Source organism: Chamaea fasciata, unplaced genomic scaffold (assembly GCF_029207755.1).
Source record: "Chamaea fasciata isolate MVZ Bird 193981 ecotype frontalis unplaced genomic scaffold, bChaFas1.0.hap1 SCAF_4, whole genome shotgun sequence".
NCBI classification, from domain to species: domain Eukaryota; kingdom Metazoa; phylum Chordata; class Aves; order Passeriformes; family Sylviidae; genus Chamaea; species Chamaea fasciata.
Window position 1 is genome coordinate 7,011,871 of NW_027094089.1, and position 144,179 is coordinate 7,156,049.

The 144,179-nt window shown below is 39.0% G+C and overlaps 1 protein-coding gene across 3 annotated transcripts; it reads right to left on the reverse strand.

The window, feature by feature from the left end:
• Window positions 1-15,261: 15,261 nt before the first annotated feature.
• Window positions 15,262-112,146, reverse strand: SH3GL2 (SH3 domain containing GRB2 like 2, endophilin A1). Of its 3 annotated transcripts, none has more exons than XM_066180810.1 (9): window positions 112,072-112,146; window positions 34,513-34,581; window positions 32,257-32,329; window positions 26,943-27,086; window positions 24,898-25,031; window positions 23,670-23,828; window positions 22,312-22,415; window positions 18,929-19,059; window positions 15,262-16,746 (listed from the first exon to the last, which is right to left on the reverse strand). In XM_066180810.1, the coding sequence occupies exons 1-9, from the start codon at window positions 112,114-112,116 to the stop codon at window positions 16,547-16,549; spliced, it is 1,059 nt and encodes a 352-aa protein (XP_066036907.1). In that variant the 5' UTR covers window positions 112,117-112,146; the 3' UTR covers window positions 15,262-16,546. The 3 variants fall into 3 exon arrangements, with proteins under 3 accessions (XP_066036907.1, XP_066036909.1, XP_066036908.1); XM_066180812.1 differs by lacking the exon at window positions 112,072-112,146 and adding an exon at window positions 111,638-111,660; XM_066180811.1 differs by lacking the exon at window positions 112,072-112,146 and adding an exon at window positions 98,062-98,083.
• Between the last annotated feature and the right edge of the window lie 32,033 nt (window positions 112,147-144,179).

Sequence of the window (144,179 nt, forward strand, 5' to 3'; positions counted from 1 at the left end):
GTTCCCTGTTGTCTGAGCATCCACAACAAAAATAGAAAAACTACATAAAGTTTTACAGAATGTTAAGCAGATAAGGATAAAGACCAAATGGAAAATAACTGCTGATGCTATTCTAATATACAGCCAGAAAAGATGAAAAGTAGGAACTACTTTTGGTGTCCTCTGGAACATGAGTTCTCAAGGTTTACAGTCAATATGCAGGAGAAATGTGATAACAGGAAAAACTGAAAGTAAAAAGAATAATCTTAATAACAGAGATTCAGAAATTGGTATTATTTTATCAACATTTTCTCCTTCAGGGCAAGCTTCTTAACAAGTAGATGTTCATCCTCTACATAAACATAAGTTATCCTATGTAAACCATGAACAAAATGTAAAATTAGAGGTGTTGTTTCAATCTGTATACTGGAAAACTGTAGAGTGAAAAAGTAAAGGTGCAAGTTGTACAGTAATTTTCCAAAATATCAAAGTATCTGTAGATACCATCTTATGTAACAGAGTCCTGAGGGAACTTGCTGATGTTTTAACTAAGACATTTTCTATCACAATTGAAAAGCCATGGCAGCCAAGTGAAGCTCCCAGTGACTGGAAAAAGAGAAACATTGCTCCCATGTTTAAAAAGTGGAGAAAGGAGGACACAGTGAACTACAAATTGGAGAGCCTCACCAGCCTGGCAAAGTAATGGAGCAGATCCTACCAGATGTGCTAAGGCACATGAAAGACAAGGAGGTGATCTGAGTCAGCCAGCACAGCCTAAGGACACATCCTGCCTGACCAATTTGGTAGCCTTCTATTATGGAATGATGGCAACAGTCAACAAGAGATAACTGACAGATATTATCTGTCTAGACTTTTGTAAGGCCTTCAGTATGGTCCCACATGATATCCTCATCTCCAAATACAGGGTTCATTGATGGACAATTGTCCTAGGCTACAATGCAAGATGTAACCAAAAGTATGTATTCTATTACCATCTGTTAAAACCAGGTGGGACAGTGTTTCTTTATCTCTTCCACTCCTCATAACTCTAGGGAAGGTATCTTCTGTTAATGTGCCAGCTGTTAAAACCAGGCTGGGCAGTGTTCTTTATTTCTTCCATGACCCATCTGTCAGGGTCCGCAAGTACATGTGGGGAACCTGATGCTTAGTTTTAAGGATCTCAAAGCACAAATGACACAGCAGGGGACAACTCAGTTTGCTCAATCAAAAATGCACCTTTATTTAGTGCCAACAAATGCGATAGTGGGGATTTGAAGGGAAATAAAGGAGAGCAAGAAAAGAGAAAGAGGGGGTGGGTTATAGCTACCAACGGAGAGACGAAATCCTCGAGGTCCGAAGTCCTTGTGGTCTGGCCAATAGATCCATCTTCGTGCTTGGGGTGATCACAAAGTCTGTGGTTAAGTCAGGGGTCCTTATAGTCCTCTCCAAAGCGACAGGCAGTTGGCCAAAAAGGTAGCGGAAATCATTACAGTGTGTTCATTTTGAGAACTCAGAACTCAGAACCTGTCAGCAGGTACAGTGTCAACCAGTACAGGTCAGCAGGCGCAGTCACTTCACTGTGACTTGCCCATTGTTTCTGCTCAGGTTCTGATGTTCTGATAGAAATGGGTGCTGGGTTTTTCCATTGAACACACCTGCAGGCAGGACTTGGCCAACATCCCACCTCAGCCAGGCCAGAACTCCTGTGCTGAGATTTTAGAGTCCCTTTTAGGGGTTTCAGTCTCTGTCCTTGATGATGGTCGTGAGGCAGATGAGGGATCTTTGAACTGCCTCTTACACCATCCTCTCTCCAAGGGGTAGCTTCTGGTAATGGGCCATTGAGTCTCACTGCGCGACTGATAAAATTACGTCATCCCATTGTGAGATGCTCCACCCTGGGGGAGGAGCCAAGCATTCCTACCTGGATAAAACCTGAGATTCAGAACACCAGGACAGCCCGTTTCCACTGGATTCCCAGAGGAAGACCAGACCCATCTCACCACCACTGGACTTTCAGAGGGAAACTACACCCTTCTACTGGATCATCTCTGCTCCAACAGAACCACACCTGTTACTCATGGAGGACTTGATTGCACTGCTACCAACCTGATCAATATGGTATCAGGTTGCATTCTGACTCTGTCAGTGTTTTCTTTTTGTTTGATTGGGTTGTTCTCTTCTTTTTCTTTTTTTCTTTTTTTTTCCTGTTTTTGTTTTTTGGGGTTTGTTTGATTGTTTGTTGTTGTTTTTGTGGGGTTTTTGTTTGTTTGTTTTGGTTTTTTTTTTTGTTTTTTGAACTACCACATTTTTATTTTAGCTTTCCTAGTAAAGAACTGTTATTCCTATTCCCATATCTTTGTCTGAGAGCTCCTTAATGTGAAAATTATAAAAATTCAGAGGGAGGGAGTTTACATCTTCAAGGGTGTCTCCTGCTTTCTTTAGAAGATACCTGTCTTTCCAAACCAAGACAACAATTCAGTGGACAAGGAATTGGATGGATGGATGGATGGACACAGTCAGAGAGTTGAGGTCAATGGTTCTGTATCTCGGTGGAAGATGGGGACAAGTGATGTCCCTTGGGTCTCTGTCTTGGGACAAGTACTCTTCAATATCTTCATCAATGACATTGATAGTGGGATTGAGTACACCTTCAACAGATTTACAGATTACCTGAAGTTAACAGGTACTGTTGACCCATCAAAAAGATGGGATGCTATCCAGAGGGACCTAGACAAGCTTCAAAAATAAGTCTGGAAGAACTGCGAGAAGTTCCACAAGTCTAAGTACGAGGCCCTGCAGCTGGTTTGGGACAATCACAGATATAAATACAGAATGGGATAAGAAGTCATTGAGACTGACCTTGCCAAGAAGGACTGAGGGTTCTTGTGAATGAAAATCTGGGCATGAGCCAACACTGTGTGCCTTCAGCCCAGAAGGCCAGTCCTTGGTCTGCGTCCGAAGAGGTGTGACCAACAGGTGAAGGGAGAGGATTTTCCCCCTCTACTCTGCCCTTGTGATTCCCCACCTGGAGTGCTGTGTCCAGCTCTGGGGTCCTTAATACAAGAAATACATGGATCTGTTAGAGCATGTCCAGAAGAGGACCATGAAGATGATCAGTCGGCTAGAGCAACTCTCCTATGATGACAGACTGAGAGAGCTGGGGTTGTTTAGTGTGGAGAAAAAAGGCTCCAGGCTGACCTCAATGTGGTCTTAGAGTACCCTAAAGTGCCTTATAAAACAGGAAAGGGATGGTTTTTTATGGGCAGAGAGTGACAGGAAATGGGTAATGCATTTAAACTGAAAGAGGATTGGTTTAAACTAAATATCAGGAAGAAATTCCTTATTCAGAGGGTGATAGACCATTGGGACAGGTTGCTCAGAGAAGTTTTGGGTGCACTCCTTCCTTGAAGTGTTCAAGGCTAGATTAGATGGAGCTAGATTAGATGTGATCTAGAAAAAGATGGTCCTGCCCATGGCACGAGAGCAGGAACCAGATGATATTTAAGGTCCTTTCCCAAGACGTTTTATGATTCTGTGGTTTTATAAGACTCTGTATGCAAAGGTGCGGTGTTTCTCTAGGGGCTTTCGCCCGCGCTTCCTGGCCAGCTCTGGCACCGGCATTGCAAAAAGGCACAGTTCTCCATTCTGGAATACAGTTGTGATCCTTTGGGTCCTTGCCTTAGCAGAAGCATGAACCATGCGAGAAATGAAGGGATGGAACTCTGGTGGGGAACTTCAGCTGGGTTTTATTAAATCCACACAACTTCCTTTCACCCAGGAGTCAGCCCGCCAAAAGCCCACTGAACCAGCTGGTTTTCACCTTAAATATGGGGGTGGGGGAGTGGAGAGGATACAACTTGGAACCAATCCAGATTGGGAAGGGAGTGACCCCGAACCTAAATGACAACCCATAAAACAAATCAAGGAACAAAAGAGAAAGGGGGACCTGGACCCCACCAACCACTTGACGTCCTCACCAGAACTTTCCAGAGATCAGGGTGAGGCTTCGAAGTGACAGGCAGGACCCAGGTGTCAAATAAACAATGATTGATTATTAATAATAACTGGGGTAAACCATAATGGGGTAAAACACGGGGTACATAGAAAAAAACATTTTGAAACAGTATAAAACAAACAAATGCATATAGAAAACTGGGAAAACCCCAAAACACACCAACCACTATACCTGTATACTTTAATCTGGGTCTAGGATGACTTGCTGTCTTGCCACATCTTTAATTACAGACATACTCCAGAGCCTATTGAAAATTGTTGCTAAAGCTTATTTTTCTCAGAAAAATTATGACTTATCAAGTTACAAACAATCTCCAGTGGCCTTTTTCTTAGAATACCAAGTCAGAGTAAAACACCTGAAGAAAGTAAAGGTTTTAAATATTTTTCTAAAGCTAGAAATAGTAGTTTTTTTAGGACTTTGCTTGTTTGTTTCTACTGAAACTCAGGGGGAAAATGGCATATAGAATGCATAAGCAAGAAGAAAACAGCAGTAATTTTGCTTCAGCGGAACACTTAAAAACAAGATAGCAGAACATTGAATCTTTTCACTCTCAATTTTGGGTTAAAAGCATGAATTTACAAAGAAAAGAAAAAATTCTCCAGTGCTGAGACATTTACACGTAAGGAATCAAAAATCACATTTTAATGTAAGAAAAAGTTATCTCTCACAAAAAGGGAGAAAATATTTTGAAGCAAGATAACTTCTATTCTTTGATAATAACATAATCTCATGGGGCAAAAAGAACGCCAGATAACATGACATTGATGAGTTGACTTATTAATTAAGTGGACCAAACCAGCAGGATAGACTGTTAGGAAAAAGAGTGTGCACACATGTACACATGCACAGAGTATCATGCTAGCATGCTGAGGATGCAGAGAAAGTGACACTATTTAGCGGCTCCATGATGGGCTCTGCCTGAGGGCTTGGCAGACAGTGTTTTAACAGTTGAATTCTGGATGTTCTGTTTCTTCATGGTCTTAGAGGTCCACATACCAGCTTCCCCAAGCTCTTACTGCTGGGGACGTTTATAGCCACATGCTTTCTCAAATGGATACACAATGGTATCACACAAGGCCTTTCCATCTGTTTCAGGAGTTGTTCTCCTTGCACTTTTTGATCCATGGTCCATACTATGGATCATTCCACTCAGTTCTTGCTTGCTTGCCTGCCACCTGTGTCTTGTTATGCTTTGGTACCTTAGGTAAATGGTTGCAATAATCCTGCAGCATATAAAAGATACTTTGAGACAAAAATATCAAATCTGTGGAAAAGAATGAAAATTGAAATATCCTATGAAAACTATTTATTTTCAGCTATCACAAGATATTTTGCCATCTGTTCTGTCCAGAAGTTTTGAGAATCTATTGCAGCACAGAATATCCAAATAATCTGGCATTGAGACTGCACATTCTTTGGAAACCCTGTGTTTTGTAATCCAGATGGGTTTAACTATAAGGAATTTCCTTTGGTCTTTAGGAACAAAGAACAAGCAGATACATTTGCTGTCTCTAATGATGCTTTGAAAGGACCAAGGAATAAAGATAGCAAAGATTGGTTGCTAGAAGGGATTTTCCAGAGCTCATCAACAAAACATTTCTACTTTGCACATTCATGATACTTGCAAGGAATGTGCTGACACTGTCATGCCTGGAGCAGAGCTTTTAAGCCTTCCCTCCTTCAGTGGTGTGCTGGTGGAAGCAGAAGCTTGTATCCATGGAGCTCTATTCCCACTCTTGTGTTCTTCACTTATTTTTCTGTTCCAATAAGGACAAAAAAACCCCTAGTTTCTTTTTGTCAGACTGTTTTTCTTTTTTTTTTTCTTTTAAATTAATTCTAAATTTTAATTAATTCTGAATTCCTAACTCTAGGAATAGTGAAAGTCTAGGAATAATGTGTCTCTGTCCAATGCTGGACAAAGACACATTTTACAAAGCATTGGCACTGATGATGACATTTGGCATTGATGATGACATTTGGCACTGATGATGACATCTCGGGTGGAGTCATGCAGGGAAACATGGCAATGATTTGCTCTCACTGCTCCTGTACCTTTGACATCATGTGTCTTTTCTGCTTCATCTATACCAAGTTTCCAGTGCCTTAATTTATTATCCTCTTGCTTCATCCAATCTCTTCTTCTGCACATGGGCATAAGGTTGATATGATTATAATCTTGTTATGTGGATGGTTTTAAGATTTCCCACGAGGGGTACTTATTTCAGCATTTTCAAGAGGTATTTTAAGCTTTGCTGTTTATCAATAGGAATAACTTTCAGAGTGACCCTGGAGAATGCAACTTTACTCCTAAAACCACCTATTGTTCCTTATTCTCTCACTTCTATCTAGCAGTCGAGTTACAAATTAGTTATATTCTTAGACAGTATTAGTTCCCACACCTCCTCTTATTTGTAATGCATTTTTAGAGAAACAAAGAAAACAGGTTTAAAATTATCCTATGCTCACAGTGAGCACTGAGACAACAATTTCAAAATACACTTTGTAAAAAGAGGTTTTTAATCATTTATTCCTCAGGGGCTCAAATATTAACTAGTTATAATAATGAAAAAATTCTGCTACTAGAAGGAACCTCAATTAATATATGTGAAATAGTCAGGGAACGTCAGATATGAACTGTCAAAATTCTTGCATTCTAATATATTCCTTGAGACAGTTTGGCCTAAAGTAAGCAACTGTCCTTCTAGCTTAAGGCTGACAGATGAATTTTGTGACAAATAGTTTGTGTGTGAATGAACAATTTCAGAAGGTATTCATATTTTTCTTTTTTTTTTATTTTATGTTTTCTGAAGCTGAGTATCTGCCATTCTATTATTATATGGGGCAGAAGAGAGAAAAATCTTAGTTTAAGAGTGTTTGTCTGACTTAAATAATAAAATTTTGTGCTGGAATGATTTGTAGCGAGCTGACAGCTAAAAATAACTTTATACAGGACAGACTGGTAATGTGGATGCTATTGAACCGTTTTACTGGACTTTTCAACCCTTAGATGTGTTTTTTTAACCAATTCTGAAGGTCAATGTGGCAAAAAAACCCTGCCTACATTATGAAAATGTGACAGATGAAAGTAAGTAGCGTGAGCTTTAGCAATTTCCACAGCTTGGACTTTTGTGTTGTCTAGGGAGTTTAAAATTCTAATATTCAGGTTTTGATGATATTTAAAAAGCAGACTTTCAAAATTTTCGTTGTACAATAGCCATTATCTATAGAAATCTCTACGTCTGTTTACGGTGTCCTTTAAAACTTTACATTTCAGAGAGAGTGTATCTATTTAAAAGCTAGGAACGCTAAAATTAAATGTCAGGGTGCCCTCTAATGGCTCACAATAGTAGCACCAAACAGTAACAAAAATGAGGCATTTGTAACGCACCGTGGTCCAAAATAATTGCATTTAATTTCAAGCATCTTGCACTCGCCAAAAACAGATTTACATCCCTCTCACATCTTGAAAAGGTGGCAGTACCATAGGCTGCATGAAGCCTGAAGAAACTGACTGGCTTCTCCTGTGGCTGCTGAGTGCATATCAGAATGAACCACAATCATAATGCATCAACAAGGTTGAGCATCATCAATTGACAAAATGCTATGCCGGGTATGAAAATAGAAACTAAGTATGCTCTGTTAAATTTTCTACATCTCATGAGAGCCTACAAGATCAGCAAGGATTGTGAAATTCCTGGTTCTGCATGGATTAGTTCCCTACAGGAGCTGTGACAAAAATGGGCTGCTGACCCATGTAAAGCTTAGAAAAAGGTGGACAGTTGCACATTAGCAAGAGGGAAACAAACATCAATTAAAAAAAGATGTCTCAGATATCAAGTGAAAACTTCTTGTGCAAAACATTTCCATTCCAAAATGGAAATATTTGCTCTGAAGTAGCAGCAGCTGATTGCTGAGCATCAGCATTCAGTGTCTGATATGCAGAGGAAGATTTTAACACTGTGCCTCCAGTTTCTACCAGGGTTTTAGTATCTCTCAAAGTGTGCATAGAAGCCGCATAATCAGACTTGTTTCTTGGTACCTCTCTTCATACTTCAATATTGCAGAGAAGCTGGAAGCAAGAAATTTTCTTGGATTACGGGGAATTTCAGAATTCCATGAAGTTTCTTTAGACATAAAGAAATTAAAAATGTGCAAGCTGGGCATTATTTATTACTTTTGCAAGCTGAGACTCAGAATATAAAAGAAGCACTGATGCTTGTTGCATTATTACTTGACAGGTCCTCTGACATGAAGGTCTGGAGAGCACATGACCATTTAGCTGCATAGTCTAGTGAAATGCTAATGTTCTGACCCCAGATAACTATGAAATTGCAGTGCATAAATACCTCTTTGTTGCCAAACAACATCCCAGCATTCAGTGGAAGACACCTTCAGCTTCTGTTTTAAGACTCTAAGCAGAAGTTTAAAGTATGAACGCTTTCTAAATATTCTTAAACTGTTAAAAGTAAAATGCCTGGCCTTGAATAAATGCAGAAATTTTGTTCTGGCTGGATTAAGACCATAGTTTTACAGAAGAGGAAAACAACAGATTTTTTTCTCTAGTCCATAGTGCAAATTCTGAGAGCTTTATGCACATTCATATCTATCGTCAACCACTCTGTGAAATTTGGTATTATTATCATCCCTATTGCACAGCTGGAGAATTTAAACTAACTGCCCAGGCAACTCTTCTCTGTCAGAATGCGAAATCAAATTTATACTGAGTTCCATCCTAGAACCTAAAACTGATCAGCTAGAATGTGACCTTCTGATTTTGGGAATCTCATGAGACAGTGCTAGACTTCCAGGCCAAAGCAAACAGTAACCTCACGATGCTCCAAAGTGAAAGCAAGGAGTTTCTGGGAGAAGGAACGCTGAGGATATGGTGAAATGATCTAAAATGTCCTGCCTCTGGAGGCATACTTATTTTTAACAGCTATCTCAGATTTACACATAGCCAAGTTCTGCTCTGTCATATATGACATTGTGGTGTACTAGGCTTTTTGTTCTCTTGATCAGAAACATTAAAATGATGGACTAAACATTCCAGCTGCCTTCTATTTACTTTGTATCTGTAGTTTGTTCTACTGGAAGATGACACTTTAAAGCACCTGCTTAGAGGAGTTGCAGACTGCTCTGCTGCCTTAGCACCACTCTTCCCTATATCCCACAGAGGAACTGGGTACAACATTCAATCAGAAGATCACTGTAGGATTGATGAGGCTGATGTGTCTGCAGTTTCCTCTAGACTAATCACCACTGTGTGGTGATGCCTATCTTCATACTGTGTCTTTTCCTCATGGTCCAAGTTTCCATTATAGTAACTGGAGCAGCTTACAAGCTATTGTGGCCTAATGCAAAACGACTGTGAGAGGCCACATTTTTTCTTAAGTTGAAGAATTAAATTATGCTTGAAGGATTTTCCATTTATGATTATTTTTCTCTTTGTGCAGCTTTTTTTTTCTAGGAGAACCCCTGACCATGTTTCACTTCCAGGCTAAAATCAGAGAAATTCCAGGAATACACATCCTTTATCTAGAAGAACAGAAAAGAAATAAAATTCCTCCCTTTTTTTCTTACTCCACTGTTTCCATATGATTTAGGAAGTATTCATTTCCAGCATCACCTGAAAATTCAGCAATAAGAGAGGACGGTTCTGGTGAAACTTCCTACTTCCAGTTTGAACTTCCTTTCTTCCTCTTCTAAAGCTAAGAAGGTCTTGTTCGTCATGGAATCACATACATGGGTGGAAGCTTCAGGCATATGATACATTCCTACCCAGGAACTTCTGGGTTCTTCCTACTGTGATCTCTGGAAGACCCAGGTAGGTGGGGTTATGAAATGTTTAACTGGGACTGCCCAGTTATATTAAGTGCTCCAATTTTTGCTCAACATTTTAGATGTATTGAAGACCAAATCACCCAACAGATCTCAACATGAGTCAAGAGAATTTAACTGCATACTGCACTGAGTTCTACTTGCAAAACTGGCAGAGGATTATCTAGCTTATCAATTGCAAAGGGTCACAGTTGAGTTTTTCCAAGCTTTCACTGCTTCTGAATAATAAGTGCAAACACTTTAGGAACTTTACAAACAAAACTCATGATGGCAACTGGGCTAAGTAAAAACTCAATGGGCACTTCAAGAAACCAAACTTTAAATACAGGCACTTCAAATTCATGTTAAATGTTTGAAACTTCACCAAGGTATCTGTGGAATTCTTCTTCTGCAGTGAGTTTGGTGCAATTATGCAAGTTGTATATTGTCACATCCACTATTAGATGCCTCAGTATCCCTCAAATTCTTCAGTCAGTCAGCCATTATAACTGTAACAGTCATAGAGAGTCATAATGCATAGCATATACCAGCTAACTTTTACAGTGCTATGATTTTACTGTTTCCAGCAGAAACAAAGGATGTTCTTCCTCTCTTAAAAAAAAATAAAATTGGGAACACTGTACCTTCAGCTTATATATGTTCAAGACTTAACGAGACATGGTACTGAGCAGCATTATCTAATCATACCTCCTCTGAGAAGGAGGTTGAATTAGACTCTAAAAATTTAAATTTTCCCTTGGTTTTTTGAAAATTTTTATCACCAACTAACATGAAAATAGATTACATACTTAACTGTATTCAATATTAAGAATCTTGCCATCATTTAAGTATCAAAGTGTTTTAGGATACCATTGTCTGCTCTACATACAGATAAGGGCTACAGAAATATATAGAATTTATTAGAGTCCTTTCATATAACATTCTCTGAGGTTTTACATCATAATAGTCGAACTGATGAACTATGTCAGGGGATAGTGAGGCAGATGGAACACTGAATGACTGGGCCCAGACAGTTGTGTTCAGTGGCACAGTGATCAGACATGAATGGAATACACCAATGACCACTGGTAATGGGTCCAATCTTGCTCAGCTTGTTCATCCATTAAAGTAGGGCTGGAAGAGGATCAAGAACACAGCCAGAGGACTGGAGCACATCTTCTACAAAGAAAGGCTGAGAGGGTTTGGGTTGTTCAGCTGGGAGAAGAGAAGGCTCTAGGGAGACCTTATTGCAGCCTTTCAACATATAAAAAAGGCTTATAGGAAAGATGGAGAGAGACTTTTTAAAAGGGCCTGTAGAGATAAGACAAAGGGCAAGTATTTTAAACTGAAACAGGAAAATTCAAATTGGAAATAAGGAAGTAATTGTTTTACAAGGAGGATGTTGAGACACTGGAGCAGATTGCCCAGAGTAGTTTCCTCATCACTGAAAATATTCAAACTCAGGTTGGACAGGTCTCTCAGCAACCTGATATAGTGGAAAGCCCATGGCAGGGTGGGGCTTGGAACTAGACAATCTTCAAAGCATCCTTCAAACCCAAGCCATTCTATGACACTGTGATTTCATTATTAATAGTTTGGAAAATTAGGCACTCTCCATAACTTTGAAGATGATACGAAACAGGGAGAAGTGGCTGATACAGAAGGATGTTCTAGCATCTGGAGGGACCTGGACAAGTTGGAGAAATGGTCTTCATGAAGTTCAAGAAAGTGAAATACCTTTTAGATCGTCTTTGTGGTATGGAAGCACAGCACAGCTAACAGGGAGCTATCGGAAGTCACTCATGCAGCTCATGGAGGGTGGTGTTGGTGCTCACCGCAGTGGGGAGGTGAAATGGGAAATAGCTGTGGGATGCTAAGTCCAGGGCACTATACCCATAGTCCAGGGGTGTGCAGCCCACAGAACCCTGCCACAGGGTCCCTATTTGAAGCCATGCTTTCTCTCTCTCTGCATCAGTCCTCACGTCCTTAGCAAACCTCTTGAATAACCTTGTAAACCTCTGGTCTGGGAGGAGACAGAGTGACTATGGGGGTCATTATAAATTCTACTAAAACAGCTGTCTTGGTGAATTTACAGCTGGTGCTTACTGAAGGACATTGCTGCCCACGTGATGCTCTGAGCACAGGACATGCCACATGTCCTGTTGAGGGACAGGAAAGTCCTTACATGAGCACTGTTGATAATATTTGGATCAATTGCTGAATCCTACAGTTTCAGACAGCGACCCAAAGAAGTACCAAATGTATCTGCAGGTGCTGGGAAAGCAGATCTTGTCAGAGAGAGACTCAGCCTCTCCTGAAGCCTCTCCATTCACAGATGTGGAGTGTCAGAGGACCTTGAACCCCTTTATCTTTCCATGCATTGTGCATGGGATTCTTTTCAATCCCATGTTTTACAAAAGGTGGAAAGTGAAGGACACAAGCTCTAAGCCCTGTGCAAGGGTGAAAAAGAACCGTGATGCTGGCTGCCACTACCCCACCAAATGAGCTGTGGGCCAGGAGATGGCGCTCACTACCAGGGCTTTAGCTTGTCCACTGTTTGCCCTAGCGGCACCTGAAAGGGAGATGTTTTCTATGCATGTTTTAGAGCTACCAGAGCTTTCAAGAGCCAGCAGCTCTAAGGAGGCATAGCAGAAGCTGCTGTTTCTTTGACTGTTCCACTATGCTGTATCTCCAAGGAAAAACTAACTAAGATAAACAGCTTAGAAATTTTCTGTACATTACAGTGTACAGCAAGAAAATGTATGACAAATCTGTTCCCACCTTCTGCAATATGATAGATCAAATTTCAAGGAAAGACAGCAAAGCCTTCTGGAAATTTCGCGAAGTCAGTGCTTGAACTACCAGAGTGCTAAAAGTACAAAAATAATAAAATAATAATTGCAGAACATTCTAGACATTCTGAGCTTAAGTCTAAGACAACCTACTGTGCTTTATAGAAAGTTAAACATATCTATAAAATGTACTTGCTTTAAACAGAGTTACCAGAGTATATGCCCAAATTAATTGTGTCATCTGCCTATCACAAAGTCAGCCTACTACTGTGCTGGGAAGAACATCTATTTCCACTGAGCTACACACACCTGAATACTTGCCTTCATTAAATATGAGAAGCTTAGGATACATTCTGAAGTAGAACTATTAGTGTACATGTGGCCATAAAGATTTGCAAGACCTAGAAGTGTAAAAAAGTCCTCATAGCAGTTTTCAAGTCTTGTCAAAGTAGTTCATGTGGGAAAAGCAGTATGACTATCTTCAAAAGAAAACTCTCTGTAAGCCAGATTCGAATACAAATTCTGGATGTTACTACCATCTTCTTTCTTTCTGGAGGGAAGAGGCTTTTAACATTCCAAGAGGAATGTTTTAAAAGAAGTAAAACCCCACATTTTCAATCACTTCTTTATTTAAATGGAGAACTGTTCAGGGAACTGTTGGGTTATTTTGCCATGTTTTTCACAAAGATTAACTGCAGTAAATAAAGCAGGCCAAGAACCTTACAGTTCAACAGAAAAAAAGAAACCAACATCAAACCTAAAACATTTAGCTATATTTGGCAGTTGATAGCTCAGTGCTGGCAGGCTTCCTAATTTCTTCTGTGAGGAGCAGCTCTGCAGCCAAGTTTGGTATCTAGGAACCCATGTCATATTTTTACAGTATTTCTGAAAACATACACAAGCAGAATGACAGTAAGTCTCCCAGAGAAAAAAAGATCACATCCATCAACAACATAGCTTATGTGATTCTAGAATGAAAGAGTCATCGAGCTCCATAGGTAAAGCTTTGAACTATCTCATGTGCGAAAGCAAACACCCTCCTGTTTCTCTTTTTGGATCACCCTCTTTATCTTAGTACTGAAGATTTAGATGCAAACTTTTGTCAGCCCGCTCTTAGCCAAGTCAGATTTTGATCTTAACATCTCAGGAATAAAGTATTCTTTAGGTATTACCTGCAGGAGACACAGAAAAGAGCAATAAGGAAGTGCCAAGAATTGTGCAACATGTCAAGACCAAGCCCATGTCATCATGATGACTATTCTGTACAATCCTTCTGGTCCCAGCTGTTGAAAGACACTACCATACCCTACACCTTAAAAACCAGGGCCCCTCAGCAGGGTGGGGCAGCACTGCATGCCAACCACCCTTTTGCTCTAAATCATGGAAATTTATCTCTGAGGTTGTTGCCCTGTGGTTGCATGCTCTCCACAAATGCTACAGAATAATAATCTGACAAAACAGAGTGTGCCACTGCAGTACTTATGACTGCTAGGCCTTGATAATTAACATAGTTAACAGTCCTGTAACTGTCTATAGTAATACTAACAGTAACTGTAGTATGGCACCATTAACGCACCTGTAAAAAGGTTTTAGGTCCATTGAGTTTGAAACAGATTTCTTCTAATCACTGACAGAAACTTCCTTAGTAGCCAGCCATAGGATATAGGACTGAACTGTAATAAAAAGTTACAGGAATTGTACATGTATCTGTATTTTTTAAATAGTTAGGGTTGGAAGGGACTGTAAAATGTCACCTAGTCCAAGACCCCTGCAATGAACATCTTCAACTACACCAGTTTGCTCAGACCCCTGTCCAGCCTGACCTTGAACTGAGACTTGAATGAGGCTCTGAATGAGCCTTGAATGCCATCTCTGAAAGACTCTTCTACTCTATCAGTCTTGTCAAAATGCACTGGGACATGAACAAACGGCAGAGAGCAGAAGAGAGGAAAAATAAAGAATGAGAAATACTCTTAGCAGAGGGAACACCAAGGCTGAAGAACAATGAGGTGGAGACCGTCCATGACACGCCAGCAGATATTTGCAATGAGTTCTGTGCACAACTCACCACTGAAAAAGGAGGAAAAATTAGGAGGGAGAAGCAGCAGAGAGGAGCTTTCATGGACATACTGCACACCTACAAGTTCCTATGCCAATGAGCAGACGGTGGGGAGAGTCAGGAGTGAATTTGAGCTTGGGAACTGGGACAGGAAAAGAGAGTCTTTTTGTCCTCACTGGACAAAAATACTTGAATTGATTTAAACTAGTTTTCTCCAAGTCAGGTCTGTTTTGTCTGTGACGATACCTCTGTTTTTTACTTAAAACCATAAATAAATTGTAAGTTACCAAGTCTTTAAGCTTCATTAGCATTGTGGATACCAGGATTCTTTGATAAGAAATAACCTGTGTCTACAAGACTGCATGCTGGTCATTGAGACACTAATTTAATGTGGTCAGTGTTAAGTTCATCCTGCTTATAAAGGCCATTATATGCATGAGACTTGACTGAAATAAAATGATTATGCCAGAAAAAAAAAGAGATTTTTTGCATTTGCAGGAAATGAGGAATATGCTTCCTAAAATAGAATTCTTGTTAGCTGAAGTTATCAAAAGAGATTATAAAGCAACAAAGCAAAAATCCACAACATTATTCTAGTTATTCTCTCAGCATTTATTTGAAATAACAATACTTTCCATGATATAGTTTATACATTAAGCAGTAGGGAATTGTCTTCATTTCACATCATCCAGTACTGAAGTAGCACATTTGAAGCAGCACATTAAACCTCTGATAGAGTCTGTACAATTTAGATAAATAGAACTCTGGATAACTAAACTAACAGAACTTCTGCAACTGTTACCAAAAGAATGCAAAGAAGCTAGGCACAGCACTGTACACACTAAGTGCAGGAAGGAGGAACACAGGACAACCAACTAAACAGGTGGGAAATGTTTTTTGTACATACAGCCACATGTCTTCAGTTGCTCAACAAAAAAGTAACATGTTTTATTTTTTCCTCATTGAGGAGAGAGAGTATGCACAAAGGATGTTCAAAGAACACATGACAGACAGAAACAAATGAAATGAGGGTTGTTTGGTTGGTTACTGTATTCCTCAGTGAATGAGTTTACCAAGGGTATCTGGTGCTTAAGCAGCAAGGTTTTGTGCCAAGACTTGACAAGAAACATTAAATAAATGCCAGTTTTATTCCCCATCTTGCCCATTTACTGGCATTTTGGTGAGCATGCTAAAAGTTCCTGAAGGGCAAATTCAGGTGGTTCGTGGTCCAACATTTCTACTACAGGAATCCCCATTTGATAGCTTACAGTTTACCTCTGGAGGGAAATAGGCCTTTTAACAATAATAAAGAATGTAAAACTTAGCAGAGAGCAGCAGGACACACAGTACAGTGGTTCACTTTCTGAGAAACCAGAGGATCTACACTTATGCTCTCTCTGTGAGAACAGCCAGCCAGTTTGGTTGGAAGATACAATTCTGGTTAGTTAATGTTAGACCTGTATGAACTGTATCATTAGAAAGGGAAAGATGAAATGGCAAGAACTTTTCCCTCTTTTTATAGAGAACTAAGACTGAAAAAGTAATATGGTGGTGATAGGCATTATCTTCCCAACACCACTTTCACTTCCTGCTACCTCACTATGAATTACCTGCTTTGCTTGCCAACATCTTCCCTGTTTCATCTCACTAATGGCTCTGGTTACTACCAGGCCAGCACAGCCAATAAACTAATCCATGCTGTGCTGCCTCTGAAGATACAACGCATCACCACCACACAGTATGACAACACGTAAACCAAAGATGCTCATTAGGAATTGGTAACTCTAACCACTGCAGTTTGCACTTGTAAGGTGTAAGAAGCAGCATTTTGAAAGCAGTGGTACTGACACAGATATCTGTGTCAGAGGTGGTGGATTGGCATTCCTAATTGGGTAATGGAACCAGAATATCAACATAATTGATGGGGAAGAAACCTGATTGGCCATGAAGCATCCCCTCATACCAGTTTTCATCGATCTGGTTAGTGAGGGTAATAATATCACCCTCCTTAAATCCCAGTTCCCCTTCATTCTCTGGTTCAAAGTCATACAGAGCTCGGCAGCATGGCTGATCCATGTGAACACCTAAGGAGAAGAAACACAGAAATAACATGCTTAAAAATCTCAGCACTTAAGAGTACCCATTTTACTACAGTACCTATGACAGATTTTGCTGTTTCTGTAATCACTCATATTCTGATGACAGTTCTTCAATAATATCTATATTTGGACTGCCAAACTTTGTTAGAAGTCAACTATTAGCTTCTGACAGTCTTCAGTTACTGTCAGTTCCCACTGGTAAAATCTGAGAATCCCAAAAGAACCAAGCTATAGTCAAGTCCAGGCTTGAAAAAACAACTATGATCAATTTAGAATCTAATTTTTATCTGTTTATAAAACACAAAAAATTAAGCAAAAGCCCTAACATATTTCCAGCTTTATTGCAGAGCCATCAGGATAGATTCAGAAAAAGTTTGTAATTGAGAGCTTTCTAATATGGTGCTTCATGAGCATCTGACCATAAACTCTTTAGGATGGCTAATGGATGCTATTATAAGTCATTAGTTTGATTGGATTTTCATATATTATACAAAATTAACAAATATGCTCCCTCTTCCCTCCCCCTGAAGTCTCTATAGCTTCAAGACTACCAAAACCAAAATTGTTGCTGGTCAAAATATTTAGGATTTAGCAGCACTAAACTGTAAGAAATCATATCCCCACCTGAATTTTCACAATAAAAGCTCATACACTTCCAGTGGTCTAAATGAAGCAACACATGCCACACCATGATAGTTCTATTCATTTTTCATGAATACTGGCTTTAAGATGAGTAAGTTTCAGATTCAAGCATTCTGCATATTCATTTTGAACACACAATCTAGTTAGAAAGCCCATGCTTGAGTTATTTTAGGACAAAAATTTTTCATTTCTGTACATCTCAATAGAGCAAGTTTTTCAAATACCAGATTTAATTTATTAAATTCTACAGTGAAATCTTATTTTCTATTCTATCATTCACAGTGTACTTTGGTTTCTTTGTCATGAAGACTACTGTGCTGACATCAACAAGCCTTACAGCGTGTTTGGTATCCTCATTGCTACCTGTTGAAATTTAGAAGAATTAGCAAATAAACTCTTTGAATTAATCACCCCAAACATACATTCAAGAATTTTCAAAGAAGGTGTTCCTCTGAAACCAATAAACACTTAAAAAAAAAGAACCCCTATTGAAGAAAATGTTAACTACTGCTCTTTGAAGATGGAAATATAAATGCTGGAGAGATATATGAACATCAGTATGCTCTGGCTTACCACAGACAAGTGTTCATGACACTACAAAAAAGGAGTGAAGAAGAAAATTACTGGTGGAACAAGGAGAACTCCAGCTTGTAAGACTCAAGCCACACTCTTGCACAAGGAATCCCTATTATATCCTCCTCCTTGTTAGCCTAGTGAGGAGATTGCAAGCTTGTGTAAGATAATTTCCAGTTGCCAATGCCAAATGGAGATACTGTTCCTGTCTATATGTGAAAGAAAATCAAACATTTACATCAGGATGAGACTGAAAGAAAGGAAATCCTGACTAAAGATCTAGTGAAAAAAAATCTTGTCTTGCAAGGTAGAATGTGATAGCAATTGTCACTGAGGTGAACTGGAATAACTAAAATCAGGGTCTGGAAAGAGGCCAGCCCTCACCCTACCATAGAATAACAGATCAATATTGTGCAAAAAACAAATAATAAGCTTTCTGTGGCATGTGCTGATATTAAATAAACCATTCTTTAAGACAGTAATTATGTACACTCATACTAGTGCTTAATCTTGCTTGTGCTGCTCCCACTTGGACAAAGAAAATAGCTCATATAGCTTAGTTTTTCTTTTCAGTTATTTTTACTTTCAGGGTCATTGCGTTGTAATACCTGATTTTAAAAAGCAGGTTATGGTTACGGCTGGCCTTAGGTTTCTGCATTTTCATGGAAAACTTTCAACTGTTATTTTGGTTTTCTAAATGCCTATTTTGTAAAGATCTGTATGTCAGGGTAATCTTCTAGGACAAAAGAAATTTTAGACCAAAAGACACATTTAAAGCAGTCGATAATCCACCTCTGTCCTCCTGCCTGAGGATATGATCACTTCAAAAACAAACAACAGTTCAAACATTTCTCTCCTATATACTATCCCCATTCTCATTTTCCTTCATGGAAAAACTAATCTTCAGAAGAAAGCATGCAACTTCTGCATTGACACAAAACTCTGACATTACCTGATGGTTTGGGTGTGGAGGCATGAGATATTCCTCCATTGTGCTGTGCATTGTCACCAGTTGAGAAATCCAGGCTCATACGGGCTTTGGGCTGGTATTCTCGCCTGGGCTGAGATGATGCCTCTTTTATTCTGCCAAAACATGAAGATTAAGTATCAAGAGTTAGTATCTTGTTAGCAGATTAGACACACCAAATACCTTTATTTCCAAGGCTAAATTTCTTACCCACCAATCATCCATAGTAAACAAGCTGAGTCATTTGGAGTAGTTTTTTGTTTACAACAGTAGTTTAAATTACTAAAACCAGTCAATGTGCCATGAAGTTGTTAATTCTCCATTCCTTTTAGAAACCTAGCAATTTGTCTATCTTCCCTTTGCCTAACAAAAAGCAAAGAGCGCATAATAAAGAAAATCTTGTTACGTGAATATCAACGCTTAGAGAAGGGCTTTACAAATATCTGAGTCTCCATTTTTAGCATGACTTTTTGCTTCTAACAGTTGCAAGCATTAATTATTCAGCTGATTGATGCCAACTCTTATCATTTTGCAAGAAGACTCTGTAGGAATGTACTGACTTCAGCTGCTTGCTTGGTTAATTTGCAATTTGGAATACTTGTTTCACAAAGAGAAAAAAGTCCAGTCTTCCCAACTCTCAAAATAACTTTATTTATGATTAATTTCAACTTACTCCTTTAACTGAGAAATCTAAGAGTTCCTGGGGAAGGGTCTATTTAAAGATTCCAGGATAAAATCCAAGGAAGGGATGAACAGAATCAGAACAGCTTATGCAGAACTACCACAGGTATGTCTAACTCCACATATGAAAGAACATTTGATCTGTACTTAAAAGACAAGCTGATTTCTCTAACCTTTTCTATATCTACCCTAGACTTGCTCTGATAGCACATTTTGATTTATCTATTAAAAAGATCTGCATCTAACTCACTGACTTTTGATCCTCCTAATAATGCTTTCCTCACCATCCAAAATACCAGCATAAGTCAGTTCCCAGAGAGTGCTTTTCTTCCATTTAAGAAAACCAAACCCATAAAGAAAAAAAAAATCCCCAAAACATTAAAATAATTGAAGTGGTCAAAATAAATAAAAAGCCTTTCTTTTGTTTCACTCTTTAGCAAAAGTTTTTTTTTCAAGACTTTTTTCAAGAATTTTTAAAAAATTTTCAAAATTTTAAAGAAATACTTAAACTAATTCTGTTTAAACTAATTCTGTTACACTTAATGCTTTCATGAAACAAACACCATTTTTTTCAGGTTATGAACTATAAGGTGACAGTTCTAATGACTTGCTAAAAATTAGCCAAAAGGTCAGTATGAGCCATGTTTCTTAAGAAAAAAAATTTGTCCACAGAAACCATTCCTGCTTCCCAGCTGCTCTGTCATCATACTGTGTTGGGAAAAGTGCACCCTCAATTCACTTGGTGAAAAAGGGAGTTTAAAAAAGTATTTGGTGACCTTCCAGTTTTCATTTATTTTACTAAAAGTTTCCCAATGTTCGCCAAGCTCTTAATGTTTCCCAGCTCCTGGAATCATGGCATTTTAAGGAAGTTTATGCCTTCCATTAATGTGTAGAAAAAAAAAATTAAATTCTTTCACTTGTACTTCCTGAATGAAGTCTTGAAGTCTAACCTAAACAGCCCAGAAAAAATAGAAACAAGCTCATTTTTAAATTTTTCATAGTTTTTGCAGTCTCTCTCATACTTTTAAAAATTTCTTTTGTGAATATTTTACATGGGACAGTCTTGGTAGTTATAAGACATAGTCCATGTCAGAAACCAGCATGAACAGGTTCCATTTACTCTTTAAAAGAGTACCTAGAAAATGGACTGTGTTTGCTGTAGACATCACTGACAGTCAACAGTAACAAATTTGCTCAGCTTAAAAGTAAACAATCATTTATTTTCCGGTCCCTATAGTAAAAAAACCAAACCCAACCAAACCCCAGGGGTTATGGAATTTGCTTGCTACCTGCCTATTACCAGCAAGGGAAAGACTAGTAGTTTGGACAGTAACAGCTCTACATCCCCGACTCATTGTTGGCGTGAACATATCACAGCTCTCAATTTGTGTCCAGGGGATAAAGTATGATTTAGCCAGCAGCCTCTTTACAATTAGGGATACAAAAGTTAGTTCATTAGTTTGACTGAATTCCGATGGCATTCTGATACAAGGTCCTTGAAAAGATAAATTCATTCACAGCTGAAACTTGAAGCAAAAAATCTGACCAGTTAGCAGAAATTTCAAAACCGCAAAGGATCATGTGAATTGATACAGGATGAGAAATCTATTGTAGAGATGTATGTTCACTTAATGGCGTGATTTATGGGCTACGGATAAAACACCTGTTCCCGAGGAATTTTTAATGCTTCTGTAAAAAAAAGTGAATTGCAGTACTCCTTTGCAAGTCCTAAAAATTGTTGTTAGCTGCTTAAACAGTACTGCAAACTGTATCCAGGAGCAGTTAGCTGGACAGCCCACCAACCAAAACAAGTGCTGCTCCTAGTCACAAAGACCTTAAGACTTTAAACTGAATAGGGTTTTCAGACTGCCTGCTCTGAGAAAATTAATACTGACAGACCCAGCAGTATTAGCAACTTGATCTATACTAATGACATCAGAAAACAGCTGCCTTCACACAGCATGTGAACATTATCTCCTCTTGGGAATTATATCCAGCTTTTACTAAGAGTCTGCCAGAACCATAGAGAAACCTTTCCTAAATATTAAATTTCTTTGAAGAAGGATGTGTGCATGAGAAGCTGATGAATCTGTTTAGATGGAAACAAGAATTCTAAAGTAAAAATTATAAAAGTCTTTTAAAAAAGATGTTGTAGGAATTCTGATAGCACACGCAGTTATACAAATGGGGATGGAAGAGGTAGCTCAAGTCTTATATCAAGTCTGATCTGATAATAGGAGGGGTATTTAATAAACTGGTTAATAATGAGGGTCTCACTACTGGCTCAGGAAGATCTTCTGGTAGATAAGAACGCAACAAGAAAATCTTTTCCCAAATCAATTTTTAACACCTTCTTTCAGAATTAACACACTGTGAATACATGCACAAACAATAAGGAATCCAAAGTTGGGAGTGTCACAGAATTTAGTATTTATAAACATTTACTTTCAGCTAACTCACACTTCCTAGCTTTACTCAGCTGAAGTGCTTTCCTGAACTCATACTCAGAACTAGATGCATCTCCTAAACATTCAAAGCTCAGCTTGCAATCACCTTATGAAATGGCCCTTGATTTCATAAAATATGAATTCCAAGTCAAGAAAGATAACAGCATTGCATTCTACTCACAGGTTTTCTACCTCTGTCGAACTAACAAACTATTGAAGAAACTTTAAAAAGTGCATTACCTATCTTCCAGTTTAGAAGTAACTCGCTGTAGGATCTGTGTGGCATGCTTGTGGTACTCCAGCTGGGCTTGCACAAGGGCAGAAAGTTGGCTCACTTGTTCAATCTGAGGATTGACATTAAAACATCAGATCTTAGGTGAATACTAACAGCTCAGGCAATAGAGAATAAAGACCACTGTCCACTGCAAAGGCAGTTTAACTTATTTCTCTAAAACCTTGATTCGTCTCTGTAGTTAGCAGTAAATATTTACATATCAATCTTTATTCAATACCACGTCTGGTTACGACCTGATCTGGAATGGTAACTGCAACTCTTCTCCGCTGATCATCTCTGCATGGATGATTTGCATGAACAGCAGCCTACAGACCTACCACACTCAGCAAACACTATGAAAGTAAAAACAAGACTGTAATGAGAGTATAATGCACCTTCTCCCTCCCTGCCTTTGAAGAGTGCAGAACCATAGGGACTATGGTCATGCTTTTGTTGTATTCTGACCTGTGAAGCAGACCAAAACAGAAAGATACTACATACTCTGGGATGCAGAATATTTGTATTGCGGGCAAAGAGCATTCCACTTCATGAGGGAAAAAATACCCAGGCCCTCACTTTGTGGGCAATGCTATTGCTAGCAGTTTCCACAGTGCAAAATGCCACAATGGTGTAATGTTGGCCAGCACTATTTGTACACATGGCCACAGATCTTACTACAAAGATGAAAACAACAAACTTTTTCATTTCTTTCATTGCAGTGTAGCTATATTTAACTCCTTTGCAATATTAAGTTCTATATGCAAATATTTTCAGGTTTGTTATAGTGCCTCTACAGCAATCTGGTAACAAAATGAGGAGTTAGAACAGCTGTGTACTTAAAATAAGTCAAATAATTCACATCAACAGACATACTTCGAATTAATTTTCCTTGACTACATATTCTGTAAGACAGACTTTAGCTTATGTGTTATAGAGATGCTTTTTGTTGCTTAATTTTACAATTTCAACATTAATTATAAATAGAATATTAGATAAACCTAGGAAATACTTAATCCTAACCAATCTACAAGAAAAAAAGCCTTGGCACAAACCCTATAACCACAAGTAAACATAATCCATTATATTTACATAATTCTAAGAAGAAAGATACTTTTGATTTGTAAGTAATGCTTTGCAGTTAAGAAGAACATCAATGCTACAGAAGACTTACATTCTCTACCTATAAAATACCTAAGAAATTGTTCCTACATGAACATACTGTACATTACTATAGCTTCTGAGCCTTTCACTTGTTCAACAAGGAGGGAAGTGCTTCCACTATCTTCCTAAGACTCTGGTTAAAGATTAACAAGGGTTATCTCACATCCATCTCCAGAAGGTTAAACATGCTTGACTCAGCAATTTCTTTTGATTCATCAAATTTCTCCAGAGCTTGACGAAGTTCTTCATCAGGGAGCTTGCCCTGTCTTTTCTTCTTGTAATCAAAATCCAGGCGTCGACCCTCCATTTTCTTCAGGTGATGCTAAAAAACCAAAAACACACAAATGCAACCAGACAATAACAGACCTTCCCCAACTCTGCTGATATTGCATACCAAGCAGGTACTCCATGCACACTTGGAAGCCTTCGCTGTTTGTTGTCTACTAACCCTTTCCCAGTGGAGAGAAATACGGAAGAATTAAACACGTGGGTTTACGTATCATTTAAGAAGCAATGTCATCCAAATGACAGACCAACACTAATAAAAGGCCACGCAGAATGGACAACTTCAATTGCCATCTGTGTAAAAGATACGCAGGTTTCTTGCTTTTTAATCTAAGGAAGAGTTACCTGAACACCATGTGTTTTTCCCTAGATGTTCAGGAGAAAATTATTTTAAAACCACAACTTAGTACATTTTTGTCTGTGTAACAACATTCATAAACAAAGCAACATGGAAAATACTTTTATTATTTCTATCAGACCACTGAATTATCTTAATGCTATCTTATACTGAAGATTTCCTAAATTTTTGACTGAGGTAACATTCAGGTTCATCTGTTTAGCAGCTGCCACGTACAACTGGCCAGAAGTTTATGCTGCTGGCATGACCATGATTACTTGAAGTGTTTACTTCCTCTCAGAAGAATCAATTTATCATCCACTATGATATTTATAACTACCCATTTCCTAAATTATATCAAACAGTCCAAGATACCTTTCATCCACACATATTTAACAGTACAAAAGCCTCACTGAGCTGAGAAGAGCAGTTACTTACACAGACAAGCATTTGCCATGCACTAAAATGGAACATAAACATCAATACACCTATTTTGTGAAATGAGCTTTCAAAAGGCAAGATACAAGTACTATGTTCATGCCTGCACAAGACTGAAAATTTTGCCATCAGAAAATGTTCCGATTTTTATCTTTCCCTTTCTAAAGCATTAACAAGAGACACAGAATTGAAAAGGAAAATGAAATCCAAAAGAGACAAAAAACAGGTAATTTTCAAACCTGAATGCCCCATTTTAAACAACACAACTAACAAAAATTCTAAACATATAGACACATTTGGCATTATCAAAATGTTGAATTTAGGGCAATACCTGTATTTCTCTCAGATCTTTGTCATGGAGATTTTGAAGCGGGTCAATGAAGTTTTGCTTCACCTCCATGTCTAAAGAGTCCTTGACTTCAGAAAGCTCCTTCATAGCTTCTCCCACATCAACAAGTGCTGGTCCTGAAAGAAAAGATGCAGTTAAAGTAACTCAGTTTTGATTTGCAGTAGAATGAAACTGAGCCATGGGAACTTCATGGCAACTTCAGTTAGTATTTCATTTTAGGTCTCAAGTTTAGAAAGGAAATGGAGGATGAGGCACAATGTGAAAAAGCAACAGAGGTTTTTACGCTCCTGCAGCCACCAGAGTTCATGCCTTGTAATACACCTGAATTTGTGGTTCTATGCTGTGTCAAGACAGGCTCCTGCACACCCCACCCCTTATTGTTCGTCCATTCCTCACTCTGTTGAAATAAATATGCTAGAACACATTAATTGTTTTTACTCAGTGGCATCATCACCACACTGCATTAAAAATAGTTTTAATTCAAGTCTAGGTCTCCCCATTTCTATTAGTGAGACCGGTGATAGTACCAAATGTAAAAATTCTTAACAATTTCACAGACTGTATTTGAAAGTTTTTTTGATGAGACTATAGACTTCATAGTACTACTACATTTGAGACGTCTACTACACATACTACTCAAGCATAGGTGTATGAAGCTCATAAACTTCAATAACCCTAACCACCTTTTGAAATTTCCTTCAAGATGAACTTGAGGGTCACAAAAATAACCACTCTGTTTTACTTCTGCTGCATAAAAAGAAAAACATAAGCTCAAACATACCCTTCTGGTTTGAGGTATAAGTTAGGGATAAAAAAAAAAAAAAAAAACTTTCAAAGAATATGAAAGGCCTGAAAATCAAAATATGTGAGAAATCAGAAGAAGCTTTGTCTCCCAAGCAGCACATGCCAATAATGCACTGCAAAATGAGAGAGCCTTCCAGATTTGGACAAAGAGTAACAAATAGCCATCATAGATGCTGTTATTTAATAATGTGAAAATAATTGCCATATCTATTCTACTGCATGGTAGCGCAGTTATCACAGAAAATAAAACAATTTGCAGAAACTAGATAATATTATTTCTTAATTTTCCTTTTAAAAATGTGTTTCAAATTTAGTAAATGAGAGCCAAACAATTTTTTTTAAAAAAAATCAGTAGTATTTAGCACAAATCAAACTACATCTGTCAAGCTTACTAGTGAATTAAATAGAAAAAGTAAGAAAGTACTTTTTCCATTCTGAATGTCTTCATGTCAGAAAAAAAAAATGATGATGGTTCAAATAGAGAATAGGATTTTCGCAGTCCCATTTGAAGGTCCAGTACGTTATCATGTAAAAATGGCCACAGAGATGTCCACACAAACAAGATAGAAAGACAAAGTATGCTGTTGTGAATATCATCTTTTTATAATCAGAACTCTACTGCTGAACATAGCTTTAAGAGTCAGTTTAACATTTGTAACACAGCTGTAAACTCATTTGGGCTTGGAGGGAGGAGCAGTTAACAGATGAGACAGGAGTATTCACTAGTGCCATAAAATGTGGAAATTGGTCAGGAAAAAAAGGCCAAAACCTATTAAAAATCTATTAGTTTTTATTCCTTGCCTGCAATGATGACAGTAACAGTTTAAGGATTCTGAAGACAAAAGCACTTTGTTCTATATATGCATAGACAATAATAAAATTTCTGTACATGTACATATTTCAATCCAACACAGCCACAGTATTACAATTTATGACAGAGAGCTAAAGCCTATGGGCCCAAATGGAAACAATTTTACTTCCATTTATAAGAAAAATTTCTCTAGTCAAAATCTTCAAAAGATACTCAAAACAGGCCTAGACCAACCTTAAATGAAAAGTCAGATGAAGCAGAGCTCTAATACTTCTTGCAGAGAAGCAGAACTCCAATGCTTCTTGTAGATGTTCCTCCTCTATAAGAGTGAAGCACTTTAATGATGAAAGCTATATGAAATTTTCCTACTATTTTTATTGTATTATAATGGAAAGCAAAGTAAACAACTTACCAAAGTTACATTCTTCACCAAGTTCTCGGCCAAATTTCAGCATCGCATCTGCCAGCAAGGCTTCTGCCTGAGGATAGCCTGGTCCCTTTTCCTGGCCTCGAATTTTTGACATAGTGTTGATCATGCTGAGTTTAGCTCTGGAAGCTGAAGAAGGCAAGTGACAGAGGTTACAGACATGCAATCGTATGCCTATACAGGCATGAATCCATTCTTGTGTTTAAATTTATCTGAGCAACTTAAAACGTTTTTAAAAGACACTCTGTAAGCATAGGACTAAGCCCTGCTTTTCATCAGTTCTTTTTAGAGCAAAGGAATGAAATGCTGTTGGTCAATACCATTTTTGTTTTGCTGGTAGACTAGAGAGGAATCTATCCTGCGCTTTTAAGTCAAAGCTTCCCTTGAAATGACTTGGACAGAAGTAAGCCCAAGAACACTCCCAAGATAGCGTGTTTGACACGTGACAGAGAAGAAAATCTTTAAGGTATCTCCAAATTCTTCTTCATCATAAAATCCCTAGGTACCAGGTGGATACCAGATTGAGCCAGCCTTCCTATCAAGGAAAAGTCCAGACTAGGTACACTCAAGATTAAACTGTGGTAATCCCCGTTTTCTAAATATTGGAAAGTTTTTCTGTTGTAGAACATTAAGGAAAGCCTATGTCCCCAAACTTAATGTGCAGCAACCTTTGCAACACTTACTGCTTTTTAGGGGGATGTAGGGAAAACTCCTACTTTAATAAGGTTTTCCACTGTACTTTAGCTCGCATTTTATTTCAGACATACAACTGAAGAAAAAAATTAAAAGAAACGACACAAGTATCCTAATTGATGGAAAAAAAGACAGCAAATATAAAAGAACTAATTTGTTTGCTGACATGCTTTAGTGAATTTTTGCAACTACAGTATGTGAATGGCCTGAAGAGAGTGAATTAGTTAATATCACTTGACTACAAATTCCTCCAGCTAAATCCTATTGCTAGCAATGCAGACTCTTATCTACAATACTGTGTCTGCTACTGGAGGGCAGCTATGAATACCTCTACATTCCCCCTTGCAAATGCTTGACTTTTTAAGGTGCTCTTAAAATTAGTTTTTCTGTTTGCAAAACATTAATAGTTCACACTGTTGTGTGCTGACTTCATTGGTCAAAACTCAACCTTGTTCACATTACTTCAGCAAAATGAAATACTAGCAGACTGGAGTCAACAAATGTTTTTCATATATTTCTTGTTGAAAGTGCATATCAAGAGAGAGTTCTTGTTGTTGAGTATGTTTCACTTTGCAGTTTATGTATCTATTTGCACAGATACAGACATGGAAACAGACACAGGAAAATCAGCCAAGTCTCACAGTAGTTATTTTCCCTGAGAAGCAGCTATGAAATAGCAAAACATTTTTAACATTTAGTAATAATGGATTTTTTTAGTTTTCCCACTACCCTTGAGGGCCATCAGATTATGTTTTTCAACATCTGAATTTCTTGAGTCAGCAGACTTGCTGACTCTTCATTATAAGAAACTCCATTTTCATGAAGTTAGTCATTGAAATGATGGGCAATAAGAAAATACAAAAGCACAAAAGAAAATAATGCATAAACAAAATTAGTCACTGGAATCGAGGCAGCAAGCTGAATTAAATCAGGAGCAAATGGGAGTATTTTCAAAAATTACAGAAAGAAATATAAGAGGCAATATAAAAAAATGAAGTGGCTATATTTTGGACCACAAGGTAAGAGTAGAAAGCAAACATTAGACAATGATGTATACTTCTTTTATTGATGTTTCAAAACACCATGGATTCAGGTGATGTGTAGTATCACAGTACTATCTTATCCAAGTGTTTTCCAGGCACATCTGACTTACCAAGGAATGCGTGCTATATCCAAACTCCTCTTCTTCCTACCAAACCCACGTAAACTTTTAATCTTCTTTAAAATACTGATGTTAAAGGGTGGGTTTTTTTTTTTTCCTGTTTGTGGTTTGTTTTGGGTTTGGGTTGTTTGTTTTCTTTTTTTTTAAATTAAATTCGCTCCCCTTTCCCAATGTAATACTCCTAATTTTTATGAAAGTGAGAAAGCAAATGGGAAATGCTAGAAACTGGCATTTTTGGTGACCCATGTAACAGGCAATACAGCTGAAGGGAAAATTTTAAAAGAGAAAAGTTCTTATTTTATTGAAAAAATAAATTACAATTCTTCTCACTTTAGAGAGCCCTTTTGCAACTGATAGAAAACAATCTAAGATCAGGTGAGTGATGAAAAGGTTTAGTCCTCCTTTCCTCTTACCTGTGGAATGAACAACATGAAGTGTTGAACAACAAAAGTGAATCTTCCTCCTGCCTATTACGATGTTAATTTTTTGATTCTACTTGCATATGCCACAAGCAAATGAAGAGATATGAAGCTAGACTTTGGAAACTGTTCTTTCATGCAGCACTGCAAATTTACATCTGCCTGAAATACCTGAAATCACACCCGTAGCTACCTGCAGAAATTTTACTCTCTCGTTTTTGCTGTGAGCCTGTTTCACGATTCGCAGCAATCGTAACGACTCAGATGTGTCAAGAAGGCAGTCAGAGAAGCACTAAACAGCCAAAGCTTATTACTCAGTCTACACAGTGTTGCTTAACAGTGGTTTGAAAGCAGTTAACAATTTTATCACTATCCTCATAATGCTTGCCAATCCTGTTGCTTTTCCTGCAGGGTACATTACGATAAGCACTGAAGCTGTGGACTCAAGTCATAAACAGAATTTCATCTGCTGATATAGAAAGTCTTCTGGTCATTATTATTTTCTCTCTAGCAGTTCTTGAACTTGTAAATACTAGTCCAACATTTTGTTTTGGGTTTTTTTATTCCACTCTCAACATCATGAAAATATTTTCTCTTCTGTGGTCCAACATAAAAATATCACCAATTAATCTGTACCAGCAATAGTCCTTCAGCATACCACACTGGAATTGAAACATTTCACAGCAGTTCAAATTTATTTCCAGCTTTTAGGAATAAAATTTCTCAGTGTAAATGTGTGAATTTGATCTGTAGTTCCAAGAAACTCTAAGATACTTACGGTACAGAGAAGACCTAACTTTACCTTCAAGAAAGTGGTCCCAGAACCAGTCTGACAGAATTTGAGAAATGTTTGTACAATACTCTCTGGCATATGGTATGAGTCTTGTGGATGCTGCTGTGCAGGGCCAGGACTCAATAATCCTTGAACGTCTCTTCCAATTCTGGATATTCTGTGATTGATCACAAGCTAACTCCATTGACCTAACCAGTGATGCTGGCATTGATTTACGCTACTGTCAAAACACTTATGTTCCTAGATCACTACAGAAATGTCCATAATATTCACTGTATTGGTTTACTTGTTTATTGCAAGTCCAGATCACCCCTCCCTGTGAGAAACTTTTGGCAGAAGAGGAACATGTAGTTCTTCATCAGCCCAATCAAACCTGTTCTTTCATCTCCCTGTGGAATAGACTCATTCTTTTCTATTTTCAGGCTTCAATTTAGACATGTTTGATAACACTTAATTTTCTTCTCCAGTATGACATCAACAACTCCTTTACACCATCCCTTTTCTGTAATAAGGATGGGAAATTGCCAGAGAACCAGACGAACAGTGGTATGTCTTCTAATGATATGAAGGAAATTTCTTTGGAACTTTGCTTTTCCATGGCCTGCAAGGACTGCCTGGTTCTTTTCCTTCACATGGCAAATGACTGGGAAGGTAAAGGAAAGAGCTGTCTAATGCAGACAGTCCTACCATGCCCCTCCTGATACCCAGGTGTGGGTTGATGGTGGGGCCTCACCTGCCCCATGCCCAGGGCTGTGCCCGATGCCAGGGCTGTAACTGCCTCAGTGCCTCCAGCTCCTGGCTGGAGCCAAGGGACAGGTGCTGACTGCAGCCCTTACCCTGCTGCCCTGGGCAGCCATAGACAGGGCCAGCTTCAAGAGAGTCCCCCATGCTCACAGTATGGGAATACAGCTAGAGAATGGGACTCAAAGTACTGCTCCACTCACTACAAATGAGCTAACTTTGGCGGGCCGCAAGCCCTGGCAAGTCACGGCAGAACCCTGAAGGAGGAAGCCAATGATAATGGTGTCCTTCATTTGGGACATATCACACAGGACCATACATGCCTGTGTGAGTCTTTGCAAAGCTATGATTTAGCAATGTGTCTTGGTTTAGATAGACAGGTATCTGCCAGGGAGGGTTGGAGTCTTTCTTAAAATGTAAGCCTCCCTTCCCCTTTTCCAAATTATCATAAATTTGCAATTAATAGGCTGTCAGGCAAAGATTTTGGGAATAGGTATAGCAGTTCTTTAATAGGGATATAAAAATACAGATGTTGTAGTACAGAAGAATAAGCAAACAAATAAACAAACAAGAAATCCTAGAAAACCCTGACAGAGTCAGAAATACAACCTGACACCCTGTTGGTCAGGGTGTTGGACGCAGTCCAAAGTAAGCCCTCCTGGAGTGGCAGATGTAGTTCTGTTGGAGCAGAGATGGTCCTGTTGAAGAAAAAAGGGTCTAGTAATGGTGAGATGGGTCCGGTCTTCTTCCAGAGATCCGGTGGAAAAACTGGATATCTAGTGGGACTGTGGCTCCTTTTTATTTAGGTTAAGATGGTTTGGCTCCTCCTCCCTGTGTGGAGCAGCTTACAATAGTGCAGTGTGATGTGTAATGTTATTGATAAGCACTTAATGGTCCATTAGCAGAAGACATTCCTATGGAAGTAGTGATACAATGAAGAGAGATAAGTAGCACTCCACCATCTGATAAGTGACACTGACTCATTTGGGCAAAGATAAGCAATTCTGCTCCACTCAGATGGAATAGAATAACATACTCTTTACAAAACCCATGACACAATGTTACTAAGAGATGTGATTGTTGCTGATTTTAGTTACAGCTGAAAAGGTTTACATATTAAGCTATGTAATCAACAAAATCGGCTTCATGAATGCAAACCATGGACCCTGTCTCTTCAATCACCAACATGACAATGCTGACATGCTGGTTCCTACAAGTAAATGCACCTGGTTTTTGGGCATGTCCTGCCCACAAACCTTAAGAAAGAAGACTCAAAAGGGAAACAAGCCTTCCAAAGCAAATCTCCAGTTACCATCACACCCTAAGATAGAGGCCTGTACTCCTCTCTATTATTTACTTTACAGTAACTTCACCAATTTTGTGTCAACCTTAATTGCACCAGTGAGGATGATATCTGTCAGACTTAATACTGGTGAGAAAATGCATTTTCAAAAAGTGCTGCAAAATCGTAAAATTATGAAACTAGGTTACCTGGATTTGGCTGAAGATACTCTATTGTCTTTGCCATTATTTCCATAACTGCCCTGCTGGTAACATCCACTTTCTAGAGGACAGAGAGTTAAACAAAAAGAAACATGAAAGTTAGACAAAAAGAAGTTTTTCTCTCAGTTTCTTCTTACAAATTTTTTGAACTCTTCTTATAATTTTATTTTTATGTGCTTCAGAACAGGCCTGGTACCAGAATGGTGGTAATACCTGGAAACATACTAAAGCATGAGCCCACCATTTCAGTTTATAGCAGGTCCATTCTCAAGTAAGGCCATTACTACAGAGTACCTCAGAATGCGTTAGGAATTTAATATGTTGTCCAGTGTTATTGATACATTTGATCATTGTACAGTGCTAATTCTTTATATCACCCTGGGAACCATCCACAATAGTGAAAACTTTTTGATAGAACAGTCACTGACAACTTCTTGGACAACTGTCTACCTTTGATCCCCTAATAACTGGCAAAATGAGAGGAAAGCAGAAGTCACTGCTAACAATAAAATGGGCTGTTTACTCTTTCAAGAGAAAGGTCTGGTAAAACTGGGGTAAGGAAGACTAAATATCACTCCGTTCCCAGTTTCAAGAAACCTATCAGCATGAATGCACTGACCATTTTTTCCCTCCGGCTGATTCCCATATTTAGGATTTCAAAAACTTAGAACTGAATAGCATTACTTTCTTCTACTTTATTTTGTAGTAAGAAGTCTTCCTTTCGCAGGAAGCAGTCCCCATCCACATCCTAAACTGAATGTAGCAAAGTATGCCACTATCCTTTCTCTCAGAATCAGGTCTCAGAGGAAAAATTCTACTTTGGCAGATAGGGCGATCCCAATAATGTCCTGTACTCTGTATTTATGAGGACACATTGCATTCCTCTGCAGGGTAGCTTGTGTCCCACAGAGTGAACTCCTTTATCATAATGGCAAGTTCCTATTTTAAAAAAGAACACCTGAGATAGGTTGGGTGCATCATGCTGTCAGGATGACTTTCTGTTTCCTGTTGCCACTGCCATCTGCCAGGTCTTGCTCTATCCTTCACACAGAGAAGCAGGAGAGGTCTGCCAGACATGGGTGAGCAAGTAGCTAAACTGCCTGGCAGGGAACACAGAAGTGGCTAGGAGGCTGCAGAGGATAGTGGGGATGAGGAAACAGAAGGCCAGGGACGTGCAGAAGGATCATGTCCATTGCCTGCAGGAAAGTTGGCAGTGGACGCAGGGCCCGGTGAGGAGCGTGAAGGCAACTGTAAGTTGACTCCATTCCCTCCTCAACTTTCAGTGCTCCTGTCTCCTGGGCTGCCAACCCATCCTGCTCACAAGCACGATGTGGGACCCACACCTGGCTCTTGCAATGTCATGTTTTCCTCTCTAAACTTTACCCCAGTTTTCCGAATCCTTGTTAATATCTTCCAGTAGGAATGCCTATACAGGTTACCCCATTCAAACAGAAGCTGAGAGGGAGAAACCAGCTCTGTGCTCACTTTATTTTCCATCCAAGATTTTTCCCCCACCTCATTATACAAATGCACATATAAATAGCTTCTTTTTCTCTTAATCAGTTATATATCAGATACGTACTTTACAAATCCCCCCTAGTGCAACCGTTTATTACAAGATTTGGTAGTACCTTTCAAAGTTGAATCCTGAAAAAATGCTGCCCCTACTGATTCTTTCAGGTGAAATACTGTCACTCCCACACACAGCTGTGGCTTTTTTTCTTTTTTTTCCCCTCCTCTGAGACACTCAATGCTATCACTGCCAGTCTCACCAAGAAGCCTGTTGGAGGGTTAGACCCATCTGCCTGTATCACGTTGCCAGTGGATGCTGCCTAACAGGACCTCTGAACCCATGAATGAGCATCTCAATGCCACTGTCAAGCCCAGTGCCTTGATACTCAAGGAGCTGAGAATTACTGACACCCTTTGCCACTTAAATGGCTGTCTTGTATACTGACTCAGTTTTCAGAGATCCTCTACAATAGTTTAAATGCAGCTAATTTGTAGCTGACTTTAGCCTCAATCTCTGAATGAAATATTTGCATTATAGGGTGCTATACATTACATATCCCTTGGTTAGAAAACAAATAGAAAATGGAAAACTCAGCCCTCTCAGGCCCTGTTAAATAAAAGTTAAGTACTTCAAAATTTTCTGAGTGATTCCAGGACAAAATCTCCGAAATTCCTGTCCTAGAAAGAAAAAAATGCACAGTAATAGTGAATATACAATGTATTTAGACTTACCCTTTCCATTTCTTTGAAATCATCATCTAACTTTGTTCCTTCTGCACCTCCTACTTTTTCACTCACTTTCTGCAAATAAAAAAAGAACAACAAACAGATTCAGCAACAACCGAAAAATCTAGCTATAACATTTCCTGGTAGAAATGCTAGGGTTTTTTCTGCTAAGTCAGTACAAGAGTCAGACTTATTATTCCTTCTGAAAAACTTATTTCAAACACACTCTAAAGTTAAACACTCAGAAATAACATATTACTGCTTAAGCCTCAGAGACCCAATCTTTGACCAAGGATAGAAACCACACCTAAGCACAAAGCAGTAAGAAGCTCCCAAGGCATGGCTCTAGCCATCCAGAAGGCAAGAGGCACCCATGCCTGAGAACTTTCAGATATTGACTCAACGTGAAGTAGATCATCAATAAAAAATCAAGAGGTTATATATAAACTTGATAGACAGATAGGGAGACTGATTTTAAAAACCCCCTATATTCACACCATGAAAGAGCTTGAGTGTTATGTAAGTAATATATAAAATAGACAACTCACTTATTTAGAAAGAAAGAAATAAAGGGAACTCTGGTAATATAATTTTAGCAAATACTCTGAGTTTTTTATAAAATATTCAGTCTGAAAACTAATTGGAAAATTATATTGTGCTACTATTTCATTTCCCTGATACAATGTAATACATTGAACCATGTTTCCTTTTACAGTCAATAATATTGACAATAATAAACTTGAATGGTAACTGTTATGCAGCAGCATTCAAAATGGATTTTAACAACTGCATTGTCAGTCACAAAGTCTTTTAGTGGTACTATCCCTCAACTAAATCAGGTGCATATAACTCAGTGAATGTATTAATCTTTTATTGGGATGATATTTTTCATAAGAAATTAATCACCATATAAGTTATTAACTACTGGTTTCAGAGAAGTGATTCCAGTAATAAACAAGAAGAAGGAAAGGAAAATTTTCACTTTTCCCCTCTTGACTGAACTGCTGTGGTAAGTCCTTTATAGTATTTTTTAGTATAAAGAGAAGTACCCACCATCACTCACATGCAATTAGTAAAATCTAGACATCTGTATGATTTTAAATTCACTTCAGTTCACTACAAAAAAGCTGCAAGTGCATCATGGCCAAGTACTTACTAATGTAGGCTGTAATTATCTGTGCAATTGGAAATAGCTATCAGCTCTCTTTGTTTTCTGTCAGCATCTCACAAATTAGTAGCCAAAACGGTGCACTAATGAAACAATTCTATGACAAAAACAAGGAACGGTATTTACCCCATCTTTCCCATACATAACGGATGTGCAAAACCATAAGAGACACCCTCTTATCAATTATCTGGATACAAATGAATTTGTGTGGTCTGTATTACCAAACTTGTGCCCTTCAGAGATAAGTGAAGAGCCCCAAGAGAATCAAACACAGTACTGTTAGTAGTGTGGACAAGGGATAGTTTCACTGTTCTAAAAGTTTTTATTCATTTTTAGTTTCACGAATGAATCTTCTGCAAATGGATATCCTACTATAGACAATATGGCTAAATCTGCACAGGAGATTCCTACCATAAGGATTTCACATCCCTGAAAATAACAGTATGGTAATATGCTAGCACTTAAATATTTAAAATAGATTTTTAATATCTGTAGTTGAACTCTAAGGCTAGAAAGTATTCAAAAGTAATTAATCTCCCAGCCCTTTTAGGCTGTAGCTCTACATTTCATAATTTTGAAATATTTCATGGTTGACGAGGATTTGCAAAGACATGTCTTCTCATCCCCACAGATGCCCTAAACATCCTAATTCACGTCTATAAACCATAGCAACTGCTCCTTTCTTTCACACTCATCACTGCTCTAGCTGAGCAATGTATGACACTTAAAAGCACAAGCCAACAGTTTTCTGGAGTGGTCATTGCATAGTCAAAAAGGCAGGTCACCCCTCTCTTCTAAACTTGCTTTCAGTTTTAGTTCCCCTTGCCAATATTAGGCTCACAGTTACCATCAAGAGTCATTCATTCAAGGAGGCTAAAAAACCCATATGTTAAACAGAAAATTAATTTGTCAAGCTCTGTGACAAGTACTGTTACTAATAGGGGTGAGTCAAAGAAGAGAGAGAGATAACCTGTTAAGTCTTCAGGCCTTCTGGGACTAGGAGTCTCTTCTCTCAGGAGGGTTACATCACAGGCCCTCAACGAACTGTGTTCACCTCCATTACCCAGACAAACCTCTGGTTTGGAGAAGCACTGAGAGACCTCAGGAAAAAAAACCAGATGAACCAAAACGCCACTTAAAAATTTAAGTACTGTTTGGTTTTGATTTTTTTTCCTTGAAGATTACAGACACTCAAGCACTCAAGATGAGAACTCAAAATAAGAATTCAGATTTAAGGATAAAAAAACCCTTAAACCCTCAACTGTTTTTGTTCCTTAGAGTAGAAGGGGATAATCTGCTCAAAAGAGGGTATCATACTCCCTTTTCAAGGTCAAAATCAAAAGTGGTCAGGTGGGACCTTTGGGCCTGAGAAAGGCATTTGCAATAGGGCCTACATCTATGTCGTTGTAGTTGTATTGACTAAATTTAGACGCATTTTTCAGGCTGTTTAAATTCATTCTCCAAATCAACTGTTAAAGCATTTCACTAAGGCTACCACTCCATCAGTATCTAAGATTGTCAGATTTGATTATCATAGGTAATGAAGCCATGCCAGCTTCTATCAGCTCAGGATCTGCTCTCATGCCAAAGATTTCAGAAGCTCTCAGGAACATCGTCAGCTAACAGCTACACCTACCCAGAAACTAAAAGTCTCCCTGGCCACATCATTTCAAGGTATCAACATTTTGATTCTTGCTTTACAACAGATTTAAAATTAGGCTTTTTAGGGAAGGAGGGGATATCCTGAAAACATTTTTATGAATCAAGAATATACAGACTTCTTCTACCCCTAATAATGTCATGCTTTACTGTTGATATCTTCATACTTTATTTGACTGAAAATCAGTGCTATATAGTTGCTTAGAGTAAATTCCAGTTTTATAAAGATCCTATTTCCACCCAGTTAGAATATGAATTTAACATCTGCTGGTCAGAATGGTTTCAGTAGGAACAAAAAAAATTAGTATGATTCTTACACTTAGGCGGATAAAATAAACTTTTTTTTCCCCTGGTAGTTAATATTAAGAACACAGATTTTGGTAAATGTTGACAGGATCTGGAACATAAGCCATAGTAACAGGAATGAGATTTGGTAGATGGATTTCACATGAAAAAAGAAAACATGTTAAGCCATAGTTATGAAGCCATTTGTTCCATTTTTCATATATTTGTGCAAATAACCCTTTTTGGGTTTTTTGTGTATTGCTGTGTTATGATGCAGCATGTCAAAGGACAAAAGAATGCTTGTGCACTCACTATGAATATCCTGAAAATTCCAGTAACCTTTATGGAATACAGTGATGATCACTTACTCAATATCTCACACAGCAGTCCTCTAGATAAGAGTCTCTGATGCTGTCACCTCTCACTATTCACAAATAATAATATAAATCAAGCACACATTGGACAGCTATTCCAGGACACTGCACTGTACCAGAGTTCTGAACAACTCGCAGGTCAAACATCCACGACCAGAAAATCTTGAAGAGTATGATACGACACCACCCAAACCTGAAGATGCAGTAAGACCTGCATTAAACTACACTAGAAGTCACCTGAGTTTGCAGCTCGATTAATTTAATGACATACTAGTTTGGCAGCAAGTATAGAGAGCAGCTGTTGTTCCCATAGAGGAGGAGAAAAATAGCTTTAAATAGATTACCAACACAATCCACTTCCTTTCCCTATGATGCAAATTGAACGCCCTGTTTGCAAAGTGGTCATACCACAGTTAAGACTGAAGAGTAACAGTCTCCTTATTGCATACATTCCTAACTCCAAATACGTATCCATGGCACAATTTTCTATTTCTCAAAGGAAGGCTGTTGAAAGCACAGTCCTATCAAACTGTCACACAGTGGACAGGTCGGTAGAAAGAATTTTTTTATTACTATGAAACCTATGGGAAAGAGCAATGAATGATGAAGCTTACAAATTCCCAATGGAGAAAGATAATGCTCTCTGTAGTTCATGCTCATTACATTCAAGTTCACCCTATTGATTTCTAATTCCTGATTGCTCAGTATTTCTTTCACAGGTTTCTACAGTTTTTCATGCTGCTTTTGCCATTTTGACTTTTTTCTGTCACAATAAGGAAGCACAGTGACAGAATTATCTTCAGGTTTGTTAAAAATTTTCAAACGGGCACTAAAATGATGTGATGCTTTGATGCTTTCAAACACAATGATGATATAGTTGACTTGCAAAAGAAAGTACTGAGAAGTACACATTTTAATGGGAAGAAGTCTGTGTATATATTGTGAAGATTTTCCAGAGATGGCAGGCTTTTCAGAAGAAAACAGTTGAAAAGGAACATTTTGATTAAAAAAAAACCCAGTCTCTAACCAAGACTTTTTTTTAAAGCTTTTCACTCCACACACTACAGTAAGAAAAAAACCTGCCAGTTGCAGGCTAATTTTTGTGTATGGCAGATCCTGCACTGTTTGGCATTTATGGTATCAGAATTTGTTATCACAGAAAACATGGGACATCTACAATTGAGATTTATAATCATGACCCTGGTTCTCTGTAGGTTATGAAACATGTTGTAGCAAATCACATTCTCAGCAATAATAGTCAGTAAGAGAGGAACTCTTCTGCTTTTTCAGATAAATTAGAATAGGAACTGTAAGAAAAACCCACTACAAAATTACATGTAAATTAGCTGCATTTTATACTTTCTCATTCTCAATTGGCATTAAAATATAGAATAACAAAAGGACTTTTCCAGAATAATATGGACATACCTTATCTGAGAAACATTAAGAGGCTGTAGAAAACATCAGCGTTGATTCACAGCCTTTTATCATATACTGAAAATGATTTCAGCTGACATAGAGCAATCTCATTCAATTTTTCCAGAACCATCTAGATAAGGGCAGCCCTCATTTACAAGCCAAATGACCCAGTAACATTAGTTTTGGAAAGCTTCAGGAAACTTAACAAATATGATAAATCTCACAGGAAGCTGAAAGTGTGGGATAAGCCTTTCATTCACACTAGTTATTTGTTAGTGAAATTGAGCAAACCCTACACTTCCATTAAACACAACAGATTTCACAAGGAAAGCTTCTCACACTCAAAGTTGCATTTAGAATTACTTGAATTTTATTCTATTTTTCTTTTAAATATGTAAACAACTTGTGCAAAACAGAGACTGTCAATAGAACAAGACGTGAAAAACCAGAAAAGCCACTTCAGTAGTAAAATGAGATCCAAATTTAACATACTTTTAAGTCACAGTAATGTTCATCTACATTTCATTAGTAAATTTCTCTTCTTCAGCTGTACAGTCACAGTGGCAGGCCACCATACCAGCTGGAGCTCAGCACCTGAAGATCTTTCCCATACAGAACTGAGGAGCACAGTGACACCACGGCTATCACAGAAGCTGTAATGGGTCATGAAAAGAGTGTGAAAGACAAATGTAAAAAAAAAAAAACCCTGGAGATCTAAGAATCTTCAGAGAACTCAATTTTTTATTTCCCGCTCTCCCTGAGACTCTGATCATGTCATTGAGGCTTTGCTTTCTCCATGGAAAAATGAAGAAATGCACTTGCAAAGCACACAGGAAAATGGTTAGCATTAATTTGCACCAGCTACTGTTTGCCATCAGCAGCATCTAAAAGAAATGTTCATGATGTATTTTATGTAAGCATCGGCCACACAAGCCTGAGATTATCTTTTCTTTTGTCCTTCTGTCACTCAGTAGATATATTTAATCAGGGAATAATATACTCTGTCCCCTGATGGAACTGAAATCACTTTCTTTCTGCTAGAAATCTTTCTTTGCTGGCCTGTTCTACCACAACACCAAACTAGCCACAGGCTGTCTAGCTTTATTCATCCTTTAAAGTTGCCTTGATTCTGCTGTTGGATTCAGAGTGTGAACAATGAAGTGTGCTATTCAAAGACAAGGAAGTAAACTGAATTTTGGAAACTCAGGCAGGGAAGGCTATGACTGGACTCTCAAAGGCTTGCCATCTTCTCTCACAAAGCATCTTCTAAATACCCTTTATATATATACAATAGCTTGGCCTTGCTAACCCCCACAGCTGCTAGTAGTAGGGCCCATAGCCCTGTTTATGAGTCCCACTAACAGTCTGAAGGCAGGTCAGAAAGCCAGGGAAATTGGCTGCAGATGTGACATATGTAAGACACAGGAACTGTCAGTGTGAAGGACAAGGCATTGCTAAAGCCTGTCAAACCATGAATGAAACTCTTTGTGGGATAGGCTCTCAAGTAATGCCAGTGTGGAGCAAAAGCAAAATATCTCAGCTGAACCATTTCTCTTCAAGAAGCCTACATAAAGGTTAGAATTCCAACCTCCAACATTGTTACACGGTAAGAATTACGGATTGTGAACCTGTCCCATGTTCCTACTCTTTTCATTTAGATTCAATCCCTTTTTTAATTTTTCATCTTCAGCTAGAGTACTCAAAGGGGAGGGAAGAGGGTGGCTGAAACAATCCTTTCTTCAATCTGATCTAGCCTTTTGCTTTCTAACTACTGCCCAGGACCATACTGCAGAATTTCTGCAACTCCAGCAATACAGGCAAAGTCATTCACATTCAGCGCTAGTGCACAATGTCGAAGTATGCTGCAAGCATCTGCACTGACAGGAGTTAATGCAGAGTCTCTGCTGCAATGCTGCTGCACCGCACTGGAGGCTGTCCTCTGCTAAGTGAACAAAACAAGGTGAGGGCAGGGAAGGAACTGCTGAGGAAGTGCTGATGCAGTACTGCCCCGTGCTGTATCTCAGTAAGGGAAGTCCCTGCCCAGAGGCACCCACACCATGACAGATAAGGTAGATACTGCCCTACGGCCAGCAAAAATTGAAATCAAGGTTATACACTCCTGCGACAGAAGTGGGCCAGTAGCAGAGACACTGCAATGCACCCACGGTAATAGAATTAATTTCACGCATTTAAACTTATTACTGAAGTCTTGCCTGTTTACCAAACACACACTTCAGGAGGCTGGCTCTCTGCGCAGTTTAAGTTCAGCCAGAAAACTGGTCACAACCCCAGCACCTCTGAAGTTTAGAGAGGCCCTGGGAGCTGACAAAGAGAAGCTGGCAGAAGCTCAAAAAGCTGACAGAGAGCTGAAGACAGTCAGAACACTGCGTGCTTTTTGCAACACACTCTGTCCCCAGCAGGACATCAGTATGAGAAAAGGAAGAAATTGGTATTAAAAAGGTGGCTGTTAGCTGGAAGACATGCCAATATCTGCTTTTTAGCAGTACAGGAAAGGAGCAGAGAATCTATTTTTATATGACATCTCTACTTCATGATTCTGGTCAGTCTCTATAGTGAATCTGTGGGCAATAAAATGCCCACAAGATTTTCACTTTTATGCAAAGGGATCTCGAGTCAGACCCTCATTTCTTAAAAGTTCACCACACACCAGTAGTGGGAACCCTGCCCTACACTGCACTGCCACAGAGAAGGAAGACATCTGTGCTATATTTCTCAGGGTGCCAAAAAATTTGGTAGCTGCCTGTTTCTTTAATGTAAGCAGCTCCTTCAGCTGGGTGGTTATAAGGAAATTCTGAGAGAGTGGCAAAACTAGTCCAAACACACTAAAAAATTCTGGAGTTCTCAGGTTTCTTTCTTAGAAAGGTGCACAGCACTGGCTTTCTCATCTGGAATGCTACCAGTTGCCAGCTCCTGACCTATCATGCTCTACTATCATGTATAAATATAGGGTTTGTATTTTAAAGAGTGTACACCGTAAAATGATACATTCATTCAAACTTCCATACCTCTCTCATGTCTACAAAACAATTTTTATCAGGCTTTCGAAGGAAGCTGCTTCCTCTAGGTAGACAGAATTGCAGCTTTAAATTTTGCTGCTGTACTTTAGGGCAGATGAGTGGCACATGTACAATATGACAATATATGGAGTGGAAAAAGAGACGAAAAAGAACACAAACCAGGTATCCATCTAGTTAACATCCTGATCTGCAGCATGTTTATGATGATCCATCTTAGCTAAAGTACACCCATTAACACACTTGCTTCATCCATGTATCTTCTAAATTCAGCAAAAACAATGATTCTACCATCTCACTACTTCACTGGGAACATGCTTACCTTACCACGAAGCAGATGCAATCTGGGCACAGGTGACAGGGAATTGAAAGAATCCTATGCTTTCTTTAACTATGTCACCACACTGCTTGTCCTCACCTACTCCATTTCAGCAGAAAACTGTGTTTCCTGCATCAGTGGTTTAAGCTGCCAGCTGGGAGGCTGAGCTCCTGCTCACTCTTCATGAAGAATGTTTAGTCTTGGCTACTGATCCAGCTGACTTACATGTGCTAGACATCAACTTTGAAAAACACTGAAGTATTTCACAGGCGGTGAGAAATAGTCATAGCGGGTAAAGAATGCTAGGGCACAGTCTACAGCTTGCTAAGATCTCCACAATACAGAGTCCAAATATTTGATCAGCATTATGCAAGCAGTGATGCAACCATGGTGATTGGCAAAGCAGACACGACTTTGTTAGGCAAATCAAATCTGCCCATTTTTAATGAGCACTAAAGCCTTGTAATTTTTCCCTCAATACAGGAATGAATTAAAGTTTAGCAGAAATAAATAGGGCATAACCTGGCAAAAGCCAAACCAAAACAAAACCAACCAAAACCCACCAACAACAGCAACAACAAAACCCACCAAAAAGAACTCAACAACCAAAGAGCAGGAAAAACAACAGCATGAGAAATTTACAGCAACTAATTCCATTTAGGTCATAGTTTACACCTCTACATAATGTATATTAGTCTACATGCCATGGGTGAAAGTTAGCCTAGTCTTTAACATCTGGAAATGTGAGAATGCAGGGAACATTCAGAAGCTGCTAGAGAATAAGAGAACATGGCTTAAATTTCATTCATCAATTTAGCAGCTGTACAAACTGTGCTATTGTGAAGTTGCTCTTGCTACATTTGGAAAAGAGTTTGTTGGAAACTCTCACTGAATTAATTTTTATCCATCTAAGAGAAGATATTAAAAGAAATTTGTGAGGAAAATCCTGTTTGTAAGCTGTTGCTAGTATGGACATACCTTTTATTTCTGGTTTTCCTACTGCCACTACATCTAAAAGGCAGTCTATAGAGCACAGCAAAGTGCCAGTCCAAACTATTTTCTTATGTTGTTGGCAGTCAGTTTTGATAGCTTATTAACTACATACATAACAAGTCAAACCTATCCAACACTTTCAGTTTAATAACAGCACATTTAGAAATTGCTGAGATCTGCTTTAAGGTTAATTTTTTTTTTTTTTTACATGAGCACTATATAAATTAAACTGAATACCTTCCCATTAAACTGATATCCTTGTGTCTCAACTCACCATGTAAGGGCAATATATCCCACACTGGCTTGCTCTCGGGGCTGGAGAAACACTACAATACAACAGCAATGCTCCATCAGCCACTGGGAATTTCTGGGGTGACCCCCTTGATGGAAAGAAAAGGTGGCATGCCTTTTTGTGCTTCTGAGATGTATGCAAGAGAAAAAGGAGAGAAGGGGGACTAAGTGAGTTAGGACTGGATGACACATGCCCAGATATAAGAAGAAAATGACTGGAGACACCACTTAGCCTGACACTGTACTGTGTTATGAGCATGCTACACAGAGCAGAGGCAGCTTTTCCTCTGCAGCTCCACCAAGGTCAGCAGAGGGGTTCAGTCATTATCCCTGGCATGGAGGAAGAGCATACCCTTCCTACCTAAACGAAGGCATAACCACAGCCTTAGGGATTAATATCTAAATTTGAAGATCGTAATTTTCCTCCTTTCAACACTGTGTGTATCAGTTACCAATGATAAAGGTCATTTTAAAATGTAAGGAAACAAAACCTGCATAAATGAACAAGAGACCCACCAGAAGCACCTCTTACATCTATGCAGCCACACAAACCTGTCTGCATTAAGCTAAAGCAGAGATAAGTCTGCTGCTCTTTGATAGGTACTGCTCTCTAAGAGATACCAAAAAATGAGAAAAAATGACCATAAAATCTCCCTGAAAAAAAATTATACGGTAGCATTGATCTCACCAACTGGTTCTTTACTACTGTCACATCTGATCACAATGCAACACAGGAAAACACAACAAACTCTGCCCTAGTTGCAGTAGTGAGTCGATGGTTCTAGCTCGTATTCAAGATATGTCCTCCCCAGGTTTTCCATACTGGCAAGTATTAAAACATGTCATGAATTTTAGGATAAAAACACATTGCAGTCTGTGTGGTATACAAAAGCATGTGTGATCCTTTATATTAATCTGGTAATTAAATAGAGAACATTTATGTTCAAAATTAAATTTACCACATGTCCTTCTGTGGTTATGTAAAAGCAAAAAGTAACAAAAATGCAAACCAGATGAGGTTTTCAAATGTCAAAATTTAAACATCTCAACCACAAATAAAGATACAGCAGTAGCCTCTCAATGTAACTACTGAATGAGACAAATTAGCCTAATTATCAATGTGTTCAGAGCTACTGTCCATTTTCCTCTGCCTTGGAAGTTGCTTAGTAGTATACACAATCTGAAGTAAAAAATAATTCCTGACAAGTCCTAAATGTTTCACACTGTTGTTTCTTGCTTTAAAATACTACATTCAAATTAGTTTCTGAAAGAAACATGCAAGTAAAAATTATATCCAGAAATGGTCAGCTTTGAACATCTTAATATGCCTTGTTAGTCTTGAACTGCCTTATCACTTTCCATCTAGAGAAAATCCTGGACCAGCCTGCACAAACGATTCAGTGACAGGCAGAATCCCCTTGCATTGTAGCACCTGAAGGCTGTTAAGTCCTTGAGGAGCACAGACTTTGCACTGTTCTCTGCTTGTGATGGTGTCTCATGTACCCATAATCTTAAAAAAAAATTTAAACTCATTTATCCTCACAGTCTTCAGAAAACCAGTAAACAAGGAAACCCTGTATTACTGCTGAAACAGACATAAAGACATAATAAGACACCACTTCTTCTCATATGTGGGTGGGTGCCAATGTGTTTTAAATATTTTTCAGTGAGGTATCTCACTGAATGAGCATAATTTAAGCCAAGTTCTGTAATCACCTGCAACCAGATTTCAGCACATACACATTCTTCCCTACGCCACGCCAGCAGAGGGATGGATTAATGAGGATCCCAGTCACCACCACATCTTGGAGTTAGAATGTTTGTTAAGCACAAATTTTCTCAGCAGAAAGGTAGCAAAACTTGCTTCTTAGGAAACATGCTGTAGTTGCCAAAAATGACCTTTCACCTTTTCAGCAGAAAAATTCTCATTGACATTACAAAAAGAAACCAGCAGAAGTGATGCAGTGACCTGCTTCGTGGATGGGGGAAGAAGGGCTGTGGATGTTGTCTACCTGGACTTTAGTAAAGCTGTTGACATGGCCAGGAGAAACCAAATGCATGCATTTTTCACTCTGAAAAACTGGCTGGATGGCTGGACCCAGAGAAGGTGGTGAATGGAGGTAAATCCAGGTGGTGGCTGGTCACCAGTGGGTATTCCTCAGGGCTTGGAACTGGGGCCATTCATATCTTAATGACAGGGTTGAGTTTACCCTTGATGAGTCTGCTGAGGATACCACATGAAACAAAAGAGTTGATTTGCTGGAGGGCAGGGAGGCTCTGCAGAGGGATCTCGAACAATCAGAGCTGGATTGATGGGCCAAGGCTGAGTGTATGAGGTTCAACAAGGCCAAGTGCTGGCTCCTGCCCTTGGGTTACAACAATCCCAGGCAGTACCACAGGCTGGGGACAGAGTAATACAGGTATTACAACACATATCAACACAGATGAATTTATTTCTTTTTTTAATAATAAAAAAACATAGATAGTATCTATGATATACGTATAAAAGTGGACATTTAAGTGCTAGTGCTATTTCACCATTAGCTAATGACAATTAAAAATCAAGGATTTTAGCAGTTGAAAACTATCTAGAAATGAAACTAGGAAGTATGGAGACAGATTAATCATATTGGATTTTGCAATATCTCATTTTTCGTACTCCATTTATGCTGAAAATGTCACTTGTTTTGAAGTTGTGTAGACTGGTGGACAATAAATAAGCTATGTTGTGAATATGGATGAACTGTGAGTAACATTTTCCCTGTGACCCAATTCTTTAGCTACTCTGTGACTGGTAAGATACAGAAAAATAAACTATTTTTATATGTTTTCCTTAAAATATGCAAGAGTTGTGATGGATTTACGAATTTGTCATGTTGTGCCTTCTGATTAAGGCCCACAAATCTCATACCCAGACACTCTATGCCAATATAAACATGGACAAATGCTAAACAAGAGATACAAAAGAGATTTTTACACATAAGGTTAGCAGCACTTTTCAAAAGCTAAAAGAACATCTCATTTAATGACACTGTGAAAATTAGCTTGATAGATACAATCTGAAAAATCAGGGAAAAAAACCTGTATGGAAACATGAGTTTGATACATGATATATTGGTGCTCTCAAGACTTACTTTTTACTTCTTACTCTTCAACCATTAGGTTCTCCACTATGAAAAAGTGCACCATGACAAGGTGGGCCATGATCCATGGAAAGCAAGCTGTGGCTGTTGCAGTGGTTGGAAAACAGGAGCTTGGAGAAGACTTCCTTCCAGCACGACAGAAATGTACCATTGGTTCTGCCATTGTGCTTGTGAAATGGAACAGTGGTATGCCAGGGGTGGGCGGGGGTGTTGGGGCATGGGGTAGAATTAGAAAAGTAAAGCTAACTGCATCTCCTTTTAAACATGTCAAAAGATGTTTAAAATGCACAGCCCAAAGTCTTTTTTCTAAGGGAAGAAAGGCTAACCCCAGACACACACCATCTCCTGTACTTCACAAACATGAGGCAGCATCTATTTGTGGAGCTGTCAGAAAAATCCTAAGGAGCTCTTGTTCTGGTGGCCACCCAACCATTTGTTTTTATTTCTGATCACTACATACCACAGTAGAATCTGTTCATATATCAGTTCTGCCACAAGCTACCCCGACTTAGTTTTCTACAGTTTCACCAGCAGTACAACCTTTGCTAAGATAACCTGGCAGTGCATTCCACTCTCATGACTGATGACCCATTTTATTTAGTAGAAAGTGGGCAGATGAAAAGGCTTTGCTGCTCTACAGTTTCTATTTCATTCTCAAGCTTATCTTACTACAGCACAGCCACTCTGAGGGATAATGCTACTTTAAATTACTGAGGAAATTGAAGAAAGAATTACTGTGCTTAATGGAAAAGAGCATGTAATCTGCTCTTATAACAAACATTTTACTTATCTTTAGGAGTAACTGGTAAGTTTCTAATTCTTATTTGCTGTATCAAGTTCTTCTGTGAAGTTGGGATTTTTCCAACACACTTTTTCTTAACATATGATGTTGCTTCTGTCAAACAGAGCAAAATGAACAGTTAAAATTGCAAATGAGTACTCCCTTTTCTTATACTGTGGGAGTGTCAGAAAAAAAGAGCAAAAAGCCCCTAAGTTTTAAGTGTGAAAAAACACCCTAAAGTAAGGACATTATGCCCTGAAATAGATTTGTCAATAACAAATTTTACAATCCTCCTAAAATTTGAAACTGGAAAAATTAATCAACAGAAAACAATATCAAGTTACAGTTTTGTTCTCCTAAAACAGGAAACAATCCCACTTAAAATTCTGAGAATTTTTACCCCTATATACTGTAGGATTGGGACCAGGTTAACTCACAAACTGACAGAGCTAGCCATTTCTTAAAATGAGACTGCTAATGTTTCTATGTCACTGTTCTTTGTGTGAAGACTAGTATCTACTTCCTCAGTTTTTCTCTCTTTTGTATCCTGGAGCTGTAAGTCTGCCTGGGGAGCACTGGGCCTATTTTTATACACAGTATATACATCATCATGCTAGTTAAATCTGTCAGAACTGTACGCTTGCCACTGCTGAGGCACTCGTGCTGAGGAGAGGTACACCTCAATTCTGACATACCAAATGCAGCAAAAGGATATGTCTAAAAATCTCTCATGTTCCTCATATAGATATAAAGCCTCCTGGAAGCTGCAGACAAAAGCAATAAAACTGAAGCTTTTATGACACTGGCCATCTCATGTGAAAAAATCAAGGAGATTGACTGATCTGAGCTCTGCTCAAACAGGTCAAATGATACAGCATGATGATGTTTTGTTCTTCCCTGCAATCTCTTCTGCATAGTAGGTTCTGATTCAGATTCCCTTTATAAAAACAGTTAGGAACCCACAAGATCAGCACCATTAATAACTGCAGAAAGATATTTTGTAGTTCAGGGCATCTGAACAATACCTATAAACAGCAACTGCCAGTACACTATAGAGTAGATATAGGCATGTTTAGGAATTTCTCAAACAATTTGAATTAAAATTTTGAAGCAAGTGAAGGGAGGAAGGAACTCACATAAAGTGGAGGACGTCCAAAAGAAACTATTAAGATCAACTACTGTACAGGAGAAATTTGTATTGACAGTACATATTCAAGTAGGTTGCTCACAGCTTTTTCCACAAAAATTCTCTGCTGCCTCAGAACTATTTTCAGTGTCATGCAAGTTAGGAAATTTTCTGTAATCTTGCAAGGCTGTGCTGGGCAAGAAAATCATGCTCTTCCTGAGTTGATAAATTTAGATCTTATAGTGTTTCTTATGTTTTTAACAGATCCTATGGAAGACACCTTCCACTAGAAGTTGGTGACCTGTTAATTCACCAACCCCTTTTCTACCATGATATTGGCAGTGTTGAGAACTAAGTCATCAGTAAATATGTGTGGGTTACAAAATAAGGTAAGAAAGGCAGAAGACAACATTACAAATAGAGAATGTGTGAATCCCTCCATATGTGTAAATACCACCAAGTCTTGTTGATTTATCATACCATCAGTGAGATTTCATCTAGTGATTCCCACTTTAAAAGGTACCAGAAAATGCTAAGTAATTAAATACACAAGAGAGACAATTGCTTGCAAAACAAAAATATCACGCAATAGTCTCCATGATCCATGAACTTAATGATATAACGTTTCTTAATTTAGTTACCCAATAAAAAATCCATTCATCTATATCTCTTGATGAGTTAAATGACCAACCATTCTTACTCAGGTAAAGGCATTCTGGCTGTCATTACAGACTTTGCTGCTCCTAAGACACAGCACATCTTACTTTCTTTTGTATGTAACTAAAAGTTATAAATGACGTATTTTGTTTGTACTGAGATGTTAAAATTACTGCATGGTAGCCTGCTTACCTAATAAAAGGTTTTGCTTTTACAAAGAATAAAGTAATAACGGTAATTTCGTATTACATCTGTCAGTCTTATCAATGGAGAAAATGGTAATAAGGGTTTTCAGATATGTCTTGCTGCTTTGTGGATATTTGAGACAATTTCATCAGTATAGTGCAAAGGATTGCTGCGTTTTATCCTAGGCAGTATTTGTAAAAAATTTTAAGGACTAAGTCAGTTAGTGAAACCTTTGTGTCTAGATATCCCACTCCCTTGCTTTCTTTTAATTTCAGTGTTTCTAGTTACCTCACAGAAATACTTTCATCAACAGAGGCAACAAAACTTGATGATGTTAAGGGTGTTGACAAAGCTGCAAAATTAAAATTAGTATCAAACATATCCTGTTTGACACCACTGGGGCACATGTATGTCTATACTGCATAATGCAGCCCCAAGACAAATATACTCAGCTGCCTCTGGGAAAGCTGGCTCATCAATAAGAGCCAGGGTATGATAGATGCAATTGCACAGAAGGCAGTACAGGAAGGCAGAGGAGTGCAGCAAGCCTGGCACACCTTAAATGGCAGCCACCTCTGAGAACAAGGGTCTCCATATTGAGAACAGGCAAACACATCAGGTGTTTGGCTTGACTAAGCAGGCACTCACAGCTGAGCTTCTATGCACAGGAAATGGCAACTGTGAGAGACTGCAAAGAGGGAATGAAGGAATGTGTGTTGCCTGCATATACAGGGACAGCACTGGAAATTTTCAGAGCTCAGTTGAAGCCAGAACTGGCAAAGAACAACAAGAAATGCAGGAAAAGCTTCTTCCATTGTGTTAGAATAAAGAGATAAATGAAGGCCCCTTGCTGAACAGGATGGGAATGACTGTAAGGGGTGTGGATAAGGCCAGAATGCCTAGCATTCCTAATCTTCATAATGCCTTATATTCCTAATCTGAGATTATACTTTCTGAGATTATCCCAGTAAATAGTCAGATTCTACTGTCTGCAGGATCAAGCAGATGAATGAAAAAATGGCTCAATCAGTTTCACAGGCTAATGGTTCATACTCTGCCTATAGGCTTATAACAACTGGACATGATCAAGGATATCCCACCACCTTTTTATCAAGTTAAATATTTAGAGAAGAAGAAATATTAACAAAGCAGGGTATAACTAAGCCACAGCTGCAATTCAAAGATACAGAGGCATCACCTCAAAAATGGATGCAGAAAAAGAAATCTGCTAGCTTCCAGGCTAACAATCACTAAGTACCATAGGCTAATATAAAGTTTCAGAAACACAGCACATTTTTACTGATTTATAAACTGAAGGTGCAACAAAAAAAGGGAGTTTAAAGATCCAAAATTATGGGCAGTGAAAAATCCTCAAAACAACCACCTTTTTAACAATTGTACTTCTGATACTGATGCCTATTGTAAACCCTAGGAGATAAGACAGGTCCCTCAAATGCGTCAAGAGTGAACCTTTTCAATTTTTTTTTTTTCTCAAAAAAGCACTAATTATTTGAAGAAATGTTGAAGTCTTCCCCAGAAAGCTCTCTGGGAGCTTTCAAGAAAAGCAGTGGATATAGACTATATTTTTAAAATCTACCTGATATCAATATATGTATATATATACAAAAACAAAAAAGCAAACAAACAAACAAAAGCCACAAAACAACAACAACAAAACACTCCTAGATAGATCTATGTTAGATCTAAGTTAGGACTGCACAGACAGGAGACAGTATTAATCATATAGAGGTTTGTACCATGTATTTAATAACCATTACTGGACAGAATTCAGCATAGAGTTTTATTGCAACAACTCAGAAGTAAAATGTACCATAATTCAAAATTTGTTTCACTTTTTCTTACATTTGTATAATTTTATGCTTTATAAATGTTATTCTCTCAGAGAAGAAATATACTACTGATATAGCTGTATAAAGGCTTCAATTCACTATCCACACCACGACTGAGTTTTGTTTTGCTGCAAGCACTCTCAATGGCAGCTAAAGAGCAGAAGAGTTGCAGGTATGCTGTCAGCTATACATCCATCCTGACAGCTTTCTCATCAGTGTTAGGATTTGAGGGATATTCTCTGAGGTATCATAATCCAGTTTCACACAAACAATCTCGCTCTCACTTCCCACACAAGTGGCATTTCTTACTACCTAGTACAAATTTATTATCAGGTCAGCCTCAGCTGTTGTAGTTTTGTTTGTCAGGTAAGTCATGAGTCATAAGAGAAATATATAATGCTGTGAAAAAAACCCCAACAAAACAGGATGAAGGAGAAAAAAAGTACAAAAATGCCCAATCTCTGTGGATAACTCTTGAAGCATCTTGGAACAGTCCCAGTCCTGATACAAAATGGATCCTGAAATGGTTTGTGTGCACAAACTTTCCTGCTGCTGAAGTAATTTGTTTTCTGACCTTTTCTTATTCCAAGCAGAAGACACAGGGTGTTTTTAAAAGGTATCTTTGTAAAAGATGCAAGATAGCAGGTACTATAAGAATATCTGACATTCAGCCCATAAATTTTTATCTGTAGTCAGCTCCCTTAGCTGTCCATGCTGTACCACTAGCCTATGGTAAAATAATAATCCAATGTCCAGTGCCTGTGGAACTCTAGTCTTCCCCCTGAGCTTCCTCTGTAGTTTTTTTACTATCTACACATAACCATTCAGTTTTCAGCCATTCCAAATGCTTACATTTCCTTTCTTGGAATCCCAACTGCCCTGTACTGCAGACATTTCTCTCCCATCCTCTCAGATGTCTTTCTCCCTAAAACCAATGGGTGAAAAAAAGATACTATCTGCCACTGTTTCCATCTACTGGAATATTTTATTAACTACACTTCTGGTGAACAATATGTACAGCAGAAATGGCACTAGAAAAATAGAAATCACAAACACTGAAGCTCCAAATACACAATTTGCTGCTCTGATGACACAGAAGGAAATGCACTGAAATCTTTAGATTGGCTGTGCAGTTTGATGATACTTATACATGATTTACACCAAATAGAGAGTTGCAAAGACACGTGACAGAATGATTTTTATCAAATCAGAGCTTAATATAGAGAAGTTTCATAAAGAACAATAAAAACATACATGTTTTATACATTGTATATCTGAAACCTTTACATGTACATGCTGTAACCAGCAACCTTAGTTAACAATATTAAGTCACTTTATTTGTTTCCTTTACACATGGAACATGTGTAAGAGGAAATTCAGGACACCTACTTCAAGATGACATTGAAATATTTTAATACCTGTGTCAAATCTCAGCCAATCATCAGTGCTGCATTCATTGCTTCGGCACATTATTCACCTGTGGATATTAGTTTCTCAGTTCCAACCTAGTCCAGAAGCAGGGATACTTTCCACTAGAGCAGGCTTCTCAAAACCCTATCCAATCTGGCCCTGAACTTCCCTGAGAAACCTGTGCCAGCACCTCATTACCTTCACAGTAAAAGATCCCTCCCTAATATCTGATCTATACTTAGTCCCTTTCAGTCTGATGCCGTTTCCCCTTGTCCTGTCACTACGTGCTCTTGTAAACAGTCTCACTCCATCTTTCTTGGAGCTCCCTTCAGGAACAGTGGGGCCATAAACAGGTCATCCCAAAGCTTACCCCAGCCTGTTTAACCCCAATTCTCTCAGCCCTTCCTCACAGGAGAAGAGCTCCATCCCTCTGATCACCTTAGTGGCAAACCTTCGACTGTCCAATATCCTTCCTGTGCTGGGGACCCTGGAGCTGGACACAGCACTCCAGGTGAGTTCTTGCCCTTGGTGAAGCCATGATGGATGTCTGAAATCACCTCCTAATCCTCCCTGTATCTTAGCACAGCTTCTAGGAGGATTTGTTCTATGATTTTCCCTGGCACAGAGGGGAGACAGAGGGGAGGCTGTCAGCGGCTCATTTCTACCCTTTTAGAAGATGGGTACAATGTTTCACTTTTTCCAGTCCCCGGTGATTTTCCTTGACTGCCACAACTTTCCAAACATCAGGCAGAGCAGCTTGGCAATCACATCAGTGAATTTCCTCAGATCTCTGGGATTCAGCTTATCAAGTACCACAGATTGATGTATACTCAGACTCCTCAGGTGATCATGAATCTGATATTTACTTATAGTTGGGTGTACTTAGCCTCCCCAGTCCCACGCTGCTGTCCATCCCCTCGAGGTGTGGGAAGATACATTGTCATTGAAGACAGAGGCAAAAAAAAATAAATTATATATATATATATATATATATATATAAAAAAATTGGTGAGTATCTCAGCCTTCTCCTTATTCATAGTTACCCGTTTTCCAGCAATTGGGGGTGGGGCGGAGGGGCAGGGTGTCACCTTCTTTGACCTTCCTTTTCTGGTTAACATACTGAAGGAGTCTTTTTTATACTTTATCTCCCTTGCCAGTTTCAGGTCAGTAATGCCTTGCCCTTCCTTACCCCACCCCTACACAACTGAACCTAGGGATCTCTATACCCCTACCAGGTTATGAGTCCTTCTTTTCACTGTCTGTATTTGCTTCTCTTCCTTTAGTTTGCCCAGCAGCTCCCTACTCTGTCTCTTGCCCTCTTTGCCTGAATTCTTGCTCCTGGGGACTGCCAGCTCTCTTCTGCTCTCTTTTTCCTGAGTTTCCCAGGGGATCCTATTGACTATCTCTTTGAAGAGCTGAAGTCTGTTTCCCTTAAGTTCAGGGGCCTAACTTCACTTCTTACCTGACTCACATTCTTCAGAACTGTAGTATCTGACTCCCTAAGATACCTTCCTTCCTTTCTCTTCACAGGGGCGTAATTACCAGGAATCTCTATTACAGTCAGTTCCTCAAAATAAGTTTGTGTTTATTGAACTTTAAATTGCATAATAAGGATGTACAGTCTGTAATGACTATTGTCAATTTTGCCAGTTATTATTAGCAACAGGGAGACCATTTAAGTATTCTTTGATATGCAAGATGATGAGAAGATCTTATTTTCTTGAACAATAACAACATTATGTGAAGCTCTCTATTCATTATACTAAAGACACAGATCACACTTTGTTATTGTCTGATGTAGATATTAGAGACATGTTAAAAGTCTTTATGTCTGAAGACTATTCAGGAGGAACCATTCTCCAGCTTTGTTTTGCAAGATGCTGTGTTTGTACCTGGGCAAAGCTAATCCTTCACCTGAAAAATGGTAACTATACCTCTGTACACAGTTTAGCTTCAGCTACACAAGATATACAAACTTTGGTGGAGCTATGTATGACTCAGAGAATATTATCTTTGAGCCTTTTTTCATAATGAGGACAAAGCTCTTTCCTCAATACAGATGGTGGTGGGTACTCTAACTCTTGGATGTACCACTGATTCACCTGAAGTTCACCACATTGCTAACATCTAACACTGCTAATCTCTCAGGTTTTTTAGAACTTTGTAAGCCCCATGTAAAGACTTTTCAGAGAGTAGCTATAAAATAAAAATTAAAAACAGCAGTAGATGCTTAAATGTCATTCTGTAACAGACAAAGACATATGCAGTGTCTCAAGCTAGGTTAAAGGATGATTCTATAATGCCTTTCAAACCTATAATGTCATTCTAAAAATCTTGAACTGTCAGTAAAGTCACCAATAATGTTGTTTCTAAGAAATACAACCTAAAATTTTTCCTTGTCTTTTTTATGAAATGAAAGATAGATCTACTGGAAAGTACAAGCAGAAAACCACACAGAATAGAACTGTAAAGGCAATAAAAACAAAAAACAAAGATATATATAAGACAAGCATCTAGTATCAAACAAATGGTGAAAATTAGAACAATCAAAACAAGAAAATTAAACCAGTGCAGAAACCAAAAACTGAAGAGAAACTGCTCAGCACAATAATGAAACAACTGACACAAAACAAAAGAAATGCCAGTGCATGCAGAGAATTTTCAGCTACGCAAATCTAAAATGGAAAAGGATAGCTGAAACTGTCATGTAAGCATAGAGCTGTGCAGCTCCTATTCACCAGCATAAAAAAATACCAGTCCAGGTGGTTTGAACATGAGGAAAGAAGGTCCCATAGAGCATAGAAAATGACAGCTGGTGTTCTTTAGGCAGGGAGGCAATACAAGCAAAATCTCTGCTAGATTAAGACATTATGTACAATTATCTAGACTCTGTGGACAGAGCTAAAGTGGACAGGAGGGAGAATTTCAACTACTTTCATTTCAAAGAGAATCTTTTTGGGGTGAATTGCACCTCTCTTTATAAATTGAAAAGCTATACTCCAACTCACAGCTCAGTAAGAAGCTAAATCCACCTTTGAAACAGGCATCAAAATGCCTTGGGTAATGAGGACGGATTGGGTGGAATTCAGCTAGAGAAAGACAGTAATAACTCCAAGCAGCCTGACCTAAGACCTGCAGCACCAAGGACATGACCCAGTCACACCTGCCTACAGAAAGATGTGTTGCTCATACTTTCAGGAGCTAACACAACAATTTCAAAATTATAGGAGAGCCACAGAGCTGAATCTTTCATGTGCTCCACACTCCAGTTTTCATTTGTGTCTGAGTTAGGGTTTATAGAGAGGCACAAGTAGAATTAAAATAATTCTACTAAGTAGAAAATAAATAGGAAAGGTATGTGTTGACAGAGAATCAGGAATAAGGGGTTTTGTTCTTAAAAAAATCCCCAGGTCTCTAGGATCAGAATCTACCAACCATGGAGATCAGAATCTTTTTGTGCTATTACATGAGGCGTACAACATACAGTAGTCATACATACAACAGAGTACATGTTGAAGAAACAGCAATTATTTAATTTTTTAGACTTGGATCTAAAATGAATAAATACTGCATTAAAATGTTTTATAATGCTATTAACAGAAGTCTTTCTCTCTCATAGTAGCCATTTGAACCAAATTTCAAATTATTATTTTTCCTTAGTCCCACAGTAACTCACACCACTTTTTTTCTGAGCAGTATCTAATGCTACTGGGCAAGGATTATATCCCAAGCAAATATTCAATATCCTGAATGGATTCGATTTTGTTTCTGCTTCAGATTAATGTCCATGTGCACCAGCTGGCTGAATAACAGCAAGGAAAGATGTTTGTCTTTGTAACAATGTCTTTCTGCAGTACTAATGTTAAAGAAGTTACTAAAGTAATTCCTCTAGCTTCACCTGAAGTACCACCAGTACATAAAACATTTTTCCTTTAGATTATGAAATGAAATTTATCTAGTTCTTTTCCACTTTATAAATATTTTGTTGTGTTGCTTCTCATTGTGGAAGACATCCTTCTGGCAATAATTATTTTTTTCAAGACCATGCACTGGAAGAGTATTTCAACATCTGCCTTTGTCTTACCTTCATCTAAGCACTTGGCAATGGTTTTAACAACGCACTTTAATTGATTTCTGAGACTTCCCACAAGAGGAGTAATTATGCATGCAGTGGATGGAATGTCTCCAGGTCAAAGAAACAAGTGTTACCTTTAGAAGGGACATAGACTGGAACAAACTAAGTTGTCAAGACTTGTCTAAGCAAAGGATTTCTCGGCAGTCAGTTTGAACCACAAGCGGAATGTGCCCCAATTAGTTAGTGAGGTGAGGTATTTTTTTCTTTAAATCATCTTAGATTTTGCACTAAGTATAATGACCCGACATTCTGTCCCTGATAGTATTTGGTATTTTATGATGAGAAGTCCCTGATTTAGTGTACTTTGCAGTAGGTTAAAAGGACTCCCAAGCCTGTCATTATTCCTCTGAACTTTTCCTTATCCTTGGTAGGTTTTTTGAATTTATTGTGATGAGCAGTTAACTAGCAGGCTAATTTATACCAGTTCAGCAGCTGCTCACTAGAGGATACATGTTTTCTCACAAATAAATCACAGCAGGCAGCTCACAAGAAGAACTGAAAAAATGCCAACCCAAACTTATTAGACCATAAAAACTTACCCAATTTTTTTCTCCATTTCATACTTGAAACCTCACAACTCCACTATAGTTTTTGGAGTATTTTCAATCCCAGAGTATGCTAGCAAGAAATTTTATATCATACCAATGTCCCAAAACAACTGACTGCTAACTCATTAAAAACCACCAAAGCATCACCTATACAACTGGCCTTATTATCACTTGTCCTGCAGAACGCACCTGCAAACTGCATCAGTCTGCAAGCCCATAGGGTTTCAGTTCAGAAAATAAACACTGTGGTTCCACCATGCTACACTGATACAAAAAAAATTGAGAGGAAAGTGAGGGCCACAGTAAACATTCCCTTCACCTACTGACAGGTAAAAAGATACCTTTGTAACAAAATGATGCAGTGCCTCCACACATCACATCTACTAACACCATAGTTTTCTCACAACAGCATTCTGTTCCAATTCTGCAGTGTCTATTGGCATTTTATTATTCAAAGCTGAACAGCTTCAGTTTCATTTATAAATATTAAGGTTAAAACTTATTTATGTGTTTTGACAACTAAATATACAGTTGGATTAATTTTCCTAAATCACATTAGCTTTAATGATAATTAATTGTCCAGTTGTTAGAATAAGTCTAGCAAATGCTGGCTCTCTTACCAATTAACTCAGCAAATGTCAGTTCTATCGATCGGTAAAAATGTAAGGAGATCTGTGTGAAAAAATGCAAAAGTGAACAATATATTTTGAATTCTGCAGTGTAAAGAAAATATTAGAATATGCTTCCAGCTAATACCAATCCCTTTGCATAGCAGAGAAACCTTGGAACTATATACAGCATTGCTGAATAAAAACCCCACAAAATTTTGAGTCATTAGCAAGTGATTTCAATTTATGAAACTGGCCCAGAGGGAAAACAACTTTAAAAACAGTGACCTTGTTCTATAAATGTCAAATCAGGTTATTGATATAACTGAACATTAATACATCATGCAAAACAAATTCATGTCACAAATAGCCATGAAATTATACTACACTACCTCACTCTATTTGTAACAAAGCCCAGGCAAAACCCTGCACTGAATAATAATATTTTTGACACAGTAGAACACACAATTCCAAGGATATTATTAAATAAAACCCATTAGAAATAACATTTTGTTATTATTTAATTGAAAATGTATATAAATTGTAGAAAAAAATGTTTTTTTCTGGGGCCACAAATTCCTGGACTGGTAACAGGTGAAGTTTGTTTATAAGATGCTATGTCATTCAGTGTTCACAGCAACATCCCTGGGAGTTAGAAGACTAATTCCCTGAACATGGTCAGATTTATTTTAAAGCAGTGTAGTGGACTGTTTTGCAGCAGACTAAGAGCATCATTACTTTTAGCTCCACCTACACAATTCATCTTGATACAAGCTGGTGACTTCTAGATCAAACTCTGTTAACCTCCTTACCAGCACTGAGTTATTTTAGCACCTTGAGACAGGTAATTTATAATGATAATCTTAATAATAACCTTAATAACTCATAAAATAACATATTTACAGATCATATGTCATCCTAGGTTACATTACTTGATATGTTTTACATCCACTTTGGAGAACACAAAATCATCCCTTAACACAGCTTTCCTGAAGCAATTTCTTCAAACATGGAAGCTTCAATTCAACTTATAGGAACAAATTTCCATTTTTTTCCCTGTACATACTATAAATTAATATTGCTTCTGAAGCAGTGTAAGAATTAAAACCTTTGTGTTTTACTGAAGTACAAAACCAGAAACATAACTCAACTTTGTTCCTACCACTATCTGAAAAAAAGAAATAACTATGATCACATTATATACAGAATGTACTCTGCTTACAGAGACCCACTGTGACCACTGATGACACAAAAGCTGAGACAGACAAACCTTTGATTGTTTCTTTATAGTACAGACTTTTAGTCTTAATTCACCTTTTCTTCATATCAAACAGATTCTTGCTTCAATAAACTTTCAGTCCTTGTTCTCACCTCATAAAAATTTTCTGACTTAGATAACAGTGATGCTGAATTCTGAGCCCTAAAGAGGTTTTAAATTCTGCTTTGTTTTCTGCAGGAAGTATCTGTTTTCTCGTAGCTCTCTAGCATAGCACTGAGCAGAGCAATTTAATCAATTGCAAAATGATTTCAAGCTGTGGTGCCTATTTGGCACTGTCCTGAGACAGTGATTTGACAGTCTGCTATTTCTCAGCTTTGTTACTGCAATTCAGTATTTGCAAGGCTCAGAGGGACTCCGACAAGCTCCAGTTATACATAATAGAGCTGATCAGCTCCTCACCAGGAACAGCAAGTCAGGTCTGTTCTCTCTCTTCTACTGTAGTTTTGAATTATCTTTAAGATGAAATCATTGTCTTGTGATATTATCAGTGATGGAGGTTCCACATCTCCCTTTCAACTTTAAATGGTTTCACAGGAGTCATACATGTCACAAGGAAATAGGTTATTTGAAAAAAAACATATAGAATCAGTAAGCTATGAAAGCTCTTGCTCTAGAGCACTACAGTGCTTTACACATTGCAAAACCAGAACGTGGCCCATCGAGGTTGAGAGTTAATCCACCAGGCCTGAATCTCATGTGATGTGTCTCCTACACACCTCCAGGGCAATGCTGCTCATGCAGATACAAAGCAGAGAGGGTAGATGGGCATTGGGAGTCTCTGAAGCAAACGTTGTCCAAGGACAGATGTTTCAGACCTTCAAAACAGTGAGAAAGCAGGCGCAGATAACTAGAAGTCAATTTTGAGTTTTGAACAGCCTTATTTTATCAACAATTTTCCATGGTCTTAGGTAATTTACCACTAAAAATACATCTTTTTCACAGGTAGTCTTAGAATCATAGATTAAATTAGGTTGGAAAAGACCTCAAATATCACCATCAAGTCCAAACTAGTTAATCTGGCCCTGCCAGGCCTACCACTAAGCCATGCCCCTAAGTGCGACATCCATATGATTTTTGAACACTTCTGGGGATGGTGATTGAACCCATGCAGATTTTTTCAATGTCTGACCATCCTTTCTATGAAAAGGTTTTTCCTAATATCCAATCTATACCTCTTCTGGTGCAACTCAAGGCTGTTTCCTCTTGCCCTGTCACTGCTTGCCTGGGAGAAGAAGCCAACCCTCACCTCACCACACTCTCCTTTCAGGTAGTTGCAAGGAGCAATAAGGTTTTTCCGGAGCCTCCTTTTCTCCAAGCCAAACACCTCCAGCTCCCGCAGCCACTCCTCACACAACCTGGGCTACAGACCCTTCACCAGTTTAATTGCCCTTCTTTTCCCTGAATTATTCAGAATAAATAACAGGGGATTGTTGCGTGCAGCACACAGCATATGTCTATACAGACATGCAACTTCAACATTATCACTTGTGCCACGAACAAGGTTTACCAGCTTTCTAACAGAAGTCATTACCTGATCATTAATAAATCATTTATGTTTTAAATTTACTGTGTGGCTTTGTTAAAAGCATTCAAGGAGGTGGAATTTGAAAGAAATATTTCACACAAGAGTTAAGATACAGATAAATTCTTCCAAGACAAGGAATTCTTATAAAATGAGGTATTCTCAAGCAGCTATACAATTTAAAAAAAAGAAAAATTCCCCTATCCTTTAAGAACTAAGAACTTTGCATTTTCATGCTAGAATTATACCAGAGAAGTACACTGACTTCCTGTCAGTTAATATAATTTATTTATGAACAGGTTTTTTTCCACTGTTGTACCTCAGCATTGTTCTAGGCTGTTTAATAAACTTCCTGAGCCATTCATAAATACTCAGAAAAATGTCAGAGCATTTTATTTCAATAAATTAGCTGAAAATACCACCAACAAAAAATACAGGTTAAGAAAACAACCGACAAAAAACCTCTAGGGTATTTATTTCAAGAAATAATGAACTCTTTACCATCACAAAGCATAGGATCTCAATATATTCCTTTATTTATCCTTTTCTACATTTTGTCCTCCAGATGAATGGGGTTTTTTTTTGGCTTATGAGACAGGTTTCTTTTAAGCTGGTTCAGCTGGATTTATAAAAAATTTTAAAAAAATTTAAAAATTACTATCTTCAAATCCAAGGGACAGTCCTGTAAACGAAAAAAAAATTAAATACAGAACTTCATCTAAGTGTTTCAGAAGAAACACACTGAAAGTGGGTAGTCCTGAAAAAATGTAATACTGGGAGCAATCCTTCTATCACAGAGATTTAGACATGGACTATCACTGACTTTCTGATATTTACAAATGCCAAAGAAAAAGGAACAGAGTAGTCACATCTGCCACAAGTCAAAAGAAAAACCCAACTATCACCTTTTCGAGTAAACATAATGTAGTCCATGCTCACCTTCCACATGCACAAATACCGTATACCTAAGAGAAGATTTTCTGAAAATACAGAAACTGCTGATCTATCTTGAAGGTATGAAGTCAAACATACCAGAACGATTGACATGATTATATCCAAGTTCAGCAAAGAAGTAAGGGTTATTACGTAACTTAATATGCCAGATGTACCACTATTATCATCTGATTAGTCAGTTTGGTCACACTGTGATGTGAGATACAAATATGCAGCATGTAACTGGCCTATGCAGTGCATGAGAATATTCTGTGCGGATCACAAGAAGCTCTCCTGGGACCAGATTTATCTCTTAATTTGTACAAATGAACAAAAATGAAAAGCAAACTCTAGTGGAAGATGCTGGATCACAAGCCAGATTGTCACCTCTGTAATTCTTTGCATTAGAGACCAATTTGACCAAGCTAAAAGAGAAGCTGGTACTGACAGCCCTTGGACAGCACCACCCTAAACTTCCAGGCTCTCCTTCATTTCTCTTGAGGAAAAGCTGCCACGCCCAATCTGTCCTCACATTCCATTATGTGTAATGCCCCAGTGAACCTAGCTCTTCCCCATATTCTTCCTCCCTTCCTGTCTGGAATTTCCCAACTGTTTTGCTTAGCATACATAACTTTATTAAATGTCAAGGTCCACGTGCAACACAACCCTATCCCCTGCCCTCCAAGACTGTTTCTGGAGACTAGAGCAAATGCCCCACATCCTCCCTCTAAGCAGTCAGGGTCACCATGCACAGGCTCGAGGACAGGAGAGCCCCAGACTCTGCTACCTCAATAGAGCAAGAATAGAACGTTCTCACACTGGTTTCCCCTAGAAGCAGGTGCCACCAGATCCTTAAAGGAGAGGACAGTTTTTACACTAACCTCCTCCTGCCATTTGAAAGCTATTGTAATACTTACATTCAAGTACAGAGGTGATTGCCTGTCAAAGCATCCCACTTTACACTGCTGTCAGTGCAGCTTGATGTTTAGGCCTGTAACAATACAGGCACAAATGAACTAACTGTTAACTTCTTGTTAGCTGTGTATTAATGTGCAGGAACTCCCACATTTACCAGAAATCCGGATTACAAACAACATACAAAACAGGTAGTTTATGTAAGTTGCTCTTTTTCGATCAGATGATAGCTTCAACATTAAGTAAGTGGATCTAAGATGTTGTAAAATTATTAAGATCCAAGATGCTGTTGCCTGGATACAATTTTTCCCTACTTCATTCCCAAGCAACTTCATAAAAAATATAGGTTAGCTTTGTTCAAGTTGTCCAGCTGAAAAGTAAAACTACCTTAACATTCAGAGACATAACACAGCAGATGCCTTAACTTGAAGATATATATTCTTTGATTTGATAAATATATAAATAAAACTTTAAATTAAATTTATAATATTATATAAGTTTATAATAGTATGAACCATAGTAAATGTATCTTTAATAATAAATTGCATTTCTAATGAGTTAATTGCCATCTAAATTTATATCTGAAATACTGTATCTATATTTATTGTTAAAATACTGTCCAAGTGTATTTGAGAGACATAAAAACATAAACTAAACCACATGCATAAAATTGTTTTAATGATAAGGAAGGTTTTATAGATGCATTCAAAAATCCAATAAATGGCACAATTAGACTTTCTAGGTAACTTTAATTTAGCTCCTAATATGCTCTCTGCATATATCACTAAAGTGTATAAACTTATACAATTTTTAAATTAGTTGCAGTTTCATTATCATTTTCTCATTCAATACATAAAATGGGCAGCATTAATTTAAAAAACCCAGGGGTCTTACTTTGTTTCAGCTCTACTGTGCAATCTGTACAGAATTGTGTTACAACAAAACCATAACCTGCATAAAGATTAAGCTCTTCATAATTTCCCACTATATTAATTACTACCTGAAAGCTTAAAAAAGTTTGAATTTATTTTGATTAAAACTCTGTAGAAACCCCGGTTTTTTATGTTTGCTAAATAAAGTTCTGATATTCTTTTAATAAGGTATTTATAGATTGACAAACAGACATGATCATAAACACCTTTGCTGTTATGTACAATGCTTAAACCCTACTCACAGAATATTTTTTTGCATACAGTTGTCTTGGTTTGGGAAGACAGGTATCTGCCAGGTAATAAAAAAAACCCAACTGGAGTCTCCTTTGGGATGGAAAATGTAAACCCCCACCCCCCCCCCTCCACCTCCCTTTTTTTCTTTTTCAATTATAAATTACAATCAGAGGCTCTTAGGCAAAGATTTGGGGAAATAGGAATCGCAGTTCTTTACTAGTATGTATTACAAAGCAAACAAACACACACACACACACACACAAAAAAAACAAAAAACAAAAAACCCCACCAAACAACTACAGCATTAATAACAAACGAAAACAGTGCCAAGAACCTTGAGGGCTTTGTTTCACAAAACCCAGGGCAGTTTGGTTTCGGTGTCCCTGCAGGATCCTCAGAGCACCAAGCTGAAACAGTGGAAAGTCCCGGGCTGGTAGCTGGGATGGCAGCGTGTCCCGGCAGGCAGGGGCAGGATGTCCCGGCAGCGCAGGGGGTGCAGGGTCACGCTGTAGCAAGAGGAGCAGCGCCGAAGAAGGCGAAGGCGAGGCAGAACCAGTGATAGTAGATTTCCCAGGACTGGATCCCTTTGGCCACAGTGAAACTCTTCCAGCCAGCAACAGCCGTTCTCTCTCTCCCCGAACGCCGGAAAAAGAAGAGCCCTCAGGTGCCTCAAGCACTGTCTTTTACCTGCGTTATCTCCCCCTTCCAGCTTTGTCTACCTCTTTGTTTCGGTTAAGTTCTCTCAAGTATCCAACACTTGGTCTCCTTGGTAAGTTATGGGGAAAAAATTCTTTAGAGAAAGAAGGAACAAACCTAACCTCCAACATTATCCACCCCGAATTTTTTTTCCCATACCAACATATTACATTAAGTTTTAACTGTTAATATATATATATATATATATATATATATATATATATATATATATATAAATGCAAATATGGATACAGCCACATTGTCATGGGTAGTTCACCTCAAAACAAGGTCCCCTTGAGCTATGCATCGGGTCTCTCCATCCTTTTGCATCACCCACTAGGTGCAACTTGGTCCCTGAGCAAAGACAACCCCACGGATGGGATTGTCTTTGCTGGAGGCAGGATTAATCCAAACAGTTTTTCCCAGCATACCTCTCATGTGTACCACTGGAACCTTATCTCCCTCTGTCGTTTACAAGGGTTCAGATTGGGCAGGACCTGCTCGGTTGGTGGAACCTCGAGTGTTCACCAACCAGGTGGCCTTTGCTAAATTAATATCCCAATTCTTGAAAGTTCCCCCACCCAGTGCCTTCAAGGTAGTTTTAAGCAGGCCATTGCACCGTTCAACTTTCCCGGCCGCTGGTGCATGATAAGGAATATGGTACACCCACTCAATCCCATGTTCTCTAGCGCAGGTGCTTATAAGACTATTCTTGAAATGGGTCTCATTGTCCGACTCGATTCTCTCAGGGGTGCCATGTCTCCACAGAACTTGTTTTTCCAGGCCCAGGATGGTGTTCCGGGTAGTAGCATGAGGCACAGGGTAGGTCTCCAACCATCCAGTCGTGGCTTCCACCATGGTTAGCACATAGCGCTTGCCCTGGCGGGTTTGGGGAAGGGTGATGTAGTCAATCTGCCAGGCTTCCCCATATTTATATTTGGACCACCGCCCACCATACCATAAGGGCTTCACCTGCTTGGCTTGCTTGATTGTAGCACATGTCTCACAGTCATGGATAACCTGAGAAATACTGTCCATGGTTAAATCCACCCCTCGGTCTCGGGCCCACTTATAGGTGGCATCTCTGCCCTGATGACCTGAAGCATCATGGGCCCATCGAGCTAGGAACAACTCTCCCTTGTGTTGCCAATCTAAATCTATCTTTGACACTTCTATCTTGGCAGCCTGATCTACCTCCTTGTTGTTTCGGTGTTCCTCATTAGCCCGACTCTTGGGAACATGGTCATCTACATGTCGGACATTCACAGGCAGCTTCTCTACACGAGTGGCAACGTCCTTCCATTCATCAGCAGCCCAGACTGGTTTTCCCCTACGCTGCCAGTTGGCCTTTTTCCACCTTTCCAGCCAGCCCCAAAGAGCATTGGCTACCATCCATGAAACAGTGTAGAGGTAGAGCTTTGGCCACTTCTCTCTTTCAGCAATGTCAAGGGCTAATTGAACAGCTTTGAGTTCAGCAAGTTAACTTGATCCCCCTTCTCCTTCAGTGGCTTCTGCAACCTGTCGTGTGGGGCTCCATACGGCTGCTTTCCACTTACGGTTCATTCCCACGATGCAACAGGAGCCATCAGTGAAAAGAGCGTAGTGTGTTTCTTCTGCTGGCAGTTGGTTGTACGGAGGAGCTTCTTCAGCCTGTGTCACTTGTTCCTGCTCCTCTTCATCTGTGAGACCAAAGTTTTCTCCTTCCGGCCAGTTGGCAATTATCTCCAAAATCCCAGGGCGATTTGGGTTTCCAATACGGGCACGCTGTGTGATGAGGGCAGTCCATTTGCTCCATGTGGCATCGGTGGCATGGTGGGTGGAGGGAGCCTTTCCTTTAAACATCCACCCCAGCACTGGTAGTGAGGGTGACAAGACGAGTTGTGCTTCTGTGCCAATCACCTCTGAGGCGGCTTGAACTCCTTCATAGGCAGCCAAGATCTCCTTCTCTGTGGGAGTGTAGTTGGCTTCAGATCCTCTGTAACTTCGACTCCAGAATCCCAGTGGTCGGCCTCGGGTCTCTCCAGGCACCTTCTGCCAAAGGCTCCAGGACAAACCGTTGTTCCCGGCTGCAGAGTAAAGCACATTCTTCACATCTGGTTCTGTCCTGACTGGGCCAAGGGCTACTGCATGAGCAATCTCCTGCTTGATCTGGGCAAAGGCTTGTTGCTGTTCAGGGCCCCAGTGGAAATTGTTCTTCTTGCGGGTAACCAGGTAGAGAGGGCTCACGATCTGACTGTACTCAGGAATGTGCATCCTCCAAAAACCTATGGCTCCTAGGAAAGCTTGCGTTTGCTTTTTGCTGGTCGGTGGAGACATTGCTGTGATCTTACCAATGACCTCAGTGGGGATCTGCCGCCATCCATCTTGCCACTTTACTCCCAGGAACTGGATCTCTCTGGCAGGTCCCTTGACTTTGCTCTTCTTGATGGCAAACCCGGCTTTCAGCAGAATCTGGATGATTCTCTCTCCTTTCTCGAACACTTCAGCTGCAGTCTTCCCCCACACAATGATGTCATCGATGTACTGTAGATGTTCCGGAGCCTCACCCTTCTCCAGTGCAGCCTGGATCAGCCCATGGCAGATGGTGCGGTTGTGTTTCCATCCCTGGGGCAGTCGGTTCCAGGTGTACTGCACACCCCTCCAGGTCAAAGCAAACTGAGGCTTGCATTCTGCTGCCAGAGGAATGGAGAAAAATGCATTAGCAATGTCAATAGTGGCATACCACTTCGCTGCCTTGGACTCCAGCTCATACTGAAGTTCCAGCATGTCCGGCACAGCAGTGCTTAGCAGTGGAGTCACTTCATTCAATGCACGATAGTCCACAGTCAGTCTCCATTCTCCATCAGACTTGCGCACAGGCCAGATGGGGCTGTTGAAGGGTGAGTGGGTTTTGCTGACCACTCTTTGGCTCTTCCAGCTCACAGATCATCTTGTGGATGGGGATCACGGCATCTCGATTTATCCGATACTGCCGAGGGTGCACCGTCGAGGTGGCAACAGGTACTCGTTGTTCTTCTACCTTCAGGAGTCGCACTGCAGATGGGTTCTCTGATAGTCCCGGCAAGGTGTGCAACTGCTTAATGTTCTCTGTCTCTACAGCAGCTATTCTAAAAGCCCATCTGAGTCCTTTAGGATATTCATAATAGCCATTCCTGAGGAAGTCTATGCCCAGAATACACGGAGCATCTGGGCCGGTCACAATCAGAAGTTTCTGCCACTCCTTCCCGGTCAGGCTCACCTCGGCTTCAACCAGAGACAATTCCTGTGATCCCCCCGTCACCCTGGCAATGGAAATCGGTTCTGCCCCCACAAGTCCCGATGGCATTAGAGTACACTGCAACCCAGTATCTACCAAAGCTTCATATTTTTGTGGCTCTGATGTGCCAGGCCATCGAATCCACACAGTCCAAAAAACCCAATTTTCCCGTGCCTCTTCCTGGTTGAGGCAGGGCCCCTCTAGCACTGGTTATTATTCCCTTCTTGGACTTACATGGTAGAGGTTCCTTCGAGGGAATCCGACACAGCCCACCTCCGTAATACCTGGCAGCTTGCTCATGGGAGGCTGAGGCTACCTTCATTCTAGTGGAACTCCCTCTGTTAGTGTTTCTCTCCTTAAGCTCACGTACCCGTGGTGCCAGGACAGAAGTGGGTTTCCCATGCCACACTCTCATGTCCTCCCCATGGTCCCGCAGATAAAACCACAGGTCAGCTCGAGGGGTGTACCCTCTCTCTCTCACTGGGGGATGTTGGGCTCTGATTCTGGGGCCTGTGACTTGCACCTGTGCTACATGGGAACTGTTCCTTCTCATCTCCTCTCTCATTTCCCTCATCTCCTCTTTGAGTTCCTTCACCACCGCAGAGACATGAGCCTGCATTGGGTCACTGATCACACTTCCATAATTTCTGAGCTTGTTGGCAACAGAACCCACTGTCTCTCGGTTATCCTCAGCATTAATTGCTGCGATGAATGTGGCGTATTGGGATGGTCCATGGCCAGATTCCACAACATGTGCCCTGTGCATTTAACCTTGTCGGGGTCATTATCATGCTGTCCGGTCCTCCCAAAAAGTACTTCTAATACTGCCACTTCTCTCAACTGTTGGATTCCTTCCTCAAGGGTCTTCCATTGCATCCTATTGTTGTGCTCTTGCATTCTGTCTTTGTGGACAAATCTCACTCTCACACTCATTAGAAGTCATTCCCAAAGGGAAAGGGGCCTTTGCTCTCTTACAAATACCTGATTTATACCTGAGTCCTGGGTCAAGGGTCTCAAATTCCTTGCTTCAGCACTATCCAGTTGTATGCCTGTACCCATAAGGTCCCAGACTCGAAGTAGCCAGGCTGTATAAGCCTCACATCCTCGTCATACAATATCTTTTTGCAGATTACGTAGACTTTCATACGTCAGGGACTCAGCGATAATCTCAACCTGTGGCTCTCCTGTGGATTGTGAGGACCCTCCTTCCTTATCCTTAATACCAGGATCTGACGATTTCACTTTACACTTCCTTGTTTCTACAGGGGCGACTGCTGCTGGCTGTGGCTGTCCTTGTGGTTCAGCTGGAACCTGGACAGTTGTAACGTCTGTGGGTTCCACTGCTGCACCATCAGTCTCTGCCTTCTCGGGGCAGGGGGAGGGTTTTTCATGAGCTGGGGAAATGTACTCCCTCAGCATCTGGCCCATCTCATGCATCTCTTTTACCAGAACCTCAACCCAATCCGGGTGAGTCCTTTCTGAGGCAGGCTGTGGGGCAGAGTCAGGCTCTGGGGTATCATCCCTATTCTGTGGGGTAGGTATCAGGGTGGTTATCCAGGTCAATCTTCCCTTATCTCTGAATGCTAAATGGAATACGCCTATTAGCAGCACCAGCCATTGTATGATATCATTAGCATTCAGAGAGGATTTAAACCCTTCAAAAACTGGTGGGGCAGACCCAAAGAGGTGGGTAAATGGTTGGGAAAAAAACTCCCCCGGTGTCATTTCCTCACAGTAGGTACCATTGTTAAAGTAACTCCAAAAACACACCGTTAGTGTATGACAGCCCTGAATCCATATGCCTGCTTTCCAGAGGAAATTAAAAATCCATGAGTTCTTCACCTTATTAAGCCATAAAATAAACTGGATGACAGTCACAGTAGCCTTAGTTATAGGGCCCATGTTTAGATAAGGGCCTGCAAACGGAAGGAATACAGCCACAACCACATGCCATCCAAACCAGGCTAAGTTAGACCACATGATGCAGCCTAATGAGGTTTTTATATCCAATGCACACAAAAGAAAGTATTAGGTTAGTTAAGAACCGCTATTTCTCTTCCCTTTTCTTTTCTCAGTGCCCTCAAGTCCCCCACGTTGGGCGCCAAAATCTGTCTTGGTTTGGGAAGACAGGTATCTGCCAGGTAATAAAACAAAACCAACTGGAGTCTCCTTTGGGACGGAAAATGTAAACCCCCCCCCCCCTCCACCCCCCTTTTTTTCTTTTTCAATTATAAATTACAATCAGAGGCTCTTAGGCAAAGATTTGGGAAACAGGAATAGCAGTCCTTTACTAGTATGTATTACAAAGCAAACAAACACACACACAAAAAAAAAAAAAAAAAAAATTAAAAAAAAAAAAAAAAAAAAAAAACAACAAAAAAAAACCAACAAAACAAACCAAAACCCCCCCCCCCAAAAAACCCCACCAAACAACTACAGCATTAATAACAAACGAAAACAGTACCAAGAACCTTGAGGGCTTTGTTTCACAAAACCCAGGGCAGTTTGGTTTCGGTGTCCCTGCAGGATCCTCAGAGCACCAAGCTGAAACAGTGCAAAAGTCCCGGGCAGGTAGCTGGGATGGCAGGGTGTCTCGGAAGGCAGGGGCAGGATGTCCTGGCAGCGCAGGGGGTGCAGGGTCACACTGTAGCAAGAGGAGCAGTGCCGAAGAAGGCGAAGGTGAGGTAGGGGCCAGCCCAGCTCCCGGGGGTGGCAGAGAAAACTCAGGATTCAGGCCGAACCGGTGATAGTAGATTTCCCAGGACTGGATCCCTTTGGCCACAGCGAAACTCTTCCAGCCAGCAACAGCCGTTCTGTCTCTCCCCGAACGCCGGAAAAAGAAGAGCCCGCAGCTGCAAACGCCGGAAAAAGAAGAGCCCACAGCTGCCTCAAGCTCTGTCTTTTACCTGCGTTATCTCCCCCTTCCACCTTTGTCCACCTCTTTGTTTTGGTTAAGTACTCTCAAGTATCCAACACTTGGTCTCCTTGGTAACTTATGGGGAAAAAATTCTTTAGAGAAAGAAGGAACAAACCTAACCCCCAACAACAGTTAACAACAGGGGCTTCAGAGTTTCACTCAGATATTTCTAACTGGATTGCTGAATACTGAAGGTGCCCAAGAGAACATCACTCATCTATATATTGCCTTGGAGAGCCCCACATGTCATCAGGGAAAACACATCTTCAAAAAATGTGCTGTATTTTAATTCTGAAATAATTAAAGGTAGGATTGCAAGACATCTCAATTACTCCAACTCACTGCAGTGAGAATTATGCAGTCAAAGATTAGTACAACTCAGATGGAGTTAAAAACGTGCATTTTCCAAGTAAGTTTAAGAAAAAGTCTATTTACTTGTTTTACAAATTCACCAGTGCTAAGTACAAAGGATGATCAAGAGCAGAAAGCAGAGAAAGAGAAGAAAATAAAAACAGAGAAATAAGAAAAAGAAAGGGAAGAAACAAAAAAAAGTAAGAAGAATGTGAGAAGAAAACTGTAAACAGAAAGAAATAAAAAGAATAATCCTCAAAACATGCCCTTTTTAATAGACCTTGCTTGCACAAGTGTCTTTACCTACTGTTTGATGGAACAAGCACAGCAGAGAAAACTAATTTCCTGAATTGCAGCTTGCGGCTAATTTGTTGCATGACCTAGAAAAAGTAGTCTTTAATGAAGTCGTAAGTAATTTTACCATAGACAGTAACATTTCATTCAGTCACATGCAGTATACGTCCAGTGACACACAACAGACCTTGTACTGCACCCCCAAGAGTGAGGGTTGTCATGGCTACTGCTACTTCAAAGTCTTGACTTCTTACGACTAACATCTTATCTTTAAAAATAGTATTATGACAAAACAAAAGAGATAAAAAAAATACATCTTTGGGCATGGTGCTGTGAAAACACAGTAAAAAATTTGGCTCTTTTTTTTAATCTAACCATTTACAGTCACACAATATAAGAGAAAAAACTTACTTAAGATTTTTTTTTCCATATATCTAACAAAAGCACTCCTTAATGTTCTTAAAAAGACACAATTTCTAAAATCGTGATGGAATACAGGGCAATTAATGTCCATTTTTAATAAGATGCCCTCCAAATTGAAAATTATCACAATTAAAATAGTTGGTACTGAAGGATCTGGTTGTGGTAACACATACACATACATCTGATTGATTTTTTTTAATTCCATGCTGACGCTTTATGAGTTTGTGAAAATCTTGCTTAGTTAGGAGCCACAAAATCACAACTAAAAATAAAACTAAAGGAAAAAAGAAAAACAAAAATTTAAAAAAAAAAAAAAAAAAAAAAAGGAAAAGAAAGATTTTCCACAACTACGTTGCTTTCAATTCATAGAATGGGAGTATTTTATTCTATTTTTGGCATGAGGACTCAGCTCTGCTTACGCAAGATGAGTCATGGGGATGTCTCCCTGATGGAACTGCCAATTTTGGAGCCTTCATTACGGTTTAATGCAATACGTAAAAGCTTGCAACTCACTACAGCATTGAGGTACATTAGTCTATCCTAGGTCTTGACCCTAATGTACCTTCAACTCTTTTCAATACACATTTCTTCCTCTTGAAGATATTATTAGGGCAGCTACAATCAGTAAAAAGAGGGTATAGAACCTGAGAGTTCAATTTCCAGCTGAAGTTCTGTGAGAGTCTATCCTGGGATATCAATTTAAGTTGTACTATTTCTGCATCAGTTGAACTCTGATGGAGTCTGAGCTGGAGAGAACATAAGCCCACTTTTTTGGTTAGGCTGGTTACTATTTATGCAATTTTATTCTTGTTCCTTGCTGAAACTTTCCCTTGCCTTACCAGCTGAAGGTATGTTCTGCAGAACAATGAGTAAGAGCTGTGGAGAAGCATTTCTGTGAGTTTTGGGAGGCTATCTTTGAGTATTAAAGGAAAGGTCAAGACCTTTCTTCTCTTCTTCCTGGTCTGCAGTGTGTTCCAAACCACTATCAGAAGGATTATCTAGCTGTAAGAAGAGTCTGGCTACCATATGTGGCTGCAGTATTTATAACATTTAATGGAATTTTAAACTAAATGAGTCACAATTATTTAAACCAAACCAAAACAAGCTTTTCTTAAAAGAGAATATGTTCCAAAAGTATTGTGGATCTGTGACAATACATATATACAGCTTTCAGCAAGTTTATAAAAATAATTATTACTTGAAGGATGCACAGCACAAAACTACCAATCTTTGAAATATATTAGGATATTATGGCTGCTAGACATCTGCAGTAGCCATCATCTTCGTCAGAGAGATATTTAACACTGACATGCAGAAAGCCAGAGAGATACTACTCAAAAAAAGAACATGGACATTTTGAGGTGAAAAAAAACACTTGGGATCAAGATTTTGTTAAATTTGATAGATGCATGTTGGACTTTAGAGGAAGGTCTACCAGAACCATCTAACTTCAGCATTAAAGGGCTGAAAAGCAAGCTACACTTCAGAACATGATTGATATGGTTAATGGAATGATTAACCTGATAAGGCAGTATGCTTTCTACAAAAGGTCTGTATTTGTTGCTTTTTTAAGCTGCGGAGGCTCGACACTATTCTATGCAGAAGCTCTGTTTCCTTTCTTGTTCTATTTTCCTCTGGTTTAGGGGACAATACCCCAAAGCATAGAAAGAGACATGCTAAAAAAAGGTGCAGCAAAGCTCTATTTCTTGATTGCTTTAAGACTCCTAGCATCTTATACCTCAATAAATTTTAATACCTACCCATTTTAATTTCTCATCAGGATGTTGCAGTTACCAACTGTATCAAAAAGGCAGTCTGTTCAGCATGCATCTAGCTTCAGACTGATCAGCTTTAAAAAACGCTAGTCTTGTAAATGCTCCTGATACAAACAGCAAATGAGAAACCTAAGAGCTAACTTCAATTGCCACTCCTGACTTTGGATGAAGGCAAAGGGTACAAAGCAAAGCTGATTTTGACCTCAAATGTTCTTCACAACTTCAACAGCACTGTGCCAATTTCACTCATTATCTTAAATGATCATTCGGTATTTGCTCCTTGCATCAGTGCAAAATACCTTCAGATACCATTGAAAGACTGTAACAGAGTGAACTTAAGCATTACTTTGTAAGAATATAGAGCACAGAAAGTGAATATAGATCACAGGATGAAGAAAACAGCAGATAATCTGGGTCCACACAGCCCATGGGAATACTCAGACCCAGAACTCAGGCCTCCAAATATTCTATTTGCCTTTACTGCAGTTACCCTTGGCAACTGCAGTGTGACTATGCAGCTCCATCTGCTCCTACTGAGAGAAACTGCATTGCAATGTCCCATTAGACTGTCTGGCTTGGGTGCTACTATGAAGTACAATACGAGTTACTGGGTCCCAACTGTCCTACTGAGGCAGTAAAATCTTAGTTGCTTTTTAAGTCTGCTAAGAACAAATCAACATAGAGATACTGTCATTCTCAGGATAGTACCAGAATAAATATGAACAAGGAGCCCCAAACCAAACCCACATTTTCGGACACAACCTAACCCAGATAGCCACCACGTAACAGATAAGAGGAGTTTGCACCCTAATTAGCTGTGAATGTCCTGACAAGGTGGCATCATCAGCAAAATAGTTTTTCTTCCCAGATGTAACTAATCTGGACAAAAATGTGCCAGTTCATACTGGCCATTACTGGTTGTAAAGATGTGGACAGATCTGCACTTACTCCATGAAATGCACATTTTCTTGCTATATACACAACTACATTATCTTCTCTTAAAAATGTCAGGAATTCAACTTGGGCAAACTGACTCAGAAAGAGATCATTTTGGCCATGGTCCCCTTCCTCATTAAAGGAAAAATCCCACCACAAAGCAGAGTGGTGCAAGAGCTGGAACTCATGGCCAGGAGCAGAATCTAGCAACAAGCAAACTGCTGTCTTCCTCATTTAAATCCAGAGTCAACCTGAAGGATGCTGACTGCTGCTCAGCTGAGTTTTCAGCCATTTGAAATACACATTAAAACGTGTCCTGGCCACCTAGGTAAGCCATCTGCAGTCTGCAGGTGTAGGGCACTGTGCTTTGCTGCTGTCGAAAGACCTTGCACTTACACTGGTGTGATATAGCTCCCAAGGATTTCATGCTCAAAAGAGATCTGATGTCACCTGCTCTCTGAAGGATGAATACCTATACCAAATACCTATTCCACAGTTATTCTTTCTTAATGGCTCCATATGGAAATATGCCATTCATCAAAGTAGCTAGCCATAATGGAAGTCAGTGCTTGAAGTATAAATGTAAATAATTTACAATATATAATACAACACCACAACAGCAGATATTCTTTCCATATATATGCACTTGCATTTAAAAGATGAGACAGAACATGCTTTTCAAATTTCCCATAAATTCCCTTTAATTCTGGAGTAACACACTCAAAATAAAGTGCAATAGGGGAAAAACAAACACTCTATGGACACAAGGTGTAACAGCAAGATGTGAAAAAGCACCACCTACTAATCCTCCATGTTTTTCAGAAGAGAGATATTTTAATTTTTCCTTGCAAAACAGATGAAATCTTTCTGCTAAAGACAGATCCAAAATAAACAGACTTATCAAGACTCCCTGTCTGCATAACATTATCTTCATACCATGCGCTCCTCTGATATTCAATGTGATAAAATTACTCAACTGACTTATTTTGGAATATTTGGTATCTTTAAAAAACAAATAAAAATTTAGATTGTGGTTAACAGGTGTTAATAGTCTCCAGTGATCTGAAGAAACCTAGACACAGTTTTTAATTACACAGCATTACGTCTTCATCGTAAGGCAATTCCTATGATCATAGTCTGTCATTGCCATCCCCAAGTGGCACAATCTGTCAGCAGGGTGGACATTACTCATGTTCAATTTCAAAGAGACTGATTTCTTAATGAGTTTTCATTGTCACCTATTAGCTAATTTGAAACTCACTGATACAGTTCATGATCATAAAGGAAAAAACAGAGAAAAGAGAGTGGTCCTTCTGTTACTTGTTCAATGGTTATTTTTAGAAAGTTTTAAGGTAGGAACCAGCTTCGGAAGTTGTAAACATTACAGAGAGTCATCAAAGTTGGACATGTTTTATTGCTTCTGTTTATTATGGATGATACATGAATAATCAAATGTCAGGTCAGGTACTTGCAGATTCTATTTTTAAAGCAGGTAGGGAGATAACTGAATGTCAGGAACCATTCATTGCTCTGGTTCTGTCAGGGATAGGACGTTTCACGAAGTACAATTTCCTTCTTGCAATATACTTTTTAGGATTATATTCACTGGGTGATTAAATGAAAGAAATGTGAAAACTATTGCAGTGTTTAATTAGCAGCTTGACGTTCTTAACACAAGCTGTTCACTTACATGCAACGTCTGTTTATTTGGAAAGGAACAAGTGCGTTTGGGCATTTTACCAGGGATTTTGACTAATACAGATGTAAGTAGCTGTGAGATAATCACACCTCCACTTGTATTCTTATGTCTGTCCCTGAATTCCTCTGAAGACAGATTTTATCAGGCCCACAGTGCTCTTTAAATAAAACTTCTGTCAGAGTGATCCTGTCTGGTGCTAAGTTTATGCAAGTTAACTAAAACAGCAATAAATGTGCAGGTGTCTCTGTGATCATGACATCAGTATCAGAATGGAAAAGCTCAATTTTTTATCAAAAACAAGAAATTAGTACGAGTCCTTCTTTCTCCAAATACAATCTCTTTAAACTAAAGGTTGAAACATTATTAGCAACATCAACTTCCCTGTTAAGGTCTTCACAAGTCCAGGAGGGTAAAAATAACATTGTAGGAATCTTTATGTCATTAATCTATTCTGCTTCTTTACTCCACAGATGAAACTGCAAGAGCAATAGCAATATTAGAAGCATCTTCTCTGCACATAAGCAGCAATGATATACCATTGCTAAGCAAACCACGTTTATTAGGGTTTTCTACATCCACGGAAATGGATCTCAGTAATGCTGCATCCAAACTCCTATGAGAGCTCTGCATTACCCATTTTTCCCACTAAAAGCATTAAAAAAAACCCTTTTGATTTTACTAATTTAAAATGCTTATCCCATACAAATGATACTTGCACATGAGAGCCAAGGAAATTGGCTATACCATTGCCTCAGTTTCCTCACCTTTGAAAAGAGATAAAAATCCTTTAGGCACTGTCACAGGAGGCACTAAGAGAAAAGTGCTATTGATCTATATAAAAGAGTATTTGTTCAATTAAATCTCCTAGTGTCCTTTGATGCCATTTCCTCCACATTTCTCCTCATTTTTTAAAAACAGCCTTTACAAAAATGATTGCACATGACTTCTAGAACTTTATATCCATCAATACTCACAGAAGCAGTGAAAAACACAGGGAACTCCTTCATGTAAAGCAAAATGTGAGTCAAGTTAAGACTCAGCAGACCCTATGTTACACACTTTCCTGTCAGAAAAAGAGGTTGAGTTCTATCATGGAGGCCTTGCTACACCAGCATGATAAAAGAGCATAGGAAAGATATATAAATTCCTTGCTTGACTGACAGACAGGGTACCTTCTGGGTAACAGGATCTGAACACACTGATGCATACTCTATAAACTGACTTCCCTCCTTGTCGCATTGTCCTCCTCCTATACTGCAGCAGATGTCTCCAGAACATGTGTGACACGACTGCTCTAAATGCACAGGATTAACTGTAACCAGCTGGCCTAGGACACAGTCGGCATTTAAATATTGTTGTGAGGAAGCCAAAACATTACACTTCCTTCCCCCCACCCCAATCCTCCTTTTCTTACAGCACTTGCTACTAAAAGCTGCTTGTTTTACCTCTACAGATGCCAGCAGGCCCTAGTGTTCAGCGGAATGAATTGTTTATGATGTTTTGCTGAAAGGGAAAATGGACTGATTCACTCATCTGGAGACCATGTGAAGCTCCACTAACACCCATGTACACCACAGTAAGCTCAATTTTCAAACTACAATTTTTTGTTTGTTCTTCCTGTGTTTCACCTTCTACCGGCAGAACAGCATTCTGTTCAATTTCAAAAACCTCAAAGAATATTTAAGGGAAGGGAGTGCAGAAAAATATTTTCAGTAATTGTGCATAAATATGCATATTTATGTTAGGCTTAATTATAACACTAACCCTTAAGAACTTTTGCAGAGTCTAGATTAGCATTAAATTAAAATTTGGTATAACATAAAAATTATGTGGCAGTAAAATAACTTAAGCAAGAGATGTTACAAATGTTGACTCACTGCCCTACTTTCAGTCCATAAACAAATCTTCCAAATGCAATATGGAGACACGAAGCAGGAGAAGATCACATCTCACAGCCATGTTCCCAGTCACTCAAAAATCACTTTTTGTAAAATCTGATTCAGAAATAAGGTATAATATTCCCATTTTGGTGACTGAAAGACTGCTAAGAAAAACAGGAGGCACAGACGATGAACATTACTAGTCTTAAGAAGAATTCTCCCATTTTCTGAATGTTTTGGGTCTTGGTAAGAGAAGTGGTACAATGAATCCACCACAGAAAGAGAGATGACAGTCCCAAGGTGAGTACGAGACCAAATCTTCTTACTGCATGGAAGGCAGTAAGATGAAGCATTGACTGATTCAGACAGGTAAGAGTCAAGTTTTTTAACTCCTGTTTTTCTGAATTATAAGCAAGGTGTTCAGCTACAAAACTGTCAGAAGCTTAGAATTCGGCTGGTTGTTTTTAGAAACAGAACCAAACTGTAGTCACAGTAGAGTTTGTAGATCAGGCTGTAGTCACAAAACTGAAGACTAGGTGACAAAAGGTTTTAAAAGCCAGTAAAATTTTGCAGGCATTCAGGTGCAGGAGTAAGCAGAACAGGATTTTTCAGGATTTAAAGTTTGGAATTTGAGGGACAGATTTCAGCTACATCTGCTTTCAGATCCAGTTGTAAGGGCAAAAGGCCTTCAAAACACGTAACATTACCGCATGTCCGTATGTACTGGAGAAAAGAATCTGTCTGAATTTATCAAAGTAAGCCTGACATTTTTAAGTAAGAAAAATCACTGCATTTAGGATGCCAAAAAAAATCCAAACTATAGAAGACAATTTTAGCTACCTTATGAAGTAAAACTACAACTGCACCGTAAGCATGTCCTAACACTGTCATGCAGCACCTCCACAAAACATAGTTAAGAAGTCATACAATACAGAAAATTTCATTCCTTCCATGCAGGCAGAGAATGGTAAACCTGTTGTCTTGAGTTTTGTAAAGAACATGTTATTCTATTCCATTTGTTGAAACTGGGTGGAGCAGAGTTGCTTATCTTTGCCCAAATGGGTCAGTGTCACTTATCAGATGGTGAAGTATTACTTATCCCTTTTCATTGTTCCACTACTCCCATGAAGACATCTTCTGCTAATGGACCATTAAAAGCTCACCAATGACATAACACATTACATTGTACTATTGTAAGATGCTCCACACAGAGAGGATAACCCTAACCATCTTAACCTAGACAAAAAGGAGTCACAGTCCCACTAGATATCCTGTTTTCCACCGGATCCCTGCAGGAAGACCAGACCCATCTCACCATTACTAGACCCTTTTTTCTTCAGCGAGACCATCTCTACTCCAACAAAACCACATCTACCACTCCAGGAGGGCTTACTTTAGACTGCTTCCAACATCCTGACCAACAGGGTGTCAAGTCGTATTTCTGACTGTCAGGGTTTTCTACGATTTCCTGTTTGTTTGTTTGCTTGCTTATTCTTCTGTACTACAACATTCGTATTATTATATCCCTAGTAAAAAACTGCTATATCTATTCCCAAAATCTTTGCCTGACAGCATTTTAATTGCAAATTTATAATAATTTGGAAAAGGGGGGAGGGGCTTACATTTCAAAGAAGACTCCAATCCTCCCTGGCAGATACATGTCTATCTAAACCAAGACACCTGTGCAGGAATAAAACTGGTTAACAAGTTAAGTAGTTATCCCTGATGTGCCCCAAACGAAAAATAACAGATGGCTCTTTCATTACTGATCTTTGTGCCCATCAGTGCCTGAGCACAAGCTCTTCAGTCAAAGAGAGTAAGACTGACCTTACTCTATGAAGCGCCCAAACATCAACTGTCAGGCAATTGTGGCTGACTCATCTTCTGACTGAAGGAAGCAAAAGTGACATGATTTCACCCAAGTGATGACCTATTGTCCAAGACCAGTGCAAATTGCATCCAAACAGACAAGGAAAAATTACAGGGGACCCAGTCCAGTGGCTGAGACAGGGTTTTTTCTGTTCTTATCCCTCAATACCAAAACATCCAGAGTGTCTATTACTTCAGGTCCCATTGGATTTGTATTATAAACCATTGTGTATTATCCAACTTCTATGAAATCCTAAATTTTTAGTCAAACCTTATGCTTAAGAGGACAGTTTGCTTCTATAAGCAGTTTGAAAGCAGAATTTTTACCATCTGAGAAAGAATTATAAGCATTTATCCCCTGAAATGAAAAATATAACAATTTAAGAAGATTCATTGATATGAGGCCATGACAATGCATCTTCTAGTGAGAAATTCAGACTGAAGAAATGGTATTATAAGCAGATGAATATCAGACACAGGATCAACTAGGTGAGATAACTTATTTTAAGTAACCCAAAGGTGTGCATAGTAAGAATGACTCATTACAAGCCTAAGTACAGACCAATATGCATCCCAGCTAGCAGCCGTTGTCTCCTTAATACAGCAGCTAACAAAAAAACTAGAAAGCTTTTAAAAAAACAAAACTTGCTAGTTTGTAGCAAGACTATGATTTACTGTGGGTTCCAAAATTTTTTATTCAATTTATTTTGTATTTGTTGAAATACTGTAATCAGCCAAGCAATAAACTCCATATCACTTTCTCCACGACACATTTTTATTTTGCTGGATAAAACTCTAACTATCTCAAAAACACACTTTATTTTAGTCAAAAAAAAAAAAAAATCAATTACATCAAAACAAGTGATGGATCTTCTGACATAACTTTTAAGTCATGTTCCCTCATAACACAGTACCTACGGCAAAAAAAGCTTCTTATTTTAGAGCAAAGATATCTGTTCTGGGGTACCCATAATATTTCAAACTTTTTCCTCCTTTTTCTTAATTCAAAATAAGCATTTACCAAAGTCTCTAAATGATAGAAAATCTGGACCTCAAAGGATCCTAGAAAAGACTGCATCAGATGATACTAGCATGTTTTGCATTTGCAAACTTGTAGTGGTTTGAAAGCAAAACAAATGAGAGGCTCCAAGTCAGAGATACAATTTAATAGGGAAAAAACAAAAAAAAAAACAAAAAAAAAAAAAAAAGGAAAGAAAGTAAAATAAAATACATGCAATAATACAAAAGACCACTGACAGAGTCAGAATACAACCTGAGCGGAGTGATGGAAGCAGTCCAGATGAGGTGGTCTTCCTGAAGCAGTGATCCTGTAGAAAGGTCTGGTAGCTCAGGTCCTCTGGGAATCCAGTGGGTAAGTGCCCCTCTGGTGTTCAGAGTCTCAGCTTATATCCAGGCTGGAATGCTTGGTTCCTCCCTCTGGGTGGAGCCTCTCACAATGGGATGGTGAGTCATGTGATAAGGCCTGACGGGCCCATTAACAGGAGGTAGTCCAGGAGGGGGTTATCTGTGAGCTGTGTAGCAAAGGTGTTGATGGGCCCATTAACAGAAGATAAGCCAGAGTGGAGGAGGCAGGGAGCACTGCCTCACCTGGTTTCAACAGTTCATGAAGATGGTGATAGAATATACTTCAACCCAGGACAAAACTTCATACCACTGCATTAGAAATGTCTATTTCTTCCTTGCTTTTCCATTATGATTTGTGTCTGAACAAAAAGCCCAAGAAAAAGACCATGTCTTCATTGCCTCTTTACAAAAACAAACGAGGAAACAACCAAACAAAAAACAACAACAAAACCTATGAAATTTAAAAATTATGGATAAAAAGCCCAAAATGGTTCTTCTGTAGTTCTCAGGAGCTATAAGGAGGCTCAAGATGGGTACACTTAGTTGTATAAGCAATTAAAATTACTTATCTTGAAGATATACCTTGCTGCATTCCCTAATGTTTTCACAGTATCATCACATTATGTTATATAATAAAGAATTTCATTAGAATTACTTCTATTTATATTTTTCTTTGCAGAAAGTGGTAAAAGTCTCATTTTAGAGGTACAGTGGATGACACCTGACATCAGTGCAAATAGGATTTCAAGATGAATGATCAACATCCCACTAATTTTTGAAGTGGGAAAGTGGGGTAAAGATGGATGATTTGGTTTGCTCTTGGGTATAAAATTGGCAGCATGCCATTAATAGATCCCGATATTGAGTGCTCAAAAATTTTTCCCATTAGCTGGGGTTCTTTGTTACCTATGTCTGAATAAACCAACAGATAGAGGCAGCTCATGGCAGATTTCGAATCTCTTCATTTGGGCAATTTAAATAAATCTATACTCAACACTACATCCCCTCAAAATACCAGTGTTCCAACAATCAAACATGTTCCCAAGTACTGGAATACACTTGACCTAAGTATGGGAATGCAAATGTGACATATACACACATTGACTCTGTGATTTTGTGGGTAAATCCAAAGCCACTGTGGAAAAAAAAAAAAAAAAAAGGCTAGTCTCTTTTTATGTCTCTGTTTCTGTAAATGTGCAGAAGATAAATGCAGAAATTACAGGATGGCAGACATTGAAAGACATCTATGTGACACAGTATTTTAGCAGCTATTATGTTCCAGGAAAGCAGAGATGACACAGTCACTACTTGTCTGCATATACTGAGAAACAAATCAGCAGCAAAGAAAAGAAAACACAGTAAAATACTATGTCAGAAAAGTGGTGTTTCCACCACGTTACCAAGTGATTTAAACTCAGAGCTGCCCACTCTCAGCCAAATAAATTGTCCACAGTTCGTCTCAGTTACTAACTGGCAAGGTTTTACTGAAGCAAATTGATCTCTTTCCTGTATAAAGATTAAAAAAGGCATTACTCTACAAAGAGTTTTACTAGTACTTTAATTCAAAGGACTTCATTAAGCAGTAACATTTACATAATTTTTGAAGTATCACCTTCATCTTCCCCTGTCTTGAATTCAATAGAACTAGTACACTTGAGAAATGAAGCTAGTTTTACTGTCTGATAATTACCTTAAAATGATGTTCTTATAAACATCAAATCAAATATAGTCAAAATACATTATCTTTACCCTTTTCAAGGTAGAAAACTCAAAAAAGGGATTATGGTGTCCTTAAATTAAATCTAAAAGACTCATGCAGCTCCTCCTTCTCTGGAAGGCTCTTTAAGCACAGTAACTCACAGCATAGCAGACCATACCCATGTTCACACAACTTAGTCCCAAATGAGAACTTAGCCCCATAGAGGAAAAAACACATCTGAAATATATCTCACAGAGTTAAATTCCCTGAAATTTTCTGATCACACTTTTTTTATATTTAATGAAGAAGTCAAAATTGTACTTAACAAGCTGACAGTTATTATTAAGGTGAAGTCTACCTAATAGTTTTATTTTTAGGAAAAATTAAAAAAAAAATTCAGCAGAAATGAAGTTTTACCAAAAGCATGCCAACTCCACTTGTTTAATCCCATCTACCAGCTTCACTGAAGATGGTATGTAAATTAATTTCCAGAGAAGATGACTGACCCTGCACTAAGTGAAAAAAACAAGAATGCCCACCCAGCCAAAAATCAAAAATACAACCCCTATCCAAATGCTGAGGGGAAAAATATACAAACCAAAACAACCCATCTTTCTTTTTGAAGAGAGTTATTTGTGTCTGTAAAATATATACATCCCAAGCTCTATAATCATCATGTATTCTATCAAGTAAAAACACAAACTGTACTATTGTAAAGTGGAAAATTTGTATGGGTCATCATCTTCTAACTTCTCCCCTGACTGTGATTTTAATTAAGATGAAACCAAATCAGAATCCTAGAAAATAAGAAGGAAAAAAATCCTCTTGTGGCGCTGTTTATTTATATGCAGGTTAAAAACTTAATGGAGTGGAAGAGTCAGACTTTACCAATTACTAGAAGTCATCACTAACTGATAAGGGATTGACACGCGATCCACATAGTTCCTGCTAAAAAAGATAATTTCAAAATGAAGCTCCATTGAGAAATATAAAATGAAGACCAACCATGGGAAAAATCTTTTCAAAAAAGTAACAGACAGGAGCTTAGGAAGACTACAAAAGCCCTTCTAAAGGAATGCTGTCTTAAATTGCATATCTCTTATAGGTGAGAGATGAGATGATTGGAGAAACATTTACTTATACATTCAGATTCAAAAATAAAAACTAAAAAAGTTTATACATTTTCAAGTCTAGAAAGCATGCAAAATATTCCAAAATGTGGACTTTCTGGAACTACTCAAAATCTGTCTTTAATTTAAAAAATAATCATAAAAATTATTTGGAGACAATGTTCCATTTTGATACAAGTTGACACAGAGAACCATAACAGGGCAGGAAATGGCATCTTTAAGATTGTCCAGGGATTTTGTTTTTGGCTGGTTGCAGAGATTTCAGAGTTTATCCTTTCTTATTTTCTTTTGTTTGTTTGTTTGTTTTTAAAGTGAGCACAATTTTTAAAAGTTTATTCTCTAAGGAAAAAAAGAAATTAAAGTCCTATGAAGAGGACACGTAAAGAAAAGCTCTCATGGTGAGTGGCATAATCATAACACATCAGAATTAGAAGGCAGATGAATCAACTTTACCTATTTGGCCCAGAACACTAACCAAAAATTAATCTTTCCAGTACTGTGAGGCACATACCAGAATTTTGCAATTTCCTTTTCACTGGTGTGGATAATCCCCAGGAAGCTTCTGCTGAGCACATGCTCATTCCAGAAACTGCAGCCGTTAAATAACAAGCTAAGACAGCTGGGTTCAATTTAGGTTGCAGATTACTCATACACTAAAAAAGATAACCACTGTTAGGCTGGTGAAAGCCCCAACTGCTGTCATTACTGAACCCCGTTGCTATGTCCAGCTCTTTTTCTATTTAGCACATTAAGGAAATATTTCTAAAAGTCTGCTATTTTCAGTGGAGAAAAACACATTATTTCCTAAAAAATGACAATTCTTTATCAAAAATAAATACTATTCTTAACGCTCCTTCTAATCTCTCTTAAGGAGATTAAAACCACAGAAATTTGACATTCTCAACTTCTGTAGAGCATACCTTGTCTATATTTGCTCCCTAACTGATTTGTTATTTCCCATCTAAAATCTTTGTACACGGAGGATAGACTCTGTGAAGGAACCATTGTTATAAACAATGGTATAATTTTTTTTTTCTTACTTACCTCAAAAATGTGTTCTGGTAGGAAATAGGTTTACTTGCAAGTGGGTATTAGCCTCCAAATCCATGTACTTCCATTTTCTATCTCTCTCAATTTCAGTGTCTTTTGAGTTCTTTCCTGTGAGAAATCTCAAATGGCTATACACTGACTTGCACTAAAGCAAGAAGATTCACTGCCATATTTCCAGTGGGATATTTGAAAAAGTCTTTATTCAAAGTACAACTCCTAGAGTTTGATATAAGTCCATCTACTTTTTATGACAATCTTCTGATTTCTGATTTTAGAGAGATTTTTTTTTTCACCATCTGAATACAGTAAGCAAGACACCAGATTCTGCTGAAATAGTTAAGGACAGCTTATGGTAAAATGTGTTCATTGATTACTCATATTTGACTCCAAATATTTTTCACATGTCTATATCCACTAGACATTTTAATTTATCAAGAGTCCACTTCAGTGTGTAGGCTTCATCCTATCACAGGTAACTCATCATATTTTGACACAGTTGAGAAAGGAAAAGTACCAATACTGTTGCAACTGCTTTATTGCAGTTTGATTTATTTGTAGAAGATATTTACAAATGTTGGTGTGACTGAATAAAACTATTCTATGGCTAAAGCAACAGTTCCACACAAAAATGCAGCTCATGTAACTTGATCAAAGCCTAAGTGATGGAAGCCTTTCTAATATGGACAGAAATTTTGTGATATCTTGAGCTTCTTCTTTAACTTTTCACATCTTCACTGCTTACTCATCTTTTACTTTTTCATGCAATCATGATAGCTACTTTTGGATTATTTTATTCATAAATTTTAAATGTCCATGCTTGCACACTGATAACTTGTATTCAAAGCATCAATTAGTAAGCCAGTACCCTAAGAATCTGAGTCCATGACAAGTTAGAATGTCACTTTGGTGCAGTTGCAGCTTGCAAAGTTTCCATATATTCAGAAATGGAAACAAATAGTCTTTCCTGTATTAACTGGTTTCTGGGTCTGAATCTGAGAATCATTTAAATTACAGGATGATAATAATTTTTTATCACAAATTCTTAATTTTTATGTTTAAGTTCCAGCAGCATTTCCCTGGAAACAGTGATTTTAACAGCATCTGCACAACAGAAGCTTTTCAATACAAGAATGTTCTCTTTCAGGCAGAAAGTAGTATATTCATAACATAAATAAGCACTTAAAATCACACCACGGAAAGCCCACAGGTAAGTCTTCAAAGGCAAGCAATTCACATCCATTTGAATATTGCACTTTCCCAATGCACACCAGCATTACAGCTATCAAAAGTTCATCTGTCAAAATCTGATATGGTAACTTGCTGACTATTGGTCAACTGGTTGCATTACCGTAGCAGATTCTAAAATTTTTTGATCCTTCACAGTAGTCACACTGATATTGTGATCTGTGGCTGAAGCATCCTTTTCTGGTAGATTAGGTACCAGGAGAAATTCAAGTAAATGGCAAGAGCCAACAGATTTAAAAGGACATTGTCAAGATTGATACTTGTACTGTCACAGAATCAATTAGGCTGGAAAAAACCTCTGAGGTCACTGTACAACCTGTGATTGAACACCACTATGCCAACTAGACCATGGCACTGAATGCCACATTCAGTCTTTCCTTTAACACCCCCAAGTTCAGTGACTCCATCACCTCCCTGGGCATCCTATTCCAATGTCTAAGCACCCTTTCTATGAAGAATGTCTCTCTGAAGCCCTACCTAAACTTCCCATGGTGTACCTTAGGACTATATTCTCTTGCACTGTCACTAAATGCCTGGAAAAAGAGGCAGACCCCCACCCAGGTAGTAGTTAGAGAGATAAGGTCACCCTGAGTCTCCTTTTCACAAGACTAAACAACCCTAGCTGCCTCAGACAAGCCTCACAGGACTGGTCCTCCAAACCAGCTCCATTTCCCTTCTCTAGATACATTCCTGCATCTCAGTGTCCATCCTGAATTGAGAGACGCAGAATTGAACACAGGATTTGAAGTGTGGCCCCACCAGTGCCAAGTTCAGAGGGACAATCCCTGCCCGGGTCCTGCTGGCCACACTATTGCTGGTGCAGAAGAGGATGCCATTTGCCTTCTTGGCCACCTGGGCACAGCTGGCTCATGTTCAGCCACTGTCACAGCAAAACCAGGCAGGTCCTTTTCTGCTGGGCCACTTTTCAGTCACACTGCCCCAGCCGATGGTGCTGCCTGGGGGTGTTGTGACCCAAGGGCACAGCATCAGACCTTGTTGAACATCATGTAGTTGGTCTCCAGCCTAAACAGATCCCCTAATAGAGCCTTCCAGCCCTCCAGCAGATCAACACTTCTGCCCAACTTTGTGTCACCTGTGAATTTATTGAGGGCACACTCACTCCCCTCATCCAGATCATCAATGGAGATATTAACCAGGACTGGGCCCAACACTGATCCCTAGGGAATGCCACCAGTGCCTGGATGCCAACTGAATTCATCACCACTCTCTAGGCCTGGCCATCCAGTCCAGCCGTTTTAACAGAATGAAGGCTGCATTTCTGTTTCCCAGAACAGTGCTGTGGGGGATGGCATCAAACACATTGCTGAAGTCCAGGCAGGCAACACCCACAGCCTCTTCCTCATCATCATTACAGCAGTGCTACGTCTGCAAGAAATGTATTTCCGAAACAGTGATTTTTCAAAGGGTATAAGGCAGTGCAGACCAAGCAAGTGAGAAATACTTCCATATACAAGCCTCTCACAGGAAAAATGTCTTTAAACAGCATCCAAACAGTATAATATCATTCCGTACTATTGTTCTCTTTCCATATCTATTGTTCGCTTTCTTTTAATTAAGAGCTAAAGTCTTCTAAGCAGCCTTTGAATACTTTAAGAAAATAATGAAGTTGCCTTAAAAAAAGTGCTTTATAAAGATGATAAGATAAATGAACTGCAGAAAGAGTACAAAGTTCATAAATACCTACAACAATATTTGATTTGAGTTCACTTTTAATAAACAGATTTTTTAAAGGTCAAAGGGCAGTGCTCATAAAGCACAAACAAAACAGCTTAAAAATCCTATCAGGGTTAAATTTCAATAATGAACTTTATATCAACTGCTCAAAATTTCAGGTTTTTATTACGGAATATTGTATCAATTTTTGGTAATAATGCTCTTAAATATTTAAAAATGGGTCTCACCAAGGTACATGATGGTTTAAGATTGGCAATGCACTGATAACAACTAGATCACCTTTCCACTTTCTATGTTTGTAGCATTATAGCTTTAAAAAAATGGAAAAAAAAGGTCTTATTCCAAATGCCTTGGCTTCTTAAGAGTTGTCCTTAGCATCTTTTATAAAGACTATATGAAACAGAAGAACTGTTTCTAAATAAATGGATAAATATAGACCATGACAATAGTGCTACAGCACAAGCCCTGTACAGCCGGCCCAGGTCCAACCATAACCCCAGCCTGTGTTTGTGGGGCATTACATAACCTACAGGTACACATATAGAGCTTCTCATACCCTGTGACTAAATACAACCTTAACAACTTATTAGACAAATCAAGAACTGCTTTGTGAGCTGACAATAAATCAGTTCAGGAGGGTAGGGGACAAGGCTGCCCCACAGTGGCTCATAAGCCAGAATTTCTCTGATCAGGGAACCTCCTGCATGCGATCTGCTGCCCATGCCTCCCGGGACACTTCATTATATAACCACTGTAATACTCTTAAATCAACTGGAAAAGGCCAGACACACGGTGAAGTGTGTCTCCTGTGCCCCCTTATCCCTGAGTGCTCTTAACTGATGGCAACTGAAATTTCTTAAGTGGGGGCCTGAATCGACGCTGTGCAGAAGTCACTATGCAGCTCCCAGCTGCCAAGGAATGTAGTGCCACTTCCCAGACATCAGCCCTTGCTTTCTGCTGCCTCACATCACACCAAACACAGGCAAAACGGTGCTCACAGTGCAGGACACATGAAATAAATCGTATACAGCCACAGATATTGAAGGCATCAGAGATGCCATCTTTAAAACTTTCCTAACAACACTGACATGCTGCTCAACACCCTAAAAATAGACCAATGTGGGTCTTCGAGAAATGAATTTAAGATTTCAGCACAGTTGCTGTAACTCCTAGCAGGAAAGAACATGTTAATTAGGGCTACTGACACAGCCTCAACAGTGTATTTGACTGGAGATGAGGATGCTGACAAACTCTTTACAGCAGAAATACGTTTTAAGTACAGCTCATCAGGAACTGAATGACTTGTGCCCCTTAGAAAAACAATGGCAATTTCATTTCTGTTGTCAGCCTCCAAGCTTGAGCCAGACACAAAGAGTACAACTTTTTTTTTTTGAAGGAATGAAACTAATGAATCAGCTCTGATCCAAGAACAATGGCTCCTTCCTATCCTGCATGTCTGCATCATGTAAACGGACAATAAATCCAGACAGGGAGCCTACAGATCCGAGATTAACCTAAACCATCTTGAATCTTTAGTCACTGTTCCTCATTTACAGTCAGCCACAATAGTAATCGCCATTTAAGCAGGAGTCAGAGCCAAGGTTTCTGGCTGAGACTGTAATAGGTCTTTCTGCTTATACGCATATAAAATTAATTGACCACTTAACACTGAAAAGTGGTATTTTCATTTCAAAATATAGTCTTGAATGTGGTGTTCATCCATTTATAGCCAAAAATGCAAAAAGAGGTAAAGTATTGCAGAGAACTCCTTTTTCTTTAGTGACTCGTTGCAGGAACCAGTTCATCTGCAAATTCCCAAGTGCTTCTGCTTCCAAGCTATCAGGGGCAAGAAGGTCAAGGAATAGCAAGGATAAGGACCTGTAGATGTCGTCTCTGCATCCTGAAAATGCCATGTCCAAAAAGCAAAGTGTAATTAACTCTCTATGTCTTTGCAAGAGTGTGAGGTTTGAATGGAAAATAATACTGAACAACTCACACTGACCATGCCAATTGTTTTTCTCAGGGAGCCCCAATTTACATAGCCGTTCAAAGCATTAGCCACTCTTGTAGTCAGCTCCAGTCTGTTGCAATATTATTACGTTTATACAGACTTGTCTCTCAAGAAGTCTGACTTTTCTTCTCTTAGCATATAAAGTTTCCTGCTAATCAGTACTTTTGCAGTGCCTTCTCACAGTGTCGGGGGAGTTCAAAGGAAAGATGGAACAGAGACAAGAAAAGATGGAACAAGACAGCAGTTTCCTTGAGTGTCCCTCTTTTAGTGGACATTTTAAATATGTCTGAATGGAAAAAGAATGCAAAATAAATAGTCTTCTGCCGGAAAGAAGGCAAAAGTAGACTAAAGACAAACTTCTCCACAAAGAATTTTTCCACAGGCTGAAATAAAGAAAAGCAAGAGCTGAAAGTAAGTGAAGCTTCTTTGCAGAAGTCACAGGGGAGCAATATGCTCTGGGACTCCAACACATAGCACACTCTATTCTGGAAACCACAGATTTGATGGCAGTGCCAGAACAGGCAACACCGTTCCAACATCAGCGATGTCTGCACAAGCAAGCACGAAAGGAAAAAAACAGTGAAAGACTCAATTTTCAAATCAGCAGTGTTCTGGGGAAGCTTAGAAGAAACGTGACCTTGAAATGTCCCATGGAGAGGGATCATTACCATAATGATCCAAATTTCAGGTCAGCATTGGCTTTTCTGCTGAATATCTCTTGCAGCGATTTCTCAACTGCTAAAGCTCAAAATAAAAAGCTCATGTTTTTATAGTCTTGTTCATAAAGCCAACCAACCAAAGTACTTTATTTTACTGCCTCATTTGAAAACTCCTGTGACAAATGTGGTAACCTTTTTTAGTGTTCCTCTACCTTTGGACCGCAATAAATCAGAGCTCCTTTAACCCTTGGTTCACTGATAATTCCTCTACTTGGCATAGCAACTACCAAAATCTGAAGAATGCACACTGAGAATTAGGTATTTTGAATATGACTGAAATATCAAATGGACTTTTCTATGAACAGTTCAGTTACAAAGTTATTTTTTTGATGCGGTTGAACATCCAAAATACCCTGCAAAGTATTCCCATTTCTGTCCTAATTAGATTTGACATTCCTACAAAACAGTTTTCTTGAATCTTCCATCCAGATCTACTTTCTTCAGATTTCCTCTGCAGGCCTCCACATAGTGGAGCCTTGAACAATGAGCAAACCCTTTGACAGTGCTTGATTCTGCAGAGTACTCAAAAGAAGTTTAAAGTAAATTACCAAATTAAGTTGGATGGGGTCTGTTGAAGAGTAAAAGATGAAGTACAACAGTCACTGCGGCTTAGCTGTGCTGTGGCATTTTGATAATGAGCATCAATGACTGTCTCAAAGCCTGATATGTGTCAGAACTTAAGCCATCATCATGTCACAAAGGAACTGTCATCACACAAAACAAGACTGTTATTGAAAGACCAACTGTTTTTGGACTGTCCATTCAAAAGTATTTGTCTATTACCACACATTACTCATTTCTTAACTAATTATTTACTACCATCTCCTAAAGTTACTTGTGTGAACATTAAGGGGATTATTGTGGTATATCAAAAGTTCCTATAAATATTGCATCCCCATTTGGAAATGCATCAGCATTTCTCCTCCCTCAAAACAGCCCTAAAAAATGCATTTTTTAATCCCAGAATTTGTCTTTAGAATGTTTGTGTTGCCCTTTTATTCAACTTAGAATGGAAACATGAATTTTCAAGAAGTCTCTTTCCTATTTCTATGAAAAAGACATTATTTACATGAAAGGACTTACTCAATATCGTTTTTTTAGTAGAATTAAATCCCCAGTTCTCATATTTGCACAACTAGAGGGCTTCCACACAAAGTGCTGAGAAGGATAATAAATACTGTTATTTGGTTTAAAATGGCAGTGAGGCTTCATTTACCAGCCCTGTCCACTAATCCTCATTGTTGTGCTCATCATTAACCGGTTTGTCTCCTGACAACAGTGTCTTCCAGAGTCATGCACCATGAAGCCCTCTCCTTCTTTTCTTTCAACAGTGATTCTACTGCCACTTGCATCCCTGATGGTGAGGGGGTCCCTCACCTGGACATCTGAACTAAAACTGACTTTGCTGAGGGCAGCAGAATGAAAACTTCAGGCAAAGGTCCAGATGATATGGCCCGCTTTGCCATTGTGGAAGGAGAGACAGAATTTATCAGCGGGTAAGCTCCTTTGCTCTTACAACACTACAGACCTACTTGCTCACAAGTAGGCTGTATATCACTGGAGGTCATTCTTGCTTTCAGAGCCTTTCACTTATAAATTAAATTACCTCTTCTACTCGAAGAAACTGAACTTGATTAAGATAGAAGAGCAGAAAATCAGTGAAACACTGGCTTACAAACTGCTTGAAACACAAACTGAAACTTCTGTTCCCCAATCAAATTCTTACACAGACTTTATTCTCCATCCTCTACATATCACTGATAATTGTTGCAGTTTATTAATAATTGCCAAAAATTTTGTGAAAATCTGTATTTCTTAGAAAAACTGCTCCATTCTACAGATGATGTTAAAACATTACTCCTGTATCATGTGATTACTCATAATCAAGAACCATCTCTGCAAGACAAATCATCCAGTGGCTCCTGCAGCAAAAGGACGAAACGCTGAATTTGAAACTTAACAGTCAACTTGCATTTCACATAGACATAAAAAAGCATACTTAATCTCCCATACATATCTGCCCTTTAGATATCCCACAAGATTAACAAGGTTTTAACTATTGCTCAGTTATCACTTAGTAGTGAAAGATGTCATAAGCCCTTCAGTTTTATCTTTTCCCTCAGAATCCTAGACAGTTGTTCCTACTACAGTCACAATAGCTGGCATCATCACTGGATACATTATTTCATATCCTCACCAAATTTTGAAGTATCTGGGTTTTGAATATTCTTTAACACATCTGAAGCTTAAGAACCACTTACTTGAGAATTCAAGTTCAAAGAAAACCAATGTGCAGAACTTGAGTTAGAAAATCAATGTATTTTCTTTCCAAAGTTATATAAAACAGAAGTTCTATTATATATTATAATAAATTAATAACAAAAATTAAGATACTAAGAACTTAAAACGTCTGCATGTTTTCTGTAGTTGGAATTAATTAAGCTAGAGAAAGTGCCTATACATTAATCTTTGATATGTTATGTATAAATATATATGCCACAAGCTTCGATTCACTTCAATGTTACACCTGTCTTCCTAGCCTTAAATCAAAACCTTAAACCTAGGTGAAAAATCTGAAAGCATAACTGAGTGTTTCAGAAAGCCTCCTTTCTGAAAAGGAGGAGGAGTTTTGTTAACTGCACAGTACCTGAAGACCAGGCTCTGCATCCTCCAAGAACCTGAAGATCTGTGTTGATTCCCATGACACAGGCTGACACTATACCTCTCAGCGGCCTCCTGCAGCCTGGTCTTCCCCACAAGCTACTCATAACTCATTACTGCTGCAGGCCCTTTGGCCAGCATGTGTAACACTACGTGACCAGACCCCGTCCCTCCTTTTTCTCGCCCACCATTCAGGCAGACCTACACTGCATACTTGCCTAACACAGCTAAGCATTGGCTCGGAACCGTCTTGACACGTGATCTCCAGACCTCTGCCAAAAGAAACCATTCACACAGGAGCAGCAAAGCAATTTTTTCTTCTACAGTTCATTTTACTTGTAAGAGCTTCAAAATGGCTTTAATCCCAGCATGTTTTTAAAACAGCGGTCACAGTTATTTATCAGTGCCACATGCCAATATCTCCACACTGGTACAGTGACTGTTCTTTTGCTAGAGCCTCCCTTTCCCTCTGCCACTGAACAACACCCTACAAGCAGCATATGTGCAGCTGTCTCTCTCTCAGTGCAGAAAAAAACGCAATACTTTTGTTTTTATAAAACTACTTAATTGAGGTCAAGATAGCACCCAGCACAGGCAAGTCATCTCTGCAGTATTAGACATGGGAAAACAGTTCACAGAGTAGAACTAGAAGAGATGAGATTTAATGCAAATTTTATAGAGCACTCAAGAAAACTTTTTTTAACAGTCTTGAGAACTGGCGAAAGAAGTTTCATACTCTGTTGTGAATATAAATAGTTAAAACATGTTATATAATGGAGAGGATGTGATGTATAGCACATAATGAAAGCATTCATTATGCATGAATAATATACCATCTCTCACATTAGCCTGCTGGATAAAACTTCCACCACACAGCTAGGAAAGTAAGTAATACGCTGAGTGAGAAATTGACTGATGGGTAGGGCTTACCGTAAATCACATCACATCAGGCTGGCCAACAGTCACCAGCAGGCTTCATGGGGCTCAGTTATAGGGCCAGTGCTCTTTGATGTTTTTATAAATTATCTGAACAAAGAAATTGAAAGTACGTCAAATACTTTGCTGATGCTACCAAAAGAAGAAAAGCTATGAACTTCCTCGGAGGTGGAGAGGCCTTCCAGAGCTAGAAGTGAGCAACCATCAGCTACATGAAATTGAACAAGAGCAAGTGGTGGATTTTCTACCTGTGATGGGGTAATCCAGGGTGTACATACAAGATGGAGGGACAAGAGCCTGGAAAGCAGCCGCATGGAAAAACAAGAGAGAGTTTGGATTGATGTCAAGTTGAGTATGAGCCAGCAGTGCCCTTCCAGCCAGGAGGGCAACTGTATTCTGGGGTCCCTCAGGAATAGCATCACCAGCAAAAGAAAAGATTCTCCCTCTTTACTCTGCGCTGGTGAAGCCTCACCTCAAGTTCTGTGTGCAGTTCTGGGAGCTCAGTTCAAGAAGGACACCAAACTATTAGATCTGTGACCAAGGAAGGTGACCAAGGGGGTGAAAGATCTTCAGAGAAAGACTAGAGCAGGTGATGTCACTTATTGGGAAGGTCATTATCCCAATGCCAACACTGGCTAGAAAAGACCATATATAACACTTAGTCTATGGAGGAATTCACTTTGATTATGAAATGCCTGTGATTTTTAACTTTGAAATCTTCCAATTTTATTTACTATTTTCATAAAAGCTTCAGAACTTGAAGGCAAAAAATTTACTTGAAAATATCTATCTCATTGAGTTTTAAACTATACATTTGGCCCCTGGACTTCTTGAAAGGTTTGGAACCATGAACAAAAAAAGTTTCAAATACAGAACAATGCAAACTCAGTCTGGTGTATTTTTTTAAAATCATGCTTTTAATTCAGCCTCCCAGTATCATAATGGCCCACCTCAAGATTTTTAAATGTTCACAGCTGATTACACTATATATCAAAACAGTACTGCTTGTCTCATTAAATTACCATGATTTGCTACTTGGATATAAAAAATAAAATATTAATTATCACTTCAGAAGGCACTTTCATCCCTTGATTTGAATGCTCAAGCTTAAGATTGCTACAAAAAGCTTGATGATCTCTTTTCTACTAGTATCCACATCTGCCCTTCCGTTTATGTTTGCAGCACACACATACAATGGATGCACCATTTCCAAATACTCTGCACTGGTCAAATGGTAACAATAGCTAGTCATTTTCTCTGATGTACCACTTCATTGCCTAAAGAGAAACTTCAGATTACCAGGGGCAGGCTCTCTGTACCTAAATATCTCCTATGCTGATACATAAATAATATAGACATATGCACAAAATTACGTATCTCCTTTGTCTGAATATTACATTCACATCCCTAACGGCTGGGACTGCTTAATACATAACTATACACAGATATGTGAATAGAGAAGCACCACAATAATTTCATTGCTAGTTCCACAAGGACAAGTAAACCAGAAGAATGTAAAATGGAAAAGGCTTGCATGTCTATAAGAAGACTCTAATTGGATTCAAAAATTTCAAATTCATCTCCAAATGCAGAGAAGCAAAGACTGACCCACAGGTCTTTCCACAGAGAATGAGTACGTGAAACTAGTAGGAAAACTCAGGTTATGTGGGCAGAAGATATGCTATAAACCCAAATACATTTGTAGTGTAAGAAATCAAGTACAAGTAATATATTCAAATGCCTCCTAAGAGCTTCATAGTTCCTGAGACATGGTGAGGACCAGAAGAGGAGTAATTGCCACATACGTGTCACCCCAGAAGCAGGCAAATACTAAGACATCTGAACACAGGCAAAGCTGGGTTACTCTCAGAGGGGCAGCTACTTTTCATGATTTCACTCAAGAAATCAAGACATAAAACTGTGCATACAATGTTAGTGTAAATACATGTTCAGTCTGAAGGAAGTGTATTACGAACGTGTCTGTCACAGTCTAATTTTGCCTGGTTTTGTCCTCACAGTAGCAAGGACACAAGTAGAGGGCGAGGCGTATATGTAGGATTCCACTGGGACACACCAATCTTTACAGTTACTTGCAGCATCAGCTATAGTAGTCTGAAGGCAAAGCAATCTCTGTGTTGTTATTTAGACACATGATCTTGGACCTTGCTGCGTGCAACTCCATTGAACACTCCATTGAAAAAAATATTCATGTTATTATAATAAGGTTGTGGTCCACTCCTTGGACAAATCTGTGTGACTGATTAGTTCACACAGTAATGCTGCTCAGTGATGTCATTAGGTCTTATGAGAAAAAAAAGTTATAACAGCCCTAGAAACACAAGTAAACAGAAGGAAAAGAGCTCCCACAAAGGCTATTTGCATAAGTAGAGATAAGCATCCTTTCCTCAGAGTGACAGTAAAGTACACCGAGGATGACATTTTCTTTAGGAAGATTTAAAGGAAAAAAAAAAATCCACTTTACAAGACTGCTCTCTGTAACAAAGAGGGCTTTCTGAAAACTTCAAAAGTCCATGCAGCCTTGAAAGTTGAGCCATGCACAAGTCCCTACCAAGTAGGACAGCAGAGATCACAATGATTCTACAAAACCAGACAGATGCAATGACATAAGGAAAACTATGATTAAACAGTGGGGTACACCAACTACTTTAAATATAGAATGGCTCTCACCCATATATATAAACAAAACTATAAATTCCCTGATTAACTGAAGTATTATTCATGAGAAATGGTATTTATTACAATTTATCAAGCTTTTGTATGAACTTTGGGAAGCGTAGCCAAACAGCCCAAATTTAAAATAGATGATGAATTATGATCAACTCATTCTCAGTGCTGCAAGTTTACCTTTCAAAATACACTTTTCATTTAAATCTTCAACTCTTCAAATAAATGAAATATCAGGCCTTAAAAATAACATATATATACATCTTTCTGCTACCACACAACAAAAAGAGGTTGCAGAGCAAATAAAGAATTTAAAGGTGATTGAAATTCATGGCACATGGCTCTGAAGAAGTGCATTGCTTTACTAGAAGCATCTGGAAAGATAAGCCTCCAGAGACCAGGAGGCATCATGTTCTTGACTCTTCAGAGGGATGCAGAATCCAGGGTCTTCCCATACTCACCTGAAATATTTCAGTTTCTAAACAGCTTTGCCTGTTGAGTGTAGATTAAATTCACCAGATCTTCCAGTCCCACTGACTACACTTGATCAACAGCAAAATACAGTTGTCATGTTCAGGAGAAAACACAAGTCTATCTTTGTCTGCAAAGCATAGTTTTAAAACAATGTATTACAAATCACTGACAATAAACAGGTATGGCAGTACTATTATGCACTAGCACTGCAGACTTGGGTAAATTAACAAGTCAGAATTACACCGCATGTATCTTCAGCAAGACCAGCATCAGTCAAGAACAAACACCACTCTAGTCATTGGGTTCTGGCTGCATGAGAGCAATGGCTCTGATCAGCAAAATACAAAGAAATACAAAGCAAAAAAAGCAGGGTAAATAGACATTTGCCCTCAGGGCCACATTTACAATAGTTACCCTCTTTGGCATACCCAGACATCATGAATCATGAATTCACAGTTTCCTGGTAAGTTTGCAGCTGCTTTTCCACTGTCACAACTTTTGCACACTGATGAGACAAAAGTGATGCAAAGAAGGGAGAGTAGTTCTGAGCAAAGCTTGCACTGCCAGTGTGGATCCCTTGGTTACTACAGCTACCTACTGCCTAGCTTATGTCTGGGTGCACAGAAGCAAAGAGGTTAAGGATCCTTCACTTCTTAGGCCAACTGTGGCAGACATCAAAACTCATGGAGTACAAAAGTGGTTCCTCACCAGTCTCTTGGATTGCACAGTTCAAACCTTGGAGATGTGAAGAATCAGTGCTCCAGCAGGTTTCCCATACCAGTACCTCAGATTTCCTGAAGACGACACTCCTAGATGGCAAATCAGCAGTGCTACCAAGACCACCAGAGATCACAGGGAGTGTTTGAGGAGTTTCATCCTGATCTCTTTAAAGTCAGGTGTTTTCTGTGCCTCAGAAAGTTCAATCTAGTTCTTTAAAATGAGATGAAGGTAAAGAAACATACTCTGCCACATTTGTTCAATATTACACCTTTTCTTAAAACACAGACCTCTTGATCCATAAATCTACATGATTTTTTTTCTGTGTGGATGATGTTACTTATCTCCCTGCATCTACCTACCCCCTTTAGTTGCAAAGTAAGTTAGTAGTAGCCAACCAATTTACTAAATTTAAAACTCAAGTCAACCCATCAGCTGAACAGAGAGCTCTTCAAAGGTGTCTGAAAAAGCCCCCAACCTTTAAATATTCACATGACATAGAAAAACCCATCTGGAACCAGAATATTTCTTGCAATTTTCACAAGCATTTTGCACTGACTTTCCAATATAGGGACAGCCTCCGAAGTTCAGGTCAGGTGCTACATCACTATGTCTGAAAGAAAGCAAGAGGGAGGGGCACAATCACACACTGTCAAAGATGTGGTGCACATTTTAAACTGAAACAGCTCTCAAAGGAGATAAACTTTAAGAAGACAAAATGGCTCAGAGGAATTACTGATGGTTCTTTGCAGTGCCTGTCATTTGTCTGCTGTTGTATGTTTACCCCTCAAAACATATAAGTCTTATAACCATGTGGTTATAAAAAACCCCCTAGGTTTGGCTCTTGCATTACTAATTTTAAAACATCTGGATTCTGTAATGTCTCCTTAATGTTTGGGATTATACACTGCCAAAACACTGTTAATAATAATAATAATTTAAAAAGCTTGGTTAAAAATGACCTCTGAATGTTTAAGATAAATGAGCAAGAATACGCAGATCTTCAGAATTTAGTCTGTAGAATATCTTCTTGCTGCTGAGTAAAGGCATATGCCACATGCATTAATGAATGTCTCATATTAAGAACAAGGTCACCTCCATTGTACATTCGTATCAAGTCTACTTTGAGAACAAAATACTGGCAAAATTTTTGTAAATCCTGATTATGCACTGCTTGCTTGCAAAACCAGCGATAATACATAAATGGCTTCTGTTTTCCTTAACTGATTTATCCATCTTTTAAAATATTACATTAGAGAATTATGAGCTATATACTACACTGTTTTATAATTTAGAGCAATTAATGACAGGACTCTTGCTTTTTAAAAACAAATAAGGTATCCGAACAAAACCCAACCTTTCCAGCCCGCTAACCAAACACATTGTTTCAGTAGAGCCAAGGACTCACAATAATAGAAACAGTGAATTAATTGCTTAAGTCTCATCCCCTTGCTCATCCTGACCTGCTACAGAAGAAACTAGGCCTACAAACCCTACCAGAAGTTCCTCAGATGTCAAAGGATGGCACAGAAAAAGAGGAAAAAGCCCCTTTTTCTGCCCTCCTGGTCACTTTGCAGCAAAGATGTGGGAAAAGGAATAGTTGCAGAAGAGGGCACTGCAGAGCTTTTTTTTGTTGGCAAAGGCTCAGAAGGGTTGTGGCAGGAAACAAAGTACCTGTAGACACACTTTAATTTGTCTTTTCCCCCCGCCACTTCTATTCTTCCCTAGAAATTTCTGTCAGAGACTTATCTGTGATAGGACAGAACTCCTATACCTTTCTCTCAAGTCTCCCCTGTAGCTTAGCATAGGCACCAGAAATGACTACTACCTTCTTCTTCAAGCTACACAAAGTAACCTCCAAGACCATGAAAGCAAAAACAGGGCAACAGCATTTTAAGGCACTCTTATCTCTCACCTCAGAACACAAAGGAGCAGGTTGGCATTATCTCCTCCATGCTTATTAATGCTTCTAAGCTTTAATATTTCACATATTAAACCTATAACTACAAAACGAGCCACTTTAAAGGGCAACAGTGGGGACTTAGGGCCAGGCAATGGACATACCAGACACCTGATGATTTCTGATAGTGATACAGTCATGGTGTGCTGTGGTATCATGACTAAATACGTGACATTGCAATAGAGAATAGGGAAAAAATATATTCGTCACATTCTCTTCTGTTAAGTCTTCAGAGTAGTGTTAATAAAATTGCTAAAACACTGCACACAAAGACAACACCTGATCCCACTCTCCCCACATGCTGTAGTTCCCTGCTACCTGCTCCATCACATACTTCAAAATTCCCTAAGTTCCTAGCCCTGAGCCCTCTGGCTCAGACATCCACAAGGCTGTTACTAATACTCCTGATCTGGTCTTCATTCTTTAACAAACAGCTCATTTGACACCCACGGTTTCTCCCTCAGCGGCCTAATTTACCTTCCCAACTCTAATTTTATTGCAAGAAAATTAATATAGCATTTAAAGAAAATGCAATTTACTGTAATAATATTTTCCAAAGATTTTAAAGAAATATCAGGAGGAAATCAGGAAAAAAAAAGTCTACAGCAGTCAATCTGTTTGTAGGTCCAGAAGTTTCCCTGGGCACACATGTAGTTAATCTGCAAATAGAAATGAGAAAAATATGGAACTAGAAGAGGCTATTTTATTGCAGCTTCATTAAGTTTTCAAATCTCTCTTGCCCCAATGTGCTGTGAAAGAAAAGAGAGCAAGAGTCTTTTACAAGGAACAAGATATAACAGCACCATGTCTGTATGCCTCTAGAGAAGCTTTTGAATTTGCTTAGGTAGACCGCCTTCATTTTACAAAAGTTGCGAGAAACCCCATGTAATTGTTTTTAATATAAATTTATATAGTAAGAAATTTATATAATTTAATAGAGCTGTTTTAATATAAATTTATAATAAAATTTGGGAAGTGGTCTTGTTCTCAAGATGAGAGGGATAAGTCAGCAATTACCTTATCAGCCCAAAAGAAATTATTGTAAGGCCAGCCCTTGGGCATCACACAAATTTTCTCCTATAGTCTGGCAGACATTTTCAAATAGAAAGCCATCCACATTTCAATCTCTTTTTATCTCAGGAACTTCTTTTTATTATTTGAATCAATTCTGCAGTGGAACTCAGAAGCTCAACCCAAGCATGCTTGTCTCCTTCCTTGGCTAATACATTCAGGTTGTGCATCAAGAAACAAGACAGCCAAACCCCAGCTCCTGCTGTCAAGACTCTCCAGACCTCAAGCGCCGCAGCTGCAGACATGTCCAGAGACCTTTGCTCTTGTGACAAAGGAGCACACATGTGGCTTAGTCGCTTAAGACATGCACTCAGCAGCACAGAGCAGAAGGACAGATCATCTTAGGAGTCTGCAGCAATGCTTTCTCATGTTAAAGTACAAGAGTCTTCCCCCTCCTTCAGGGTTATGGAGAAGCAAGACACACCGGAACAATCTTGCCTTTCTTCCCCAAAAGCCGCATACATCTGCATAGCCAGTACGTGTTACTGCACCCTGCCTTTGCAGCCTGGCTGGGTACTTTCAGTCACTGACAGCACCTTGGGCCCCAGCACATCACAGCACTGCAGGGATCCCAAGGAATACGTCAGCCCAGAGCTCAGCTTCTGCCTGGGAGGGTTTTGAGCTTCACAGGACTGTTTGAATGAGTCACTGATTTGATGCAGGGACTTGGCTGATCAAAACCTAGCAGAACCTTTGGCAGCCAGTGCTGGAGGAACTTTCCACACACAAAACATAAAGGCTCTGTCAGTCTACTCAGAACAGCAAACTCTCCTGAGGGAAAGAAAAAAGCACGAGGTCATGGAAATCTTATTTTCTGTGGCTGTCCAGCACTTCTTGTTAAAAGACTATCCTGAAATCAGAGCAGCAGAGGAGTTTTGCCTTTTCCTTTTTCTTTCTCCCTGTGAGACAGGAAATCTGCAATAGCTGGGGTTGTCATCTTAGAAAAAATGTTGGCTTTTTCCCTTGTTAGTCACGTTCAATTCCACCTATACTAACAGACACCATCACATTCACACTGACCTCATTAACCCATTGGTGATATGTAAGCTGCATGCGTTTTGGGAACAGTCGTCTTTTCTCCTGGGCTGGAACAACACACATTATCACTGTGTCCAGATCAGGAACTGGAATCCTGGAAATAGTAGGCTAATGAAGCAGGAAACAGCAAGTGCTAGCTTCATTGACTAACATCTGCCATTCCTTCTCCTTCTAGTCAGTCACCCATACATACCAGAGCAGACAATTTGCCTCTGCACAGTTTTCAAGGATTCCTGTTGTGCACCTCTCCAGTCTTTCATCCTCACTCATTTTCCTTTCAAGTAATTTATTCCCACCCAAGTCTATCATTGAATAAAAACCAGAACACTTTCCAGAAGCTGTAGAGCTTTTGATATTCTATTTCAAGTGTTACAGATTTTTGGCCATAAAAGCGCAGTCACTTCCTAAAACATGCCAGTTCAGGCCTTTGAAAAGTCACAGGTCCAAAATCATCCTGACTCACATATTTTTTGAATTAAAATATTGTAAAACAAAGAAAAAAAAAGTTACTTACCTTTTGATACTTCATGTGTTTTTATATTATATATATTTTTGGCTCCTACTCTCTCTAGTAAGAAAATCCTATTCCTACTATGCAAAGCTTAACTTTTGCTCCTATATGCCTTTCTTGCAGCAGCTTACATAGCTGAAAAAAACCAGAAAAAGTCTGATAGGGGAAAAAATGCTTTTCTCTATTAAAAAGCTAAAGATTTATATAATTTACTAAGATTAATTCAGCTTTCAGCAATTACATCTTCCCATGCTTCAAAAATTCATATTTTACCTGTCTATGCTTATGGCAGTCTAGAAAACAGGCATATTATGTTTACTGCTTGCAACAGTCATATCCACTTCTGACAGTGGTGAATTTGCCTCATATTCGGCAATATGTTTTTCAGCAATTTTGTGAGAAAGGAATATTCCCTGCCAGCCTCAGAATACTATGTGCATATTTGAAACCCAAATTTAGACTGCAAATTATAACATAAGATCCAACCACACTTTCTGAAAGACAAACTTCCATTTGTTAATACCAGTGGAAGGCTCCTTGGATGATGGAGTCTAGCCAGTAAACGCGCACTCATGGTTATTCTGCACATGAAGGTCCATTTCCACATTCAAACATTCTGATTCCTAAAAATGTTTGCATTTGGTTGGAACATTCTTCATGCCTCACTCTGTTTCAAAACTTCTTAGTTCCATTCATAACAGTAGCAAATAAAACCAAATTCCATTTATTTCCGACCAATGCAAGAAAGGGGATGACGCAAACAACACAAGACTCAGTTAGGACCTGCTTGTAAGTACTGAAACCACCTTTCACTTCAACTGAAGCAAAACACAGTTTTAGCTAACTGTGTTTGGATGACAAAGACAACATTCCCAGAGAAAAACAAATTAATATGGTGAATTAGTTGAGAAAAATACTCTAACTGGTCATCTCTAATGCCTTAGCCAGTTCTGTGCAAACACCTTCATTGCCGTGGAAGGATGGGGCTTAGTCTGATGCCCTTGCAATGGTTTGAAAGCAAAACAAATGAGAGGCTCCAAGTCAGAGATACAATTTAATAGGAAGAAAGGAAAAAAAGTAAAGTAAAATAGATGCAATAATACAATAGACCACTGACAGAGTCAGAATACTACCCGAGCAGAGTGATGGAAGCAGTCCAGATGAGGTAGTCTTCTTGAAGCAGTGATCCCGTAGAAAGGTCTGGTAGCTCTGGTCCTCTGGAAATCCAGTGCATGAGGGCCCCCTGTACTGTCCCAAACCCCAGATTATATCCAGGTGAGCATGCTTGGTTCCTCCCCTTGGGCGGAGCATCTCACAATGGGATGATGAGTCATGCAGGGGTTCCTTGATGGCCCATTAAACAGAGATAACTCCTGAAGGGAGTTATCTGTGAGTCATGGGCAAGGCATTTGATGGGCCATTAACAGAAGATAATGGCCCAGAGGGAGGGGGTCTGGGAAAACACTGCCCCACTTGGATTCAACAGTTCATCAAGATGGTGATAGAATACTTTGTGCACATTCTATACTACAACCCAGGACACCTCAACTCCCTTTCCAAAAAAAAAAAACCCCAGTTAAACTGAAAAACTACTCTTCTACAAGCAGAAAAAACCCCATCCATTGCAGAGTTATACTTCTAAAATTGCAGCATTTCCAATTCAGCCGTTAGATTACGACACCATAACTTTCCAAGGCAGAGAAGCTCTAAATGACTCATCTGGCAAGACAAATACCATTTATTTTTGACATTTATACCTTATGAATTATTAATTGGTTTTCTGCATCTAGATTGATTTTGCATGAAAAGGAATTTCTGGCACATGCCTTAAAGCTGAAAAGTGTACAGACTGGAAAATAACGCAGCAAATATATCTGTTTAGTGTTGCTTAAAAGAGCAAACCCTGTTAGTCTACTAAAAGTCATAAATGACTAAGCCAACAATATTTGCAGGAAAAATTTCTTTCTAGAGAAAAAACCCAGCAGTTTTTATCTCTAATGAAACTTGTTCTCCTACCACCCTGTTTCATTGTAGTTGCACTCTCTCCCACAGACGCAGAACAAAAGCCATGTCTAGTGCTTAAGGACACCTTAAACTGAAAGATAAACAGTATATTTGGTGTTTTTGCATAACAGTCACTGAACTTCATAACACAAAGGTGAAAAACAAGCCCTATATCAAAATGTTTAGATAAACTCTTTTCACAAGTAAAGACCTTTTGCAGCCAATAGCAACTGGAAATTAGGCAATCAAGAGTAACAATTGAGATGTAAATAACACAAGTTATTAAAAAGATCAAAATGAAATCCACAAAAAATATGACTGAGACAGAGGGGAATGTAAACATTTTAAGCGTGAAGTGCTCTGCCGCCATAGAACTGTGGGGAGAAAGGCAGGGAAAGCCAATATTTTTCTCTGTTTTAGAATTTCTGCTTACAAAGGATTCAACATAGTATCCACTTTTGACAGTGATAACAAATCCAAGGAATACAGGACAAAAACACAGCCAGATGAAAATCACATCAGTGAGGGCAAGGATCCCAGCTAGTGGCACCTATCTCCTCTGAAATAGATATGCATTCAATTCTCCAGCCCTCCTCCAGTAAGACGTGCAATAGCCAAATGAGTGGTTGAATTGCCTGTTCTTTCAGTAGGTCTTCTGGCATCACACCAAACCACACGGTTATACTGTTGCTGCCTCAGCAGCACCTTTGCTGAGATCAGATAACATTCCCTTCCTGTGGGGAATGATGATGGCCAAAGAAGGTGAGAGTAAACTGCTGCACTCAGCGTGCACTACAAGATGCTGCAACAACTACGTCAGTCCAATTTCAGTCTACAGAATTTTTTAAAAAATTGAAATAAATTTATTAATAAAGATATGTCCTCCATCACAGACACAGGAACATCATCACTATCACATCAAGTGCAACTACATACCCACAAATCATTCTGTCCAGGTCCATCACAGTGATTTCCATCTACAGACAAACTGAAAACATGCTGAACTTCAGACAACCATTTCTAATTTTTTATTTTCTACTATGCAGGTTCCTCAAGCCTCCATAAAGGAAAATCTTAACAAGAATGTAAGCACAGTAATAATAAATTAATTTTTTTTCTCCACTTTGGGAGAAAAAAAAGATTAATTTTAACTCCTAGCACTTCTATGACAGATTGGATGGATTCCTGTGACATGCTATAACCTTGGATTATAAAAATGCTACTATTTTGTCTCCAAGATTAAGTGCAGGATTAGGTAAGTACTGAAAGCAGGGTAATTGTGCTGTGGCAAACATCATCACAATAATACTATGCTGTAGCTCAATTTTCTTTCAACTGATTACCGCCATATACTTAAGAAAGGATAAGCACCACCACTGTCCATCAGGGACCACTACCTGAGAAAAAAAATGAGAATCAGTCACAGAACTTTCCAGAAAGCAGCAGAAGGAAGATCTTTTAATTCTAAAAGAAGAGGTTTGGAGGATGTTTTGGCTGCCCCTGAACATACCACAGACTTTCACTGATAAGAGGGCCAAGAGCCTGCTTCATCAGGGCACTTCCCAATAAATGCTGTCCACACCGTTTTCTGTTCAGACGTACTCACAGAGTGGCAGTAGCTTCTTTGGGCCTGCAAAATAGATTTTCAACTCCATTCCTCTTGTCCAGCTTTTAAAAGCCAAAGACTTCACTGGTACACTACTAGTGGTGATAGTTAATGTTCAAGCTCCCAACCCTCCATCCTTCACAAGTATTACGTCAGACCAACCCAGCACCTCCCTTTCATTTGCAATTAGGAGCCACAGAACACTATAGAATTTTCTGCACAGTAACCTCTGCAACATCTTCTTCAATTAAAATTAGTTATGCTGTTCCAGCACTTTTATAAAGCATGCTGTCTATCAGTATACTAGTTGTGAGGACACATTTAACACTCAAAGACAGTTTTGCATGAGTGACCAAGACCATCCAGTCCTTCCTTGCTATGTAATAATTCCAGTTAAGACGGAAGTCAAGACATGAAATAAAAACCTGGTGCAGGCTGCGTTTTGAGTGCAGCGTCCATGGGTATTCTTTGCCTCCAGACATCACTGGGAGAAAACTTAGAGACGGGTGTCATTCAGTACTCCAGCTTTTATATACATACATAAAAGTGGAAAGTGTATCGACCAGTTGGAAAAATACTACAATAATAGATGTTTGAGAAATCTTAAAAAAAAAAAAGCATGTTCTTTTTAGTACACAAAGCAACAGTTCCTCCAATCAGATTTAGAAACAGGGTTTTAAACTGGTACAGACTGTTTAAGCTACCAACAACTCAGAAGGGTTACAGAGTATCCAGCTAAAGGGCAATTTAGATTAAAGTCATTTTTTCACCCTTTCAATTATGTAATATCAATAAAAAGATGCATGGGAATGATGCCAAATGTGAATAATGGATCTGGCAACCAAGCTAGAGTGCACAAACAGAAGGAATTTCCCTACTTGCTATGGAAATAATCCCCTCTGCACCTAAGTACATTTTCTAAAAATAGTCTTTATTTCCAGATCAAAAATTTGCTCCCTTCTCTTGATCTCAAAAGGTAGCACTCCACATTGAGAGAAACGAACGTCAGTGGTGCATGCCTCTCAGGGGGTTTCTAGCAGCCTGTTTGGGCACTATCCTCAGAGTCATACCACCCTGCACACAGCTCTCCTTCTGCCTTCCTCAGACTGCTCACAGGTTTACAAACTACAGGAGAAGGGAGCTCATTGAGTTCCACATAAGCAATACATGGTACAGCATTTGCACTAAGAAAAATATAACACTGCCTAGCTTTCCAGACCAACTCCCACACATACCTTCACAAGCATAGGAACCAACCACTATTTGGTGGGTGAGGCTGTGAGGATAAATGGAAGGAGAAAAGCAGACCCAGTGTGAGTACAGCTTCAACCACAGTCAGTTGGAAAAGACAGGTGATGTCCTGTCAGTGGAAAAGCACACACAGCTCCCACTCAGCACTGTAGGACAGTCAGGAACATGTTATTAATACACAGTGTGCTGGAGATTTAGAAAAATATTGATATCAACAGAGAAGAGTAAAAAATGGTTAGTTGCAGTTTGTTCAGTAAGTTGATTGCATCATACATTCCAGTGAAAAATATTTTACACATTTCTGACCAAAGAATTAAAAAAAACATGCAGGCAGAGGAACTCTAATATTCTCTTTTTTACAGGAGAACCTGTGTAGACAGGTCTGAATCAGCACAGAATCCCTAGGAAGACCACAGAATACTGCGGAAAACAGCATAGCTAGGCAGGAGTTTCATTTGCCTCTTATTAACCAGCAAAGTCATTCTCTTAACTGTGCCATTCACAAGTTACTTTGTTAAAGACAGAAGCACAGTACTTTCCACCTAAAGTAAGGGCATCTAACAAGCTACTGACAACGATGAGTGGAAGTAATTTCTTCAGATGCTTCTTTCAATATCAAACATTTTTCTCTATAAAACTGTATAAACTGGTTTATTTGGTCTCGGTGTTGAGACAAATTTAACCATGATGTATCATAAAAGCAGAATACAGTGGTAGAAAACAAACCATATTACAGGCTTTTGGTTCAAATCACCACATTCATGCTCCTATTTAAATGTCAGTCACAGTTATTCATTTGTTTCAAATGGAACATCAGATGTGGCCATTCCCAGAATTTTTGTTAATCTCTCTCCCTATGAAATTATTACTTTCTGAATGTTTATTTTCATTCACATTACTTTCTGAAAGCTTCTGACTGTGCCTCACAAGAGCCATTTCATGCAATCAATGCAGTCATGCAGAAACAAAGCTAATGCTATTTTAAAACCAGTCTGTTTAAATGCCCCAGACTGTCAAATCTGTATCACCCAAAGTGATTGTGGTAGCTTTAAAACTGTACATAAATCTGTAGGAAGCAATATTCTCTCGGTCATACTGGCATAGCAGTGATTGGGAAAGGAGTCTGGATGCCTAAAGAAAAAGGGATCATTTGGTGGAACAGCACTTTGTTGCCCATTTCTGGAAAAACATTCTTTAGATCAATCCTCCTAGCTTCAAGATGTATGATAGATCTGCAGCAGCTCATTAACATTCAAATGGTGTTATTTCTCCTTCTTAGATACTTTGTGGGTATTAGAAGTAAATGAATAGCCTAACCTGTTCCACACTGGTCAGTCTAACGTCTTGCAATTCTATATTAATACCAGGACTTCCAGACTCACCCTGCTTTAACAAATGCAGGAAGATTTCTCTAAACTTCATTTCTCTGCTGCACAGAGGTAAACCCATTAGTTTTTCTGACAGGCAAAATGGTGAACAGTCGACTCATTCCAGAAGGTGCAAAGTATCCTCCTGCTTTCCAGTGACTCACTGCTGTTGCAGTTGGTCCATGAAAGTTGACAGGCACTAAGTTCTTCAGCATGGCTTCTGAACTGACAGTACTTCATGCAGGTTAGTTTAACATTTCACAAGTCAGAAAACAAAAAATGAAATAAAATAAATTGCTAACATTCTATAAAACAATCCAGATGTGTTCTTGATACGACTTAGGACTCTATTAAAACAGCACATCATATAAATGAACATGAATTCAACAAAATTCAAAATCAATAATTTAGAATTTTTTAAACTTCCTATTTGTCTGGTCCTTTCTGGAAAGCTTCATTCATGTCAGCAATGTCAATCTGTATTTCACGTGGGGTTTAATCACTAGTCAAAAGGATTAGTCCCTGGAGCAAGGTCAGACCAACTAGGTTGCAGATTTCTCACTCATAATGCAAACAAGCCAATAAGCAAATCTGTCTTCAACACAATTTTGAGTCATTCTCATACATAAATGTGTCTTCATGGCCATAATGAAAACAAACTGAGAAAGTCAAGGATGAGGCCAAAAATCCCTGGGTCATCAGATGTCCGGCTGCTAAATCTGGCATTAGAGACTTAAATGTTTTCGTTCCAGACAGCTAAAACTCTTCCTTCTAAATGACAGTACTGCTGACAATCAGTGTGAGTGTCATCTGAAGGACAAAACAGCATGCACAGACCTTTCACACCAGGCTCCCTCAAAAAAAGATGTTTATCTCTGCTGCTGCAGTTGCATTCTCATTAGCTTACATTAATGGAGAACTGAGACTTCTAGTACTAAAGCTTGCCTGGTTCTTAAACATGGACAGTACAGACACTGAAATTTGTATTTTCAGTACCAGAAATCATTGCAACAATGGCGATTCTTGGCTTCTTGTAGCACCACAGGTAGCGGGGGAAGAAACAACAAACTAAGCAGCAGCAGATGGGCGCTGCTGGATGGGCTCAGGCACCCTTACCTGCTCCTTATGGCATCTGTTTAGAGTGCAGCCGTTTTCTTGTGAGGCTTATTTTACCAATGATGCAGCACAATGTGGCATGAAAAGTGAGACACAGTGTTATTCAATGCCTGCATGCACCCATGCAGGACTTGGCATAAAATCATTGCATTCAGAGTTATAATGTGTACTGGTGTAACTGCAAAGTATGGAAAATCAGGATTTGGGCAATACTTGGATTAAGGATCATTCTTTCAGGGAGTACTTCCCCATAGCGCTCAAGAGATGAGATGAGATAGGGAAATACACAGGTGCTGAAAAGTCTTACAGCTGAATGTATCTTGTGTGCCTGCATCTACAGGTTGCTTACAGTGACCAAGACTCCTACCTGAAGACGTCTGCAATGGCAAGTAGGAAATAACTGGAGATTTTGTATTTAGTTAAGAACCCAAAAAAATCCCAAAACAAACCCCCAAAAAACCCCACCAACCCCTTCCCCTCCCCCCCCAAAAAACCCCCCAAACAAACAAACAAAACAAAAAACAAAAAACAAAACAACCAAAAACAAAAACCAGAAAAAAAAACCCAACAAACCAAGCCAACCCAAAACCAACAAACCACTGCACGGGTCTTGGTGTCTGCTCTCTAGATCCAAAGCAATTCCTCTGACTTCTATGAAACCATTTTAGATTTAGCCCCAAAGCACACTGAGTCAGAAATTGCACCCTTGCAAACTGTAGCACACAGATTCTGTATTATGAAACAACTCAACTACTTGTGAAACACTCACCCTGACCTTCCTGCAATCTCGCACCGTGCCTAAAACAATAGAATCTGACCTCATTACTCGGATTTCAGCTGTGGTCTAGACCCACAAAACAAATTACTGCTGCTTTCCCAAAGTCAGGCTAAAACAACGTCCATGGAAACACGGTGCACAGACCTCGGTAGGGAAGGTCCGAGCCCACGGCGAGTATTTATTCCGACAACTGCCCCCGCGGGCTCCAAGCGCGGAGGTCAGGGCATTCCAGGAGCTACTCCCACACGCCAGGACCCCCTGGCCGCTTCCGCAACGCGGCCGGAGCCGAGTGGGAGGAGGCGCGGCGGCCCGGCAGCAAACCCCGGCCCTCCGCAGATGGATACCCCTTGGAGACCCACCGCCCTCCGTGCACATTCACACACCGCACACATCCCTGCGCACACCCGTGCGGACACACGGCCCCTCGTACGCCCACTCATCACGCACGACCAGGCACAGAATCCGCGGAAACCCGCTCGCCCTGCACTCACTCGAATAGAGACCCGCGCACGACCCCGCACAACGCACACGCCGGCCGCAGCCCAGCGCGCTCCACGCGCGGGGAGAGGGCTCGGTACCTGCGTGGCTTTGTGGAACTGCTTCTTCAGCCCGGCCACCGACATGACGAGGGCAACGCGATGCAGCCGTGCGGAGCGGAGCGGAGCGGAGCGGAGCGGAGCGGAGCGGAGCGGAGCGGAGCGGAGCCGAGCCGAGCCGAGCCGAGCCGAGCCGAGCCGAGCCGAGCCACGCAGTCGGGATGCTTCGCCTGCCCGCACCGCACCGCACCGCACCCGCGCCCGGCGGAGGCTGTCAGACGGCGGCGGCGATGCGGGAACGCCGTGACGTCAGGGCGAGACGCCCCGCCTCCGGCCGCCCCAGCCCCACAGGTGCCCCGGCAGTGGCCGCCGCGGGGCTCCGGGGCCTCCGCAGCGCCGCCGCCGGCCCGGGGACCCGCGCCCCCGCCCGCCTCGGCCTGTGGCGGGCAGCGCTTGCACACGCGCGTCCGGCCGGTGGAACTGAGCATGTGTCCGGTGCAGGCACCCCGGGATAGGCATCCGCGCCCCGCCGCGTTGGTCCGGGTCACGGGCGTGAGGCGTCTCCGTCCTCCCCGCCCTACGCGGACCTCGACTTAGCAGCCTCCCCGGCAGGGATCGGGATACTCGTCCCCGCGGGACATCATCCGTGGAAATTAACCCGAAAAGAAATTAGCGGCGCAGTAATGGAGACAAGAAAGGAAAGCAGCAGCAAAGGGAGTATGTTGGCCAGTATTCTGAAGAAACGTTTTTAGCCACGCCAGCTTCTTTGGGCCTGATCGTGCCTCGCTGGAGTACACTTGGTAGTCAAACCCCGGGTAGCTGGGATTCTCTCAAAAAATGTTATTTTCTTCTCCCGCCAGATTGTCAGTGATGCATAGAAAAGCACTTTTAAATCTTGCCCGTTCCAGCCTGCTGGCTGTTGGCCGGAGACTAAAAGCCTAGAACCCGGATAAAAGTCATGTACTTCAGCAGTTCAGTGTTACACACACTAGCAGAACAGTAATTAGCAATTATTAGGCTCTGCCAGCAAAAGACTAAACAACATGAGCAACGTGATCCAAACACAGTGATCCTTCTCTGCTGGCTGAACGAGTCACTGCGTATGTGTGCTGCAAATTAGCACAACGGAGATGCACACTCACAGTTCGTCAGCTGTTCTAAAGCAGCCATGCTACATTAGCGTTTAATTCCATCACAACAAACACTCATCACTAGAGCTAGTTAGGCAGCATTTTCAGAAGCACCTAAAGCTGTTTATAAACTCTCTGAGGGCTTGCCATGGTGCGCCACGGAGGCTTGTTGCACCTAGCCAAGCTGCTCTGCTGCAGTCTTCAGAGGCACACATACCATCTCAGCCTTACCAGGTACGAGGGAAAGGACAATACCGCATTTCTGGGCATCCAGAGGCAGAGCCATGCCTCTGGATCACTGATACAGTGCTGTTCCTGGAAGTGACTTGCAGTGAAGAAAAGGATCTGAAATGGAAGTCCTGTGAGTGCTTTTGTAAGCATTATAAAGTTATTCATCATAAAGAATGGCAAAATGAGAGTACCTCTCTTCTCACTGGAGAGTGGAGCTGGTCCTGAGCGTAAGTAGGAGGCACTGCTTTCTGGTCTAGTCCCAGGTTTCTGTACAGAAATATTTCAATCCACTCTAGTAGTTATATTGTTTTAAAAGATGAAAAATGAGACCATATGGAGATGCTAGGCAGAGAGTGGGAGTCTCTTGTGCCAGCCATTGTGCTTTTAACAGAAAACTCCCATTGTATCCAGTACTTGGGAAAGGGAATTTCAGTCTGGATACACAGTGAGAACTAAAAAGTAAACCCATGATACTTATAAATGTCATGATTTTAAATTATTTTTATAAAATTAAGGAAATATTTGTATGTTACTAAATAACTGGAATTGAGTGGTAACATTTCAGGATCAAACTTTTGCTGGCTATTTTAAAAGAGTACAGTCCTGTCCACTACAAACTTTATAAATACTACAAATATATATATAACACTACATAATGTAGTATAAATACTACAAATAATTTACAATACTACAAATGTTATAAATAAATAATAGATAAATAGACATATAAATGTCCACCAAGTTCAGTATTGGGATGATGAGCTGGAGATACAAGGTATACCTCCTTTTCAAGGGTATTATACCCCTGCTACTACCACTGCCTGTTGATTGAAATGATAGTATAGTGCTTGGCTATAAGTCAGCCGAAATTGTAGCTGAAGGCCCTGACTCACCTGTATTATTGTCTGTGTATTCTCACAGCTGAATCTGACACTTTTGCTCACACTATTGCTTTTTTTTCCCTTTTTCATCTAGAATATCTATATTTGTGGGACTAGAAAGTAGTATCTTTATTAAAACACAGTTCCTGTGTATAAGTGGCAATGGAGTTAAAACCCCTTTTGTGTAAATTAAATAGTGACACTTTTTGGACAAATAAATTACTTCAGTGCCTGCTTTTTGGTATATCGTGTCATTTGTGATTTCTTCTCCTGGAGGAATCTAAGTAATGCTTTGAAATCAGCTTTAGTGACATGGCATCTGGTTTTATTAAACTATAGCAAACAATAACAAATTATGTTTGCCTACAATGTATCACATTGATTCTAAAATATTTTTATGTATTTATGAGTTCTATACCTGTAAATCCTAACCCCGTTTTAAAATGAATAAATACACTAGGCTGAGCACTTTTTTTTTTTATTCCACATGGGAAAAAAATCTAACAATAACTTAAGAATGTTGCCATTATTGCAGCTGCAAGAAATAATCAAGTGCCGGAAGGACAAAGACTTTTATAGGTGCAAGCCTAGTCCTTTTCTTTCATGGAATGTTATGACATTAGGTTGTAAATCACTATAGTTCTTACATAACATACAGCTGAATCTGCAAATTTAGAACTGCATTCTCATTCTGACAGTCATTTAGTGAAATAAGTGGAAATATTCCCTTCAATAGGTCTTAAAGAACTTGATTCATACTTTAATTGCACAGCTTTTTAGAATTTTTTTCTCTTGAAAAGCAGCTAGATAATATTTCAACAGCACAAAGTCATGTATAGCATTATAAAATCCACTTGATAAGTTGCCTACTGAAATAAAATAATATGCTAAAAATACAATTAAAACATTAGCAAAAAGTGTTTACAAAAACAAAAAACTAATTCAGGAGAAGATGGCAGGGATGCTAAGTCCTTGCAGAAGTTGTAGTGGAAGCAAATCACTCTGTCCAGCATTCAGGTAGTAAAATCACACTGAAAAACCAAAGATAAATATAATGACACAAAAAAAAAAAATCCAGACAGAATTATGAATATGAATTTTTCCAGATAAGTAACACCAAAAAATATCAAAATATTCTTGGAGCATTCATTCATATTTTACTGGGGAATAATTTGGGTATCTATAAGGTTCCCTATGGTGCTATGTCAATAATTTTACATGAAATATTTGCTGATATTTTCTCGATACTTGCATAAGACAGAAAAACATAAACATCCTTATGAATAGGAAAGGTTCCTGTCCTGGGATGAAGTATACTCTATCACCATCTTCATGAACTGTTGAAATCAGGTGAGGCAGTGCTCCCTGCCTCCTCCACTCTGGATTATCTTCTGTTAATGGGCCCATCAGCACCTTTGCTACACAGCTCACAGATAACCCCCTCCTGCACTGCCTCCTGTTAATGGGCCCATCAGGCCTTATCACATGACTCACCATCCCATTGTGGGATGCTCCGCCCAGAGGGAGGAACCAAGCATTCCAGCCTGGATATGAGCTGAGACTCTGAACACCAGAGGGGCGCTTACCCACTGGATTCCCAGAGGACCTGAGCTACCAGACCTTTCTACAGGATCACTGCTTTAGGAAGACCACCTCATCTGGACTGCTTCCATCACTCTGCTCAGGTTGTATTCTGACTCTGTCAGTGGTCTTTTGTATTATTGCATCTATTTTACTTTACTTTTTTTCCTTTCTTCCTATTAAATTGTATCTCTGACTTGGAGCCTCTCATTTGTTTTGCTTGCAAACCACTACAATTCCGCAGGAGGTTTGGTCAATCACCCACAACTGATCAGGAACTTTTTATCTCAGTCAAAAATTAAGCCAGGAATTAAAAATCAGAGCCCTCATTTGAAATCTAATCTGGGCTACACTACTACTGGTCAGCTGGGAAAGACAGTTAAATCCAAGCTGTGTAAATCAGCAGGCAATGAATAATTGCATGAACATTAAAATAATGCTGACTTTTTAAAAGGGTGAACGATGGCCATGTAAGGGTGAGACATAAAGGAAGCAAAAAAAATCAGTTATTGTATTATCTTAAAAAAAATTATTTCCTGCACTGATTAGGAAATATTTTGTCAGCTTGTGAAGGTAAAAAGGTGCACAAGATAAGGTAATAAGTTACAAGCAAGGGAAGATGGAAACATTTAACAAGCAAAGAATCAAGGCAGAAAAATATCAAAATCCCCTATGCTTTTGTTTGAATTACAGGAACCCTTTAATTTCATTTCACACAAACCAATAAAATAAAGAAAGATTAACAGCATTGTCCTTATCAGTTAAGTACTATTACTCTTCCAACCAGAGTAGATATAGATTGAAGAGCTGAATTTTTGTGTGTTTCAAACATAACATAGATTATCCAGGTTTGGTAGATTCATCTTTCCAAATCATTTTCCCCAGTCTCATGAATGTACAACTTCTATTTTCTTTCTTAATAGATGATCAATCAACAGATGAGGTTTCCTACAATGTCCAAGAGTTCTTCTTTATAAAAGTAGAAAAAGCTTTACTCTCATAGTATTTTTCCTCAAGCACTGCTCATTAAAGCACTGAAGGGTATTTTCTCCCCATGCTCTAAACAAAACAAGGTCTGTATTCTTTCCATGGTACCTTAGTAACAAGCACTTTTTTGTTTGTCTTAACTGATGAGGGCCTTTTCTATCAGGATACTTTTGATAAGATTGTTACTGAGCTCTGTCCTGTCCCCAAAGATACTTACTTACAGTTCATGTTCTATGAGGTGTGCTATTAATCCTGGTGTTCTGCATGAAGGTTGTACCTTGTCCATTATAATTACATATTAGGAAAATGTTGGACAATGCAATCATGAATGTTGTCTTTGTGGTTTACCACCAACAGTAAGTTAATAAGTTTATTGTTCCTTTAGCCAAGAAGAAAGAGCATGGACTGGTTCTTTTCAAGCTTCAAATCTCCTTTATTTTGATTTTGCAAGAAGTTGAATAAGTAGTTAGATTCCTCATTAACTGAATACTTCCTAGTCTGGATAATAAATAGGTCTTTAAGAATCACATCTAAAATTAATTTTCAGCCCCCTTCATTTCTTTAAGTAGGAGTTTTTAGCTATGTATTGTAGGAGCAGCCACTTCAGCAAAAAAACCCAGAAATATCAGAAAAATACCTGCAGACAAGACACAGTCTTTGGCCAGTAAATCTAGAATCAGTTTACAGCTTGGGCACCCAGCAGCACAGAATAACCTGGATCAATCTCAGAGATCCTGGAGCACCTTACACAGTTGCTGATATACTTGATATATTTTGGAGGCCTCTGAAGCCACCAGAGAGAAAGCAGTGCTTCCATGGAGGGCCAGTGGCCTCTAGTGCAGTTGGATTATCCCCCAGGGAAGCCTCTCTAAGAGACTCCCTTGTTGCTCAGGGTGAGCAGTAAGCTGCAATACCCCATAAGCTTTGGTTGCATGTAAATGTTTTACTCCTGATTTGTTGTTACTTTACTGCCTGGTTTTCTCCCCCCTTGATTGGTCCATTTTGAATCCTCTCTCGGACTGGTGGCTTTTTCAATCTTTGCTCCTATTGGTTCTTGTAAAACCCCACCCCCTGAGTCTCTATATAACCCCAGCTCCTGAGAGCCTTGGGGTCTTTTGAGTCACCAGTTCCGGGGAATGAAGAAGCGTTCAGAAGACCAGAGTGACTCCTGTGTTTACTTCTGCAATGCCTGAGGGAAGACCTGCTCAAGATAAGCTGCCCTTGCAGCTGGAGTCTGGAGAGCTGACAGGCTCAGTTGCCTTGGCAGCCTCTCACAGAGGGCTGATCACTACACCGGAGCGCCTGTGCCCCTGAGATAGAGACTGTCCTTCTCAGGACAACTCACCAGGAAGGTCGCAGCAGCCAGAAGACCCCGCCAGGGCCTGAGCGGTTGGTGACAATACATTGTCTATTCATTTGTGTCTTTGTAGCCTGAAGTCTGAAAGTGGATTTTGGACATCTTCAGGTTGTTTCTTGTGTAGACAAGAAGTATGTATGCACACATATGTCTCTGTTTGTGTGCACAAAGAAGAACAAAGAAGCATGCCTTAGGTGTGCAGCTAACTTAGATTTTTGAATCAAAAATTTTAATCAGCAGAACAGTTAGGCTAAATTGCTCATATTCTGTCCCTTTTCTGTTTGCAACAGATGATGAGCTACTAAGCTGCACAGATGCCAGCATGCCACATCCCCAATTCCCATGAAACTGAGCACATGGAAAGGTAAGCATCATTTGTCTTTCATAAAATTAATGAGCACCCCTTCTGATATCTGTGTTGGTAAGCAGCTCCCCACAATACCATATAAGCAAGATTGTCACAAACAAAGCACTGCAAGCAAGGGTAAATCTATTTCAGATGACTTAATCTAATGTGGACATAATGATGTATTTCATCTGTTTGCTTAATAACAGCTTCATTACATATAGATGTATAACAATATATTCAGATAGAGATCATACAGAGTGATAACTTATCACAATTATATTCATGTTGAAAAATTCTTAGTTTTTCAGTTCTGTGCTGTAATTCCAATTGTACCAAAGTTACTGAAGTTTTATATTTATTTTTGATCCCAGTGGAGATATTTCTAAGTATTTTTAGCCTTTAGATACTTTTAGTCAACTGTCTTTGTCTCATTATGATGCACAAGCAGCTAACACAAGCCAGTGCATACCTTCTGATGAAAATTCTGGCTCTTGAGACTCTTATACTTGAGAATCAATGGCAGGCCATTTTTTCCTAACTTGCTAAAAAAATCATCTAAGGACATTAGAAATGCCATTCAGAGGGACCTGGACAAGCTTGAGAAGTGGACCCAAGGTAATCTAATGAAATTTTACAAGGCCAAGTGCAAGATGCTGGACCTTCGTCAGGGCAACCCCCAGTGTCATTGCAGGCTGGGGATGGACAGTTGGAGAGCAGCCCTGCTGAGAAGGACTTGGGAGTGCTGTGGGATGAGAGGCTGGACATGATGGAGTCCAGACAGCCAGTTGTGTCCTGGGATGCATCCAAAGCAGTGTGGGCAGAAGGCCCAGGGAGGGAATTCTGCCCCTCTGCTCTGCTGAGACCCTGCCTGCAGTGCTGCATCCAGCTTTGGGGCCCCAGCACAGGAAGGATGTGGACCTGTTGGAGAGAATCCAGAATGGTCCATCAAGACAGTCAGAGGGTTGGAATGCCTCTTGTATGAGGGAAGACTGAGAGAATTGGCATTGTTCAGCCAGGAGAGAAGGGTTTGGGGTGACCTAATTATGGCCTTCCAAATACCTGAAGGGAGCCTACAAGAAAGATGGAGGGACTGTTTACAAGTGCATGTAGTGACAGGACAAATGGGGATGGCATCAAACTGAAAGAGAGTAGATTTAGATTAGATATTAGAAAGAAATTCTTTAATGTGAGGATGGTGAGACACTGGCACAGCTTTCCCAGAGAAGTTTTGGATGCTCCTTCCCTGCAGGCGTCCAAGGCCAGGTTGGACTGGGCTCTGAGCAGCCTGGTCTAGTAAAAGGCTTCCCTGCCCATGGCAGAAGATTTGGAACTAGGTGATCTTCAGGGTCCTTTTCAACCCAAACCATTCAATGATTCTTTGATTCTGCTCATTTTCAAATTTCTTTTCTTTTATGGAAACATAGGTTGTTTAGTAAGGACAAAGTACTACAGACAAGTTGTATTGGGAGATGTGTTGGGAGGGAATTACAGAAATTCTAGATGAAACTGCAGAACCTTCCAATGTGCTCTTTCTTAGGGACTTCATTACAGTGAAAATAATATTCAAAGATTCAAATAACCAGTGCAGTCGCGTGAAACATTCAAAGTTTCATAACAAATTATATTAGAATATGAGCTTTAAGTAACAACAGATCTTTCAGGTTTGCAGCAGTCACCGAAGCAGTTATTTCTGGTTCAGTGATGTGCCATTAACTCTTAACCTCTGTCATAAAAATTTCTTGCGCAAATATTTGTGTTTCAGTTACCAAAAATCTGTGTGAGGTTTTGACACCAACTGGTCTTTCTGTACTATTGAATATCCCATAACTGTCTGTCTTGTGTTCAGCTGTTCATCTTGCTCCCTAAGGGTTTAGAGACTACCCCATCTGTGCTTATTTGGTGTACTGGAAGAATTATCTGCCACCCTTGACAGAGATTAGCAATGTGAAAAACAAGTTCCACTCTCTTTTAGAATTTTATAAGTTTAATCAAAATAAAAAAAAATAGACAAAGTAGGAGACTGAATAAGCCAAGCTTCTTGGCCGAGGGGGGGTACTTGGCACTTGGTCTGCCCATCGCCCCCCTCACCCTTTAGGACTTCTATCTTTAAGGAGCGCTGTGTTGAATATTCAATAGATGGTAATCAAACATTCCTTTTTGATCTGTTTTAAGTATCTTCGATAATCTTATCTAGTAGATTTATTTTGTGGGTGTCTCCACATAGTCTGGTAACATGAGTATAAATTTGCTTTTGAAGTTTTCTGGTTCTTTTCAGTTGGATAAGAAAACAGAAAGTTAACAGGTTTTTTTCTTAAAAGGGTCACAAGGTGACCCCCTTCCCATAGCTTCAGGATTGGTGGCTTAAGCATTACAAAAAAAGTCTTACCCCTCTGGTATGATCAAAAAATACACATTCATTACAGTTCTAAATTCTTATTAATAAAAACATAATACAGTACAATTATAATAGTTATGCAAAAAGCCAACCATATAATATACACTTATAACAGCAACGAAGTTTACAGATGTTGGCACCTATTCCCAGTGCTCCTTACTGAAAGAATAATGCAAAGACACTAAAGCAAATCCATGGCTCCACAAGCTTGAAAATTAACATGGGTTTGACCTAATTGCAGGAAGATAATTTCTGAGACTTTTGAATGGATCAGTAAGGCCAGACAATGAACAAAAGAAACAATGCAAGGGTGATTGGTGCACTCAAATGCTTCAGCTGAAATAAGATGATCCTTGAACACCTTGATTTTGACCTATTGCTTTGGATTTTAAGTACTGTGATTGATCCCTCTCCCTCCATTCTGAGTTCATGTTGTTTGTTTTTTTCTTCCCACTAGTTATGTAAAGATTAAGAGCTTCAGTAAAAATCTTGCAATAATTATCATCTAATAGTGCCATGTACTGTACCATGTAATTGATCCCAGGTAAGCACTGAGCTGGGGACCTCAATCAGAAACACATATGCCTTGAGTTCTCTAGCCTTGATGTTCAAGCTGGAAAGAAAGAAGCCTTTTTACATACACTCACTAGGTTTGCTACTGTACAAGTACCAGTGTTAATAGGAGCTTAGAACATCCCAGGTTCCCACCCTTGTGTTTCCATTCCCTCACTGAGTAAGAGAAACAGGGAGAGCATTCAAGACACAGCTTGGCATCACCCACACAGCATTCACTTTATAGATTCCTTTCTGTTAATCAAGTAACCAGTACATTTCTCTCAACTATCAAGATGATTCATATTCCTTCTCTTCCCTGCACAAGAGGGGCTTTCAGAACTCCCTCGTAGGGTTTTTTTGTCCATCATCTTTATGACTGGGCTTGAGTTATATAACAGAGTTTGTAGAGTTGCACGAAAGTGATGAATTCACTGCGAAAGCCTCTCCAGTGGCTAAAGTTAAGTCATACAGTAAACAAATTTGGCTTATTTTAATTGATTAGGAAACATTGTTTGGACTAACCTCAAGGCTCAAACTAAAGAGAAGAAGAAAAAGGAATGAATTTTTCTGCTCCTACAAACACAAAATAGATAACAAACAAGTCCCCCTGCTACACTGACTATAAAAAAACTCCAAAAATCAGTCTTACCCTGCAGAAACAAAGATTTACTTGTCTCTTCTCTGCAGCTTCTTTTCTGCAGGCCCTCTCAGGCATTTTCCACAAAAATGCGACAAAGTATCTCACAAAAATGTTGTGGGATTATAATCTTTTTTCTCATAACCTTTTCTATACTTGCATGAGGGACTCAATGCAACCTCAGAAGGCAAGACAGGGTGAAAAAGAAGGCAAGACAGGGTGAAACGAGCAAAGTTCCTGGTGCTTCTTCTAAGCTTGCACTGCATTGTAGGCAAGATAGACCATCATAAAAGCAGGCAACAGATTCCTGTCAGAGCATAATATCTTTACAAAAAGGTTCCCGTCTTTAGCCTTTTAGCATTTAAAATGCAATAAACGTAAATGCCCCACAAGAAGTGGGAACACAATACCAGTGAGAAAAGAATGGTTCTTGAGAACTCTTGAAATTCCTCAACCCATCTCTTTCTGAGTAAAAGAGACCCGTAAAGGGGTCATCAGTGTTGCCTAGACAATATTTTATATAATATTACATCATCTCTGGGACTCTGTGACAAACAGTTTCTTTGAAACTACTACCTCATTTCATTCCTTTCCTGTCCAGATTTTAGCCAAAAGGTACAGGGTTTTTTGTTTCCTGTTTTATCTCCAATATGTAGACACACAGCGATCATCCTTATCCCAGAGGGTGATAGTGATAGCACTACTATTGAGAACAATTCAGAAATTAGCTAGTTCTCATGGATATGCTTATTCCAGAGGTTTAATATCCAACTGTTGCAGGGATTCACAACCACTTCCACCTGTTATTTGAAAACCATGCATTTTTTTTTCCACATGCTGTATCACATTTCTCTGTTCTTTCAGAGTCTTGTGTATGATACTTGAACCACCAAGCCTTGCGCAAAAAAAAAAAAAAAAAAAAAAAAAAGTTAGGGAAAAAAGTGTCTTTTGCAAGTCATTGGTGCATTATACAGTCCAAAGAGACAGTATTTAGCAAATTCATAAGTATCTTTCCAGGTTTTTCAATATAAGTAGCTTTCCTCTACTTTGTCTCCAAGTCTGATGTCACAAAGCTAAATCCACATTACATTTTTAGTACAACTATGATTTACATTAAACTGTTACAGTATATGAGGCTGTGGAAATCCCTAAGGTGAAACAAAATGGACCTTGACCTAAATGAATTTCCTCAATTCCTGTAAGTAAATTGCATTGAAAACAAGAAAAAACAATTATTAAGGAATAATAATCTCACCCAGCTTTAGATATATACAGGAGAGACATTGAATCACAGAATGGGTTGGAAAGAACCTTAAAGATCAACTTTTTCCAAAGCCTCTGCCATAGGCAGGGACACCTTTCCCTTGATCAAGTTGCTCAGAGGCCCATCTAGTTTGGTCTTGAACACTCCCAGGGATGGGGCATTCACAGCTTCTCTGGGCAACCTGTTCCAGTGCCTCACAACCTCACAGTAAAGAATTTCTCCCTAACATCTTATCTACACCAACCACTGCCCTTTATCCTACAACTACATGTCCTTGTCAGAAGTCCCCCCAACTCTCTTGTAAGCCCCCTTCAGGAACTTGAAAGCTCCTATAAGGCCTCCATGGAGCCTTCTGTTGTCTGGGCTGAAAAACGCCAACTCTCTCAACCTTTCCTCACAGGACAGGCATTCCAGTCCTCTGGTCATCTTAATGGTTCTCCTCTGTACTCGCTCCATCAGTTCCATGTCCTTCCTGTGATAGGACCCCAGAGCTGGATGCAGCACTGCAGGTGGGGTCTCACCAGAGCACAGCAGAGGGGCATAATCCCCTCCCTCATCCTGCTGGCCACTGCTTGGATGCAGCCCAGGACACAACTGGCTTTCTGGGCTGTGAGTTCACATTTACAGGTCATATTAAGTTTTGTGTCCATCAATACCCCAAGTCTTCTGCAGGACTTCTCTCAACCCACTCATTTCCCAGTCTTAATTCGTTTGGGTTTGCCCCAAAACAAATGCAGTTTCTTACACTTTTCCGTGTTGAACTTCAGGAGGTTCACATGGGCCCACCTCTCAAGCCTGTCATCTGCACCTGGAAGGCATCTCTTCCCTCTAAAGAATCAACTACATAATTCAGCTTGATTTCATCTGCAAAGTCACTGAGGGTACATCTAAGCTATCTCTGTATCTCTCTATTTAATTAACAAAGAGATGGATCTACTTCAAAAGCAGAAGTTAGCTGATTCTTCTGTCTGTTTTCAGATGACAGGACTGCCTTCTGTTCTGTCAGGAATGTCTAAAAGATAACTAGATTGTCACCTTAGATGTGGACTCTTTAGTAATTAAATGCCTAAAATTAGGCATTTTGCTAATTCTAACAGTGCAGGAGGCAGAATAAAAGAGAAGACTGCATGGGTAGAGGGAGGGAAGTACATTTGTTTATTGTATTAAAAAAACCAAAAGATATGCAGAAGACAGATTGTTACAATGGGAGAGATATATTCAGATATTTCCACTTCTTACTAACTGAAGGTTGTATAACTAAACCAGTCGTCGACACTCACACAGCAGATAATGTTAGGTTTTCAAGAATTCACACCTTATCAGATAAATCCACAGGATCTAATACTTTTGTTTCCCTAGAGAGACTGAAAACTGCTATAAAGAGATTATTTAATTCATTACAAAAATATCCTGAAAACCTCATAATGATGGAGAAGAGAGACTGGAGAGCTAATTACAAACATAGTTAGAGGCAGAAGCATTTTAATTTGAGTTGCCTATTTTATAATATTTGGGGAATCCTTGTAATCTGAAATTTCCTCCCCTTTTCATTAATACTTCTTTTTTAGTTTGCATCTATTTCAGATACTCTTCATAATTTGGCACTAGAATTTGGCAGCTGCTTGTTGAAAAACTCACTTCTATGATGTTTTTTAACTTATAAGTGACCTTTACTTTTGTTGAAAGCAAGTTTAGAGGGGCAAGTTTTGAAGGCTGCCTTCTAGAAGAAAAAATCTTAAAATAAAACAATACCTTAAAAATTTATGATACTTTTTGAAGCAAGGATCTCTTTCTAATCATCTCGTTTCCTCATGGCTTGAAAGAAAGATCATTTGTAGGTTTGTTATGTTTGCAACATAACCTCTGCCTGTAATGTCACATTCACTGCAATCAGTCAATTTGTCTTTTAAATATAGCAGCAATTTACACTGAGGCTTTGCTAAACTGCTAAAACAATACCTCAGAATCAATAAAAATATATTGGTATAAACATTCAACATTAAAAAAATATTTTGCTAGAAACTATTGAAAATATTTTCTAAATGAAGTATTATATGGGAGTGAGGAAAAAAAGAGAAATCTGGTTAACGTGAGAGGTATCTCCCCTCCCAATTAAACAAATAGAGGCATGTTTTTCTGAAGTCCCAAAGAGACTTCCATAAGACATGTACATAAAAAGCAAAAGTAAACTGTATTTCATTAAGTACCTACAATATTTTGTTGAAATGCACACAGACCATATTTTATAGGTAGGTTGTTAGAACAAAGGATAACACTGGTAAAATCAGTCAGGTTTTTGATACATTTAAAGTGTCCATAACTTTTTGCAGAAGGCTTATTTTTTCAAGTATGCTGGTCTGGATTTCCAATATAAGGAAATATCTTTCCCTGCAGACTTGAAGGACTTTCTAAAAGATGATTTTAAACTTTCAGGGGTGCAGTCCTTGCTCAGCAGATTAACTAAAATGTATTACTGACATTCTGCACTGAACTCTCCTTCTACTACTCCTTGGTTTATAATTCTTAAATTAAATATCCATATTAAAAGTAAGATTCATTTTAAGAATCCCTATTTTTGTGCACAGTTTCATTTGCAAACTGAAATTTAAGACTATTGAGAGTCAGACCTGCTGCAGTGGAGTAAGAAATTGTGGAAATTCATTTTTATCTCCTAAAATTTCGTTTGGCTTCATGAATTTAAATGTAAAAAACCAAAACAAAAACATTAAAATAAAAAAGTAGATTGTGCAATAAATTCATCCAAGTATTAAAAACTAATTCTTTATTTTCTTTTTAAGAAAAACAGTGAAAAAGAATAAGAAGACTTGCCTTAGGCCTGCTATAAAGAGAAGCACTTAAATGCTCTTTTCCATCTGTGTTTTTGTCTTTCAGAGCCACTTAGGGTCTTCAGAACTGCTCAAAGTGGAACTGCTCTGCACTTGCCTCTGTCATAATGTGTGAAAATTGGAAGCTGACCCTGGATCATGGGTCATGTAGCACAGTGCTGTCATCAGACCATTCTCACTAATGTAATTTTAAATATTTCAGCAACATTAGTGAATACAAGGGAAAACAAGCCACCTGCTCCTGGATGTTGATGGAATGTCAAGAGTCCAAGCTGATACTCAGAAACAAACAATTGAAGGAAGCACTTACTGCTTGCCCATTCAACATCCAAGACTTCAGACAGTGCCAAACTATAAATATCTTCAGTTCAAGCTGCTTAATGTCAGTGGATTAGCATTAACAGTAAAAAAAATCAGTGCATTAAACTCCCATATCATCACAATTAGTAGACATGTTTAGAAAGCAAAAAACAGTATAGAATAACTGCCACAGAGAAATTAATACTGAAACTGTAGATTGTGATTCTCTACTCAAAGAATATTAGGCTAAAAATTTTGCAGCTTTGCTTTTACAGCTATTTACAAATCCTTAGATCACTTCCAAAATCTCAACATCATGCTTTCAGAAGTTATTCATAGCATATGTGAAAAGACCAAACATAATTGTTGTTCCATGGAGTACTTACAAAGAGCCCCAAATCCAATCTTTCCCTATTCCTATTCTAATCTTTCTACTACATTATTTTTAACATTATTTTTATCACATGTTTAGATAGCTTTAGTTATGCCACTGGGGAAAGAGGCTAAAAATATGCATCATATCAGACACCCAACTTGTATTAATCATTCAAGGAACAGTCTGTCACATACATTTTCAAAGCAGTCATTGACAAATTCACAACCATGGAATCTGTTTTCCCTTGTGTATTTCCTCCTGATCTTCATTCACTAAACTAATTTTTTATTGTCTTTTTCTCTTTGTTCTTTCATAATCATTCTTTCCCCGAATATTTTATCTTTTTGGTGCACAGTTATACTTTTGATTCCTCTTGACAGCTGTTTTGCTTTCTAATTTACATGTTAGATTTTACTTCATCTGTGTGCCATCTTTGATCTTTCCGTTTCTTCCCCTTCAGTCACAAGGATGCAGTAGGACGTTACCTGCACCTGGGATGATGCCATTCTTTCTGATGGTAGGTAGAAAAGAAACTAGAAAAATGAATGTCCAAGTCATCAAACAAACTTCTTAAAAATAATGTCCTGTGTTTATGGGTTCCTTGAGGGAGAAAGCAATGGCATTAGTGGCACCAAACACATTATCATCTAAGAGAAGTGGAACATGTGAGAGAAGCAGCCCTGCAGACATGAAGATCAGTGGAAAAAAAGGGGAGGTGGTGGTCTGGGCACCAGAGCTGAGATTCCCCTGCAGCCTGGTGCAGACTATGATGAGGCAGCTGTGCCCCAGGGTGGAGGAGATACGCAGCTACAGCCCATGCAAAATCCCACACCATAGTAGTTAGATGCCCAAACAGAGCTGTGACCCCATGGAAAGGAGCCCAGGCCAGGGCAGGTGTGCAGCACGACTGTTGACCCTGCAGGAACCCATACTGGGGCAGCCTGTTCTTGAAGGATGGCAAATCATGAGGGACTCACACTGAGTACTTGGAGAGGAAGGTAAGGATTCATGTTGAAAAAGTTAGTAGAAAACTGTCCCACATGGGAAGGACACCACACTGGAGGAAGGGAAGAGACAGGAGGCAGGAGCTGTACAGGTGAGTTTTGAACTAACCACAACCTCAATTTCCAGTGCAGCTGTGCTGCTGTTGGGGAAGGGTAGAAAAAAAAGTGGAGAAAACTTGAGCCTGGGAATAAGGGCGGGATGGGGTGAAGGTGTTTTATGATTTGTTTTCGTTTCTCGGTCTCCTACTCTAATTTGATTGGCAACAAATTAAGTCAGTTTCCCTACGGTGAGTCTATTTTGCCTGTGACAGTAATTGGTGAGTGATCTCTTTCCATCCTGATCCCAATCCATGAGACTTTCATTATATTTTCTCTTTCCTGTCCAGCTGAGGAGGAGAAATGATGGAGAAACTTTGGAGGGTATCTACCCAGAGTCAACCCAGCTTGCTATTACACTGCTGTGAGGTGACCTATAAAATCTGCAGTGTAGACATAGCCACAAGGTCAGAAACAGAGCCGCCTCTGATGCGGAGCCATCCACATACCCAAAGGCTAAACTGAGGACTGCGTTTATAAAGTTCAGTATTTTAACAATGGGACCAGTTTGCCTGAACTACTTTGCCCATGTCATCCACTAACTAATTTATTTTCTACAGATTCCAAATTCTGCTTGCAGGATCTTCTCCTGCCCAGGCAGTCTAAACGTGCCTAAACAGATTGAAAGATGTTGGGCACACAACAACCAACATTGATTTCTGTGTCGCCCAAATTGAAATCTTTGTTATATTTAAATCAAAAGGGACTTTACATTTGTTGTCAAAAGTCTTGCTGCATAGAAAAAACTGAATTTAAAAGCTCAGTATTACATCTGAATCTGGATGAGGCATCTTGCTGTACAAGGTGAACACAAGGTAAATAGATTTCTAGCAGAAAGATTAAGACAAAGTTTCTGAAACTTCTTCCTTCCCCCCAGGCCTGTGGATTTCCGGCCTTCCCTCCTATGGCCTCTGTGCTATGACAGACTAGATTTCTGCATCTGTTCAAGAGTCTGGACCAGGAAATTTACACAGCTGAGAAGGAGCCAAAGAAAAGGAAAAAGGTTGAGTTTTCATTTATCTAGATAGCTGCTAACACCAGGCCATAGACAATAGCAGGATGTGCAGCCAAAACAGGAAGGTAATGGAGAGATCATTACCTTTAATGCCAGTTATTCTGTTGGTTTAGGGAGATTGTAAAACCACACTGCCTGGTCATCACTTACAGAGGAAAGAAACCGTAATGGGAAACATGGAACAGCTAAAAGCCCAAATATGCATAGTTTAAAATCTGTAGAGATGAGTACCAGCTATGGGCCTGTAGACATGGGTGTTGAAAAATTTTAAACAAAACCTCACTTTGAAAGCAGAATAAAGGATGGTAATTGGTTTTGAAGCACATGATAAATTAAATGCCTTTTAGTTGTTGGACAATGGTAACTGAATTCCACAAAACCAGTGAGAATAGCACTTCATACGAAAAATGAAACATAAGAAAAATGTTCTATTTTTAGGAAAGTGCAAAAAAGAGCATGTGGCTAACCTAATTTTAAAAGAAACGGTCTTGTGATTTTGAAGGACTGAGCACCTATTGAGAGAGCAGATCAGGAGCAGATTCTAGGACAAGAAGTTCAGAGACATCACGGATCAGGTAAGGTGGGGTGAGCACAATGAATTTCTGACAGAGCAGTATGATTGTCAGGGACAGGAAGTCAGAGTCTGTAATGAAGCTATGCAAGAGTTCACAGCACTCTGTAACTGAGCATTCAATTTGACAAGAAACAATATCTGAAGAAGACAGGTGCCAAGTTTAACCCTGGTGGGCAGCTGAGTCCCAAGCTGCTGATCATTCACTGCCACTCTGGGGGGATGAGGGAGAGAATTGGAAGAATAAAAGTGAGAAAACTGAAGGTTTGAGACAAAACCAGTTTAATAGATAAAGCAAAAGCTGTGCACACAAACAAATCAAAACAAGGAATTAATTCACAACTTCCCATGTGGTATTCAGCTATCCCCAGGAAAACAGGGCCCCCATCACATTTAGCAATGACTTGGGAAGATCAAATACTGTAATGTCCTCTTGCTCCCTCTTTCTCTCAGTTCTTACCACCCAAGATAATCAACCAAGAAATAAAATTAGTAAGTTTACAAACATCATGTTTGAACAAGCACGTTCATTGTACATATATGTGCTCAGATGAGCTCTGTCAGTGGAAAAGGCTATACAATTGTGGCACTTATGCATCAGACATCAGAGGCAAAAACTGTCACAGCAAAACAGAAAGTATGGTAAAGAAGGCAAATAAAATACAGTTATGAGTCTATCCTGATGTAGCAATACCATCAGAATTTAAATAAATTAATTATGTTCTTTGCACTTTCCCCTTGCATCTCTAGTATCAAAACCATGGTGAAAATGGACATCATTTGTGGTTTGAATAACCAGCAAGGCATACACAGCTGTTTTTAGTTCTCTAAACTCAAATGTCTCAGCATTATCCCATATTCAAAATGAACACAATTATTTATCCTTTTGCTTGGTTTTGATTAGGAATCATCTAAAGCTTAGTTCTATTTGTCATTAAAAACTGCTTCTTCTTGCTGATTGTTTTCTTGGCTTTACAGTGGGTTATAAAGTTTTAATATAAATACTAGTAAGCAGTAAATAGTAAGATGATCAACATAATTGTGGTCAAATAATTTTATCTAGGTATTTTTTATCACTGAAATCTGATTTTTCATAAGCAGAATTAGGACAGATAGCTTGAATGTGCGACTGTATGAAGCCTAGAATATATATAACACCTAGAATACATCTTAACATCAAGTTCAAGTCCCACTAGTTAGCCAATTATTTATCCTTTTCCTTTTGCTTTAAGGTGATTGTTATGGCAAATAAAGGCTACAAAAAGATGAGGTCATTAGGAAGAGTCAAGGGCAGGCAAGGAAGAATGTACACATGTATATTTCATTAAGCCAATAAAAATGATATATAAACCATTGCAATGTCAGAAATAATTTAAGGCTTCTCAGGGTTGAACTACACTGAAAATTTCATGAGCATCGATCAGGATTATTTTGTGGGACAATTTATAGACATGTTACAATTGATTTATTTTCCTCTCCCTAGTTTGATAGACTTCTGTGTAACCCCTGTAAATGCCATTGGATATTGCACAAGAAGGAAGGCTTGTTTTTCTATCCATCTACACTTCCTTTTAGACCAAGTAATTGTTTACTTAGAGACATCAGCAGCTGATGAAAAGGTGAGACACTTTTCATTCAGTCATAGGGAAGTCCCTGTAGTTTTAGCAGTGTTTCAGGATTTACGACTTCAAACTACAGACCATAATGAAGCATATTTATTTTGGTTTATGTATGTAGCATTTCACACACTATCAAAAAATGTTGGGCAGCAATGAACCACACACAAGAACAATGAGTCACTATTGGTTTTTTGTTGGTAGGTTTCAGAAGAATAGAGCTTAAAAGTGAATAGCCATTCCTTGTCCCTGTCCCAAAATCTTGGTAAAAGTTTTGAGAGAATAGGAAGTGAAGGAATGACTCACTGATGTTAGAATTTAAAATTGGATAATCTAAAAAGTATGCTTTGACATGTTTGCATCTCACTTTATGAATTATATATATATATAGATAGAGAGATAGATAGATATATATGTATATATATATATATATATATATATATATATATATATATATATATATATAAAGCCATTTTCTATATTAGTGTGCTTTTTTTCTTGGAACTGCTTGTTAGACATTCTTAACTACTAAAAAGTGCTTCTGAGTTTGTCTCCTTGTTGGACAGTTTTCCCATCCTTACCATAGCATCTGCAAAAACTTCCAGTTCTTTGATCATAGATTCAAAACAAACTCTAGCCTTCTAGGACACATATCTCATGTACACTCTCCTACCAGCACAGGAGACTGCAACAACACAGCATGACAGGAGAATTAAAATGTAGGAAAAGCACTGTGTGTGCCCATCAGAAATAAGAACTCCACAGACTGTCAAATCTTATGATTTGTGACTGGTGTGGTGCAGCACTGGAAAACAGCTCTGGTTTTCATGTCAGTCTTGGACTACAACTGGCTTATTCCACACCTCTGCATGGACACAGTAGTCCTGTTGACAAATTTCAGTTTTTGGATGTGAGACAAAAATATTACTAGATCTTCTACTACTTTACATCTATGTGTTGGCTTTATTCAGTCAGTTTAAATATTAATTACTAGCCAGATGCTGATGCCAGTATGGTTCCAGATGCTGCTGCCATGTGCCATTCATTTTCATATGCCAGTCTCCATCACACAAGATAAAAACTTACTGATCTCAGTAATTTGTGGACAAAGGTACCAAAATTAGGCTTTGATTTGTTTATGTTACCAAAACAGAATCCTCCAGTTTGAAGTCATAACTAAGAAAGTGTTCTGGAGGCCACTGGAAGGTTGTTGAAAAATAATCTTTGCATAAATAAGAAGCTGGGAGACCTCATCCAGGTAACGATTGCTATAAAAATTATAATCTTAATATTATTACTGGGCTATACTTACTGTTTGAGGAAAAGGATTTTCTTTGGTATGAACTGAGCAGTCTCCAATACTTTATGTATCTCTGATACAGGATCATACTCCAATGTAGTACAAGCATCAAAACTAACAGCATGCAGTTAAGGAAAAGACTAAAAATTAACCATTATAGTTTCAAAAAGAACAATGAAGCAAGGAAAATACTTGTATTCCTTGCATCATCAATTATGTATTTTCCTTGTTTGAAATATTACAATTTTTTTTAAAGGGAGTACATGAAGTAACCAGACCAATTCCTGTAGATGGCCTCTGTGTCATAGCAAATGACAGAGGACATGACAAGGTCTTTGACATGTACAAAATAGGAGGCGTCCTGCCCTGTTGCTCTGCTAAACACAATACTTCTGGAGACACAAAAATTCTAAGAGTAAGAAAAATGCAAAACTTTAAATTCAGGCTAGATGATTTCTTCAAAATCACCCCAAAATGGAATGTTTTGGGACTTTTATGCTGTAGAATATACAGTAGGCACAAATATGAGAAGGCAGGAAGGAGACCTTGACAGTCATCTGGTGCTTGCATTGCAGCATCATTCTTCGTTCTTCATTCTTCTCACATGGTCAGCTCTGAAGCAAGAGGATATTTAACACCCAGAGGACTTCTACTGTGCTTAAAATTCAGTGCATGCTCAGTTCACATTCTCATCTGGGTTGCACCACTGCAAAGTCTTCATATTAATGAACACTGTAATATCCTTCTTATATAGAAGGCATATATTCAACTCTCAGCAATCTGCGTATGTCAGTAATACAGGTTCACAGGAAACCAGACAGAAACTTAGCCAGCATTGTGTCAGGATAGAGTTTGCACTCTGCCTTGAATTCTCAATATAAATTTTTAAATTGTCACTATATCAAGGGCCTGCTAAGTTTCTGTCATAATGCCAGGATAAAATCTGAATCAGACCTCACAGACAACTTACAAGTCCTCTTTGCATAGTACCTTAAAGAGATACTATTTTGGGAGAGGTTAATACCATGAAAACCCCTTATCCAGTTACTTCCATGAAGAATGAAGCTTTGTAACGGAACTTAGCCACTTCCTGTCCCCTACTTGGCTTCATAGTGTGTACTTCAGAGCCATCCAGTGTTAGATATGAGGTCATTTACCTAAAAAAGCAATCTGATGCTTTAATCCTTTAGTTCCTAATTTACCTTTCCCAGTGTACAATACATATGTCCAATGCACACTAATTTAAAATCTTGTAGATACATTAGTTTTTAAATTCAACTACAAAATTTCAAGAGGTAAACATAGAAAAGGAAGAGAAATTCTGTGTCCTGAAAAAATAAAAGAACATGTGACTCCTATTTCTCTTAGTGGCATCTCATATCAGTTGCAAACAATGCGCTCCCTGTTCATTCATTGTTTGGAGGAGAAGTCTATATTATCTGCAGGGAAAGGCTGTCTCCATATTAGAAGGCTGAGAACCTACGCTGTGGCCACTTTGTTCCATAGGAAGCCCCAGTAAAAACTTCCTCTGACAGAGAGAATTTTTTTGGCAAAATATTTAAAGAATTATCACTGCTTATTTTCTCTTTGAACTGACATACCATGGAATCTCTTCCATGAGGAAGGGACCATGGCATTTTATTGTGCTGTCTTTAAAGATCATGATCTTCTGTCAGTGTTGAACTGATGGAATAGATTTTTTTATGAGCTCTAGTTCAGATTAACACTTCAAGGGCATTCTTATCAAATGTAGATTACTTCTAAAGTAATAAATGAATGCAACAATAGCCACAACAATGACTTACAAATGCTCATTAACTTCACAGCCATGTAATCATAACTGTGAAGGCTTGGAAAACCAGACTGGAAGCAAAGCAGAAGCCAAGAAAGAACACGGAATCAAAGCAGAGGTAAGAGAGAAGCAGCTCAAGGGAGCCTGATGGCCTGAAGAGGGAGTTGGAATCTGCTCTGCAGGAAAAGCAAGAAAAAGTGCCTCAGCCCAGGCAGAGCTATACCCCAGGAATTCTTGTCGCCAGTCCTGTCTTCTGTTTGTCTTTCCTGGGCTGATGCTGGACATGAGTCACCACTTCAGTTGCCTGATGATTGCAGGCTGTCACTCAGTGCGTTGCTGTCAGCAGCCTGCTCTCACAGCTCCTGGATCCATGTGCTGGAAGAGACTGCTCCAGGAGAAAGCACATCTCAGGGCCCAGGAAGGTCAATGGGTGACCCCAGCTCACACGGTATCTGTGACTGAACATCAAACTCTCCTGTTCTAAACATTACAGTTCTCCAGAGCTAGATCATTTCGTGCTTGTGCCAGCTAGTAGCTTCACAGGCTTCTTAGACCTGGGAAAACACATGAAAACAGAGAAATTGACAAGAGAAATTCCTGTCTTGAGACAGATGCTCAAGAGTAGGCAGTATGAAGAACACAGAATTGCACTCCCCAAATCAGTAAATTTCTGATGTATATGATATTCTGCTGGCAAAACAACAGGACTTAATTTTTCATGTATTATTTTTCTTCAAAATTTAAAAATTCTAATTTTAAAAACAAGTTCAGAATCAGCAGTTTCACTACATGAACATTCCAGATTCAATTTAATAGAGATAGTGAGTTACAGAAATAAGCATTCAACTAACTATTCACCCAAGCTTTTCTAGAAGGTCAACATTCTTCTCCAATTTGCATTCACAGAAGTTAGATAATACAAAAAAAATCAATATTTTTAGTGTAAAAATAATTACCTTTTCGACTGACACCTTCAAACCTTGATTTTCATATGGATAAGATAGAGCTCCTGTTTGCTACAGTTATTTCTGATGTGTGGTTATCAACAGAAGAACAATTCCTTATAGAATAAAGGCAAATTCCTTGAAAAAACCAGTTAAACATGGGTTCCCAGTGCAAAGTTGTAGCTTAAAGGGTAACTGTAGTCTGTGCATGGATAACTAGATAAAGGGCAGAGAGAATAAGGAAATAGCACTACTATTTCAATAATTATCATCACATACTGAGGTTATTACTTGACACATATTTTAAAATGTTTTTTTCTGCAGAACGAACAATATGCAAAGATACACCAAAGATGCATTGTAAGGCTGGAGGTCCGCTCATGCCCTTCATCCCCACATGCTCACCATGATTTTTAAGTTCTGTCTAGCTCACAGCCTTCATTACCAGCATGGGGGGATTTTTTTGACACTCATAAACATCAGGCTTTGAAACGGAATCTAGAAATTTTCAATGGTAAATCTTGAGCTGTGAGAATTCTTGATCATAGAACTACTCTGCTGGTTGCTCTATCACATAATTTCTTCAGCCCAGGTTGAGTACTGTTTTTAAATCCAAACTTAAGTGTTTTATGCTAAAAGTTCTGTTTTCCTCCAAAACAAACAATCATGAAGGAAATCTGTCATCCCTCAAAATCCAGGATTTGTCGAATTACAGATAGTGTTTTGTGATTCCTTTATCGAGGGAGTTTTCCTACACCAGAAAATTTTCAAATCTATGCTCTGCAATAGGTTCAACAGGTCAGAGTCACTTGAACCTCTCCTTTATACCGTCTGATAGAGATTTACAAATAGGCTCTTTATCTGATAATCTTTCACAATGATGGGAGCCTTAAATTTCCCCAGCCTGTTAAACATGCTGTAAAGTAACCCTCACAGAATGCTGGACTTACATGTAGCTGAGAAAGATGTGAATACTTTCTATATCTCAGAAAGGTTATTATCTTGACCTAAAAGTCAAGATACTGAGTCAATATTCTCGAAGAGCTGGACCGTTTGCTTACCTGGCTCTGGACCCATTTGGGTACATATTCCCTTCAAATACTAGTTACATATCCATTTTAAATCACATTAAGCAATCCAATGGTGATTCACAAACTGTGTACAATGGTGCACAGTTATGGAAATCAGCTTTTGTTTTCCTTGTTCTGGTATTCAGCTTGTAATGTAGCTAGACATTAATTCAGTTGTAGAAGTGAAACAGAAAAGAGAATTAAACTAGCTGAAGGTGTGACAGAATTAAAATTCAGACCTTTCTGACTCCATAGCCTTTCTGCAATCCTGAAGATAAAAGCCAAAAACTTAACATAGCCAGCAACACAAATTAATTGATTTCTAAGTACATGATTATAGCAGCAGTCAAGAAGTGTTCCCAGCTCTCTCAATCATTTATTATGCTACAAGACATTTCAAATAGTTACACACTGGGAATTCTCAATTCACAAATCAGGAAACCTCAAAAATAGATCCTTGCTCTGTGTATGAGAACACAGATACTACAGAGGAAAAATAATGCTTCAAACAAGTTTCTTCCTTTCAAGGATACAAAAAATGAGATATTAAATGATGTCTACATGAATGCTTTGAGATGTTTTAAATCTCTCCCTGAACTCCTCCTGTTAGGATTTACACTTCCACTTCAGCCTCATTTAGAATATCTAGCCTTGAAAATTGCAACCCATTCAGACAATGAGGAAGTCCAGAGGCACATGGGAAGATACACACAGTGCCTTCTCTAGCAAAGAATCCTCAGTTCAGAAGAAAATGGATCTCATTTGTATGAGAGATCTACATTTAGGAAGACTTGTATCTTTATTCCTATCAAGGTAAATTGGAATTTGGGTGGATTAAACATATGGCACTACAGAAACATACTATGAGAAGTGACTATTGCCAGATACTTTAATTTTTACACTTTGAAGTACAGAATCATAGAATGGTTTGGGTTGGAACGGTCCTTAAAGATCATCAATCCAACCTCCTGCTGTGGGCAGGGACACCTTCCATAGGTTGCTCAGAGCCCCATCCAGCCTGACCTTGAACAGTTCCAGGGATGGGACATCCACAACTTCCCTGGGCAACCTGTGCCAGTGCTTCACTGTCCTCACAGTAAAGAACTTCCTCCTAATATCTAACCTAAACACATTCTCCTTCAGCTTAAAGCCATTCCCCTTTGTCCTACTACTACAACATACCCTTTTTCTCCAGCCCTCTTGTTGGCTCCCTTTAGGCACTGGAAGGCTGCTCTAAGGTTTCCTCAGAGCCCCCTCTCCTCCACACTGAACCAACCCAACTCTCTTTCTTCACAGGAAAGGTGCTCCAGCCCTCAGATTATCTTTGATGGTCTAAGCTATACCCCGATCCCCTCGGCAGGTTTAGGGGAATGTTGTTTAATTCACTCTGGCAATGTGGTAAATTTTAAAACACCAACAAATTAAGTTAGGCACTTCACAAACTTGAATTTAGCAAACTTACAAGTAGCCAGTTTCAACCTATCTAAACACAACAAGGCACTTACTAATGCATTGACTGGAATTTTTTAGTCTGGCTTACTAACTTTTGAGAAAAAGTTAGGAGAAAGAAGAGAGAAAGAAACAGAAAGAAAGGATAATGGTAGAAAAACATCACCGTCTGAGGATCCATCAATGAGACTTCATTGTTGCAATTTTGATGTCCATTGGTCACAGTGATAGTCACAGTCTTTATCAGTCGGGGGTAGGGGAAGACCATGAAACACAAAGTTCACTGTTGAACATACAGTCATGTTGAGGTGGAGTACCTCAGTTGAGGTACTTCCCCTGGGGTGCGGACTTTTACACTGTCTGATGCAACACTGTGAATCACGTTGAAAAGTTGTGGAGCATGCCCATTCCTCTAAAGGAAGGCCCCAGAAATTACTCTGGGGCGTTTTGGAGGTCTTTGGTGGTTTATGACAGTTTCTCTCCCGCATAATAGAGCCAATTACACCCCATCAAAAGGGATGAATAATGTGATTGTCCCAGTAGCTTTTCCTGGCAGGAGGGGCGAGAGGAGTTTTACAACTGAGCCAGTCGTGCAAGGGATGACACTGCTGGAATTAAAAGCATTATCCCACCTCCCAGGACCTGCTTATCAGCCCCTTCCCTTATCTAGCTCAAACCCCAGCTTCTCGCCAAGCAAATGTTTATTTGTCATGGTCAGCCTCTGGTGCTCACACCCCCTGGACACGGGTTGTTTCCTTGAGCATTGAAAACAAAACATCTGATTGTTTGAGACATTAACCATTCACGTTTCAGTCTCTCACACCCTCATGTGTACCTGCCAGTGCATAATGAAGATTTTTGAAAGGGCTGAACATTTAAACAACTTTGAAGCGTACGACTTTGCATATTTCATATTTAATGAATGCTTATGTAAACACACACACACACACACACACACACACACACACACACACGAGTTTGTGTGTATATATATATAGACACATACATTTTTTGTATGAATATAAAAGTTGCAGTATTTCGGGGCCTCACCCTGGTGTTACTGTACGTAATGACCGTAAACAGCCCATTAATTTCACACGCACAGACGCCAGCTGTCGTTGCCCGAGAGACAGGTCTGCCTGACACTGAATCTCAGGGGCTGAAGTGATCAGCGCACAGAGCCCATTTTTTGGGAGAAGTTTGCCATCTAGAGGTCGGATCAGGCAGCACCAGGAGAGAAAACTACCTTAACAAAAGAAAAACAGATTAAGTGGACTTCCTGGATGTCCGTAGGCAGTTAGTTTAAAAGAGCACTGCTTTGTTAGCAATGTCATTTTGAAAGTGTTGAGCTAATGCTTTTCTCCAAATCAGAATCAGTTCTTCACTCTGTGTAATGAGCTTTGTTCTAGTGTAAGGGGATTTAAAAAAAAAAATTCATAAAAGATAGCCAAAATAATTAGTTTTAATCTCTTTACAGTAACAAAGATATTTCCAGATACCATCTTCCACTCTGCTGGTACAGGAAAGATCAAATAAGTAGTAAAAAAAGTATGTTCATCGCAGACAGAACTCAACAGTTGTGACAGCAAAAGGCAAACAGTTGGGTTTTTTTGAGTATCGTTCTTTTTGTTGTCCTTACAAATATCTCTCAAACTACATGACTTTTTATCTCTGAAAAATGTTGATTTATATTTCCATTTTTTTTTTATATCAAATTAGAGAAGAACATAATTTTTGAATGAAAATACCATTAAAATACCTTTAAAAGATAAGAAAGATCTTCAAAGATACTTGGCAAACTCTCCATCAAAGTTTTAAGAAAAACAGCATTGTTATACTTTCAGGAGCATTTGTGTATAAATCTGTTTCCAGCTGGGTTTAAGGATTTTATTTTGCTCTCTCTTTTCAGATGAAGTAGATAATAATTCAGTTATGGAGTATTCTTGTTTGCTCTTGCATCAAGAAACGACATCTATCCATACCCAGTTGCCCAGGAGATACAGAAATTTGCAGGGGCAGTAAAGCAAGATGCTTAAGTTATGAGGAAAACATAGTTGTCTGGAAAATTCCCTCTTTTTGAGACACATTTTCAGGGTGAATTAGCCGATGCTCTCTGAATTTTCTCTATGAAAAGATCAAGTGTTAAAGATCAGCACCAAGATCAGACTGGCATCAGCAGGTGTTTGGTAATGTGGAAATCAAGACAATGGGGATAGTTTTCAGACATCTTTGGCCTCTTTCCACTAAACTGCCATTTTGTTGAAATTATGCTCAAATACATCTTGCTGGAATTACTGAACAAGATAAGGCATGGTTCTCACATGTCTTGATGGATTTATCTTCCTTGATTTTTGCTGTCATTATTTTATTGGCATTGGAGTCCATGTAAATTTTTAGCTTCTGTAAAACCTCAGGCAAACAGTTCCAACCGCTCAATTTCATTTGCATGTGAGTGGCATCCTTTTGCTTACTTTGAATATATTTCACATAATTTCATACAATGTCCCCTATTTCTTGCACTGAAAAAGGTGGTGGTCAACCATTCCTAAAGATGTGGCAGGTTTTTTATACAGGGTTAGTTCCCAGTCTTAATTTACATGAGCAGGTGGAATATGTTTGCATGATTTTCTCTAATTCAAAAAAAAATTCTCACAAGCCCCTGTGTTCACCAGGTGCAACTGAGCAGGCATTTAGAGATGTCTTCCTTTTGTCAGAGACACCAAATAGTGAGCTCCATAAATTAGAAGATACACGATTACATCCTAGGAAAAGCACTGGACTGAGAGTCAGAAAACCTCTGTTTCATGCTTCATTTAAGTGAACTTGGTCCAAATAGATCTTTACTCTGATTTCCCACTCAACATGGAAAATTATATCTGCTGTAAAAAAACTTCATATGCATAAATGAGACATTTATAAGAGCTAAACATTATTAACACGTGAACTCAAAAACTTGTGTCTTGTTTTTTTATCAGATGGGTTGGTCCAGAGGAATTTAAACTCTAAGATCAAAAATATGAAGAAGCAGAAATTATTTGTTATTAATCTTGGTGGAAATAACTGACAAAAACTCTGCACTACTTTCTCAAGGCAAGTGAGAGCTTGTAGCTGCTTGTTAGCTGAGAAAGAACTGGGTCTACTAGTGAAAAAAAACCACAGCTGAAAAAACTTTATTTTATTGAATTTTTTTAATACATTGCACACATTATGCTCCAGTATGCTCAGAAGAAAATACCGCTTTTGTTGTATTACTCCTGATTCTACAATCATTCATTTTTTTCTAACATAAAAGTGTATTGTTTTATATTGCATATATCATGAAGTTGGGCTTTACAAAGAAGGGAAAAGAAATTAGGTAGTCAAAATCCCAGTGATAATTCTCAGTTCCCTTGTAAATCCTACTTCTACTATTCTGATTAATATAATAAGGTTTTACTTGGCTGCTTTTTGTTCTTTCACAATTGTACAGATCTGTACTAGTCATAACAAAGACATCCTCTCTCTACAAAGCCTGCACATGTGTTCACTGCCAAAGCATTTCAAGGAAAATAATTTTGAGCTTTGCATTGATTTGCAGCAATTTTCCTCTTCAGGAATCAAATACCACACTGCTTTCTAATAGGAATTTAATTAATTCCTCTTGTTCAACAATTAATCAGTTCATGATTTCTGTGCATGTATTGAACATGCATATTGACAGTTCTTTATGGAAAGATGAAAGACATGAGGAAACAGCACACATTTTAGTCACACTTTGCAAATATAAATCTTAGCAACATCACAAAGTGTGCTTCATGAGGGAACTGTACTCTTCTACCAATTTCTTCTTCTCATTTAATTTTTGCAGAACAGCATCCATTAAGTATGAGGCAAAAGGAAACTGAAAAAGAAACAGAGTAAGAAGAATGATCATTGAACTTTATTTCTTCATGTGAAATACATTTATTAAATATCTTTAAACTATCAGATTTCACTTAGTTCTGACAACTACCAAACACATATATCTGATCTTTAAAGTTCATCTACCTGGTTAGTATCTGAAAATTTGCTCTCTATCATAAAAATGATAAAAGAGCAGTGTAAAATGAAAAAAGATAAACTCCGTATTGAACAATTCATGCTTTACTGACCATGTTAATGATGTAAACTGCAGTACCAGCATCTCTGTCATTTATCTTCAATCAGCTGATCAATAAAAGGTTACAGTCACCTCTAGGGCATGCAGAAATGGTAGCGTATGAGTGTAAGTTCGCTACTCTCAGGAGGATGAGACAGAACTACCAGTATAATTCTCAATGCTGTAGCAAATTGCCTTATACTCACACACAAAACCTTGTAAATAATTAAAAAAGCAAAAATCAAAAACCAAAAACCAAACAACAACAAAAACCCAAATCAAACCAAACAAAAAAACTCCAACCAAACAAAAACCAACAAAAACCAACAAAACAAAAAACCAAACAATCCAAAAACCAAACAACAAAACCCCAAAACAAAACAAACAAAACCACAAAAAAACCCTCTCAAAGCCAAGTAAAATCCCAAACCTTTAACTGCATTAACTGGAATATGACACAAATGTCTGCTTCCCTAAAACATGATACCAAAAAATTGTACTGACATTTCTACAGAGAAAAATTAAAACCTCTTTTAACTTCTCTGACATCAAAGATGCATTTGCATAACCAGTGTCTTCAAAGGAGATTTGTTGTATTTTTCTGTGTCATCACTTTAACGTGTAAAGAGGTTTTCTTTCAAAGTCTTGGTATATCAGTGCACAGTTTGCTGGAAGTATTTTTATAGGTGGTACAGAGCAGTGGTCCTGGCAGCTCCATCCAGAGTGGCCAGTGCTGAGAACAGGAAAGCTCTGTTGAAAAGTCTCTATCAGCTTCATAGAACCCTATCAGCTTACTGAACACATGGTGAGACCAGTGGTGACTGAGGGGTCAGGAACACACCAAAAGTAACAGCTCATTCAGAAGAAGAGATAATTTTACATTATAAAGCCACCAGAAATAAATAAGGTAAAATATAGAAGCTGGTGGAACAAGCTGGTGGCCAATCATCATTTTCTGCTTTTCACAACTTTAGTTCAAAGCAACATTTTTCCATCTACAACTCCTGTCTAGTTCCACGCTTCAGAATTGCTGCTCCAGTTTTATTTTTTCACTTCCCTATTCCATCTGAAAGAGAAAATTTGGCTTCCACCAGATAGAGTAGTGCCTGTTTCCTAGATAGACATGAAAAAAAAAAATCAAAGAAACAAATAAAAACCCCAGACATAAAAGCACATCAAATACAAAATGTATCATTTGGACTGCTACACAGACACGAATTTATATACTGATGTTTGTAATTGATAACAAGTCAGAAAAAAGATCTAAAAAATTAAAATCTTGTTAATCGAAGGCATGTGTGGTGAAGAGATACAATGGAATCCTATGTGCTGCTCAATAGTCACTTTGTAGTTACAGAAAATGATGACAATATGTTATGAAACAAAATATGTTTCCTTTTTCTACAGGAAAGGGGGTTTTCAAGGTGCTTACTGACCAGGCATATCTCCATCTGTCATAAATAACTGATGTATGTGGTAAGAAATTTCAAGAAGCCATCTACACCTGTCAACTTTCTCCTGTGTGCTGCTGTGATGACGTTTTGGGGAATAGAGGACTCAAACTCACTGAGCACAAATCTATTCACTGTAATATAAGACATAATTTTATCTCAATTTCTGGGGCACTTACTTGCTATTATGCTTTAAAAACAGTGACTCCAGCATCCTATTTACTCTAATTTCTCCCCCTCCTTTTCTAGGCATGTTTTTTATGAGAACACCATATCACTACCTCAAAGTCTCTAATTCTTCTTGCCTGGCTTGACTACATCCATTTCTGATACATTTCACCTCCTTAATGCTGTGCCTGAGATAAATGGCTTCTTATTGATGTCTCTGGCTCGCATCATTCTAACTACATTTTACTTGCTACTCACCACTCTCTGTGGCTTCCATGTCATAGCAAAGTGATCTTTCAAGAACTCTTGCCATTTAAGTGATTCATTTTAATCAAGGGCATTTGAAAGTGGATCATTATGTCATTCTTTCAATATTTGTTGGCTTCAAAGACAGTGCTGTATGTTTCTCTCTGGTTTTCTTTCCATACAAACACCCAGAACTGGATGATCTCTACAGTCTTAATCTTTAATAGAAAATTGTCAGATTTACTTTTAATGATGGCTCTGTAACTATCCTGGGAAACCTTCCTCTACATTTCTCCCCAGAACTTCACAACCATTGAAGTAATCTCTACTCTAAGGCACTCACCCAAGCTTCAAAAACTGCCATATGCTTGGGGAAGGCTTTGGAAGTTCAGTGAGTGTGCTAAGTGCACACCTAAGGAGTG

What these genes read in the sequence shown, in the direction of transcription:
- SH3GL2 (XM_066180810.1), bottom strand. Translation starts at nt 112,116, where the DNA reads ATGTCGGTGGCCGGGCTGAAGAAGCAGTTCCACAAAGCCACGCAG. An exon ending in AGTTCCACAAAGCCACGCAG is followed by an intron (nt 34,582 to 112,071) that starts GTACCGAGCCCT and finishes TTTTATTTGCAG; the next exon opens with AAAGTGAGTGAAAAAGTAGG. An exon ending in GTATCTTCAGCCAAATCCAG is followed by an intron (nt 27,087 to 32,256) that starts GTAACCTAGTTT and finishes TGCCTTCTTCAG; the next exon opens with CTTCCAGAGCTAAACTCAGC.